This window comes from Microtus oregoni, unplaced genomic scaffold (genome assembly GCF_018167655.1).
Source record: "Microtus oregoni isolate MIOR12 unplaced genomic scaffold, Mior012 000012F_ref0000307, whole genome shotgun sequence".
NCBI classification, from domain to species: Eukaryota; Metazoa; Chordata; class Mammalia; order Rodentia; family Cricetidae; genus Microtus; species Microtus oregoni.
Window position 1 is genome coordinate 25,993,929 of NW_024543071.1, and position 118,335 is coordinate 26,112,263.

A 118,335-nucleotide genomic window follows, 5' to 3' on the forward strand; every position below is an offset into this window, starting at 1 on the left:
GAAAGAAATTAAAGTCTTCCTTGAATTCAATGAAAATAAAGAAACAACATACTCGAACTTATGGGACACTATGAAAGCAGGCCTGAGAGGAAAGTTCATAAAGAAAACAGAGAAAGCACATATTGGAGACTTAACAGCCCACTTGAAAGCTCTAGAAAAAAAAGAAGCAGACTCACCTAGGAGGAGTAGAAGACTGAAAATAATCAAACTGAGGGCTGAAATCAACAAAATAGAAACACAGAAAACAATCCAAAGAATCAATGAAACAAAAAGCTGGTTCCTGGAGAAAATCAACAAGATTGATAAACCCCTATCCAAACTAATCAAACGACAGAGAGAGAACAGGCAAATTAATAAGATCAGAAATGAAAAGGGGGACATAACCACAGACACAGAGGAAATTCAGAGAGTCATTAGATCTTACTACAAAAGCCTGTATGCCACAAAACTGGAAAATGTAAAAGAAATGGACATTTTTTTAGATAAATACCATTTACCAAAACTAAACCAGGACCAGGTGAACAATCTAAACAGACCTGTCAGTCGCGAAGAATTAGAAGCTGTTATCAAAAACCTCCCTACCAAGAAAAGCCCAGGACCAGATGGTTTCAATGCAGAATTCTACCAGAAGTTCCAAGAAGACCTAATACCTATACTCCTTAATGTATTCCACAATATAGAAACAGAAGGGTCATTACCAAATTCCTTTTATGAAGCCACAATTACTCTGATACCAAAACCACTCAATGACTCAACCAGGAAAGAGAACTACAGGCCAATCTCACTCATGAATATCGACACAAAAATCCTCAACAAAATACTGGCAAACGGAATCCAAGAACACATCCGAAAAATTATCCATTATGATCAAGTAGGCTTCATTCCTGAGATGCAGGGCTGGTTGAACATACGAAAATCTATCAATGTAATCCAGCATATAAATAAACTGAAAGAAAAAAACCATATGATCATTTCATTAGATGCTGAAAAGCATTTGACAAAATTCAACATCCATTTATGTTAAAAGTCTTGGAGAGATTAGGGATACAAGGGTCATACCTAAATATAATAAAAGCTATATACAGCAAGCCGACAGCTAACATCAAATTAAACGGAGAGAAACTCAAAGCCATCCCACTTAACTCAGGAACACGACAAGGCTGTCCACTCTCGCCATACCTGATGGAGGAAGGTCATTGGCCAATAAAGAAACTGCTTGGCCCTGTGGGTGGAGTAAACAGAACAAAATGCTGGGAGGAAGAGGAAGTGAGGTCAGAGTCTCGACAGCTCTGCTCTCTGGAGCAGATGCCTCAGCAGAGACGCCATGCCCTGCTCCCTGGCAGACACACGTGATGAAGCTCGGACCCAGGATGGACTAGGCTAGAATCTCCCCGGTAAGCGCACCTTGGGGTGCTACACACAGATGATTAGGAATGGGCTAAATTAATATGTGAGAATTAGCCTAGAAGAGAATGGGCCAAGCAGTGATTAAAAGAATACAGTTTGTGTGTTGTTATTTCGGAGCATAAGCTAGCCATGTGGGCGGCCAGGTGTGGGGGATGCAGCCCTGCCGCCCCATATTACTACATTTGGCGCCCAGACGTGTGAACAACTAAACCCACTTAAAAAAACCTGAGAAGGCTTAAAAATAAGGGAAAGAGAGTTTAACACAGATTTTTGCTGTTTGTTGGTGGCGTGCTGTAGAGAGATTTCCTGATTCAGCAACAGTAGCAGAAAAAAGGCTGTGTCATTTTAAAGCGTGACTTCCTGGGGCTGTGCCGCCATTGTGATCTCTGTCTGGCTCCTGCAGGAGACAGAGCTTTTGAATAGAGCATTTGGAGTAAAGTGCTACGATTTGTTTGATGGCAACTAGACTCGCTGTGTTCTCGGGTCTGCTCTGCTTGCTAGAGGCAAGAGGGAGCCTCATCTAAGAGAGGCTTCCTGACTCAGCTTTAGCTGCAAAAGCCTGCAGCTCATTAAGAGGTCCTGCCACAAAACACTTAAACGGTTAAAGCTGAACGCATGCTTTTCGGTTTTCAGCCATAGCAGGAAAAAAGCTGCGCCGTTTAAAAATGCCAGCTTTCTGGGCTGTCCTGCCAGGGCAAACTCTGACTATTTGAGGCAGGAGGGCCGGCTACCAAGAGAGGACTTGAGTGTTGTCTGTTGTAGCTCACTTGCTGGCAGGGACCTTGAAATGCCATACAGTTGTTGCAGTAAACATGGCTACAGCCTGTATATCCGCCATGAGGCTGGAAAGCTAAGGAATGGACTGGATCTAGCTGGCAAAGCCACGCCTTTAATCCTACTGATATTGCTTGGTAAATTAAAGACTCATGTGGTCAGAAAAAGAGAGATATACAGTAAAGAGAGATTCAAAGACAAAGAAAATTTTTAAATGGTTTACAGTGTGTTAAAAATATATGCAGACTAAAAGTTGAAGTTCTTAAAGTAAAAAACAAAAAAAGGAAGAGAGTTGTTGTGTGTGGTAGCACACGCCTTTAATCCCAGTGCCTAGAAGGCAGAGACTAACAGATCTCTGTGAGTTCAAGGTGTAGTAGCTTACACCTTTAATCCCAATGCCTGGGAGGCAGAGACAGGCGGATCTCTAAGAGTTCAAAGACAGCCTGGTCTACAGAGTTACTTCAGGTCAAAGATACAGAGAACCTGTCTCAAAAAGCAAAAAGTTAAAAGTAAAAATAAACTAGAGGTTAAAACAAAGCTGCACAAAGATGGAAAATACACAGAGAATTTTGATACTGTATGTTATTATGCTCTCTTTGAATTCTTTGAATGCTGAGGAAGGAGCAACAGCTGCTAAAAGATATTTGTTTATAAATGCTGCTGAACGAATCCAACATAGATATTTTGAATATGGATCTAAGGATATGATACTTTGGAAAGGAGTTTCTTGTTTTGTTTTCACAGAGGATGAGACGCTGTTCATTTCTTCTATTCCGATTTGGTATGATGGACCACGCCCTCCTGAAGGGTTGGTGTGAACGCCTTCAGAAAATTGCTTCGCTCAACTGCCAACTGAGATAAAACTAGCACACAGGTTATACTATGAAAGACCTAATTAACGACGCCCCCATTCAGCAGGAAGCAGTTTGGAGAGAAATAACTGCGCCCATGTTCCCAAATATGGTTTATAAACGTCCTTTTACATTTAAAGGGGGATATGATATAGATATGAATAATTTGCATTAGTATAGATTTTGCTTTATTGATAGAGATTTAAGGTCAATTTTGTTATATGTATAAGTGTTTCTGATTTTGATTAAGGTATTGTGATTGTGTAGTTCATTTAAATATGTACTGTATAATTAAGAAATATAGGTTGTTAATGGATAATCATCAATAATAGTAAAGCTTGTAGTCATGTTAGTTAGATTTTCTAGATATATAGAGATATATTTTAGATAGACATTCTTCATGTCTTTCAAAGATTACAGAATAGGACATTAAATGTTTTAATAACTGAGGACTTTTCATGACAATGAGACACTCTGCTCCTGGCAGCACCAATCTACTTCAAGAGGAAGATGGGCATCGAAGAGGATCCTTATGGAGTTTGATAGCCATTTGGGCAAGAAACTGCTCTTGCCTGGACTATTGCATAAACTGGACGCAGAGAACCCACAGAGAGAGGACTACTGAACTTGCCTAAGGTGAGATGACCTTTCGGGGTTCCTGATTCATTTTGCAAGAGTCTGCGAGACATTCTGCAGGACACAACAGATAGTGACTGAACTGACTTTGAATTTTCCTGCTTTATGAAAATGTCTGCTGGATACCATGGGCCTGAAGGCTGAAGATGGATGCCCCAACGGTACAGAGGAACTTTGGGTGACTGTCCAGGCAGCGAGATGTCTCTGTCATTTCTAGAGTTTTAAAAGTTGCTTTTTTCTTGTTTGCTTAGGTAGTATTGTATCTTTCTGGAGTCTTTGATGGAGTTAAGAATAGTTAGTTATAGTTTTCCTTAGTTATGATAAAGATTATTATAACTTTTACTTGATAACTGTTTTGTTATATGTAATTTTGCTATGTTAAAGCCTTTTTTTTTTTTTTGTTTAAACCAAAAAAGGGGAAATGATGGAGGAAGGTCATTGGCCAATAAAGAAACTGCTTGGCCCTGTGGGTGGAGTAAACAGAACAAAATGCTGGGAGGAAGAGGAAGTGAGGTCAGAGTCTCGACAGCTCTGCTCTCCGGAGCAGACGCCTCAGCAGAGACGCCATGCCCTGCTCCCTGGCAGACACACGTGATGAAGTTCGGACCCAGGATGGACTAGGCTAGAATCTCCCCGGTAAACGCACCTTGGGGTGCTACACACAGATGATTAGGAATGGGCTAAATTAATATGTGAGAATTAGCCTAGAAGAGAATGGGCCAAGCAGTGATTAAAAGAATACAGTTTGTGTGTTGTTATTTCGGAGCATAAGCTAGCCATGTGGGCGGCCGGGTGTGGGGGACGCAGCCCTGCCGCCCCATATTACTACACATACCTCTTCAATATAGTGCTTGAAGTTCTAGCAATAGCAATAAGACAACATAATGGGATCAAGGGGATTCGAATTGGAAAGGAAGAAGTTAAACTTTCGTTATTTGCAGATGATATGATAGTGTATATAAGCGACCCCCAAAACTCCACCAAAGAACTTTTACAGCTGATAAACAGCTTTAGTAATGTGGCAGGATACAAGATCAACTCCAAAAAATCAGTCGCCCTCTTATACACAAAGGATATGGAAGCAGAGAGGGAAATCAGAGAAGCTTCACCATTCACGATAGCCACAAACAGCATAAAATATCTTGGGGTAAATCTAACCAAGGAAGTGAAAGATCTATTTGACAAGAACTTTAAGGCATTGAAGAAAGACATTGAAGAGGATACCAAAAAATGGATGGACCTCCCTTGCTCTTGGATTGGGAGGATCAACATAGTAAAAATGGCAATTCTACCAAAGGCAATTTATAGATTCAATGCAATCCCCATCAAGATCCCATCAAAATTCTTCACAGATCTGGAGAGGACAATAATCAACTTTATATGAAAAAACAAAAAACCCAGGATAGCCAAAATAATCCTATACAATAAAGGATCTTCTGGAGGCATTACCATCCCTGACTTCAAACTCTATTACAGAGCTACAGTAATGAAAACATTGTGGTACTGGCATAAAAACAGAGAAGTCGACCAATGGAATCGTATAGAAGACCCGGATTTTATCCCACAAACCTATGAACACCTCATTTTCGATAAAGGAGCTAAAAGTATACAATGGAAGAAAGAAAGCATCTTCAACAAATGGTGCTGGCACAACTGGATGTCAATCTGTAGAAGAATGAAAATAGACCCATATCTATCACCGTGCACAAAACTCAAGTCCAAATGGATTAAAGACCTCAATATCAGCCCAAACACACTGAACCTGATAGAAGAGAAAGTGCGAAATACCCTACAACAGATGGGCACAGGAGATCGCTTCCCATGTATAACCCCAGAAGCACAGACATTAAGGGCAACATTGAATAAATGGGACATACTTAAACTGAGAAGCTTCTGTAAAGCAAAGGACATTGTCACTAAGACACAAAGGCAACCTACTGACTGGGAGAAGATCTTCACCAACCCCGCAACAGACAAAGGTCTGATCTCCAAAATATATAGAGAACTCAAGAAACTAGACTTTAAAATGCTAATTAACCCAATTAAAAAATGGGGCACTGAACTGGACAGAGAATTCTCAACAGAAGAAGTTCAAATGGCAAATGGCCAAAAGACACTTAAGGTCGTGCTCAACTTCCTTAGCAATCAGGGAAATGCAAATCAAAACAACTTTGAAAGCCGGGCGGTGGTGGCGCACGCCTTTAATCCCAGCACTTGGGAGGCAGAGGCAGGCGGATCTCTGTGAGTTCGAGACCAGCCTGGTCTACAAGAGCTAGTTCCAGGACAGGCTCCAAAACCACAGAGAAACCCTGTCTCGAAAAACCAAAAAAAAAAAAAAAAAAAAAAAAAAAAACAACTTTGAGATATCATCTTACACCTGTCAGAATGGCTAAAGTCAAAAACACCAAGGATAACCTTTGCTGGAGAGGCTGTGGAGGAACGGGTACCCTCATCCATTGCTGGTGGGAATGCAATCTTGTGCAACCACTGTGGAAGTCGGTGTTTCGGTTTCTCAGGAAATTCGGGATCAACTTACCCCTGGACCCAGCAATACCACTCCTGGGAATATACCCAAGAGATGCTCTATCATATGACAAAAGCATTTGTTCAACTATGTTCATAGCAGTATTATTTGTAATAGCCAGAACCTGGAAACAACCTAGATGCCCTTCAATGGAAGAATGGATGAAGAAAGTATGGAATATATACACACTAGAGTACTACCCTGCGGTAAAAAACAATGACTTCTCGAATTTTGCATGCAAATGGGTGGAAATAGAAAACACTATCCTGAGTGAGGTGTCCCAGACCCAAAAAGATGAACATGGGATATACTCGCTCATAATTGGTTTCTAGCCATAAGTAAGGACCACGGAGTCTACAATAGGTGAACCTAAAGAAGCTAAGTAAGAAGGTGAACCCAAGGAAAAACATATAGTTATCCTCTTGGCTAAGGGAAGTAGACCAAATTGCCGGGGTGAAAATTGGGATCTTGGGGGTGGGGTGGGATGGGGGTAAGGGGAGATGGGGAGAGAAAAGGTAGAAGGGAAGGAGGGGGGACTTGGGGAAACAGGAGAATTAGGATAAAGGAAAGGTGGATAGGGGAGCACGGAACCACAATTCTTAGTTAAGGGAGCCACTTTAGGGTGGGCAAGAGACTTGACCCTAGAGGGGCTCCCAAGTGCCCAAGATGAGGTTCCCAGTTAGTTCCTTGGTCAGCTGAGGATTGGGAACCTGAAATGACCCTATCCTAGAGCAATACTGACGAATATCTTGCATATCATCATAGAACCTTCATCTGGTGATGGATAGAGATAGAGACAGAGACCCACACAGGAGCACTGGACTGAGCTCCCAAGGTCCCAATGAGGAGCAGAAGGAGGGAGAACATGAGCAAAGAAGTCGGGACCACGAGGCGTGCACCCACCCACTGAGACAGTGGAGCTGATCTACTGGGAGCTCACCAAGGCCAGCTGGACTGTGACCGAAAAAGCCTGGGATAAAACCGGACTCTCTGGGTATGGCGAACAATGAGGGCTGATGAGACGCCAAGGACAATGGCACGGGGTTTTGATCCTACTTAATGTGCTGGCTTTGTGGGAGCCTAGCCGGTTTGGATGTTCACCTTCCTAGATATGGACGGAGGGGGGAGGACCTAGGACTTACCACAGGGCAGGGAACCCGGACTGCTCTGTGGACTGGAGAGGGAGGGGGAGAGGAGTGGGGGGAGGGGGAGAAGGGTGGGAGGAGGGGGAGGGAAATGGGAGGCTGGGAGGAGGGGGAAACTTGTTTTTTGTTTATGTTTTTTTTTTCTTCTTTTCTCAATAAAAAAAATTTAAAATAAAAAAAAAAGACAGTTTTCTATAGCTCAGGTAGGCCACAGACTTGCTCTGCATCTGATGAAGACAGGGAACTTGTGATCCTCTTGCCTCTTCCTCCTCAAGTACAGAGATTATAGGTGCACATCACCCTGCTTGGCTCTAATCATTCACTTATTTATTTTGCATATACACAGTGTTTAGTTCTATTGTATGGCAGTTTCTGCTGATTTCATCCCATTTCTCCCCTAGAAATAGTATATAAAAGAGTGTACTCCTTAATAAGCTTACCTGGCATAAGACATTGCTGTGTAGGGCCTCCTGACCCCAAACTTCTCATCTTCTGATCCCCTGACTTTCTCTCTCATACCTGAACTGAAGAATGACCTGTTGGTCCAGTCCTATGCAGCACATAACAATAATATCTATCTCATTATTCTTCTAATTAATTTTTACTTTATACTGTATATATTAAAGTGTGTGTGTGTGTGTGTGTGTGTGTGTGTACATGCATGCTTGTGAGCGTGGATGCCCCTGGAGGCCAGAGGTGTCAGACCCACAGGATCTGGAGTTACAGGCAGTTCTGAGTGACTGACAGATGCTGGAAACCATACTCTGGTCCTTTGGAAGAGCACTACATACCCTTAACTACCAACACATCTTCTGGTCCACTAACTAATTTTTAAAAATGATCTATCATCTTGCCCTGAATATAGTTTATATTATGAAGAGTTTGTCTCATATATTCATCACGATCTTTCAACAATAAAACTATTATTTTTGTTCCTGCTCTGTGTTCTTTATCTCTAGGAATGATGTAGGCTAAAGATAGTTACTGCTAATTTTTAACATTCACACATATTTATTTGTGTGTGAGCAGACGTGTGTGCAGTGGCACCACAGCACACATACGGTACTCAGAGGACAACTCCGTATACCGTGTCCATTCAGAGAGCAACCTCTGAGTGCCAGCCTTGGCAGCAAACACCCTTATCCACCGAGCCTTCTCACCAGCCCTAATTTTCATTTTGAAATAGAATTTTGTGTTCCCAATGACTTATCCCAACACCATAGCGAGAGTGAGTACTCATTCTATGTCAAATAATTTTACCCAAGGGAATAAGGCTGATAACAGTGAGTGAAGTGTGGTTTAGACTTCCATGTCTTATATCACCTCCAAATTTGTACAAAATGACAAACTTAGTGTATCTTAAATCTCTAGGGATGGTGTACCCCAGAGAGCATTTTTAAAAACGTCCATGGATGGTCCTTAAACATTATCTTACAATTGCTCTTTTAAATTTACATTATTACACTATTAAAAAGTCATATTTGTGGTGCTAGCTATAGGAATAGAATTTAGACTCTTAGCTTGCAAGAGGCTCTGAGTTCCCCATCACTCACCCTCCAAATCTTTAACCATAGCTACAAAATCCTCCTTGTTTCTGTAGCAGCTCGTCTATATGTAGGGAAGCAGTTGCTATTGATGGCTCACTACTCACTACACCTCCTAAGCCAGCTCAAGTTTTCTGTGTTCAGATGGCTGCAGCATGTCAGTGCCCATCAATCACAGCTGCTGAATGCAGACTTGTGCCTCTTAACACAACTGAGATGATCTGCTTTCCCTAAATCTTATTAAAAGTAATTTTGTGATGTGATATGCTCTTTGGCTTCCCTGCATTTTTCTAACGTTTCCTGTGGAGCTAGGAAGGCAATGTTCTGAGTTGACTTTGCAGGGCTGAAGGTTTGCTTGGTGGGTAGTTACTTTGCTCAAGATTATCTAGAGTTCATCTCAGGTGAGCGTATTTCCTTCAAGTGCAGAAGCTGCAGAAGACAGCCTCACTAGCTCAGCCTGCCCTGTTGTAGCTGCCATCCCCAGAGATAGCAGAAATAAACGTTTTGCATTATTGAAGCGCCCTTCAGGCACACTAAAAACTTGAAGGTCAACTTGCAAAGAAATGTTAAGATCTCTTTCCTTGCAAATAGAACATTCTGCTGAACAACAGAGGTAGTGTTTCTTTACAGCTCTTTGAGGTTATAGGAAAATAGTGGGCATATCTTGAATCATGCAGTTCTTTCTCATCTGGGGGAGGTCCCTCCAATTTTTTTCAACAGTAAAAACAAAGATCTGTGACAAACCCTCAGGTTTCTAATAGTTAGAGAACATGTTTTCTAAAGATCTCACTACAGGAGCTAAGATGGATCCATTGTCTGTTCACCTCCATTTTATAAAAGGGCAGCTAAACTCAGCAAGTATTTATAATTGCCTAGTAGGAGCCAGCTCTGCGTTTAGTTCCCAAACTTGGCAACCCAGAACCCTTATGATTATTGTAATGGTCTGTCCTGTCCCTTTAAGAGACAGGCCCCACTCACTCCCTCCCCCATCCACTGAGGCAAGCAGATCTTACACTTCCAGCCTGAGCCCCTTCTTTTCCATCTGTCTCTCTGCTGAAGAGGCAGCTTCTGCCTCTCTCCCTTCTCCCCACTTCTTCCCTTCCCTCCCTCTCTCACTGTTTGTTCTTCTTTCTCTCTTTGCTCTTCTCCCTTCTCCCCTTCACCCCCTTTCCTTTTCCCTTCCATAACCCACTAAATAAATACCCACTTTCTCTGCATGGTGTGCCTAATAGGTCTCTGTCTCTCACCCACCACATGGCTCCCTGCCTGGGACCGGCTTGCCTTCATGGTCTGCTGTGGTTTCTTGTGCCTGCTTCCCACCACCACCACTTGGGGACCTGCAACATTTTACCATATCATTTATCTCAAGAGTTATCTTTATATTTTTCTCAGAATGGAATCATCAAATTAATTTTAAAAAATCATTACATATTTCAAAAACTAAGTTGTGTTCTTCATGCATAAAAGAGAGGGTCGATGTTCTTAAATCTTCAGACTCTGGGGTGTCAATGTCCCCTGATAAGATTGAGAGTCACATATTTCCTTAGATACCTAGCTGATCTTTACAAAGTTCCAATGCATAGCATGTATATCCCAAAACCATGGCACTTTGAAAAGACGGGAATCATACTAGGGTAAAACTTAAAGAAAATAAGCACATCAGGGGTTTGGAGAGATTGTTCAACAGTTAAGAGCACTGGCTTGCTCTTCCGGAGGACTCCAGTCCAAATCCTAGTACCCACGTGGCAGTTTACAACCACCTGTTACTCCTCTTTCTGTGAACTGGATGCTCTCTTCTGGTCTCAGGCACAAGGAACACAGTAGTGCACAAGTGTTCCTGCAGGCAAAATACCCAGACGCATAACAAAACAAAACAAAAAACCAACTAACCAACTAACAAATGAAAACAAAGTCAAACAAACAATTGTCCTTAGCATTTACTAGGTAATTGCTAAAAATTTCCCTTTAGGATCATTTGCTTTATGACCCTAGAATTCATTTCCAGAATAAAGGGAAGAGCATGCCCCCCCATGATGAGGTCGTAAAGATGTCTGATGTAGTGGGACAAAGAGGGACTCCAAAGGGTAACATGGCAGTGGAAAAGGAGTCTGGAAAGGGAGGAAAAGTTCCTGCAATAGCTCTGGAAAAATTAAGGAGGGGGGGGTAAAAAAAGAAGCAGCTCTTATGGAAAGGAAGATGCTTTAAAAAGTGACCTCAGGGCTGGAGAGATGCCTCAGAGATTAAGAACATTGCCTGCTCTTCCAAAGGTCCTGAGTTCAATTCCCAGCAACCTCATGGTGGCTCACAACCATCTGTAGTGAGGTCTGGTGCCCTCTTCTGGCCTTCAGGTATACACGAAGACAGAATATTGTATACAAATAATAAATAAATGTTTTTTTAAAAAGTGACCTCACAAACTTGGAAAAAAGGTGGGGAAACAGAGCTGAGCAGTGAATGATGAGTGAATATCCTTCAGTACCAAATCTCAGCCAGCAGGTTGCAAGCACAAAGGCTGTGTCAGATGAGCCGCGGTGAGATGAGCAGAGGCCTAGAGCCCCTGCAAAATCAGGCCATTACTAAATAGGGCTGTCCTAGGCCCAGCAGCCAGTTCCCAGCATGGAGCCACCGTGGCTGAGGCCTGTGCTGCTTGCTCTGTTGGGAGACAGGGAGTGTGGCAAGCAACAACACTGCCTACAAGCTACAAGCACAAAAGTCCAGCCAGGGGAAGCTCAGGGCAGCAGTCACCAAGGGCGGGAGGTGTGTGACAGCCAGGAGCTGGCCTAGAACCTGGCCCTGGATGCCATACCTGGTCGCACCATCACCCTAACTCTCGGCAACAGCAGGATATATGAGATGAATCTCAGCAGTGGTCCAGCATGTATGGTGCTTTAGAAACCAGAGGCCTTGAACCAGAACAACGACTCTTTGAAATGAATATTTACGTGTAAAGATGTTTGGGCAAAAAAATATACTATGTCACGTATTGCCTGTCACTATGATGGACTAACAAGTATTCAATGGAGAGAAAACACATTTTTAACGGTGGGAAAATAGATGAACAGAGTGGTACATGCATGATGGAGATGGGCAGAACTAGAGACTAGAAAGTGCCAACAGGCAGGAGCTAAGGCTACAGGGGACAGTGGAACATGTTCTTGCTGAGTAGGGCCCTGCAGGGTAGTGTGCAGTAGCCTGGACCTTACGCAGACTCAGCCCCGCCCCCCTTCCGCCACATACATTGCCCAGCCTCACAACACCCCTGGTTCTGAACAACAACAGGATGTTCCAGATGAAGAACAGTTCATTTTTTGGAATGGACCTACTAGAAAGACTCCAATGATTTGTGCTGCCCCTGCAGGTCACTTTGGTATTTGTGATCTTCTTCCTCAGGCCATGGTGAAGCCCGAGGTTCATGTGGATGTCCCTGGTGTTATAGCACTCTGTGACCAGAAGGCATGCAGATGTTAGAGGTCTGTGCCTGAAGTCACGCTAATGTCCCCGGGCAGTGCAGCCACCACCAGGGGCCATACTGACGTGAGTGACCTTTGTATCCACCTGGGGCCATGTTGATGTCTGTGAGTCATGCTGCTATTGAGAACAATGCCTGGGTCTGTGTTATTACTGCAGTTGTGACTGTGTTGAAGTGCGTGAACCGTGTTACCATGGTGTTACTGCTGGAAACCAAGTTGATGTCATGGGACATGCTGTCACTGGGAGCCGTGTTGATGTGAGTAGTCTAGGCTACTACCTGAGGCCATGTTGATACCCGTGATCTGTACTGCCACCAGGCATCATGCTGAGGTCTGTGGTACATGCTGGTGCCAGAGACCATGTGGCTGTCCATGGCACATGCTGTCTCTAAAAACCATGTTGAAGTCTACGGTCTGTGCTTGCACTTTCTATAAAGGGCAAGGAAACTACTGTTGAGGTGGTGTCGATGACTGCAGACTCACAGTTGAGAAAGTGTGACATAGAAGGTGTCTGTGACAAACCCTACACCACCTCATCCCCCCCCCCCAAAGAAAAGTAATAGCCTAGATAGAAATCCTTCAAAGAGAAGTCTGAAAAATTGTGATGAGATGTTGAAGGGCAGCTCTCCGCTCGCCACAGTTGCTGGCTTCTGGCAGAGGTGTGGAGTAGTGATATTTCATTTGTATTTTAATAAATAAAGCTTACCTGAAGACCAGAATTCAAAAACAGTGAACTAGTCAGCCATATAGGCTAGGCAGTGGTGGCACACACTTTTAATCCCAACTAGTTAGCCAGAGAGGCCGGGCGGTGGTGGTGCATACCTTTAATCTCAGCACTAGACAGGAATATAAGGCAGGATGAGACAGGAACTCGCTCTTTTCAGTCTGAAGATTTCATAGAGGTAAGAGATCTAGTGGTTGGTTACTTTGCTTTTCTAATCTTCAGATTGAATCCCAAAATCTGCCTCTGCCTCTGGGTTTTAATTATTTGTGCAACAGGTGGGGAAGGACTCAATTTTTTTTAAGGACTGATCACCAGGAGTTCGACCCTGCTCCAGTAATCAACCTTCCTTCCTTCCTTCCTTCCTTCCTTCCTTTCCTTTCCTTTTTTCCTCACTTTTCAAGGGAGGAGACGTTTATTTTGATTCACGATTTAAGAGATGCAGTTCATCATGACAGGGAAGATATGTAGGTGTGGCTCTATGGTGGCGAGAGCAGGAGGTGACAGCTTGTATCTCACTAGAATCCAGTATTTCATTTCCTTTATAGGGTGAATAATTACACACTTTATCTGTTGCAGGGACGCAGCCTCTGCCCAGTTCTACCACTAGATGGCATCACTTTCCTAGGAATTTTGTTGTGTGCGCTATTTGGTGAAAATAAATGTGAAGTCTTGATTGCTTTCACAACAAAACTGACTGAGACCTAACTGATTAGTCACTTCGGGTCCATTGGCACTCTAGCACACAACACACATCCTGGATATAGTCAATCCATATGTGAGTTAATGGCAACAGTGACTTCTACAAAAGTAAATACTTTTGATGGTTAGGCTTAAAAATACTTCTCTCATTCATATTGAAAGAATCATTGTGTTATTAATCTTTTAGAAAAACTTTCAATGAATAATTCCTATCAAGACTGGAGTAAACAATGTATTGGGTATTTTGTAATGCTTCCCTTATGCCATAGTGAAATCTCTGTGAGACTTGGCCTGAAGAATCAGGCTCCGCCCATCAACTGCAGGACCATAGGCAACTTAACCCCGCTGGGCTTCCTTTCTTTTCTTCATCTTCTTTATTTTTATTCTATGTATATGGATGTTTGTCTTATATGTATGTGCACCGTGCCTGATGCCCACAGGGACCGGAAGAGGGTGTGATAACGGGGGTTGTGCTGGGAACTGAAAGCAGGTTTCGAGAAAGAACAGCAAACACTCTTTTTTTTTTTTTTTTTTTTTTTTTGATTTTCGAGGCAGGGTTTCTCCGTAGCTTTTTTTGTTTCCTGTCCTGGAACTAGCTCTTGTAGACCAGGCTGGCCTCGAACTCACAGAGATCTGCCTGCCTCTGCCTCCCAAGTGCTGGGATTAAAGACGTGGCCCCGGCTACAGAAAACGCTCTTAACCACTGAGCCATCTCATCAGCCCCTCAGTAGGCTTTCTTAATCCTCAAAAAACAGAACAAAACAAACCTCATACTCATGTTGGTATTTGCACATTAGTTTAGTGTGATCGGCCTAATTAAGTCTCATAAATTTTATCAGCCTGAAACAGAATGACATTCTCAGCATCTTCCTTGGACCATGGCTTGGAGAGGGTGGTTTGAAAAGATTCCACATGAGGTCGATGACACAGATGTGGAAAGGGAGATTGCTGAGAGTGTAAAGGCTTAAGTGTGGAGGGGTATGGGAGGGGAGGACGGAGGCAAGTGTGGGGAGGGGTAACCACACCTAAGGATGTGTGAACAGACATATGTAAATCTATTACTTTATAAGTTTATTAAAACCATAATTTAAGAATGGTCTGAATGGAGATCTGCACGGGTGAAAAACACTCCTCCAAGAAGTCATCGTTTATACATAGAAATCCCAGTGTCGGGTGTAGCGTGTGAATCAGGAAGGCTCTAGAGGCCCAAAAACAATAGAGGCTGTTGTCATTACTCTTGGCTGCCAGGTGGGAAGACCCTATCACAGAAGACACCATACACTTAAGTTACAGGACAAAGAGAAATCCAGCTGGAACTCAGGGACAAGCTTCTCGTGCTGGGTAGTTTTCATAGTGCTGGAAGGTTGTAGGTAGTTTGCTGCCTCTGCTCTGTGGTAGAAATTGAAATCAGGTATGATGGTACCACTAGCATTATTGTTTTTGCACAGAACTGCTTTAGCTATATGGAACCTTTTCTGAATCCACATAAATTTTAAGATTTTTTTCCTATATCAGTAAAGAATGACGTTACAATTTTTATGGAATTGCACTGAATCTATAGATTGCTTTTGGTAGATAATGTTAGATCAGTAATCCATTACCAAAGATATTATCCTCCTTCTAGTGTCTTCTTCAGTTTCTTTCATCAGTGTTTTTAAATTTTTATTGTAAATCTTATTCCTTGGTGAGGCTTATTCCAAGGTATTTTGTTTTTTGAGGCAATTATTAATGTAATTGCTTGGTGTACTTATTATATAAGAAAGCTACTCATTTTTTGCACTAATTTTGTATTCTGCAACTTCATTTAAAATATTTATCAGCTCCGGTACTTTCCTGTCGGTCTTGAGAGTCTCATGCGCTGAGTCTTATCATCTGCAAATAAGGATACTTTGATTTCCTCCCTGCTTTCATTTCTTTTATTCCTTCTTTTGTCTTATTTCTCTGGCTAACATTTCAAGTACACCTCATCTTGTTCTTAATTTTAGTGGGAACTATTTGAGTTCTCCTTTTATTATAATGTGGGCCACAGATATGCCACACACAACTTTGTTATGTTGATTTATGAAATCTGATGCATCTGTGTTTGGTGCACATGTTTAAAACTGTAATATCTTCTTGATGATTTTCCTCTTAATTAGTTCTGAAGTGATTTTCTTTATCTTTTCTAATTTTGGTTTAAAGTCTTTTTTGTGCACGATTAGAGCAGCGGCACCTGCTTCTTTCCTAGCTCGATTGCTTAGAGTGTCTTTCCCATCCTTTAGCCTTAACGTTTCCTCTATCTTTGGTGGTCAGGTGCACTTCTTGGAGGCAACAAATATACGGATACTTCTTATTTTAATTATAACCTGATAATCTGTTTCTTTTGATGAGGCGAATTGAAGCTATTACCGCTTATAATTATTATTGAAAGGTATATATTTATTTTCAGCGTTTTGGTTTTTTGAGACAGGGTTTCTCTCTGTAACGGCCCTAGATGTCCTGGAACTAGCTCTTGTAGACCAGGCTGGCCTCGAACTCACAGAGATCCGCCTGCCTCTGCCTCCCAAGAGCTAGGATTAAAGGTGTGCGCCACTGCCGCCTGGCCATTTTCATCATTTGGTTGTGTTTTTCTGTTCCTGGTTTGCTTAATTCATGCTCTACTGTTGTTTGCTCTTTTCTGCAGCTTCACGGATGTGTTCTTCTTGCTCTTGAGAATGAAGGATTCTTTCACGGATCTTCTGTAGAGCTGGCTTGGAGGTTGTGATTTTTTAATCCTGGAAAGCAGTTCTTCCTCCACTAACTATAACAGATAGGTGTTCTGGGGATAGCAGGTATATAGTAGTTTTTAGACTTTTATTATGAAATTCTTATCTTTCTATGCCGTTGATTCATGGATTTCTTTTTTTTCCATAGTGTTCTAGAGAGAATGAATGTTTTGGTATCTTCTTATTAATTTATCTTTATCGTTGTCTGAATGGTCCAATTCCTTTACCTCATCATTAAGCCCTGGTAGTCTGTCTTCCCCTTGATCCAGGGGAGATGAGTTGGTGGATCTTAGGAGATTGGAGGGGAAAGATTATGTGTGGGGGGTGTGACTAAGCTCAAATACTTTGTATACATGTATGAAATTCTCAAAGAATAAATAATAAAAATATTAATTTAAAAAATGCAGTCTGATAACCTAAAACAGCCCATATCTCAGAAGGCTGAGATACAGAGCCTTTGCAAACCAGGTCAGCTTGTGTTTTTCGGGAAAGCCTATCAAAAAGAAAATTAAAAAGAAAAGAATAGAGGAAAGAAAGGAAAAGAGGAGAAACAAAAATAAAAATCAAATATTGAATTTATTCATAGTACACACATTTTTGTTTTCCAAAAGAAATTTGTAGTTCTATGGACACTTTTCAAATTTAAGAAAAATTAGCAGAGTTATCAACAGGTGAGGTTATTTTTTAATAAAAAATGTTTTTTAGACAAGGTTCTACTGTGTAGCGCTAGCTGGCTGACCTCTAGAACTCACAGAGATCTGCCTCTGCCTCCTGGATGCTGGGATTAAAAACATGTACCACTGTGCTAGGCAAAAATGTTTGTATGTGTGTTGTGGGGGGCGGGTTGGTTAGGGTTTTTCGGCAAAAATATTTTTAAGACAAGATCTCTTATGTCTGGAGCTCGCAGTGTGCCGCAATCTAACCTTGGACTAATCCTGCCTCAGTCCTCTGGGTTGCAGGCATGTTTAACCTAACTCTCGCTGGGTGAGACTTTTTTTTTTAATGCTTTGAGGTTCAGTTCCAACTCAGATTTGGACCTGAGGCACTCACATTTGTCCTGGACTCTAGAGTTTAACCTGGATCCAAGTTCAATCTTTTGACTTTACAGATGAGGTACCAGACTGAGGGAAGTTAATGACTTTGCTCTGCATTATCATAAAAATCTATGTTCTTCTTCTTTTTTCTTCAGTTAGTCAGATGCTACAAAAGGCAGGACTATGTCTGACCAACATGGAGACAACTACTATTGGCTGGAACCAGCAGAGGATGGAAAAGATTGACATGCAACTTGGCCATCATTTTGAAAGCATGAGATTTACACAAACAATGAGTGTACCATGGTACCTAATGTGGAAAAGGATGATTATCACAGAGAGGCTAATGGGAAAACAGAAGATAGGCTACAGTGGCTGGGTCTTAAGCAGGCACTGAGATGGCTCTGTCAAGCATGCATAACTATTAACCCGATGGTCAACTGGAAAGCAGCGTTACAAGACGTCCTGGGCAAGCCAGAAATTCTATTAGTTCATAAATCTAATAAAAGAAGTGCATATGAATTCTACTATTAAATTAAGAAAAACAGTGCAATATCACATAGGAAATTGGATAAATATGTAGATATGAATGAGCAGATGAAGGAACATTTAAATCCATTCCATGGGTGGTGCAAGTTTGAGAGCTGTTCAAATGTATCTGACAGTTAGTTTGTGGAGCTAGGGACTAAAAGTAGCTTGGTAACAGTTAAGAAAGTGAAATTTCTTAGAATCTTCTTTATTAATGTTCATTACATGGTGAATTCTTGGGTCAAGCCATATGCAGACTTCACCATCTAATCCAGCTAAGCCCTGGTTCCTCTTCATTTTTACTGGCTTTTGATTTTATTAGAGCGGAGTTAATGACCAGCCTGTTACTTCCTGGCTCTCAGAAAGCTCTCAATAACTGTGTAGTTGGGTTGGTTTGACCAGCTGGAATTGAAGAATATGAAACAATGGAAAGAGATGGGAAAGTTAATTTTCGTCATCTACCCACTGCCGTCCTTCCTGGTCTGATAGCCCTCCCTTCTCTACTTCAATATGCCCCACGCCACTGTTGGTGAGCAGCAGGGTCTAACTCAGCCCCCCCACCCCCCGCTTGAAACCTTTTACAGGTCATGCTGAAGAGGTGGGTGTCATTTCCTTTAACATTCATGAATTTGTAACTGACACTGATTTCTGTACTGAAGGCTAGGTTTGTAAGCAAGCAAGCAAGCAAACAAGCCATTTGTAGTGGAGCGGTACATCCTTGTAATCAGGAGTTCCAAATTATCCTGGACTATGAGGAGTGAGGGGGTCAGATTTATAAAGATGTACAGTGAACGTAAGATAGGAGTAAAGCAACTTAAGGCAGTGGTGCAGTTAGGGTCCTGGATTAAGGTGCAGTTTAATAGAGCACAGTGTATTTTAAAGAAGCAATAGGAAAAATTAGAAAGTGTCATAGGCTCTAGAGGTAAGACTGTTGCCAGGAAGCCATTTGTTCCTGAGCGCAACTGGCATTGCTGTCTCTTAGCGGATGAGTGAGCCCTGGGAAGCACTTTCACACAACACACAAGTGTGCACAGCTCTCTATCTAGTGTTAGGGGATGGGTGAGCCCTGGGAAACACTTTCACTTACACGTGAGTGTGCATAGTGCTCTCTATTTAGCCTCTGTGATCCTGTCTTGCTTTTTGATGAGCAGGAAGTTTCTATGGTCTTTGATTGTCCTCATCTTCCTCTTTATACTTTGGGGAGAATATTTTGGTTTCTTTTTTTAACTCCAAAATAGATTATCAGAATATTGAAGGTCTAAACTTTATATTTAAAAATGAGGTTACATGGATTCACATTGAACAATGTTTTCATAAAACCACAATAATTTATAGCATTTGCTTTGTAGTCAGTTGGCTTTATTCAACAGAATTAAAATCCTTTTTTCTTGGTATAATATTATCCCTCTTAGAGAAGAACATTAGTAAATCCTTCCCCAAAGACGCAAAGCCAACTCTTGTCACCACGGAAACTGCCCGATAGCATTGTGATCCATCTCTACTGGATTAGAGGAGCAATGGACTCAGACAATTAAGTTCCTAGTCACTAAGTGTAACCCTGGAATATGGTTTAATTTTAGAATGTGTAAACTTACTGAGTTGGAAAGGAAGCTTCTAACTTGTCTATTTCAGGGACCTCAACACTGAGAACTTTGGATCCCTTTTATCCATCTAATCGTTGAGTTCATAATTATTTTGCCAAGTATCATCCTAGGTTTGGGGAGCACAGTGGTGACCACGATGGGCACTCTTCCTGTTTGCCTTGAGGTTTTAGTTGCTGGTGTGTCTGACCTGCGGCCTGCAGCTCATATGAACATCCGGGTAGGTGTGAACGTTCACGTGAGCATCCGGGTAGGTGCGAACGCTCACGGGAACATCAAAATAGATGTGAATGTTCGTACAAGCATCAGGGTAAGTGTGAATGCTGTCAAGCACAAAGTCATAAACTTACTTAAAATGCCATGTTTTTTTTTTTGAGATTTTAAACATTTTCAAATTTTGTATTATTTTACTTATGTTTGTGCATGTATTTGTGTGAGTAAGGGCTATGTGTGTGAAGCCCCCAGAGTCAGAAGAGAGCAACGGATATCCTGGAGCTGGAGTTACAGGTGGTTGAGCTGTGCTATTTTGGTGCCAGGAACATAAGTCTGGTCCCTAATCACTGATCCATCTCTCCAACCAGGTGATGTTTTCGATAACTCCACAATGTGGTTCTTGTGTGTGAGTTTTGTAGACGGTAACTTCCTCTCACAATGTCAAAAGGCTAGACATGTTTGGAGGTCAACAACAGGAAAAAAAATTCTAGGATAAGCCAAGCCTGGCAAGATTGATCTCAGGAACCCACATAATGGAAGATGAGAACCAACTCTCAAATGTTGTCCTCTGACACAGGACATGGCACACATAAATAGCGCTCACCCAAATAAGTAAATGTTTTCCTTTTAGTTCCATTGCGATAGACATTATGAAAAATAAAAAGGGCTTAGATGGAGAGGAATGGAGCGAAGAAGACTGAACATAAATGAATTGTCCTCTCTGGGAAGGGTACAATTGTAATAAGCTTTATAATGGGCAAAAGACCTTCTTAGGCAAGTGGAGAGGCCCTTCCTGTCCACCACACCCCTGACCTGGTGCTGAGTGAAAGGTTATATAACAAGACAAGAATCCTGGCATCTGGGGAGTGTGGAATAGATGATGTGGACAGCCAACCCAGGCATGACACAGCAGCACAGGAGAGAGCAGGCTGTCGCAGTGCACTGGGAACCAGAGGTGTGTTCAACTGTGCCACCCTGGGTGGGAAATGTCATCCACGTTGAGTTTTTTTTTTTATTTTATTTATTTTTATTTTTTTTAAAATATTTATCTATTTATTATGTATGCAGTATTTTATCTGCATGTATGCCCGTAGGCCAGAAGAGGGCACCAGACCCCATTACAGATGGTTACGAGCCACCATGTGATTGCTGCGAATTGAACTCAGGACCTTTGGAAGAGCAGGCAATGCTCTTAACCTCTGAGCCATCTCTCCAGTCCCCCAAAATTGAGTTTTGAAAAGATGCTGCAGAGACTGGACAACAGAAACTAAGTAGAGAAGCATGCAGATCCTGTAGGAGGTGACTGTGGTGCTGTGGAAGAGAGAACACGGCAAGTGGATTGGGGGCGGGGCAGCCCAGCTAATTGAAAAGAAGGCTGATTTTGAGGTTGACTTTGGTGAGAAAATTTGCCTGACTGGCCTGTGGGTTGATGTGGGAAGTCAGTGATGACTTTTAAAGAGAAAGGTTGGAAAGGGGAGAAAGTTGGATCCTATGTACTAGGTCCCTCTCTTCCTTTCCAAAAGCCTACAGCTTCAAATTGTGTTGTGTTGAGTGAGTCACTGGGAAAGGCTGTCCTGATGTAACAATCTGGAGTGGAGTGGAGTAATGGGTTAGACTGGCCAACATAACTGTGTTTGATGTGAGAAGGAACTGAAAACATATTTTCATGGTGTTCTTCATTAGCTGTGTACAAATGAAACCAAAATATGAACAATAGCTATTATTTAATTGGTAGAAATTTTCTGAGTGGTTATTCCATTTATTTACTTAATATTATCTAAAACTGTAAGAATTAATTAATGTACATAAATCTATATGTCTGTGGAAGAAAGCTAGCACAATAAGATGCAGTAATTTGCTGATTTAAAAAATGGAAATTCATAATAATAACAATAATAATATCAACACCAACCTGATTGTGTTATTCGGATAACACTTAAGATATGTACTTATAGGGGCTTGGAGAAATGGCTCAGTGGATTGGAGCATTCATTGCTCTTCTAGAGTTTGGTCTCCAGCATCCATACCTGACTGCAGTTCACACTGCCTGCTAACTCTAGTTCCAGTGGATCCAACACCTCCTGGTCTCTGTGGACACCCACAAATACTCACAAAGCCAAGCACTCATGCATGCAAACAAAACTAAAAATAAATAAATCTTTATTAAGAAGATGTACTGATAGTACAGAAGCTAACAGGAGATCTGACTATTGTTCGTTTAACCGGATACTTTTGTGGTGCTGGGCATTGGTCCTAGCGGTTTGTGCTTAACACCACCAAGCGATCACCTCAGCATCGGCAGCCTTTGTTTTCTTCAATTTGTGCTTTCTAAATTTATCAAAGGAAGAAAGGGTAATTAATTCATTAAGTTCACCACAAAGAGTCCGGAAACGTTAATTAGTCTTAGACGAAGAGGCCCGTGTCCATTTTCCAAAGAGGTCCAATCAGTCTCCACTGAGTAGTCCCATGGGAACCATCCCAAGACTTAGGAAAGGCATCTGGCATCGTGGTCAGCAGGTCTTGCTCATTATCATTTTGTCTTCTCCCGAAAGAGCATGTTTCCTGTCTGCTGGTGCACGACTCTCCCTTCTCTACGTGGTCACCACACTGTGGAGATTACATGGCTCTGGCTCTGTCTACTTAGCTGTCAGCTCTACACTTTCTTTATCTTCCCCACTAGACATGGTTGGCATTCCCCATGGGCCAGCCTCTCTCTCCCTGTTGCTTTGGCTTTATCTCACCTCTCAGACACTAGAGATTTTCCAACCATACCGGAAACCTGGACTTTCTCCCCTGGTCCCTGATCTGACTTTTCAATTGCTAACTGGATGTTTTACTCCCCCACTCCAAGCTCCACATGTCCAATATTAAACAGTTTCCAGGTTGTTAATAATCAACATGCTCCCGGCTGGCTTCATGGGCCTCTTCCACTCTGCATCTGGTCTGTCATTTGGTTCTATCGATTTTTTCTGTTCCCATCAAATGACTTATTTGTTCACTCCCAAATATGCAGTGCACTTCCCCCTGCAAGTATCATCACCCTTACTTCCACCGATGAATACGGTTTTCTTGACTATTGAAATATTCTAACAAGCCAGCCTCCCTCTTGCTAGCTTCATTCCCATTCTTGTTACTTCTCAGAATTCTCCTATCAAGAGTTGAATTATTTTACCAAAATATTCAAATATCTTCTTTTTTGAAACAAAATGACCACATTCACCTTTTTATTTGAAGTTTCTTTTTTTTTAATATTTCATCATTTAGTTTCTCTTGCTTCCATGGCTGTATTACATATCTAACTAGACGATAAATTCCTTTAAGATGGGAGCCATGCCTTAAAACACCATTGTACTGTATAAAAGTACTGACCCGACTAGGTGCTCCAGAATTCTGGCTGTTTGTTTGCTCTGTGTTCACCTCATGGTAGAAATGGAGCATCATTTGTTGTAGTTCAGTTTGTGAGTCAGCACATAATAAATTGGCTCGCTAAGGACAAATCGTTTCTCTTTTCTTTGAATGTATCATAAGATATTTTATTTTCCTCTAGAGTAATTGAGAGACTATAAGAGCATGAGAGAAACAGGGAAGAGGATTGGCCAGATGGCTCAATGAGCAATGCGCTTGTTCCAACCTTGACAACCTGAGTTCAGTCCTAGTACTTACTTAGTGAAAGGAGAGACTGACTTATATACAGGATGTCTTCTGACCTCTATATCTGTGCCCTGACATGCCTTCAAATAAGTAAGTACAACAAGAAATTGAAAAAGAAACATAAGTGAACACTCTCTGATAGGTGTGTTTACAAAGTTTTCTCTCTTAGCACGACTGTAAAGTGTATTTAATAGCTGGAGCTTGGGTGACTACGTTTTCCATTTCTTGATTAACTATTGTTGAACAACAAATAGCTGTGTCTCCGTGGTTACTTATTTTCAACACGAGTAGGTCTTTGGCTGAGCAATTCTGTTAATTTGATCTGGTCTTGGTGGGCTCACTCATACACCTGCTGCCTGCTACAGAACAGCTATGCTCTTCTTGGCTCGACTCACTCAGTGTCTGGGCCTTGGAATGAACAACTGGACTGACTCAAGCTGGCCCATGTAAACCCTAATAGCCCAATAGGCCAACTCTACTGTCATTTCTCTTCCCTATTTGCTGAAACAATCACAAGGTTGGTATTCAAGAGTGTGGAAATAGGTACCATCTCTTGTTGGGAGGAGCTACAAAGTCACACTGCAAAGGATGTGGAAGCAGAGATGGTGGAAAGAATCCAGCTGTCTTTGCAACTGATTACCCCAGAGCTAGACCTATTTCACAGACCAACACTGTTTACTGCCGCACAATGTGGTATCATTTCTTTAACCACTTGGAGTTACTTTTCTTCAGTTGGCAAACAGTCATGGTGGAAACTGAAAAAAATTAACATATACACAAAGCATGGGACCTCACAGGCACTCAATATTAATGTTTATTAACATTAATAATTAATAAATAGTCCACAACTTCCCATTTAAAGGGGTGCTCTTAACACTAAGGACATTAAATAACTTTATTTAAATAAAATGTGAGAAACAAAATGCTAGAACAAAACACATACTTGGAGAAAAGAATAAGTGACATATTGAATGATATAGCAATGGGAAAGCTAAGTCTAAAGTCATTGACACTAACACTGATACAAAGCCTGTGTGTGGATCTAGTGAGATCAAGAAAAATAAGTATGGAAGTTCATGGATCATGCCTTGGGGAATTGGCCTCATTATTTCTGTGTTTGATTTGGGGACAATGATACAGAAAAACAAATACTTCCATTCCCCATACAAACATATATTTATCAGTCAAAAATTATCATTTAAAAGATTTTATCTCCAAGCTTGGAAATTTCTCATTTCACTAATAAAGAATTAGGCTAGGAGTGGGCCTGTCAGGGCCCTCTCTGTGCGGGGTGGTTGATGTTAATAGTAATTGCTTTGTAAACACTAGTTGAGTGGATCTACCAGAGCAGCCGCAGACGTCATCAGTAGAAACCGTACATAACTAGCATTCACTTGTTACATACCTCATTCTGTAGAGATTAATTAATACTCGCAGCCCACAACCAAACAGAGAGAGAGAGAGCCCAAATGCAGGTCTCTATCAGGTCTCTTCTCTCTGAGCTCCGGGAAACCCACAGAAAGGTGTGTGTGTGTGTGTGTGTGTGTGTGTGTGTGTGTGTGTGTGTGTAAAGAGTAGGAGCCAGAGGTGGTCTAGGCCACCAGGAGAACACCAAGCCCACCGAATCACCTAAACAGGGCTCATAGGGGTTCACAGAGATTGAAGTGGCACTCATGGAGCCTGCATGACTTTGTGCTAGGTTCTCTGCAAAAACTCCATGGTTGTTAGTTCGGTGTTCTTTTGGGACTCCTAATATTGGGAGAAGGGGGTGTCTCTGACTCCTTTGCCTGCCCCTGGGCTCCTTTCCTCCTGCTGGGCTGCCTGACACAGCCTTGATATGAGGGTTTATGCCTAGTCTTATTGTAATTTATGCCATGTTCAGTTGCTATTCCTGGGAGGCCTGCTCTTTTGTCAACTGAAAAGGAGGAGGAGGAGTGGATCTGGGAGGAAGGGGAGGTGATGGTAGGGAGCTGGAAGGAGTGGAGGGAGGGAAAACTGTGGTTAGGATGGATTGTATGAGAAAAGGACAAAAAACTCCTACTCTATAGGCACCTGAGGAATGGTCAGTAGGACAGAAAAACTGTTTCCAATCAAGAATCACAAGCTGGGGCTGGAGAGATGGCTCAGAGGTTAAGCGCATTGCCTGCTCTTCCAAAGGTCCTGAGTTCAATACCCAGCAACCACATGGTGGCTCACAACTATCTGTAATGAGGTCTGGTGCCCTCTTCTGGCCTGCCGGCATACACACAGATAGAACATTGTATACATAATAAATAAATAAATATTAAAAAAAAAAAAGAATCACAAGCTGAAGTGTTTAAAGCAGAAATGTTGGTGTTTATTTCCAGCTAAAATGTTTTTAATACTAGCTTCAGCTAATCTGACAAGTATCCCACTGTTCTGTTTGTCATTTAACCTTCACAGCAGTCGTAGGGAGAAGACAAATTAATGAAGAAACTAAAGTTCCTAGTTGTCATGTGCATGCCCAAGGTCACCCAGCAGACAAACAGTGAGTGGGTCTGGGCCTTGACCTCCAATCTGTCTGATATCTGTGCTTTGCTTCTTAATGACGTTGCCTAGAACTGACATGGTGAAGGCTTTGTGGAAAAATTGGGATGCTTATTTTAAATTTCAACTTATTGTTATTATTTATTATTTTACTATTTATTTTGACAACTTGAAACAAACCAAATCGAAAGTGTTGCATTGTGAATATCTATAGGTTGGTATATAGATTCTAAATTGCTATGTTGCTGAATGTGATTTACTTTATAACTACCTGTCCACTCCTCACTCTAGCCATTAATTATTATTATTTTTCCTTCTGATGGCTGATGGAGGAAGGTCATTGGCTAATAAAGGAACTGCCTTGGCCCATTTTATTGGTTAGAGGATAGGTGGGAGGAGAAAACAGAACAGAACGCTGGGAGGAAGAGGAAGTGAGCAGAGTCTCAACAGCTTTCCTCTCTGAAGCAGACGCCTGAGAGAGACGCCATGCCCCGCTCCCGGGATGAAGCTCCAACCCAGGATGGACTAGGCTAGAATCTCCCCAGTAAGCGCACCTTGGGGTGCTACACACAGATGATTAGAAATGGGCTAAATTAATATGTGAGAATTAGCCTAGAAGAGAATGGGCCAAGCAGTGTTTAAACGAATACAGTTTGTGTGTTGTTATTTCGGGGCATAAGCTAGCCGAGCAGGCAGCCGGGGTGCTGGGGATGCAGCACCGCCGGCACCCTTATTACTACAGATGGCTTTCAAGAGAAGCCACAAACATCAACAGAAGTTGAGATGTGAAGTACCGTGAAGAACGCCATCAGATCTCTACAGGCCAAAGTCAGGGGGCAATCCCTAGACATGTGCAAGAATGTGGGAGAGAGACAGTGCGTGATGACCTCATAGAACAAGAAGGTGAAGATACGACTGAGGATGAGGCTCAGTGGCTGAGCATGGAAGGTGTCCTGGGTTCAGGGGAGAGAGAGAGAGAATGAATGAACAAGCTTTGACAAAGGGTGACATTTCAGGAGCATGATCTTGAAGACTGAGTGGAACATACTTTACTAATTGGCAACTGAGTGCCATCTAGATACAGAAAATAGGGAATCAGTGAGATGGCACATGCCTGTAATCCTAGCCCTCGGGAAGCTATGGCTAGAGGATTAGGATTAGCCTAGCGGATTAGGAATTCAAGGCTAGCTCTTTTGTGAGATCCTGCCTTAAGAGGCAAAAATGAAAGAGAAAGATAAAGAGATAAACAGAGGGGGGCATACATGGAGAGACAGAGAGAGGGAAGGGAAGGAATAGAGGGGCACAGGGAAAAGCAGTTTTTGGTGGAAAGGATGCTGGCTACCACTGTGTTGAGAAGGTCGGTTGTACAAGCTGGGCAGTGGGAGAAGAAAAGGAGGAAAGCAGTTCTAAGGACTTCTGCATGAAGGGGAATGAGACAGAGGAGAGCGACCATAGACAGGGAAGGAAGCCTGCTGAGAGAGGGCCTCCTTTCCTTTCCCGTTACAGTGACAAACTGCTCTAAGGAAAGTGACTTAAAGAAAACAGGGCTTACTTTAGCTCATAGTTCCTGGGAGGCATGACATAGTCCATCATGACTGGGAAGGCGTGACATAGTCCATCATAAATGGAAAGGCATAATGCAGTCCGCCATGACTGGGAAGGCCTGGGGGGAGACATGACACAGTCTGTCAGAATGGGAAGGCGTGGGGGACATGACATAGACTGTCATGACTGGAAAGGCATGGGGGCCATGACATAGACTGTCATGACTGGAAAGGCATGGCAGTAGGCAGGCAAGGAATGAAGGCACAAGCAGGAAGCTAGTGTTGGCACTGGGGATAAACAAGAAATGGGACTGGCCTATAAAACCTTAAGGCCCATCCCTCACTGGTTCATCTCTTCCAGTAAAGACCCACTTCCTAACTGCTCCAGAATCTTCTTAAATAGCATCACTGGCCGGGACCAAGTGTTCCAGTGAGCCTTACTGAGGAACATTTCTCATTCAAATCACAAGAGAATATAAGAAATTTCTTTTCGTGTTGTTTGAATTTCAACAAAATATTTACTATTGTGTAATTCCGAACAACACAATTTAATTCCCTCCCCCCTCCCCCGCCTTAAAGGTGTTCATGAGATACTCAGCTATAATTTTTAGAGAAGACTTTACCTTGAACTTCATAGATGAGTAGACATCCATGTTCTGTAAATAATAACCCTGGTCAAAAACCTCACCAGCCATTTCCTATTCGTCACCTCAAGTAATATGTAAGCCACTGTGGCTCCTCCCAGCCTTCCTCTGGCTTCATGGGGATATTTGGAAGTATTGAAGACAGTCACTATGAATAGGAGGATGTGTGTTGACCTCTACTGGTCCAAGACCAGGGATACTGCTGAATATTCTACAATGCACTGGTTCAACTTGAGAGCTTTGTGGAAGCTAAGAAAAAAAAAATCACAGGGATAAGTAATTTTAAAACTTGAAGTGATGGAGAGGGAGACTGGAAGTGAAAATAACTATTGGGTGTCAGGTGACAAGAACTGGAGTTCAGAGGGAGGTCAGGACTGGAAACGCCAAGCTGCTGACAGCAAATGTTAGCCACAGCAACGAGAAGGGGCCTGGGATGTGCTCAGAAAGGCGCTCAGGAAGTAGGAACTGAATTCTAGGAAAATGCTCACAAGAATAGAAGTGATGTGAAGAGTAAAAAAGGAATTAATGACTACAATAAAGGGACTGGGATCTGGGAAAGGTTCAAGGATCATGATATTTTATTTTTTTAAACCAGTTTTTTTTAATAATTTTTTTTTAAAAAAATGGTTTATTTGTTTTTATTTTGTATCCATTAGTGTTTTGCCTGCATGTATGTCTGTGTGATGTAGTCAGAGTTTGCTTGCTTGGTTCCTGGTTGCCCAGACCCGAAAAACCACACAGACACTGTATTAATTGCAGTACTGTTCAGCCAATGACTCAGGCATATTTCTAGCTAGCTCTTACATCTTAGATTAACCCATTTCTATTAATCTGTGTATCGCCATGAGGCTGTGGCTTATGGGCAAGGTTCTGGCGTCTTTCTCCTTCAGCAGCTACATGGCGTCCCCTTGACTCTGCCTACTCTCTTTTGATATTGCTGTTCAGATTTCCCGCCTGGCCTTGCTTTACTAAGCCATTGGTCTAAACACCTTTATTCATTAACCAAAGGCAATAAAACATATTCACAGCGTACAGAGGGGAATCCCACATCAGTGTGAGACTGTCAGATCCCCTGGAACTGGAGTTACAGACAGTTATGAGCTGCCATGTGGGTGCTGGAAATCGAATCCATGTCCTCTAGAAGAATAGTTAGTGCTCGTAATCACTGGGTCATCTCTCCAACCCGTCATGATATTAGAGTTTGAGAAGATAATATTAAAAAATATGTTACTTAGAGTCCAGAGAAGATTTTCACTATACTCTCCTACCAAGTACAATTCCATGTAATTGACGACATATATCCTTTCATTGTCTGTATGCTGTTTATAGCTATCCTTAACATCTTTATTAGCCTTGAAAATGACATCTCAGTTCTATTTAGACAAAAGCTTCAAGGTCATATGCCCACATCCAACCATCTGGTAGCTTTCATTTTGATGTGGACACTGTACATCCTCCTTGTCTGAGGCCTGTGTTCTCATTGGCGCTGCTGAGTCCACACATCTTGTTTGACCAGGCAACAGGAACAAATACTCCTTCAATATTGGCTGTCCTGAAGGTGTCATGATTCTCAGATATTAATTAGACTCTCTCTGGATATTAATTAGACTAAACCAGCAGTGCTCAACCTCACGAATGTTGCAACCCTTTAGTACAGTTCCTCATGCTGTGGTGATCCCCAAGCCATAACATTATTTTATTGCTACTTCATAACTGTAATTTTGTTGCTATCATGAGTCATAATGTAAACATCTGTGTTTTCCAATGGTCTTAAGCAATCCCAGAGGGATCGTGACCGATAGGCTGAGAAACTCTGCACTAAGCTATGTTAGTTAAAAAAAAAAAACATACTTGTTAATTATTGGCTATAAATGGTAGGGCTTTTACCAAATAAACTGTGCCTCCAGGCTGGACTAGCATAGGTAGTGCTCAGTTCTGGAGGGGAGAGGAAGGGCAGCTGAGTGTTCAGGTCAGCTGATCATATCAGCAGAGATTACTTCATTAGTACTGATATGACTATAATACCATGCCTCCTGTTAACAAAAAATTTCTCAGTGACACTTGGTAGACCATTGTAAGGAAGAATTTTTTTCTGGAACACATTTTTTAAGGAACCACTATAACAAGGTATAACAAGGTATTATAAGGGGAAAAAGAGATACAGTACATAGCTCTGTACATTATGGGCAAGTAGGATTTTATAATCAAGTGTATAGGGTCTCTACCTGTACCAAGGGCATAGGGTATAGGGTTAGATAATTGAAAACTACCAAGAGGAAACATCAGGGATAAAGGAGATTATAGCTAAAGCAACCTATTTGATCCCTGCTGAAGAGACGCCAGAGTAGTCAGACGTTCTGTGGTGAGGAGGATGAAGAACTGGCCAGGTCTGGAGGGTGATCAGATGTGAGGGAAGAAAGATTCTTGCCATACTAATGTGGAGGTCCAGAACTGGCTCAGGAAAGAATCTCTGTCAATCACAAATACAATATGGGTGAATTTTTGCATGCTTACAACATTCAAAACACTGAATTAAATGCATTCATTTAATGCAATGTTACCACCTCATTTAATGTTATCATCTCAGTTAAAATCATCTCATTTAAGGACTGTTATCATTCTGCACTGCCTTTGAACAGAGGAGAGCTTTCAGAAGAGCAGCGTATCTGGTCTAAAACTCCTCACCCCAAGCTGTAAGCATCACTGATCGAAAGGCCTGCTGTGATGAGGGGTGGGTTTTGTTGCTGCCCGTCTTGAGAAACACTAGTCGCATGTTGGTAAGGAGCCCTCGAAACATGGCTCACAAAACAGATGAGCACAAAAACAAATGGCACACACAAAACTCAAATTTAATTAGTTACGTGGTTAAAGCGTATGTGTGAACAGCCACATGGTGGGGTGCTGTTGAACCGTGCAAATGTAGAACATTGCAACCACTGCTGAAAGCTCGACCCACACCTCTGCTTGGAAGAGAGTCAGTGCCTTGTCTTCCTTCCGTTTGGAGTCTAGGGTCCCACCTTTTCTTCCAAGGATCATGAACAGATGGGCTTTCCTCTCTAATTCCAGCAACTCCAACTCTTAAGTGTAAGAAAAAAGAGACTTTTCTTCCTCTGTCCACCTCCCCTTCCGTGTGGCCCACACCTGTATCAGCAGCAGCTTCAATAGCCTGAAAGGGGGACCCATAGGAAGTGGTTTTCCCGATGAGGCTCTGACTATTCAGGTTACACGTATCAGCAACCCACAATTACTGAACACCTTTTACTTTATTTTATTGTCAAGGAACATTGAGACAACACTAGACAGCCCCGTGATAGTACAGGACAGCAGCGTGCTAGCAATAGAGCATCATGATGCCTTCAGTAAGCATTGTGATGTTACAATGGAACAGTCTAATGCCATAGTTGAGCCGTGACGCTACAAGATAGTGTTGTGTTAGCGCCATGGAGAATTGTCATGTGACAGTGGAACCTTGTGATTACATAGTGGAGAACTATGATGTCACAATGGAGCAATAGACACAATAGTCACAGTGGACACTATCACGCATTACAGTGTAACATGAGAATCACTGTGATCTCTTAAGAGAGTTGTGATATTGTAAAAGAGTGCTGTGATGTCATGATGTAACTTTGTTTTGCTACGGTGGAACATTGTGATCTCATAGTGGAGTACTATGATGTCAGAACGGAGCATTGCGATGTCATAACGGAGCATGGTTGTGTCACACAGAGCATTGTGATCTCACAATGGAGTACTGTGAAGTCACAGTGGAGTACTGTGATGACACAAAGGAACACTGTGACAGCAAAACACCGCATAGTGATGTCACAATACAGCATTGTTCTATAAAAACGCAACATTTTGATGGTGCAGTAGAGCACTGTGATGTCGCAGGCACCATTATGATGATTGCATTAGTATGACCCATTGCTGTCAGCATTTTTGCTCTAGATATCTTTGCACTACACATTGCTGTCAGCATTTTCCCTCTAGATATCTGTGATTCACTGGCTATATTACTCAAATTTAGGGTTAAATGTCACCTCTTATGGGAGTCCTCCCTTGTGCTCATTGTCTAAGCAATCACCCGGTCAGTCATCCATCCTGACATCCGGCTCTATTTACTCCAGAGGACTTGTCACTCTCTCTATGACATTAGATATTTCTTCAGCATTCCTTGCCCTTTAGACTAGAGAGAGCTTAAGGGGAGCAAGGGGGAAATTCTTTGGTCCATGTTTTCTTCTCTGCTCACAAGGCTTGGTGAGCCCAAGACTTCATGTCTGCCAGGCAGCACTCAATCAAGTGAGTCACCACAGCCTTGCTTTCAGAACATCACAATTTTCATGTGTTTATTTATTTTGTGGAGGTCAGAGAACAACTTGGGACAGTCAATGATTCTCTCCTTTAATCACATGTGTCCCAGGAATTAACTCAGCTTTACCTGCTGTCTCAATGGCTCTTGTCTGTCTCTTCAAGGACAGAGGTCTTGTTATGTAGCCCAGGCTGGACTCAAATTCACCATCCACAACATGCCTTAGACTCCAGAGTGCTGGAATTGATGGTATGTACCATCACACCACCAATTACTAAACTCTCAAAGGTTAAAACTCCCTCTGCCAGAGAGCAGTCAGGCAAACAAATTCTCAACACCATCAAGGATAAAACAACAGAGACATAGCTCTTAAACCAATAAATAAAATAGTTCCGTGCTTTGTTAGAGGCCCCGTGAGCGGTGACTTAGAAAGAAGTCTGAAGATTTGTTCTATTCTCCAGAGGTTTTCAAAAGAACCAGTTGTCCTGTATTATGTAGATGGAAGATAAGACTGATTTGCCACTGAAAACAGTGTAACTGGAACAAATCTTTTTCTCAAAGCAAGGTTTTCAAGCCTTTGACCTAAGGACCTTCATAGCTGAGGGGTCAGGCTCATGGCTGCCCCTGCATTTATAAGCTCATTTTCAATGCTAACGAATTCTGCTTTCTGTGTATGTTTTAAACATACATTTACTAATCCCTTAGATCTAAACTAGAGTTTCACACAAGTAAAAAGAGTCCTTAAATTCCGATTTCTAGTTAAAGTGTAGGAAGGTCAGCAGAAAGGGAGACAAACATACAAGGCAAGGGGCAAGAGGCACAGGGTGTTTAATCTGCTGGTTTTTGTGCAACGTTAGGGGTGGAACTCAGAGCTTAGAAATAACAGTCAAACACTCTAGGATGGCGCCACACCCTCACCCTCCTGGCTTGTTTTTAAAATGCCACAGCACCTCTGAAATTCCAGCACAGGGACCCTGAAGGTGAGAGCACTGAGCTTTCTAGGCCAGCCTGGAAAAAACAAAACAAAACAAAACAAAACAAAAACAACAACAACAACAACAAAAAACACACCAGAACCTTCATTCCCAAACAGCAACAAACCCGACGTAGAATGTTGCCTATTCTTGACCATTGACTTCTTGTTATTTTCAATTCTGAAAGCTTAATTTATTTTCAAACTGTGACATCCATCAGAGCCACCAGGGACTTTTGTTGAAAAGAAGACAGGTTTAGGGGTTTGCACCTCTAACCAGTTCCTAGCTTGTGTCAATCCAAGGACCACTCTGAGTAGCAGAAGTGTCTAACTTGTCAGTTCAGAGACCCTTCTTCGGCAGAGGAGAATGCCTAATGGGATGACTAGCCAGGAAGCTGTTCCACACACTTGCCTTCTGGAGGGCTGGGGCGGTTCCTCTTCAGGCGTTACCCCCGACTGTTATTGCACCTGGCACCTGCACCTCAATCTTCCTCTCAGCAAAAGAGCGAAGCAAAGGTTGCTTTTATTTCATAGATGAAGCTGCGACTCAGAGTTAAGTTGATCTAAAGTTGTGGGCTTTGCGGGCGGGCGAGTTGAACTCAGGTTCTGAGGATGCTAGTAACTGACTGATCAGTGAAACGGTCTGACCTGCTAGGTGGCAGGATCCCCTTCCCTGCCAGATGCAGATGCAGGAGACTTTGTGTACCTTCTGCTCTTTGATCCTTCAGGTAAACGTTCTTTTTGAGAACACCCAGCCTCCTCCTTTAGTGTGGGTCCGAGGCATCCCAGTCTGTTCGGGAGAGAGCCCTACAAGAGGAAAGCCGGCTCGCTACTGGGCCGGAGCATTGCAAAACCTGGAGGTGCCCCTCCTCCCCGCGCCCCTCACTCGTGGCCGAGTCCCCAGCGCCGAGCGAATCCCGGAACAATGCTTCTTCCCCGACTGGGCAGAGTCACCCTGGGGCTGGCGTGGCTGAGAGCCTGGTTTCTCGGGGGCGGGGCAGTGGGATCACTCTAGCGACAGTGTCCGGCAGGCGCTGCCCGCCGCCCCGGCCCCTGCGGCGCCTCCGCCCAATGCGCTCCCCGCCCCTCGGCCGCCACCAGACGCCTGGGGCCGGGGAAGGGGCCGCCGCGCAGGGGGCATGTGGGCTTGCCGCCGCCAGCGCTGCAGTTGTCCCCGGGAGGTGAGGACCCGCGGGCCCCGGGATGCGGGCGGGCGGGCGGGCACCCGGTAGAGAGCTGCGGAGCGCGCGCCTAGTCCCGACGCTGTCCTGGTGTGGAGGCTCTGCTCTGGCTCTTCCCGCTTTCCGATTCGGTAGTGCAGGTGGCACGGCATTCGGGTAGGGTGGCAGGGTTGGACCTTAGACCTCGGGAAGGACCCCGGCGCTCCGTTCTAACGTCTGTCCCAACGCGCAGCTGTGTCTAGATCCTAAATCTGGCCACCTGTTGGGTTTAGAAAGGAAACACGTGCCCACTCGTCCTGTGTCCTGAGGTGTCCCGCTGAGTTTCTGGGCAGGTGGCTGGTGAGAGTGGCTTTGATCTGTGTTCTGCGGTTTCCAGGTGCACATTTCCCAGGCAAGACAGACCGCCTTTTCCCCTTGATTGTCGGGTGTTCTTGCCTTTTAACCCTACTCCACTCCCCTAATGTTTATTACCGGTAATTGGTCTATTCAAAACACCAGCTTTTCACGTTTGAAATGAATGCAACTCAATTTCTCCAGTCGCGCCTTAGCCCAAAGCAGCAAGCAGTTCTCAATCTGTGGGTCACGACCCCTTTGGCAAGCCGCTGTCTCCGAAATTACAGTTATGAAGTAACGACAAAAAATAATTTTATGGTTGGGCGTCACCACAATATGAGGAATTGTATGGAAGGGTGGCAGCATTAGGAAGATCGAGAATCACTGGTCTAGTGCAAATTGGCGATTCAGCATTCCGAACCACTCGGCTTGCATTTTTGTCTGGCCTTTGGTTAGCTCGTCCCAGCTTTGCTGAGAGCTTTGTGGGCATTCCGGCCGCCCTGCTGAGCTAGCCCAGAGGGAAGAATCTTCAGGCTTGCCAAGTTCAGGAAGACCCTGTGGCTACAGGTATCTGAGCTCACTCGCTTTTGAAATCTGCAGCTGCTCGCTGTGCAATTTGTCTTCCCTCCAAAGGTACACTAATTTAGGGCTTACGGTGTCCTAGGCACTCATGATGCCCAGCTAGGGCTGGAAAGTATGGATCAGTTACTGAGTGGCTGGACTCAATCACTTAATACTTACACGATCTTAGAATTGAAAGGAGTTTTAGAGAATCTACTAGATTCAAATCGTTAACTTAAACATCTTGGGAAGCTCAGATCCATGTCTGCAAGGGTTGGCAAAACTCATAGCATAGCTGTGTAGATGAGACCAACGTTGAAATTTAGATGTTCTCATTCTCAGATCAGGTTTCAAAGCTCTTTGCCTCTAGGTCTTTAACAGCAGGCTCCCTGTCCCTGCCCCATGACTAGAATGGCCCAAGCATATTATTTTCCTGTTCTTGCTTTTTACTCATCTCTTTTTAAACTGGAAGGGTTCTGAAATATATGAGAGTTTGATTTAGCCAAACTGCTTTGTTGTGTAAGTGTTAACAGTAGGATTCCTCAAGTCTGGTATGATGGTACACTCAGTAATTCCAGCACACCAGGGATGGAGGCAGAAGATCGTTGGGAGTTCAAAGTCAGCCTGAGCTGCATAGTGACTATCAGGCTAGTGAAGGCTACACGGGAAGAGCCTGTCTCAAAGAGCAAAGAAAGGAAAGATGGTAGGAAGGGAGGAAAAAAAAGATGGAAAGCCGAAAACAAGGAAGGATCCCTAATTATAAGCAATGTTTAAATCCTTCGCTTATCAAGATAAGTATGCTGATATTGCTCAGATTCATTCCCAGAAGAAGGAAAATAATCAAGGTGGGTAGGAGGAAGCTTGAACACTGCTTCTTGGAGTCCTGATTCTGTGCCCCTCTGGCCAGTGATGAGGATATGATGGGAGTGACTTGCAATGCTGAGCTGTTGCAAGAGATGTGGCTCGGAGGTTTGTCCTGAGAAACACAATGATCTGGGACAGAAGTCATGGCTAAAATTTTAAAGTTGTGGACTGACTTAGCTGATACCATTGCAGCATACTGCATATTTTTCAATGTAACAGGAGTTGATTGAGTGCCAACTGTATACTTAGTGCTCTTCTGAGTGTTTGGTGGGTGCCAGTGACCAAAACAAAGGACTTTGGCTCTGAAGAGCTCAACTTGGAATTCATTTATCAAAATTGTTCCTGGAGTTTTAGTTTGCCAGGTAGTAGAGAATTTCAGTTTTATGTTCAGAAGAGAAACAAATACGAAAATTCTGTCCGTCTTCTTAGCCAATCATCTTGTTGATCTTGCAGTCACGTGAACAGCTCTCCAAGTGACTTTGATGTTTATGAACTGACTTTGGCTACACAGTCACATGACTTTTTGGTAAACCTGTCACCATGGTTAGTATTTCTCTTTGAATTACACACATTCCTGCTTAAGATATTCCCTAATTCTCTCAGTTGCATTTTCTGCAAACAGCATAGTTTGCAAGCTCAGGCATGTTTGCTATTTTTAATAATGACTTCCCTAAACGAACTTGGCAGGTTTTTGGTCATTTACCGCCCCCCCAAAGTGTTCATTGCAGTTTTTGGGTTGTTTTTGTATTCTTGATTTAATCTTTTGATTTTCTTTTAAAAGTTGCAAAACTGAAAACTATTTTCTTGAGAGTGTGTATCAAGCAGGTGGGCTTGCCTATGCAGCTGTGAGTGGACGCCAGAGATTGATATCAGAATGTTTCCCCCACTCTGTTCTTTACCTTATTGATTGATTGATTGACTGATTCATTTACTTGAGTCAGGGTTACTCACACGACTTGGAGCTTGCCCTCTTGGCTAGTCTAGCAGGCCAGCAAGCCCCAGTCATCTGCTTGTCTCTACTCCCCATCATTGTGGTTATAGACAGGGGTTGCCCACATACCTGGGGCTGGCGATTCCAGATCTTGAGTCTCATGTTTGAGTGGTAAGGGCTTTACCCACTGAGTCCTTTCCCCTGCCCCCTTTGTTTCTGTTTTTAAGTTGATCTCTATCCAAGGCTATCAGGAAGTCTCATTATCTAATAGTACACTATTTAAAAGTGGTTTTTATGAAATAGGTAAGTTCTCAATTTCTTCCGTTTGCTAGATCAATTCTCTCTCTCTCCCTCTCTCTCTCCCTCTTTCTCTTCTCACTATGTAGCCCTGGCTAGCCTAGAGCTTACTATGTAGACCAGGCTGGCCTCAAGCTCATACAGATCTGCTTTTTCTGATTCTCAAGTGCAAGGATTATAAAAGGTTTATACCACCATGCCTGGCTGTTTTCTTTATTTACTTACATTTTTCTCCATCATAGATGGTCCAGGGGAGGGAATTGTTGTAGTGCTATAGAATGCTGCCTGCCACTAATTATTCTATAGACATATTAATCTGTTGATTTAACATATATTTATTGGACTATTTGGTAATCGTTTGTGTAAAGGTTGTATTGTTCTGGTGACAGGATGGGCCGTAAAGACAGAGTACACAGCTGAAGGTTGACGTGGCTTCAGCCTGGCCTGGAAAAGACTGAAGGAATATTAGTGATACAATAAGAGGCAGCTTGAGACGGTGGAGGGAGGAGAGAGTGTGTGGGCTTTGAGGAGTTAAAGGTTGGAGAGACTTTATAGTGGATATATCTGGGCTGCTCCTTGAAAGATGACTGGCATGGCAAAGGTCCGTGTTGTTTGTTTTGTAGTACCCTGGGGAGATTGAACCCCAAGTCCTTTAGCTGTTCAAGCACTCTATGACTGAACCGCCCTTAGTCCTCCTTGTTTCTTCTGCTTTAAAAAAAATTCTTTTGAGAATCTCATGCAATATATTTTGATTATAGTCATCTCTCTCCTCACTTCTCCCAGATCCATTCCCTATTCCATAATCTCCCAACTTTATGTTCTCTCTCTCTCCCCCCCCCTACATATTAATCTATGGAGTCCAATTTGTATTGTCATCCATATAGTCTTGAGTATGCAACCATCCACTGGCAAGGTAGGTAGTCAACCTACCTGGGGTTATACTATTAAGGAAAACCAACACTCTTTCTCCTGACAGCTACCAATTACTAATAGGTTTTCAACTAGGAGTGGGTGCTTCATGTCAGCATCTCCCCTTCCTGTTGGAATTTCATCAGCTTGAGCTCGTACAGTACTCAGCCCCAAATGGGGTATCTATACTATACCTTTTCTCCAAAGGCTCAGAGAACCTCTCAGAAGAGAGAGCAGAAATAATAGAGGAGCCAGAGGTGGTGGATGGCTACAATGAATCCCTGTTTTCCAGACATAGCAGGGAGTTGCATAGAAGGACCGATGGTGTTATAGCGACATGTATAAGATCACTTACTGTTTTCATTTTTGCTTTTTTGAGGCAAGGCTTCACGATGTTGCCTGGGCTGGCCTAGAATATTATATATAGACAAGACTGACTTCACAGGAATTCACCTGAAATGCTAGAATTAAGGGTGTTTGTCACCGCAAACACATCACTACTGTACTCTGCTGTGTACTTCTCTGCCCTGGGCAATGGAGTTGACTAACACTAAATCAACTCGTTGGGCTAGCATTGTTCTCCTTTTCATTGGAAATATAAATTGATTGTTACTCGAGGTACTGGGATTACTTCAGAATATCATTGTCGTAAGCTGGTATGTTACGCTCTTTATAGTTTATATACATGCTAACAGTGTTCTTTACTCTTAGCCCTGCGTATGCCAGCTGCATTTGATACTATAAATTTGCAATTAAATCAAATATTTCCTAGAGTAATTTAATGTCAGTGTTAGAAGACAAGCATTGTTGCCATGAAATAAGCTGGTTGCTCTATGGGCCTATGGTTACCCACCTTCACTGTGTTATAATGCACTACCTCAGATAATTTACTCAGAAAGAGAAAGGTTTAGTTTGGATTATATGTTTTGGAGATTATAGTCCAAGATGGAGTAGTCCCATTGATGTGTGTCTTAGTGTGTATGCGTTTGCATGGTCGTTGGCTGAAAATACATGGCAAAGAAAACTGTTCACTTAATAGAAGTCAAAATAAAGGATGGGAAGAATATACCATAGTACTCCTCAGCGCCCATCTCCAGCCAGCAACCTAAAGATATTTTCTAAGACCCCCACTTCTTAAGGCCTGTACCGCCTTCCCTTATTTTAGAGATTAAACTTTTAACTCCTAGACCTCTGTGGGGATGCTCAACAACCAAGTTATGATAGCCCAAGAAAGTTAGGCACACTGAAAAGACATCAGTGCATGGTTCGTGAAAACACTAGGTGAAAGAAGTAAAATACAAAAAACTACACAGTGCATGACTTCAGAAGTTCAGAGAAGCAAATACATGAAGGAAAAAATGGATTCGTGTTAGCCAGGAGATGGAGGTGGGAGAACAGGGAGCGACCAGTAATGGTGCAGATTTCTTGAGATGATGCCTTGGGTCTCAATTCAGATAATGAAGCGGCTTGCAGAGATTATGATTATACTAAAGCCAAAACTTAAAAATGACTAAGTTGGAACCAGGCATGCAGCTTAATGGAGTATTTGCTTAGCATGCCTAAGGCTCAATCCTTGGTGACATAAGAAAAGACAATCTAAGATGATCAAGTTGGTAAACTGTCTGCTATGTTGATTCTATCTCAATTTAAAAAGAAAGAGACCGAAGGAGAAAAATTTGCCTGGTAAAACACTTGGTTTGTAAACATGTATTGTAATAAAAATCTCCATGACCGATATAAAATATTCTGGGTGTGGTAGTGTGCACCTATAATCCAAGTGCGGGGGAGAAAAAGACAAGTGGGCGGGCCACTGGGGCTCACTGAGCAGCCTGCCTCTACACTTGGTGCTTTCTAGATGAATGAGAGAACGAGACTAAAAGTATGTCCAGTGGTACTTGAGGAATGGCACCGTAAGTTGTACTCGGCCCTATACCCACACCCACACATGTGTACCTGCACATACATGAACACACATGTACAACAAAAGCTCCTAAAGCTTTAAAAAAGCAACATGAAAAATTACAACTTAGGCATAGAGTGGTCAGCTATAAAATATTAAGGAAGTACAGTACAAAATACCTAAAATGTGCACTCAGCTATTTTTTTTAAAGTTTCTGTAAGGTCTTATTCCATTTTTAAAAGCAATAGAACCGTAACATGTGAGTGTGGTTTAACCAGAAAACAGCACATACCAGCAATCATGACTCCATACCCAAAGGCTGGGGAAGTAATTTATATTTACTCATATAAAAGTTGATTAAGCCGGGCGGTGGTGGCGCACGCCTTTAATCCCAGCACTCGGGAGGCAGAGACAGGCGGATCTCTGTGAGTTCTAGGCCAGCCTGGTCTACAAGAGCTAGTTCCAGGACAGGCTCCAAAGCCACAGAGAAACCCTGTCTTGAAAAACCAAAAAAAAAAAAAAAAAAAAAAAAAAAAGTTGATTAAGATGCTGAAAATATATGGCACCCGCTTTTCTACTCTCTTCTGGTGGCTTCTGGTTGCTTCAGTCAAGAGCATCTGAAGTTTGTGATTCTGAGTTTTCTCAGTATATTCTAAAAAGAGCTCATATTTTGGCATCAGCATGAGGTTTTCTTGTTTATTGGCCTCTTATGGATACAGAATTGTACACTTGAGATTTTTATGGGAAACCGGACACAATCTTCAGACTTCTATACCACCATAAAAGTCAGCAGTGTGTTTCTCTTCAAACCCTGGGTGCTTACTCCCTAATTCGAGTGTACACAGAATGGCAACACACTATGTTAACTACACCAACCCCTAGAACTTACCACCCCAGACCTTCCTATGCCGGAATTCTTCGATATATTCTTGAGAACCGTTCAGCATTTCCTGGGTGATTTGACATATCACAAGCTAAGAGTGCAGCTACTTATTTCGGGAACAACTAGTATTGCTTTAGCAACTCTGCTTCACTTGGTGAAATATTTCCATGGAAATGAGATCATATTTATCTATTGAAACCAGCTGTATTTCTTGAAATGGCGATTCCAGCTCTCTAAATCTGGAACTTCGAAAGAGTCGCCTTGTGGCACATGGAGGAACCCACCAAGACGCACAAACTTGCTCTCTCAACAATCCCAGAAAGAGAGCTTCAGGTAGACGGCTATCAAGCCTGGTCTTAACTGTCATTATTCAGTTTTTACCAATGGGAAAAGCCGCTCTCAGAGTGGCTTGTTCTGGTGGACTCTCAACAGCTTTGTATCATGTGTGTTGACTCAAGTCTCCACACTAAACTTACCCAGAAGGGACAAAAATATGAATGTCCCGGCCCTAAAACTCTTCCCATTAAGTAGGTCTGGGGTAAGGTAAGGATATCAGGAGTTTATGGAATTCCTACATAAGGATTGTGTGTAGCCAGGATTGAGGATCAATGATCTATTTAATAATCTTACACTACTTCAGAAAAAAAATATTAAGGCAAATAATTGCTATGGTATTTTCTAAGTATGTCTTTTCTGGGGGTATCTTTTAAACATGTCTGATAAAAATTAAACATTTATTTTCATTATTCCGTGCCTTTTCAGTATGTGGGAAGCCTTGCTCAGTGGTGAAAGGCTTTTCCTCTGCTGTGAAATTCATTAAGCTTATTTTTACAGAAGGTCAGAACAACAGATTCATTATCCCAGTCTACTTTTCTCCTGCTCTAAAATGACTGAAGCTGGATACTTTGTAAGGAAAAAAGGGTTTACTCAGTTGACAGTTGATCAGGAGACATTATCCATTTGGCCTCTGGTAGGGTCTGCCTGACTGCATAGCATCTTTGTGGATGGTTGCATGGTTGGACTGCATGCAGGAGGGAGAGGTAACATAGGGATACAGGAAGGAAGCTGGAGAAGGGGGCAGGCTAGACCACTATTCAGGAGCTAACTCACTTCACAAAGACCAGCACCAGTCCTGTCCAAGGGCTCCCGGTGACCTATGTACCTTCCATTAGGTCCACCTACTCTGCGGTTCTGCCTCCTCTTAATATTGTCACATTGAGCCCCACGAACTTTGCGAGGTGGGGTGGGGCAATTGGCATTCAAGCACAGCATCCACCAAACTATATAGCCATGATTTGCCAACCAGTTAATTGGTCAGCCTTCTTTTGTGTGGCTTTGGTAATTGTTTTTTCACATGGGTATCATTTTGAGACTAATAATTTGACCTTCGTAACAGTTGTTTCTTCTAAACTACCTGTCAGATATTTCTTCCTCTCCCCTTCTTTTCCTCCCCCCGCCTTTGTCTATGGAGTTTTCTATCAAACTAAGACTGGCTGAGCTTAGACTGCCTGCACAGTCACTGTGTAGCTCAGGCTAGCCTTGAACTTGTGTCTTCTTACCTCCATTCCCTTAGTGTTAGGAGAACAGATGTGTACCACCCTGCCTGGCTTTTGCTGTATGTTTCTTTAAATTGATGGCCCTGTAAAGCATATTGGTCAAGGTTGCCCTCTGCACACCTCCTCTTTTATTTGGCTGTGTCATAATAAGTTTTCAAATATAGGACTTTTATATAAGAAAGATATAATGGGCTCTTATAAGAGAAAGACAAAAGTTTAAATATTGTCCTTTGTGACTAACAAAGTTTGATTAATTTTATGTTGTTCTTGTCCTTAGAACTTACTGTTTTTGAGAAAATGTGGTGAGGTTACTAACACGAAATCCAGAAAACAAACAAAAACTTGCTAATCAAACAACTTAGAACTAATCTTGCGGCTGGGGATGTGTATCAGTGGCAGAGTGCTTACCAGCATGTGGGGCCCAGGGTTTGATTGACGATACCATCAAACAAAACAAATGAATACAACAACCAAGAAGAGCTGTTATTGTTATTTTTTTTAATTGAATGGGAACACACATCTTGCGGTTTGTGAGATGACTCAGCAGATAAAGGCCCTTGCTGCCAGGCCTGGTGATCTGAGTTTGGTCCTTGGAACCACATGGTGGAAGCAAGAATTGACTCCTGAAGGTTGTCCCCTGACCTCCAGATGTGCCCCCACGGTACACATAGGCCCCACGCATACACAGTGAGTAAATAAAATATAAAAAAGGAATATCTTCATAGATTTCAACTGGTGGTTTTTGAACAGTCTTTTGTAGATTTCTGTGAATTAACAGGATCCCTGGGACCTGGGTAGGTAGCAGATAGAGTCTGGCTTCACGTATTAGGCTGCTTTTGAGGACCCCTTTACAGCCTGGGAAGGGTGCTATTCCCATTTTCGCACACCGAGCTTCCAAACAAGATGTTTTTTTAAACAAGAGCTCTCTCAGCTAAAACAAGTTTTCAGCAACTGGGCCACATTTGTGCATTTCTGCTTTTTTTGTGTGTATGTGTCCAGTTTGGTTTGGGTTCCAACAGGCTCTGCTTCTAGGAGCTATTGTGTATCTGTGTTGAAAAGTGTTGGGGGAGACTTTAGCATTAGTGACTGTAAATTGGGGTCTGATGGAAGAGCTATCCAGTGGTCAGTTGGATATTCAGGACAATAAGTATATATTTGAAATAATTAAATATAGAGGTTTTGTGCAAGATAAATCTCTTATGGGAGAGTGTTTATAGAGAAAAAATGAAATGTTTCAAATATAAAATTCTGGATAATAGCTAGGCTAAACTGGGTGTCTTTCTCTGTCCTCATGTTAGCTTAATGCAAAAGTTTGGTCAATAAAGCTCACTTTTAATTTTAAGTTTTGAGACAAGGTCTTGCTCTGTAGTCGAGGATACCCTAGAACTCCCTGTGTAGCCCTGGTCAGCTTTAAACTGTGGCAATTCTCATATTTCAATGTCTTCAGTGCAAGGATTGCAAACCCAAGTCACCACATTCGATTCACCTTTTACTATTTTATTTTCTCACATATATGTGTATGTAGCTGTAAAAAAAGAGTTTGATAATGTACATTAATGTGTGTATAGATGGACAATGTTAAGTCTTAAACCCTGACAAATGGCTGAGGTGCCTACTTAACAAATCAAGGCGTACCTGGCTACCAGGTTTTCCCTGCATCCCTTGGTTCCTACATGTTGTAGAGCTGTCCTGCCTGGCATACCCCACCCCTAAATTCTCCAGCCTACAGGCTGGGCTGCCCTTCCCCCAGCTGTCCTTCCCTATATAATCCAGTCATTTTGCTTACCTTGGCTTTTGTCTACTTCCTTTTGGGTCTCCTGGCTGCTGCGCCTGGTGCCCCTCTCACCCCTCTCCTTTCCCCTTCCTTCTCTCACGTGGCTCAGGACCATATCTACCCTGGACTTTCCCAGATGTCCCTGCCTCTGCCTATGCTCTCCCTTTTACTCCTTCTCCATACCTAAGAGCAGTCTTTTCCTTTTTGATTTCTTTTCTTTTCTCCCCACCCCCAACTCAGACGGTAGCATGATGGTGGCAAAGGCAAGAGGGCAAGGAAATTTCTCTGAAAAACCCTATACTCTGCAAAAATCTCTAGGACCCCTTCTTAATGTTTATGGAGGTGTGGGATTATAGATTCAGCCATGGGCATGGACACTGTGGTGTTACAGCTTTCTCATAAAATGATGTTAAATAGTAGTATGGTTCATCATTGCCCCCCTGTTTTTTAATTCTACCTTATAGAATGATGTCTGCTGGGTTTTGGGCATAGTCCCACGCGGCCCTGGGATAAATCCCCACTCTCTGTGTGTCTGGGAATTGTTGTGTTTCGTTGACCCAAACATATCTGTGCTGGCCATCTGTTTGAAAGGATCATCAAGCACCACTGCATAAATTTAAAAACTTAAGAACAATGACTTGGGCATGGTGGCATGTCCTTTTAACTTTAGCACTCAGGAAGCAGAGACAGGCAGATCTCCATGAGTTTGGGGGCTATCCTGGTCTTTGTGGTAAGTTCCAGGTCAGCTAGGGCACCATAGTGAGACTCTGTCTCAAAACAGAAATAAGAGAAAAATTTATGCTTATTTTAGAAAAAAGCCAAATTCCCAAGGTAAAGAATAAATGCCATCAATAAGACACTGGCCCAAAGCAGCTTACCCAGGAGTTCAGTGTCCCAGTGATGATGGACTGACCACTGTGCCAAAATTAAGTCCTGCACATTTCTTTCTTCTTTCGTTTCTTTTCATTGGCATCTCTGTCTTCTGCGTCCAGGGAGATAAGATTCAGACACCTTTACATTTTAATTTTATTAGAGATGAAGTTCCCACTAAAATTTCAGGTGAAAACTCAACTTTCTGATAAAGCATTATGATCCAGCTGTTCAAATAGCTTAATGAGCTTGCCGCCTCACTAGGCAGAAGCTCACTGCCTACCCAGCGAGCTCTAGGCTCTGTGCTCGGGTCGATGGCCCTAAGGCAGTTCTACCTTAGGACACTTTCAGCTTATGCAACCTGCATGACTCGGGAGCCTAAAGTTTCCTTGTGTGGGTGTTCAGGGCCCAAGGCATTTCAGATAGCCTTTGTGGGTCAAACTCCTAAGGACATGTAGCTTTCAGAGGGAAATATTCTAGACATGAGGGGTATCATGTACACAGGTTCTAGGGTGGAAAAGCACACGCCCAGTGAAAGTGCATCCTTCTTCATAGTGATGTTGTAAGGCTCACGTATGGGGCATCTAGCGAAGGTCCCAGGAAGCCAAAGAACAGACTGGAGTCTGCTTAGGGTATTGGATAATCAAACCATCTTTCAATTTTGCTTTGGTAGTTTCTTTTCTTTTTTCTTTTTTCCCCTTCCTTCCTTCCTTCCTTCCTTCCTCCTCTTTTTCATCCTCCTCCTTTTTTGTGTGTGATAGGATCTCTGTACTGTCTTGAAACTCACAATGTATAACCCACAGAGGTCCACTTGCCTTTGCTTCCTGAGTTCTGGGATTAAAGGTATGTGCCACCATGCCCAACTCCTTTGGTAGTTTCTTAGCCAATGTAGGGATGATAAAATTAACCTATGCTTCAGACAGATAACTCTGAGTGAGGGTTTTTAGAGAAGCCCAACAGAGAGATGGACTAGGAGTCTGTTGAACTTGGGCAGAGGGGAAATAAGGTTAATGATTCACAGTAACACTTATCTTCATATTGATATTCTTGGGGCTCAGTGGTCTGCAGGGCATGTAGTAGAGATGTCTGGTAGGCATTTGCCAAGGAAGTCAAATGTACTAATGCTATCAGGTGAAATCACTTGCCTGGTTTTGATTACCTGGGAAAAACACAAGAGAGAATGGAAAAGGTTCACAAGGCTGTGTCCCTACTGCACCATGTCTTGGCCATTACACTTTTGTTTGTTTTCTTTCTTTTCAGTTTTTTGTGGGTTTTTTTTTTTTTTTTGGTTTTTTGAGGCAGGGTTTCTCTGTTTAACAGCTTTGTCTGTCCTGGAACTCACTCTGCAGACCAGACTTCCCTTAAACTCACAGAGATTCACCTGCCTCACCTCTGTCTCCTGAGTGCTGGGATTAGAGGTGTGTGCCACCACTGCCCAGCACACTTCTTCTTCTTCTTTTTTAAAATACCGTCTATCCATATGTTTCCTCTTTCCTCTGAGGCAAGTATGAGGGCAGGGACAACATCTTATTTATAGTGTCACTGGAGCAGAACTTTGAAGGGCATTCTTTGTAGATGTGTGCCATGTCTGTGTAAGGAATACATAGATATGGATATTCCTCTTGAGGAGAATTTCAGTGGTTCCTGCTTAACTAGCTTTGTTGTCATGGTACCTGCTCTGGCTTGAATATAGCTTGTCCCCCAAACTGATGCTGGAATCACTCCTGCTATGAGATATGGAGGGGTGATTCACATGGAATCTCCAAGAGGCGATTAGAGTTCTACCTTCATGAAGTGATTAATCTATCATATAATTAATAGATTAATGGATGGGTGGGTTGTTTCTAGAGTAGGTCTGCTATAAATCTAGTTTGGCTAGGTTGCTTACGATATTCCATTTTTACCATATGATGCCCTAAACTGCCTTAGGACTCTGTTATCAAGGAAGCCATCACCAAATGCATCTCCTTGAACTTGGACCAGAACTGTGAGGGAAACAGGACTTCCTTTCTTTATAACTCTCTTAGTTTATGGTAGTGTGGTATAGCAACAGAAAACAGACTTAGTTCCTTGACTTGTGGCTAGGTGTTGAATTTGTCTATGTTATAAGTTATATAACATATTATGAGTGGCCAGAAGAAGAGAATGTAGCATAAGAAAGGAAGAGGCCGGGCTCTGTAGAGAGGAAGGATAAATAGGAGAGACTCCTGTCATGGAATTCAGGAGAGCAGTTTCAATAAGGAGAGAGAGGGTGCAGCACTATAAAGATGCCAACTAGTGAAGAATGACTCGTTTGCCGGTGGCCATGGGGGGTCATTGGTGGTGAAGCCAGAAACAGCCTGGGTGTCACTTAGAGGAGTCAGGAAGCCAAGACTATGTTCCGCATAGGTGGGAGGGAGAAAGGGCAGGAAGAGATAGTGCACAGCTACAAAAGAGGCCAGAAGGGAAGAGGATAACCGATGGTAGCTAAAGACGTGGATGAGGTAGAGGGGAGCCTTCCTCAGCTCTCCGTCCTCATTGCCTTGCTTCTGCCTGTAAGAAGACAGACTCCTGAGTGAACTTGCAGCCTAATGAATTCCAGGAAAATGTCGAAGCTCAGAGCACAGAGAAAAGAGATAAAATATCAAAAGTCAAATCTGGCTTTGTAACATCAAGAGAAGATAGTGCCCATGGGTCTGAATAAGCCAAGAAAAGGAACTGGAGGAAGATCCCACAGGCCTCAATTCTTTATACTGAATAGGAACTGACATGCTCTGGACACTTTTTGCCTCCAAGCATTGTTAAAAATCATTTTATAGCTGAGTGGTAGTGCATGCCTTTAATCCCAGCACTTAGGAGGCAGAGGCAGGCAGATCTCTGTGAGTTCAAGGCCAGCCTGGTCTATAGAGTGCTAATATAGTCAAGGCTTCATACACAGAGAAATCCTGTCTCAAACAAAAAAGAAAAAAGAAAAAGAATATGTTCTAAAAAGTCATTTTGCATATGTAACTTGTTAAACTCTCACAGAATCTTTGTGAAGAAAGAATCATTTTCTTAACTTTGAGTTAAAGCCAGTGACACACAGAGAGGCTAAGCTACCTGTCTGAGAGCGTATAGCTACTAAGTGGCAGGATCAGAACGCAGAACTCCTGACACATTGCTGTCTACACTGACGAAATTATGAATTACAATTAGGATATGAAAGAGCAACAACATGTAAGAAACTGGTGTAGTACGGCTCCTGAGTCAGAACACCCAGTGATTGGTTCGTGTTGCAATTCAGAATCTGAAAGTCTGGGAGATTTCTGGTAGCCACACTTGCCTTACCAATTACAGGGGAAGAAAGGTTGGGAATCTTTTAATTGATGGCAAATGAGGGGTTGGCAATTTGTGTGTGCATGTGCATGTGTGTGTGTGAGTATGTGAGGATTAGTCTTGATTGTCGGCTTACAGGAATTCAGAATCACCATGGAAACAAATTTCTGTGTGTGTTTGTGAGAAATCATCGAGATTGGGATAATTCAGGTTGGAAGACACACAGTCCGTGGAGTCCTGAGCTGAATTCAAGGACAAAGAGAGGTGAGCACAACAGTCATGGATCCCTGCTTCCTGACTGAGGATGCAGTGTGACGAGCTGCCTCTCGCCCCTGCTGCTGTTCTTTCCCACCACAGTGGACTGTATGCTGTGATGCTGAAAGCCAAAATGAATCTGTCCTACGTTAAGTTGTTGGGTTAGGTATTTTGTCACAGCACTGGGACAAGCAGCATGTGACAGCAAGAGCGATGGGAGGGGTTCACCCTGAAGTTTAGCCTCTAAGGAGAAGAAAGAGAGAACAGGACCAGCTAATAGGATGGGAGGGGCCAGAGCAGTAGGAAAGGGGCTTATGAACTTAAGGGATTTGAAGCTCAAGTACGAGGGGAATTGCACAGTCTGAGAACTGTGAAGAATAGGCTATTCTCATGTGCACAACAGTCCTAGGTTTCAGAAGGATTTCTGTCTCTGACAATTCCTTGACAGTATGGCTTACCAATGCATGACTGAGAAGGGCTGCAGGGAAATCTTATGGGACACAGTTAAGCTGTGACCTCAGACATATAGTATGGGAGATAAGTAGTCTCTAGGCGTCATTGGTAGATGATTCTTGGTAGCCCTCAGGGCTGGTCTGTACTGAAGAATACTGCAATTCAGTTTTGCAATGGTTCTCAGGAAAGATGTGCAGATTAGCTAGCCTCTTGTTGAAGAATAGTTCAGTAGCTTGCACCTTGGACTCTAGTCTTTGGAGAAGACCTGGACTGGCCACACAACACATTTCCCAGGTAACGTGGGGTGCTTTAGTCAAACATCACTGCTCTAAGAGGAGACCGTGCCCCCTCCTTCCCTACTTTTTTCTCCTGAAGATGTGTATCAGGACACTCCCTGGGTAGTGAGGCAGCTGAAGACCGTCCAGCTTCCAGCTGTGCAGCTGTTATGACATGCGGGAGGCAGGGGTCATGGGAGAAGGGCCAGAAGCTTCAGTGTCCCACAGTGTGCTGTCCTCAGCTTCTATAGTTAGCCACGTGGTGGGAAATCAGCAGTCTGTGTTCCAGCTGCACAGCTGGACGTACCACGGTGTCCCTTTCTGCCCAAGTGGGATTCCGAGAATTGGGTCTGAGCGAAGTATGCACAGCCCTACGTGGGAGGGAGTGGAGCTGACATGGGGGTACAGACGGTGACACCCGAGTGACATGAACAGAAAGTTTGTCAGGTGGGATGTTTGGGGATACAAGCAACAGGAATCTGGGCTTGGCCTGGCTTCCATTCCCTCACGTGTTGGGAAACCCAGGAGAAGTCTGGGCCAGTCATCCGCAGGCTCTTCTCCAAAGCATACTGATTTTATTCTTTCACGTACCGGAGCTGCCTGCGACAGTGTGAAGGCTATTTCTAGTGCATGCAGAGAGACCATGTCTTCATGTCTCCTCAGCCGAGATGAAACTTTCCATGGAAGCTTCAGGCAATATTTTACTCAAGTCCTTGGTATGAATTGGGTCACTATTCCTTAAGAGAGCCCATACCTGTACAACACACAAGAGTCCATAATTTTCTTCCCTTTCTGATACAGGGTCATGGTAAGTAGCCCAGGCTGTCTGTGAGCTTATGGTCATCCTTCCTTGATCTCTCATGTGCTGTGACTAAAGTTATATGTTATTCCTGGCTACCATAATTCTTGAATAGCCATTTTGAGTGGTTTTAGTCCCTCAAAGCCCATGATAGAGATAAGTTCAGAGACACGAGCACGTGGTTCAGTCAGCCTTGTTTATGTGTATATGTCATTGAGTGTATGTATGTATGTATGAGTATATATGAGCTTTTGTTTGCATGTGTTTGTATTATATGAGTGTTTGTATATGTGTTTTGTGTATGTATGTGTATATATGTATGAGTGTGTGTATTTATGTGTGTGTATTGTATATAAGTGATGTATGTATGTATATAGTAGATGTGTATGAGTATATATGTATGTATATCTGTATATATATGCATGTGTATCTGTGTGTATGTCAGTGTAAATGCTTTTAAAACACTTGACACTTTTCTTTGCATTGTTACTTTAATTTCCTCAAATATGAACTTTTTCCATTCTTTCTGTTTTTGGAATAGAAGAGAAATTTACAAACAATTAAATATTTGCCTGTTTCTTTTTATTAATTTTTATTTTTTTTGAGATGATAGTTTATCATTTGCCATTTCCCCTCCCTTTCCTCTCTTTCTGTATATACCTAAATATATAAATACAACCTCTTCAGACCATATAATGTTACTTGTGTGTGTATGTGTCATTGGGTATTGGATACCCAGTTGGTGTGCTCTTCTTCAGAGAAGACTGTTTCTGCCATTCGCAGAACTTCTTAGATGCCTGTATTTCTCTGTCTTGGGTTGAGGGCTCGTGGTTTACCCTCCCTGCTGTGTGTTTCTCCTCTCTTTGAATTTACAAAGAAGAGTCTCCTGAGTTAGACTTAGTGGTAGAGGAGCCATCAGGGAGGTATGAAGTTCGGTAATAAAGAACGGAGTTGTTTTGTTGTTGCATATTGCCTTGCTTTAAGTGCCATAATGATGAAAAATCCATTCCAGGTTTAGTTTATATTCTCATGATAGTCTTATAAGAACAGCTAGGTCAAAGGGCTTACCTTTTTTTTTTCTTCTGTCTCGATGACTAATTGGTCCATGAGTGACTTTAAATGATGAACACCTTGCATTTATATTATCATTGTTGGACTACGCATTTTCTCTTTCTATAGTGTTTTATATTCCTGGGCTAAAAAATATTTCCAGAAAACTTGAGTTTTTCTGATACCATCTAACCTACCCCCATCTCCCTTGTGTTTATAATAAAAATGTTTTGTGTGGTTTTTTTTTTAATGGCTCAGCTATTTTAGACTTTAAAGGAACAGTCCATATCAACTCCTTCCCATTAATCTTTCAAGTTCTTGGGAGAAGCTAAAATTGAGCATCTTGACTCACCCTTCCCTTACTGTGAGTTCCTTCTGGGGCTCTGGCCTCTGCTCACAGACCCCCTGGAGGTTGCCTCACAGACACATCTGCTTTCCATTCATTGCTCTGGCTCTCACGCCGGGGACCCTTGCTATATTCTGAAACAATTCATGAGTAATTTGATGGGAAACATGGAGTGGGAGAGTCCAAGTTTTGGCTGACACTGTACGTGTACGGGATGTTCGTTTTGGAGCTGTGGTGGAGGGGGAAAGACTTTTGTTTGCTTGCCTTGATGACTTATAGAACCTTTAAGCAACTCACGGTGTGTCTCACTAATTCTTCCTACATGCCCACACCAAGAAATGGTGACGTCAAAGCTTTGTAGCAATGGAAAAATCAGAGACAGGACCTGTCACTATTCCTATGTAATTCTGTGTGGGTGTGCGTGTGTGCATGTGCATTGTGTGTATGTCTGTGTGTTTATGTGAGCACATTTGTGTATGTGCAGGTGCATGTGTGTGCACACACATGTGAGGTCAGAGGGAAGCCTCTTCTGCTCAGTGCCTCCTGCTTAGGGCTCCTTTCTTGTCAATGAGTTCTGTTAAGAAAGAAAGATGTCTCCTGTCTCGAAAAACCAAAAAAGAAAGAAAGAAAGAAAGATGTCGAGTACTAGTTTTATGTCTTTCCTCAATGCTCTCCACCTTTTTTTTTTTTTGAGGCAGGGCCTCTCATGGCGTGGGAATTGTTGGCGTGGCCTAGGTTGGCTGGCCTTTAAGCCCCAGGAGTCCAACTGTCTCCACCTCCCCACTGAGAGCTTTTTGTTGTTGTTTGAAAGCGGGTTCTACCTAGACAACAATGAGGCCCCTAAGAGAGACATACATAGATCTAATCTACATTGGAAGTAGAAAAAGACAAGATCTCCTGAGTAAATTGGGAGCATGGGGACCATGGGAGAGAGTTGAAGGGGAGCAGAGAGGAAGGGAGGGGAGCAGAGAAAAATGTTGATCTCAATAAAAAAAAAAAAAAATTAAAATGAAAGAAAGTGGGTTCTAGGGACCAAATTATTCTCTCCTGCTCATAAGGCCAACATTTTACTTACTGAGCTATCATCGCAGCTCCCTAAATAGATTTTTTTTAAAAAAAAATCCTAGTTGGGACCACACTGCATATAATGTGACCCCTGCTTTAAATACCCAATGTGTTAGGTCTGTCAATAGAAAGAGAAAAGAATAGGGCCACGCCTGCCAGGAAGGAGCGCAGTGACATGGACCACAAAGCATGACCAGGACATGGGGCAGCTGGAAAGAGAGTACTGTATGCTGTGACACTGTGGTGTGTAAGCAGAGAATGGAAACTAAGGAGGCCTAAAGTTTCAAGTGTCCAAGGAGGGTTTTCTACAGCAGGGCACTGATGGCGTCATTATAATTACAAGGCTGGGAGTGTGGACCTAGAAGCCGTATACTTCCTTGAGATCCTTTAAAAAAAATGGGGGACACAGAACATGGGTGTCCTTATTTATCTTCATCAATGACAGGGGCTTCTGCTGAGTTACAAAGGGAGGCCATATTGATCAGTGTTGAGAGAGGTGGCTGGTATAGACTTGCTATCTCTGGTACTCCTGCTTTAGTCTTCCATGCCCTGCAAGGTTTTCAGGTTTCTAACATAACTGTGAGTGTTAAGGGCATGGATATTTGTCATGTGGGCTCCCGTGTCAAGAGCTTCATCAGATGTGTACCTGGAGATCATGAATTCTGCCAGACCAAGGACTCACTCCTTAATGTGGGGGAATTTCTCACTGGAGAGAGGGAGAGGCCTAGAAATGGTATATACTACAGAAATGCCCTTGGGATCCCCATGTGCCCATCCCTACAAAAATGCCCTTGGGTTCTCCAAGTGCCCCCATCCCTTGAAACTGCTGCCAAGCTTCTACTGGGCCAAACACCCAGTCCAGGTCTTTACATCTCTACGAAGCTCAGTGGACACTGCTGTGAGCTGTCTCTAGAAACTTCTGTTTAAGTCTTACTCACTGTCAAAAGTCAAAAGGACAACACATTTAAGTGACTTAATTGGCTTTAGATTTAAATGATCTTAATTGGATTCATTTGTGACTGTAGAATCAGACAGCATCTCATTCTATAAAATAAAATGTCTGATCAGAAAGGGGCTTAAGAAAGTAGAATCAGAGCAAAGAGTAAATTGCTTGTTTCAAAGTTACCTATTTGTATGTTTGTTTATTTGAATGCAGGATTAAACCCAGGGTCTCTCACAGACTATTCACGTGCTGTACCACTGAGGTCTGGACCAGTCCCTGACTTTTTCTAGGCAATATCTGCATTGTAGTCCAGACTGAGTCCAAGCTCAAGATCTTCCTGCTTTAGTGTCCAAATGTTGGGACTACAAGTATGCATGCCTGACTCAGAATTATTTAGTTTGTACTTATCAAAGCTGAAAAAATTTCCTTCAGTGATAGAAAGAAAGAAAAAAGAAAAGGAAAGGAAAGAAAAAAAAAGCCACACAAACAACTTAGTTTTGCTTACTGATGTGGAATGTAAGGACCAGTGATTCTGCTTTTTTTTTTGCTTTGACTGGCTGAGACTAGGGCTGAGTTAGTTGATCCAGGCCAATGTCTTTCTGCAATTTTATTTACTGCTTCATAGTGTGATGATATTTGGAGGGGGACTTTGGGAAGTGATTCTGTTTAGACAAGGTCATGGAGTGTGAGTGGAGACATGAAGTAAGATTAATGGTCTTTTTTCTTTCGTTCTTTTCTCTACTTTCTTTTCTTTTTTTTGGGCGGGGGGGTGAGACTTTTCGAGACAGGGTTTCTCTGTAGCTTTGGAGCCTGTCCTGGAACTCAGTCTGTAGAGCAGGCTGGCTTCGAATTCACAGATATCCGCCTGTCTCTGCCTCCCAAGTGCTGGGATTAAAGGTGTGCTGTTCTTATGAGAGGATGAAGAGAAATATCTCTTTTCTCTGAACAAGTGCATGGGCTGAGGAGACATGAGCATGTGGAGACGGCCACCTGGGATGGGAGCCCTCAACAGAGTCTCTGAGCTGGTACCCCCAGTTCAGGCTTCCAGCCCCCAGAGAGGTGGATAGGAAGGTCTGCTGTTGAGCACTTCCAGACAGCCTGAGCACTTCCGGACAGGCTGAGCAGAGACAGTGAGAGCTGCCCTCCTTCTCCGGGGTCCCGCCTGTCTTCTTTGACTTTAGTGATGCCTGCTCTGTGTGTTTTAGCTTCTGGCTAGATTTTCCTCGATTTCTCTACAGCTTTCCCCAAGCCCCCCTTAGAAACAAGGTCTGCTGACATCCGAGTCTTCCTATTCCATGAACCCTGAGGGCACCTTGCTTCTGAAAGTGTGCAGAGCCTGGACCAACAGATGCCTCTCTTGGCACTTGTCAGAAGGGTAGATTTCAGACTCTAAGGTGCCTTTAATGGAAGACTGACAAATCCTGTTCTTAAGGATTTCAGTGGCCAGTTATGCTCCACACTCCAGGTGTATATACCATGTCTCATTGAAACAAAATCCCCAGGACTGGGAGATTTCTAGAGGAAATGGGATGACGTTAGGGTCTGATAGTGTACCTCAGACTGTACTACAATAGAGCAGAAGGGCAAGGGAAGAAGAAACATTCAAGAGGCCAAGTGTGTGTGGAGGCCTCATTTTGGAGCAACCTCTCCTGTGATAACTAATGTGGTCTGATAGGCTACAACTCCCATGATATGAAAATTAACCCCTTATGAAGGCAGTGAGTGCTTCATAACCTAATTATCTTCTACCAGACCCCACATCATGATGGCCGTAACTACCAACACTGTAGCACTGGGTTCCAAGTCCTTAGCACATGAGCCTCGTAGAGGCAAACAACAGCCTCTGAATCCCAGCTCTCTTGGGATCTAGTCCAGTTCTACTACCAGAGTTTCCCGATTATCTCTGTGTAAAGACAGATTTGTTCTAATTTACATCTAAGATCTGTTTGTGTTCCTGTATCCTCTGTTGCTTATTACACAGACCGAGCACAGACCGAGTAACCCTCAAGGAAAAGAGGGTGATGTGGGCTCATGTTTCTGATCCAGGGTCAGGGGGCTGCTTTTGGTTGAAGGCCTTGTTGGCAGATTTCTGAGGCAGTGCAATTATCATATGGAGAGAGAGACGGCATGACAGGTGCACCCTGCTCATCCCCGTGGAAAGCCACCGGCATTCACAAGCCTTCATCAGTGTTCACAGGCACCCTGTCCTAACGGCTTTACTGAATCCTAATACCTGCTCCAAGGCTTTACCTGTGAACACTATAGTCAAAGTAGGTTTCTGCCCGCTTAAGACCTCAAAGAAAGGACTAAGTGTTAATGAGTTTTGGAGGGTGCATGTCTTATTCAAATTAGCTTGACTCTGATATTTTTGTTATTGTTTTTGAAACCATAAAAAGAGGAGGTTACTCAAAAGACTGATTTTAGAACTCCCATTTTGCTCCTGCACCAAGTGCTTTCTTTGGAGTTACTCAGGCTTGTAGCTCGTATGCCTTGATCTGACGGGCCTGCTGACCAGCAAGCCTGTTCCCCTAGTGCTCAGTGTCTCTCTCAGCTTCATGTTAGGTATTTTGAATATTACAGGCCTTGTCACATTCACTTAGAAATACTTAAAACTTTTCCTCTTCCACAGTCAGTTTCCACCATCATTTTATAAATATTTGCTGTTTGGCATTAATCATTATATTTGTTATTAGTTATTAAGATTCATACATTATATTCACACATTATAGTCACATGTTAATATTCTTTAACAGTGAGGAAAAACGGTTTTCTTTTTTCAGTGTCAGAGTTTGAGATCCTCTGTGAATGACCATAGTGAGTCCAAAGGAAGGCTATTAAAGGTGTAGGGTGGCGTGACCTATCCTGTGTCCTCACTTGTCATGTGAATGACTCATGCAGTATCTTTCTCAGAGAGATGCATAGGCATAGGGTGTTCTGCAATAAGGAAGTTAAATGGTTTGCAACCGTGAAGATGACCAGAGAGAATGCATTATCAACATGGAAATATATCCACAATATTATATTAAATAAAAATTAAGCTTGGAAGAATTGTACGGTTTGTTTTTTAAAAATCAGTGTAAAATATGCACGACAAAATTTCTATTAAACCACTTTAAGCGGAAAGTTCTGTGGTATAGAATACTAAATAGGAAAAGCAAAAACCATTTTCCTCTGTGTTCTACTCTCAGACTTCAACTATAATACCAGATTTCTGGAATTTTCCACTTTAAGGAGTCCTCCAATTCCCTGTATCTGCCTACTGGGTATCTATCTATCCTACAGTTAAACTCAGTTCTGATTTTATCTACCTAGACATAGTAAGGCACCCATAGAACAAGTACGCAGCCCTACAGATCTCCACTTGTCCAATGCTGCAGTATGGCATGATTCCTAGGGAGATGTGAACAAAAGTGTACTCACCCCAGAGAGGGAACCCAGAACAGATACCAACAGAGTGGTAACCAGTGAGGTTTTTGGAGGTGGTTAACAGAAATGACTAGACTGTTGCATTACCAATAGCCCACACCAGTGTGAGTTAACAGTTTGTAAAAGCTGGAAACCTGGGCCAGGTTGAAGTGTCCTTTCTAGATGGTCAGTTGGTCTGAGCCTCTTCCAGGCAGCTCTGTTGATCTCTGTTTTATTTTCCTAGGCGGCTTGACTGATCTTCTGTTTCTTTCAGATGGCTCCACTGGTCTGAGCCTTTTCTAGGCAGCTCAGATTATCTGAGAGTCTGTCAGCAGTCTTTCCAGTGTATGTATGGGAAGAAGGAGCCTAGTGAATTTGGTCAGTTTTAGGGACTTCCTGAAGACTTTGAGCTATTTGTTTCCTGGGCTTAATAAAGTTACCTACAGGATGGACTATTTCTCCTCCTCTTAGAATATCCTGTTGTTTCTCTTCCTTTGCAACATCTGGTATCTTCAGTTTCCCTCCAAGATGGAAGTTTTGATCTCAGAGGAAACTTCTGCGCAAGGAATACTGATGGCAAGTTCAGCTTTTCATCTACACTCTGAGCCTCTGGGTGCAAGGCCAGGGGTCCAAAGGTTCTCTCACTTTTGCTCAGAACAGCTCATAGAATTTAAGAATATAATTTATTTGACTATATAAAGTTTTTAGCCCAAAGGATTGAATTTTTATACATTCAAGTATAAAAATTAACAGCCAGTTGAAAAGCCAGGGCAGGGTGAGGTCAGATCAGGAGCTTCCCCAGGGAGCTTGGGGTTTCGCCACTTCACGGGCATGTGGTTGCATTTTTGTGTTTCTTCCCCAGACGCTGTCTCAAGCCTGTCTTTCTAAGATTTTATGGAGGCGTGACTTCTTAGACAAGATAGATTAAATCATTTGTCTCTGACCATTATGTCACTGTCCAGACATAGTTTCTTTCCAAGGTTAGGGGTGGGGTATCAGCACACATTCCAACCTTCCAATTATGTGGCTAATTCATCTGTCAGTCAGTTCCATTTGGAGGCCTCTCCAGGAGTCCCCAACCATCCGTCACCTCATTAGCCTGCAAGAAGACACTTAAGGGTTCCAAGATCTTTTTATGTTTTCTGAAAATTTCAAGTGTTTTAGGAGCGATGTGCCAGGGAACTGGGGCAGTGACCAAGTATAGTTTTCTTATTATGTCAGGAACAGATCTGCACTGTTGCCTATCCTTGTCAACATCCATCTCTAGACCCGTTTTATCTTTTCAAATGGAAACTCCACATATTAGCCCCATTCTCCTTTCTCTATAGTTGCCGGCAACCTCCACTTTACTTCCTGTGTGTATGACCACGACGGTTCCTGACACACCACGTCACTGGACTCCTAGAGCCCTTCCCACTGAGCATTCTGCTCCACACTTCTGTTTAGTAGGGTCTGTCCGAATCCCTCCTAAAGCTGGGCCCCCTCACATGATGAGTACAGACGACATGCTCTGTATCCTCTCTCCTGTCAATAGACATTTGGGTTGGGTTGCTTCCACTTTTGGGGGACTATACATAGAGTGGTGGTGCACATGGCTGGGCACATAATGACTTGAGTGCCCGCTTCTAATTATTGGAGGAAAATTGCTGGATTCTCTGGTAACATCTTGAGGAGGTAACACGGTGTGTTCCATGGGGATCACATCATTTTACAATATTACCAGAAAGACACCAGATTCCAGTTCCTCTACATCCTTGCCAACACATTATTTTCTTTTGCTTTTACAATAACCATTGTAGTGTATTCAAAGTTACAATTTTATCCTTAGGAATTATATTTAAACATACATACTTGCATAGAAAATAAATAAGTATGTAGGCAAATAAATAAATTCTCTGAAGTATTTCCTACACATAGTGACAGTTTACTCTTTTATGTGTGTGTGTGTGTGTGTGTGTGTGTGTGTGAGGGGGTGAGACACAGTTTATTGTTATTGTCTTTTTACCATACTTTCTCCTTCATTTGCCTTAGACATATATAATATATATATATATATAGTGGCAATGGCAAGTGTTCTGAATTGGGAGTCAAGCTGCTGCCCTTCCCAAGTTGACGGTCATTCCCCTTTGCTTTGATTGGGCCCCTTTCAGACATCGCAACCTGCATCTGACCTACGCTAGACATTGTGCATGTCAAGGCTAGCCTCAGATGCTCCCGTGCTTGGGGATCCGCTGCCATGTGTTCCTCTGAGCAGCGAAGCAGAACCAGGGCTTCCTGGCAGGAGATCTGTCCTAATCAGGTCCCCACACTTGCCTCTCTGCTCCCTTGCACACCTCCACCCCTTCTCTGTCTCTCACACAAAGCCATCCCCTTTCCCGTTTGTTCACTTAGCGAGTTTTGTCGGGTCACCTTGGTTGACTGCAAGGGGAAGGGAAGTGTGCTTCCTGTTCTGTGAAACTGCGTGTTCTGTAATTTTCCGGTAAGCTTTAAAGCCCAAAGCAAGTGCTTATCTCAGCTTAAAAAGCAGCCAAGATATAGCAACTTGAGGGGAAAAAAAAAGGTGCAGGAAATATTTTGACTGCCCTAAAAAAGTCAAGGCTATCATTCAGAATATTATTCGGGTTTTCTTGTAGTCGTTGGGCTCATGTGCAGGCCGAGCAGGTGGATTAGAAAGTTTATATTATTTTTCCTCGTTAGGGAGTTGGATGTACCAGGCATTAAGTCCAAGCAGTCAAGGGCTAATTTATTACCAGTTAAGAGACTAGATGAGATTTACCATTTCAGTCAGCCTTCAATGGCATTTTCTGGAGTGTGCGTTTGTTTTTGTCCTGTTGTCGATTTATAATTCTGTCTGGCTTCATCTGAGGACTAAGCATATGAAGCAGAAGAAAAGAGACCATTGAAGCTCCCTGAGCTTGGGCTCTTAAGACTCATGTGACACTCGATGCCTCTGTTCAGATAAGGGAAGAACTGAGAGCTGGCAACTGATTGCAGGGAGGGAGTTGAAATGGAAGATCATATTGCTGTGGGGAGTTCCAAGTTTATCTTCACCTTTTCATCATTTTATACCTGAGAAACAGTGCTACTGCTTTTTCCTCCTCAGCATTTCTTCTCTGGGTCCAGAATTCTCAGGCTTTCCATATGGAAAGCAGCTGAAGCCTGCAGGGTTTGGCTTTCTGTACCCTTCCCTCCTTGTGTCTAGCTTTCTGACACAGTGGCTCGTCTAGATCTATGATGGTGATGGTGGGAATACTGCAAATTCCATTCTTGCCCATCTAACTGTGGATTTTTGCTCACCAATTACAGAGGGTCCTCCATGTATGAAGATGTCTGACTTCTGTGATGGTTAGTGTTAAATGTCAACTTGACAAAATCTAAAGTCACCTGGGAGATGGGTTCCTCAACTTGTCTACAGGAGATTGTCTTGTGTTAGTTTAAGATGGGAAGATTCATCTATTGTAGGTGGCACCATCGTCTAAGCTGGGGATTCTAGACTATATAAGACCAGAGTAAGCAAGCACAGTACCACCCTGCTTTCATTGCCTTCTGCAGACACAAGGTGATGAGTCCCTTTGAGCTCCTGGTGCTTTGACTTCTCCACTGTGATGGACTATAACTCAGAACTGGGAGCTGAATTAGGTCCTTTCTTCCTTAAGTTGTTTTCATCAGAGTATTTTATCAGAGCAACAGAAAACGAACTAAGACAACTTATGATTATTTTTAAACCTGGGAAATAGTGTTAAAGTGATATATATTTGGTAGAAACTGTAGTTCAAATTTTGAATTTTAATTCTTTTTATAGGCTGGCAATATTCAGTAAGACACTCTTATGCTGGACAGTGAGTGACAGGGAGACAGAACCACAACTCCCAGTCAGTCACATGATCATGAGGGAGAGTAATCCATGCTCCACAATGTGCTGGGTTACCGTATTACCGACACACACAGTGCCCATGTATGTTCATATGAGACATTGAACTCTTGATTATGAAGTAGGCTGTGTTGCTAGAATATTTTTACCAGCTGTAGACTAAACAACCTGAGGAGGGCTAAAACCTCTGAGTATGAGGTAGTATGGGCTAAACTGTGATATTTCATAGGTTACGTATATCAGAGGTATTATTGGCTTGCGGTATTCTTTACTCTCCCTTCATCCTCCTCTCCTACCTCCCTTTTCTATATCTTCCTTCTGGTCCTCTTTATCTCTTTTTGAATGCTAGGAAAGAGAACTGCCCCTCCAGCCCCTTGACTTAATGATAATTTCAAAATCTGTGGGTTTATTAGGATGTGTGTAGTCTCATCATATGTTAAGGAAGACACTTCTGTCTCTTGACCTACCTGGCGCCAAGGTTGTCTTCAGGTCACTACCTGGGACCAGTGGTCTGTGCCTTTTAGTTATGTAAACTTAGGAAGGCACACAGTCATGACCTTACTAGATTTTGCCTTTTCTCTGCACATCGAAATGTACAATCATCTCATGCTTTATTTCCTTTGAGCTGAGTCCACACAGGAGGCAAAAAGTCTTGAAGAGAGTAGTTTTTTTGCAGACCCATGGGGGCAGGGATAGACATTGCAGAGACCTTGTCTAGTTTGGAGTGGGATTGGAGTAGCCACTGTGGATTAGTGGCACAGACTTATATGAGTTTTCTCTTTTGTCAGGAAGAGTCACTTCTGCTTTTTGCTTTTATTTTTAACTTTTCCAAAGTCAGACAAGCCTGTATTTACATAATGATGCAGATAAAGTCATTAGTTTAACAGGACATTTTAAAATAAATGAAAATAATGCAAAACTATAGATGCCAGTTACATAAGAAATCTTTGGATATGTTCTATAATTCGGTAGGATTTGTCATATGTGAAGGAAGTGTTCTTTATTTCCTTTAATGCTCGTGGAGTACGTTTCTTCCTTCTGGAGTTTACCATCTGCAGTCTGAAGAGTAACAGTAAATAAATTCATGAATGAGACAAACCACAACAAGTGTGTTGACGTGAGTGAAAGCTTTATTTAATCCAGGGGCACTAAGGACTGGGGACAGAGGGGCCATAGAATTGTGAGAAGTTTCAGAAAGACACTTAAATTGTTTGTTTTTTAATTTATTAGCACTATTACTGTTCTCGTTGCGTGTGTATGTGAGCGTGACGTGTGTGTGTGTGTGTGTGTGTGTGTGTGTGTACCACACCTCAAATGTGGAAGTCAGAGGACAGTGTTAAGTTGGGAGCTTAGGCTCCAGTCCCTTGCATCTATCTTAGCCCCCTGACCCTGAGAGTTAGCACTCTGGACTCCAAATCCCAGCAGGCCAGGTCCTGACCTCTCCATGTGGGAAGTGGGGGTGGGGAGTCAGGACCACTCCCACAGACTATTCAAGTGAACTTCCAAAAGAGGAACACGTGGTCTCTTTTCTTTCCTCCCAGTGGTCACCAGAGAGTGCAAAACTCCCATTAAACCTGGATATCTCTTAATTTGGCTTGTTTTGATTTGGCTTGATTGGGATTTTGCATGGGCGGGGAGCTTGCGTTAGGAGCATATCTGTTTCGCCTTCTGTGCAATGGCCCTTGTTTGAGTGTCTGATGTTGTAATGTGCTGGAAGTTTCACAGACTTTGTCACACACTTCTCACACATGTGCCCTGGTGGCATTTGTGTGCTCGTTTTGCTTGGCACGGTGGAGATCATGTAGAATGCCAGTCTTTGACTTTTCCACATACTGGCAGTTTTCAAAGTTAATTGTATGAAGTTTCACCTCTACCAATGAAAGTCCCTCTTGCCTTCACATCGTTCCTAATGTTTGCTGTTGCCACTCTTCAAGATAACTGTTTATCAGTCTGGTGTGTCTGTTGGCAGGGCTATTCCATTGTGAGCATGTGCATTTAATTAATAGGCTATCTTTTAAGGACATTTTTAAAATTTATATTTAAAATCTTTATTCTTTGAGACTTTGATACACATGTACAATGAAATATCACCATAACCACCCCCTCAACTCCCTCTGGATCCTTCCCAGCACATCTGCCTCCCAACTTCATGCTCCCTCCCACCACAGCCACCTCTTCCTCCTCCTCCTCCTCCTCCTCCTCCTCCTTCTTCTTTTTAACAACCCATCGAGTCCAATTACTGTTGCCCTTGTGCGTGGGTGTGGAGCATCCACTGGAGCACGGGGCAGTTTACTGGTAACTACAGCCCCAAAGAAGAAAGAAGCTCCCTTCCCCTAGCAGCGTTCAATGAGAATTGCACCTCGGCAAGGGTGGGGCCTCATGAGCTGCTCCTCCATCTGTGCTGGGAGTTAATTGGTTTTATATTTGTTCAGGTAAGAGCAATTTCACGGACATGTCAGGAAGACGGCATTCCAAAGCCCTTCTTCACAACCTCGACCTCAAGCTTCTTCTCTTCTCTGAGAGTGCTCTCTGAGTGTTGGGGTGGGGGTGTTGATGAAGATGTCCTAGAGGGTTGAGTACTCAACAGTCACTTATCCTCAGCATGTGGACCAGCTAGTAGATGCAGGGTTCCCATAAACTCCCTCTGGTCACCTGCACTTGAGTAACACTATACATTAGTATGGTGAGTTGGTTATGATTTGATGAACCAATAATGACTGACTATTAACTACAGCGGGTAGTCTAAACACAGTTTGTTTACATTAGAGTATAAGTTTCTCTGTATTGTATTGTACTATGCTGTACTGTACTGTACTGTATTGTATTGTGTTCCTTTATTTCAGAGGCAGGGCCTGTCTAAAGCACCCAGGCTGAACTGAACTTGCTAACCATCCTTCTTTTGCCTCCTCATGCTGCGATTACTCTCACACCACAGTGCATATATGTTCTTGTGTTTGCAACTTGTATTTCTGTGATTACAAATGAGGTCCTCTCATGAAGCCTTTCCTGTGATTCCTTGGTTTCCTTTGGTGTGGCTGTCTGCATGAGACCTCTGATGCTTATTGGGTATTTCTCCTATGTTCTTGGTGGAAACCCTTTGCTGGTTTCATACAATTGGAGATAAATCCTCTCACTCTGTCTTCCCTTTGTTAAGTTCCTGACATCCTTCAAGACCTGGGAGTGTTAAACTCAAGTGTTCAGACTCATGGGGCATGTGATCCTCACTGCTAAGCCATCTGGCTAGTCTAATGTCTCTTTCTTTGTAGGTTTCTATTCTAGTCCCATTTATGTACCATCCATTTGTCTCGTTGGATTTATTTTTAATTTCTATTTAAACTTATTTATTTTGCACGTGTATCCACATAGGCATGTGCCTAGTGCCCATGGAAGTCAGAAGAGCATATTGGATTCCTAGGACCTGGAGTTAGGGATGGTTGAGACCATAGTGTAAGTGCTAGGAACTGAACCCAGATCCCCTGCAAGAGCAACAAATGCCCTTAGCCACCAAGCCATCATTCCACCACATCCTTGGTTTTATTAGTGCAGGATGTTTTAAAAGTTTTCTTTCGTGTGTTTGCTTACCTTTCATGTTAGTTTCTCTGAGTTCTCTTCTGTCCTTTCATGATTCATCTCTCTAATTGTACATTAATGATTAATGCAATTCTTAATAATGTGAGTACTTAAACGCTTAAGTATTTGATGATCTTTGGCTGTCTGTTCATCTCAGAGTGATGCACTGACAAGCTCGTTAGAAGGCAAGGGGATTGGCAGATTCTGTCGAGTAAGCAGGCTTCCACACAGTGACTGCTCACAGCTCCTGGAGGATGCCCCCAAATGGCAGGATCTTATCTCTCAGCTTGGCCAGAGTCACCACATGTATTTGAGTCTTTGATTTGTATCTGGACCCCTGGCTGGAGTCACACGTGGCCAGGTTTAGGGACGGGGGACCTCACAATTCAGCATGATAGCCCATTTGCTTTCATCTGTCTAGTGTTACTTTCCCCAACTCCCCCAGCTGTCTGCTCCTTCCAAAGATAAACACACTCAGCATCAGTCTTCTTTCAGAAGGGAAAGTTAATTATCAAGGGAAAAGGACTGGGACTTTTAGGACTTCCCACTCTTTTTATTTTTAGCCCATTCCACACTCAGTATACTATAGAAAGTCTCTGTTCTTCCATATTGACTTCTTTGCGGAATCTGAAAATTGAGTCACTTTTACCACTTCTCATTGTCTCCTGTCTGCTGCTCTTTGAGTGTTTGTTCTAGAAGAGATAGAAATGGGTCTAGGCGTGATAGCTGATACCAGAAAATCCCAACACCCAGGCTTACAGGCAGGAGAATCTGGAGTTCAAAGTGAGCCTCAGCTAATAGAAAACTCAAAGCTTAAAGTGTTTGGGGTGGGGGTGTGTTAAAGTGTATTTGTTTAGATTCCTGACACAGAAGAGCAACTCTGTAGGATGGCTGTCAGGAGCTGGCAGTGAGGTAGCTCAGTTTGCTTTCTCGATCTTCGTGGTCCCTGTTTTGTTAAGTCAGATACCAACTGTTCACTCGCTTCGCAGCTTCCAAAGTCTGTTTGACAGCTCTTATTTGCCAACACCTTCCCTCCTGCTCTCTTTCTCCTGTGGCTTAGGCCCTTTTCAGGGTTTTATCATCAGGTGCATTAGGAGGAAGCAGTCTTGGGCGTGTTCACTCTGTTGGACCCATCACAGCTCACGCACTAATTCCTTGTTAATGGCAATTTAGTCAGGTCGCGCTGATGGACTTCTGCACTAGCTTCAGAGTGTTTGTGGGGAGGGTCACTCTATGGCACATTCCTAAAAGTGGAAGCACTGGGTTAGAAGTTCATTGCATCTGATAAACAGTACCAAATAACCTTAGAAACAAAACAATTAATACTTGTATCAAGAGTATGTGTGAGATAAGGCGTCTCTTTATTAATAACTGGCTTCATGTCCTTTGGGTTGCTGGAGCTCTGGATCGAGTTGTTTAACTTAACACACTTCTTCGATTTTCACGTTGGAAACCCCAAAACTCAATACTAAACGTTACTATTTTTGTAATTCTTTAAGAAAAGTGTGTGATAATGCACTTAATTTACTTGTCCAACCAAAATGGAGCTGGGACAGTGGTTCGAGTCTGCTTTACTTTGCTGTGCAGTTTGACGGGTTAATCTCAGGCTGTACCGGAAGCTTTGGTATTGCAGAGACTAGTGGTATTGTTACTGTTATCGCTGCTTTGACAACATCACTTCATGTGTCTGCTGTGTGTTCATCTTCACCCCGTTTCTGACGTGACTGCTGACTCATCTGGTTATTTGAATGTTTGAGCAAAAAGGGGATCAAATGCATTTATTTAGGCCTAGGAAGCACTGGAAAGATAATGTCTTAGCTTTCTCATTGCTGTGATAAACACACTATCACCAAAAGAAACTTAGGGAGGAAAGTTGTTGCCTTTTTTTTTTTTTTTTCCATTTTACAGCTTATAGTCCATCATGATGGGAATTTAGGGTGGGAACCTGAAAGCAGGAACCAAAGAAGCAAAGCCTATCCAAGAATGTTGCTCACTACCTGACTTTATATGGCTTGCCTCGTCAGCTTTTTTATACAACCCAGGACCACCTGCCCAAGGGTGACACCACCCACAGTGATCTGGGCCCTTCCATGGCGGTCACTAATCAAGGAAATGTCCCTGCTTCCCGAGAGCTGAGACTAAAGGGAAGTTCCACCGTGCCCAGTTAGAAGCAGCAATTAATTCTTAAAGGTTCCTTTTTCCATCAGATTGTCTGGTAGGCAAGTCTGTGGTACATTTTCTTGATTTTCCTTTTACTATTTAGAGGATGAACTACTGTTAGGATTCTCACATTCTTGTAGCTCTGTTTTCCAGCTATGCATCTTGTTGCATCTTTTGAGACCTTCTTGGTGTTTACCTGTGTGGATCTGTTTAGGCTCCTCCTTTTCCTGCTTGCTGATATCCTGTGCTTGTTGGGGCCTCCTCACCCCAATTTGTTTCCTTCAGCTTATTGTTCTCCATCTTTCTCTCTGCACCTCCCCGTCTACCTTCCCAGCCATGTGTATTTACAGGTGACGTGACTTCTGACGGAATTGTTCTTCTTGCCTTCTGAGGTCACCTCCCCTAAGGCTGTCTCAGGCAACTTTGGGTGGAGATAACATCAACTCATTACCAGTGTTAGGCAGAAGGGAAGTTCTCTGGGATGGTTCACATACGCTAAGAACAAGGGGCTTAAAGTATTTCAGGGAACCTGAGGCAGGAGGATCCGGTAGACTTGAGCAGATGAAATCGGGGTCCAGGGAGGCGCTGATACCAACATGAGGGGTTTCCCCATCTCTTCCTCTGTTTGATGTTGTATGATTTTATGTTCTGGGTCTAGTTCAGTTTCATAATCATGTCACTATTGACATTTGGGGCCATATAGTTCTTTTTACTTATTTTTCAAGGAGTGTTGTGCGTGTCCTGTGCATTGTAGGAGGCCTCCAGCATTTTTGGCTTCTGTCTACTAGATACCAAGATATCTCCTAACTGGTATTTGAAATGCGAAAGTCGTTTCCATTTAAATGAATTTTTGTCTTCTCCAGTGTGCTCCTGCTGAGTAGTTAGGCTTCTGTTTTCCTCTCTATAAACATATTGTGCTTGTCGGGGCTTCTTTTCTCTGAGTCGTGGTTTATTCTGACTCATACCCCAATTATCACAACCAAATTTATCTCTATATTTTGCCAAATATTCTCTGAGACTCAAATTACCCTTGCTTGGGAACTATTGCTGTTTATCGTTTCATTAGTTTCTTGTTCCAGCAGGACGTGGCTCTCCAGCATCTCTGAGCGCTAGCCTGAATCAGTCCTTCGGAATGAGTTGTGCTCTCTTGGGCTGATGAAGAAGGCTATGGAGGTGCCGATCATGAAGCAAATCACACTGGCAGGTCTTCTTTCCGGGGCAGGGATCATTTTAAATTTCCCTTGAAGTTCAGCTTGTTTTCTGTTCAGGTGTATAATATTTCTAACTGATGTGGAAAAAAAAATTCTAAAAATATTTTACTATGTTTTTGCTTTTGTTTCCTTAAAACAGGCTCTCGCTGTATCCCTGGCTAGCCTAGGAATTGCTATGTAGATCAGGTTTTCCTCAAGTTCACAGAGTTCTCTGCCTCCTGGGTGCTGGAATTAAAGTGTGCACCACCATGCCAGGTCCCAAATCTTTTGTGAAAAGCTTTCTAAAACAGCTTGCTTTATTTACACGGAGCCTTCTTTACTCGTGAAGACGGCAAAGCAGGGGCTGAGGGCGAAGGATTTGTAGTTCAGGGTGACTGTGCCAGTTGCCAGCCGGTGGCTTAGACTGTTTGGAGTCTGTCCCAGTTTTTACATCTTCAAAATGACGGTAGTGATAAAAACAGTCTAGGGTTGAGACGTGTGTCTCCCTTATTGGCTGTTCCAGGGTGTGACTTTACATACACTAGCTAACTTACTCAGTTCTCACATTTGTGAATTTAAATGTCTGGGAACCCCCAGGGCTAGGTATTTAGTTATCGCTTGAGGAGCAGAATTTTTATGTGTAGCAGTTCCCTGTAGTGAGGTAACAAACCTCTCCACAGTAAAACACAAAAATGCTCTACCAGGAAGTAGATAAGATTTCTAAATACTTTAGGTCTTACACACTGCCAGATGTGAAAAAAAAATTGCTTACAAAAGTTTTTGGAGTTTTACAGTTGCCTGTGTATCTTCGTTTAGTAGGTGAGAAAAATAGGTTCCAAGAGGATTAGACACTTAATCAAGAGTGCGCTATTAAAAATTCACAAGTTGAGGTTTAAAGGCAGGGATTTGGGTGTCCCAGAATTTTGTTCTTACCTACAGTGTCACAGAGTGGTTCTTGTGAGGTCTGAATGAGCCAACTTGTATAAAAACACACACGTATAAAGACAGGACTGGGCAGGTGGTGAGTTGGTTTAAGCACTGATGCCTAGCGCATTTTCTGCTTTTGAGATGCCTGTGATTTATTGTGTCCCTGTTAGCAGTGCAGTGATTTACTGACTTAATTAAGCCTGAGCTTCCTGTCCTCTTTAGGGCAGGCTGACCTCAAAACTCATCATTACCCTAAGCCACACTGCAGTCAGCATGTGGCCATGAATGCCCTACGACTTTAGGTTACAGTCAGCAGGGACCGAACAAACTTCTCTCTCCATGAGCTGAAAGCATTTATCACCGGCTGCACGCTTGTGTCTCCTGAAAGCCATATGCTAAGGCCATAAGCCTCAATATGATTTTATTTGTTGATGGTGCCTGCAAGGAAGTCATTATGGTTAAATGAGGTCTTAAGGGTGGCTCCTGGTATAATGGAATTAGTTTCCTTATGTCTCAGTTTGTTTTTTATTGCCGAAAACACAATGTCTAAGACACAGCAAATGCCCATACATTTGTATCTATGTGACAAATGCTCTGACTAAAGCCAAAGTCGGAGTTCAAAGGGCTTATTTGGTTTACAATTCCAAGTTCATCACTTTGTCAAAGTCAAGGCAGACCCTCTAGCAGCTAGAAAGATTACATTCACAGTTGAGAGCAAAGAGAGAATAAACACACTATTGCTAATGCTTGCTAGCTTTCTCTTCTTTTAAACCATCAGGATCCCCTGCCTAGGGAGTGGTGCTGCCCACTATGAGCTGGGTCTTCCTACATCAATAAACACTCAAGACAACCCTCCACGGATAAGCACACAGGCCAAATTCATCTAGATAATTCCTAAGCAAGACTGTCTTCCCAGGTGATTCTTGGTTGTGTCAAGTTGACAATTAAAACTACCAGCACAGGAAGTTATAAAGAAATGAGGTTTATTTTGGTTTATGGTTCTGGTCCGAGATGGAGGAGCTGCATTTTATACGATGGCCTTCTTGTTTGTTGAGTCCCGAGGCAGCACAAGACAGCACATAGTGAGAAACCGAAAGCAGAAGAAAGACCTAACTAAATTGGCTTTATAGAAAACACATTCCAGGGGGCTGGAGAGATGGCTCAGCGGTTAAGAGCATTGCCTGCTCTTCCAAAGGTCCTGAGTTCAATTCCCAGCAACCACATTGTGGCTCACAACCATCTGTAATGAGGTCTGGTGCCCTCTTCTGGCCTGCAGGCATACACACAGACAGAATATTGTATACATAATAAATAAATAAATATTTAAAAAAAACACATTCCAGAAGTAACCCATGTCGATATCAAGCCATTAATGATGGCATTACTGGGTGGATCCATTCCTATAGACAAAGCCCTAATTGCTTCTCAAACTGGCCCCATTTTTTAATAGCTCATAATGGGGATTGAATTTCAGCATGAGTTGCCGAAGAAAAAAAACTATGTTCAAACCATAGCACTCTGGAAGAAGAGATACTGAGGAACTCAAGTCTCTCCTCTTTCCCGTGCATATACTCCAAGGGATTCCAGGTGAAGAAGGTACAGTCTCTAATCCAGAAAGAGAACTCTTACCAGGAGCTGGATTTTCTGGACCTTTAGTCATGGACATCTGCACTTCGGAATTGTAAGAAAATAAGTTTCGGTTGCTTCCGGCCTCCAGTATGTGGTATTTTGTTAAGGAGCATGGGCAGACTAATGTCACACCTGTAGCTCAGCTTGTCAGTCAACTTGATATGCCCAGAGGTGTTTCCTTCTAGAAAGAATGGGTTCAAGCTGTGAAAATTTCTGGGTCTTTTTTCCTCCTTTCTTTTTGACTTGGTCTTCTTTACTATTAGATTCTTAACTAGGGCTTCTCATTCTTGGTTATAGATTGGACCGTAATGTTTCACATTGTGACAAGTTGATCATCCATCTCTAAGTGGAGGCTGGAACCCATAAAACCACGTGTGTTAGCATGGAATCTAGCGAAAAAGTCCGTGGACACTAGTCACAGAAGTGTACCTGAGAAGAAAGAGTATTCAATTGGCAGCGTAAACCATAGCCGTTTGCCAGCCTTTGTTGAGCTATTTTAATTGGTATCAGTTTTGAGGAATGATAAACCAAATAAATAAACTAAATCTGCCTAGTTTGATGACCTTTTCTGGATGCAGAGTTAAGGGCTAAAGTCATGAGAGATTAGAGCCTGAACTATTCTCTTCAGCATTGCAGAAGGTTATTTGCCATAAATCATGACTCTCCTCAGATTATCTTATTTAAAGGCTCGAGGCCTCCTGTAACACTGGAAAGAGGCAGAAGGCCAAAAACAAACGGGAGATGTAATCTGAGCCTTTACCTCTTTACATCTCGCAAACATTAACTTGTTCTTATCTCCTAACCCCCCGTGAGACTATTTTTCCATTGTGGGCATTTTCTGAAGAAGTTCATCAGAGGAACCAAAGGGATTTCTCTATGGGAGCCTAGACTGCTAAGGGAACAGAGCATTCTCATTCTGTGATGGCAGCTGCTCTCCAGTGGACTTGCCCTCTGTGGTATTTACTCTTCAAATATTGCATCATTTTCTAAGAGGAAAGCAGTTTGGAAGATTCTAGTCATAGACCAGACTGGGATAAACCTTTTATTTATTCATAGAAGCACACACACGTGACTATCTATGCATATCCCTTGCCAATTAGGTCATAGCAAATCACAAGCCAATTTTTAGAAATTTGAATTTGCATTTATGACTGTGTGTGCGAAGAAGGAGGGAGGCTCATGTGTGCCATGGCATGCATGTGGAAGCAGAAGACGCCTCGTGGGACTTGGTCCTTTGTGTTCTCAGGGATTAAACACAAGGAGTCAGATCTGTGTGACAAGCACCTTTACTTACTGAGTCATCTGCTGCTGGGCCGCTTGTTCTCATGACTGTTGTTTTAGAAAGAGTCTTACTTTCAAGGGTGGGCCAATTTGGAGATCATTCTGTGACCGATGCTTGCCTTGAACTCATAGCAATCCTCCTGCCTCAGCTCTTGAGTGCTAAGATTCCATCTGTGAGCCACAATACAGGCTTACTTTACTATTTTAATTTTTGTAAGGTATGCACTTTTTATTTAAACTTTTTATTCATTTTACATACCAACCGCTGTTTCCCCTCCTTCTCCTCCTCCCTCTCTCCCCACTCCTCCCCCAAGCCCAGTCCCCATCCACTCCTCAGAGAGGGTAAGAACTCCCATAGGGAGTCAGTAAAGCATGGCACATTAAGCTTGGGCAGGACCAAGCCCCTCTCCCCTGCATCAAGTTTGAGCAAGGCATCCTACCATAGGGAATGGATTCCAAAAAGCCAGCTCATGCATCAGGGATAGAGCCTATTCCCACTTCCTGGAACCCTTCAAACAGACAAAGCTACACAACTGTTGTCCACATGCAGAGGGCCTTGGTAGGTCCCAGGCAGGCTTCCCAGTTGTTGGTCTAGATTCCATGAGCTCCCATGACTTCAGGTCAGCTGTCTTCTGAGGGTTTCCCAGACATGATCTTGACCCCACTTGCTCATATAATCCCTCCTCCCTCTCTTTAACTGGACTTCCAGAGCTCGGCATGTGCTTGACTGTGGATCTCTGCATCTGCTTCCATCAGTTTCTAGATGAAGGTTCTATGATGACAGGGTAGTTACCAATCTGAACACAAGGAAAGGCCAGTTCAGGCACCCTCTCCACTATTGCTAAGGGTCTTAGCTGGAACTATCCTTGTGGATTCCTGGGAATTTCTCTAACACCACGCTTCTTAACACCACAATGGCTCCCCCTACCAAGATGTCTCCTTCATTGTTCTCCCTGTCTGTCCCTCCCCCAACTTGATCATCCCATTCCCTTGTGTTTCTATTCCCCCTCCCCTCCTTTCTCCCACATCCACAGTTTACCCAGGAGATCTCATCTATTTCACCTTCCCAGGGCAATCCATGCATCCCTCTTAGGGTCCTCCTTGTTACCTAGCTTCTCTGGAACTGTGGTTTGTAGTCTATTTATCCTTTGATTTATATCTAGTATCCACTTATGAGTGAGTACATACCGTGTCTGTCTTTCTGAGTCTATGTTACCTCACTCAGGATGATGTTTTTTCTAGTTCCATAAAGCTTCTGTAAGGCAAAGGACAAAATGAGGTAAGGTAATTGACACAAAAAGGAAACCTACAGAATGAGAAAAAAAAATCTTCACCAACCCCATATCTGACAGAGGACTGATCTCCAAAATATATTTAAAAACTCAAGAAACTAGACGTCAAAATAGGAAATAATCCAATTAAAAATGGGGTACAAATCTAAACAGAAAATTCCCAACAGAAGAATCTCAAATGCCCAAAAGATATTTAAGGAATTGCTTAACATCCTTAGTCATCAGGGAAATGCAAATCAAAATGACTCTGAGATACCATTTTATACCTGTCAGAATGGCTAAAGATCAAAAACACGGATGACAGCTTATGTTGGAGAGGCTGTGGAGTAAGGGGAACACTTTTCCATTGCTGGTGGGAGTGCAAACTTGTACAACTGCTTTGGAAATCAGTATGGATATTTCTCAGAAAACTGGGACTCACTCTACCTCAAGACCCAACAACATCACTTTTGGATATATACCCAACAGATGCTCAGTCATACCACAAGGATACTTGCTCTACTATGCACATAGCAGCATTATCCTTAATAGCCAGAACCTGGAAACAGGCTAGATAACCCTCAACTGAAGAATGAATAAAGAAAATGAGGCACATTTACACAATGGGGCACTACTCCGTGGTAAAAAAACAGTGACATCTTAGAATTTGCAGACAAATATAAGGAACACACTTTTATCGAACCTCTCTCAAGTCAATGCACAGACAAGCCCTGGCTGCCTTTACACCTCAGCCCATTTCTCAGGAAGACCAGAAAGCCTTCAGCCGTCTCAAACTGGGGTGGACACACACACACACACACACACACACGCACGTACCATTAAGGAAAAGACTTAAAACTTTGGGTATATAATTGACACAAAAACTGTGCGGACTCAGAGTGTAGACTAGGTGGCCATCCAGGAGGCAGCTTTTGGGAGAGCCAGGGACTTTTTGTAGCCATGTATCTATCTCATGAATTCTTGGAATGACTGTTTTTAAAACAGCATGATACAAGCCCTCTGTAAGCAATCATTTTTTTTCCCACCCCCCCCAGTTCCCAAATAATTGACTCAGAGGCTTGAATATGAATTATAAATGCTTGGCCGATAGCTCAGGCTTGTTGCTAGCTAACTCTTTCAGCTTAATTAACCCATATTTCTTATCTCTGCTTTGCTGCATGGCTTGGTACCTTTTCTCATTACACATGCCCACCTTGCTTCTCTGCAGGGGACTCTCTGACTCCTCCCTTCCTCATCCCTGAATTCCCCTAGTCTGGCTCTTCCACCTAATTTTTTCCTGCCTGGCTATAGGTCAGTAAGCCTCTTTATTAGACCAATCACAGTGACATAGATTCACACAGTAAAGAAATATTCCACAGCACCCTCAGACGCATTGCACAACTTTGAGGATGCTTGCTCCAACAAAATGTTGTCTTTCACTGTTACAGTTTTTCAATCTTGAGTCAAAGGCACCAAAAACAAACCTACAAAATTAAAAGGTAATCAGTATAGTAAAGACCATGGCAACATCTAGTTTTTGGTCAAGCTAGGGGTTAAAGATATTTGTGAAGCAGCTCCCTCACAGTCCAGCTAGAAGCATGCGCAGTCTATGACAAAGGGGGTGGGACTTGTGGTTCTTTCTGAGTGCTGAACCACAGTTGCTGTAAGATGGACGAACAGGTTCGGGTTGGAGTCGCTATCTTATGACCCGGCGCGCTCAGGCAGAGCCGTGGTCTTCATTTTCATCGTGCTGGGAGCCATGGCAGGGGGCTCCTTTGCACCCTGACGGAAATGCCTGGGTGTTTTCCAACAACACTGTATTGGCATCAAAACACTTGGGTATGTGACGTCACATTCACAATGGAGCGGAAGGTAGTTTGTGAAGGATGCAGGACTCCATGCCTGGAAAGGAAGATTGAAAGAAAGCTCGCAACTGCAAATTGTTCGTTGCCATGGTGATGACCTGGTAGTCAGAAACTTGTTGCTCTTCTCTGGGGGAGAGGTTTCAGTGCCAGGTTCGAAGTCGAGGGTGATGTAGCATAGCGTCTTCAGGTCTTGTGTAATTTTCTGCTTAGCTATGGCGTTGAGGTGTAACCGCGCCCGGTCAGATCTTTATGACGTAGGCTGTCTATCAGGTCCCAGCCAACCTGGTCCAGATGCAGGATAAAGTAGGGCTAAGGGAGTCCTTTCTAGATGGGCCGTGGGCATGAACTGTTGCTGGAATCCATCGCGACACCAGTGGTACAAATGGAGGCGACAGGAAGAGCGCAGCCTGGATGGTTTATGTACATGGCTGGGGTGCTGAAGGTCTGGAGAGTGAACTGGGCCATCTTTTCAACCTTGGCTTTTGGGTTGGGGAGGTCTTGCTCCTCATAGCCATTGTAGCTGTGGCGCCAGATCTTTTCCATCTCCTTCTAGTTGGTGACATCGGGTATTTCAGGATCAGGGCCCCACTCTTGCTCTGGGTCTTGTCGCCCACGTAGGAGTCATTCTGGCCTATGCCCACCATCATGCCCTGGTGACACAAGTGACTCACCAGAGAGAAAGCTGGCTTAGGGAGCATTATCCCAGAGAAGCCGGCTTTGCACGTGTCGGAGTTGACAAGTTGCCCAACATCCAGGGTGACAGGTGTGGACTGGAGGTCAAAGAGCTTTGAGGGTTTCTTGCTCCGGCGGTGGTTGGGAATGAATCAGTCTCACAAAAAAACCTAAACCTGGACTTGAACTCAGTCCCTCAGCCTCTGAGTGATGGGAGTTTAGGTGAGTGCTACTGTATCTGGCTCTACAAAGAGATCCTTGTTCTCAGCTCGTTGGGAATATGAAAAGTACAGGGGATGCCTTAAATGCACACATGAAAGCCTGGTGCCAGAGCACTGGGAGCCCTTCTAGTGTTCTAGTCTTCGTCTGTTTCACCAAGGGAGGCTGACATGAATGTGGTAAACACATAGGTGGCAGCATCAACTCTGGCAAACATAGAGAAGCATGTGGGAATGTCAAAGAGATAGTGGCGTGTTCCAAGAGTCAGAAAATGTAGGAATAGTCTATTGATAATCTCAAGTTTCTCACTCAGGTGCCTGGCTATCTTCCCTCCCGTCCTTTTTCTTCCTTGTGCCCATGAATTTATACATGTGCATTCATAATACATACATTGTGTGTTCTCTTTTTGAGTTGAGCCCAGTATGTTATCTTTTGGTGTGGTCTTATAAGTCTCAGAACTGCATTTTGTAAGACTTTATTCTGATTGACGGTTGGATATATCATCCATAAACACTTGGGAAAAAATCATCAAAAGGGAAGAAATAGAAACCTATGTATTTGGCAGAAGTTTCCTGTAAAGACTTTCCATATGCAGTTCAAATGGGAGAAACTGCTATATGTGGCAATGAAGTAAAAATTGTTTAAAAATATTGAAGAACACACCACTGCTGGGTTTATAGTCCTTTTGCCTCTCCACTCAGCGTTTGACTCCTTTGTATTATCTGAATAAGGGGAAATCGAGAGTGGATGAAGATGCTGGGTCTTTTAGTTTTCCCTTTGGATACTCTGAGCAAAGTATCTGTTTTCAGTTCTTTTCTAATAAATATTTTAAAACATCCAAGATACTTATCTGTTAGTAGCATTTGAAGATGCTCCTTTTAGCTGTAGTAACTTATTTAACGTGTGTGTGGGAGGCTGTGGCTGGGTATCCAACTCAGAGTCTTACGCATGCTGGTCAGGTGTTCTGTAATTGAGCTGCAGCTACAGCCTCTAGGTGAGCAGTTCTTTTTGAGCACCTATGTAAAGACTGCATGCCAGCGTCTCTCGCTTTCAAATCGGAAAATGACTGTGGAACAAATAAGTAAAGCTGAAGAATGCGCCTGCTGATACCGCAGGGGCAGAAGTTAGTAGCTGTTAATAGGTGAATTTTTTTGTCCCGTGCTTTCCCGTGTATTTTGACTTAGAAGTGGGGTTCAAGTCTACTGAAGAGGAGCTAGTGCTCTTAAGGGATGTGCAGGAGAGTTTTGGAAAGCCAGGTGACTTTATGACTCGTCCCCGAGTTGTGTTGCAGAGACACACATGATCAACCTCATGCCAGGGCAATGCCCCGTGTGCTGAAAAATGACCTGGTGAGCCGGGCGGTGGTGGCGCACGCCTTTAATCCCAGCACTTGGGAGGCAGAGGCAGGCGGATCTCTGTGAGTTCGAGACCAGCCTGGTCTACAAGAGCTAGTTCCAGGACAGGCTCCAAAACCACATAGAAACCCTGCCTCAAAAAACCAAAAAAAAAAAAAAAAATGTCCTGGTGAACAGCTCGGGGGGCAAAGGCACTTGAAGACTTGCATTCAGTGCCTGGGCCCAAGGTAGCGAGGAGCGAACTGCCTCCTTCAAAGTTTTCTCTGACCTCCACGCTGGCGCTGAGGAGCATGCACACACAAAGAGCTTCACAGAAAAGAAATAAGTGTGACATCGTGTATATATTTGTAACATGGCTTTAAAGGCCTTGCTGAATGGTGTTATTACTGAGGTGAGGGACTCATAGAATTCTTCAGCAAAGAGAATGTTGTTTAGAGGAGTGTGGGGCTCTTTTTTTGTTTTAGAAATCGTATGTCTGGGAAAGGGACTGGCAAAGAGGAGAAGAGGACAGTGGGGGGCTGGAAGAGAAGGGAGAGGCAGAGGGAAAGAACAATCGGAGGGCCTGTGGAATCTGATGGCCTGTGTAACCTGGGGCAGACAGCGGGCAACATGGCAGGCTTTGCAGGTGAACCCTCCTACACTCCTTTTTAGCCACTCTGCGAAAGGAATAAGCTTTGAAGCCTGGCAGTGGAATTCTACTTCCAGGCTTGCTTTTCCCACTCTGTACACTTTATACACATGTATGAAGCTGTAGAAGAACGAAACTGATTTTTATTTTTTATTTTTTTGGTTTTTCGAGACAGGGTTTCTCTGTGGTTTTGGAAAAAGAAAGTTTTTCAGTAATGTCAGGAGCGAGCGCTCCTCTGGACTTGTGCGTTCAAGGCACCTTATGGGCTGATCAGAAACCTGCAACTTGGCAGAAGATGAAAGGCAGAGATTGAGGCTTTTGCATCATGTTTTTGAAGGCAACAGCTACCTGAAGCCCAGGGAGTGCCTGTGTGTCACAGAGAATGGGGGGGAGGGCAGTCTCACAAGTGGGCTTTGTACTCAGAACACAGAGATATGACTTGGGAACTGCAGAAGCTTGTAGCTTAAGTGTGAGGCTGAGCACCACCAGCTCCAGACTTGACCACAGCCCTAGAGGATGCAAGGCAAGCCAGCCCTGGGGTGATGCCACTGTGTAGCCATTCCCATTGGCTTCTTCACCATCTGATTTCCACCCTGTTCTCTGCTCTGGATGCTGATGGCATGGACAGCTAGGTTCTCACTTGGTTCAGAAATCCTACTCTGGCATTCTGAAGGCAGGAGGAGCCTGAGGATGGCACACATATATTTCCTCCACTGTTTCAATGCCACATCTTGTACAGTGCTGCTTCCCTTTCCAGACCTTCTACAGCAACACACCATGGGCCCAGTAGCCACTTTCTGCCGGTGCCTTCTCAGGTATCATGTGACAATAGCTGGTGGTTGTAACTATGACCTTTATTAAATTTTCAACTGTCCATACCTTTGTGAATTGTGCCATTGTTGAATTTCATCCCACTTCCTAGTTCCTGTTGGACCTTACACGTTGCTAACCAGTAGGAAACTATGCTCTCCAAGACTGTTCTATAAACAGAGGGGCTTCTGCTCTCAGAACCTCAGGCCTGGGAGACAAATAAACAAGTCCAGGGACTGTAAATCCACACATATGTGCAGTGTTGTCAGTCGGTGGCATGTAATACACACCATGATTTCCAAGTGTACAGAAAAGCCTTAATGTACCCCATGAAACACACGTGGTTTGAAATTATGAAGTTCATCTTACATGATGTCTTTATATATTCCACCAGATAATTTATGTTAATAATAATAATGATGACTACTTCAACTTTGGCTAAGGGCATCCAGAAAAGCTGGGACCTAGTTCTGAGATGTTTGTTGTCACAAGACTTTTTTTTGGGTCCTAAACCAGAATGTGGAATCAAATGAATCGTTTCTCAATGATTTTATGAGAACAGGAACAAAGATGACTGAGCCAAATCTGAAAAAAGTTTTGTGAGTTTTTTTTCTAGCTTTTTTGTTTCAAGAAAGAAGTGTTGGTCTGAGTCTTAGGGCGCAGGAAAAAGGAAAGGAATAAAAACGGCTGTACTCCGTTCTCAGTTTCGGCAGCTCCTTGTCCTTCGTGTGACCCACTGTGGCTCAAGCAGTGAACAGAGTCTACAGAACACAAAAATAAACAACGCTGAGAGCCTGTGGAATGTGATGGCCTGTGTAATGTGGGGCAGACAGCGGGTAGTGTGCCAAGCTCTGCAGGTGAGCCCTCCCAAGGCCCACACGCCATTTTCGCCACTCTGCTAAAGGAACAAGATATGATGCCTGGTAGTGAAGTTTTGTTCCCCTCAGTTGTCGGAGCCTAGGCTTGCCCTGTGTTCCCAGCGAGATGTAGTCACGTAGGGCTTCGTGGCTTAGGTTCTGGCTACAGTGGCTACGAAGAACAGAGAAAAGGGTGAATTCTTAACACATTTCTCAAGCTCTTTGTACCACCTGCCTATGTGATTTGAGAAAATGTTCAAACGAGAACTGGGGACGTTCAAACGAGAACTGGGGACGTTCAACACTTACTGACTCTATTTGCTTCCAGCTATCAGCTTAGGCTCACTTCCAAAGAGTTCTCACAATAGTTAGCAATGCAAAGGGTTAACTTCCAGCAAACCGAAATATTTGACTCCCGGTCCCTCCTGTCTCAACATGACAGTGCACAGCAATTACAGAGTGAGGCGATGTGGAATAGACAGGCTGGACTCTTGTTCTTCAATAACAGGCTTCCTAGTGACCAAAAAAAAAAAAAAAAAAAAAAAAAAGACCTGTGCATTATCTCAAACCCCAGGTTCTCTGAAGTCCCGGTGCTTTAGGTTAATGTGATTTGACTTAATAATGGCATATTCTGTAGCTGTGTAAACTGGAGTTAGAAGGTGTGCAAGAAGGCATTGAGCTAAATGAAAAATTATTACGCCGGATTGCGTAAATACCAAGCACCAGCTACAAGCCAGGCATTTTGCCTAGACTCCGTTGTATGGAATGTTTGTCTCCATCTCAGCCATCTTGATCTTAATATCTAGTCTTTACTATCAATGTCCCAAAGAATCTTCCTACTTCAGTGCCTCCAAATAAGAGGGAAAAGAACTCAGTTACCTATTGAAAATAGAAATCTGGGACAAGTTCTTGCTATTGAACCACATTGGAATCAACTGTCTGCCATTGCCTGGAGTCACTGACTGTGTGCGTCAGAGATGAAGGGGTGGTGTGGAATATTTTGCTTTCTGTATTGGTGTGAAACACTAGTTGTGCCCGCTCCTTCCTTCCTGTGGGCCAAATACCATGTGGATCACACGGGTGTTTGTTTTGGGTTTTGTATAAAGTGTTTCTAGCTTCAGAATACCACACACAATGTAGAAACTGCAGCAGCTTCTTCTGCAAAGGTCAGTGTTGCAGTTTAGCACCCAAAGCCTTCTGTGGCAGCCAGTGGTTAATTGCTCGTTACCAAGATCTGTGTGAGAACTAACAAGAGAGGAACAGGAAGGAAGAAAGGAAGAGCGAAGCACTAGTCTTTCTTTACCCAAGGATAACAGTTGTTTTTTTTTCCCCGTGACACTTGAGGAAGGTCATTAAACAACAAAAGGAAATAACTCCATGTTTAGCTGAAGGCGTACTTAACACCAAGGACTCTAAATGTATAATAGCAGCTTGGATGCAGCTGGAACCTATTCATATTGAACAGAAAATTTTGTTTTTATATAACTTTTCCCCATCCCAGTCTTTGGATTTGAGTTGGTCTCTGGATGAGATACTGTAAAGCCACCAGCTGGAACACGGCTGCACGGATGTAAAGGCTCTGAGAAAGGCTCTGAGGCTTTTTTGAAATTCTCTCCTAACAGGCTTGGAAATTTGCCCCTTAATTGTCTCTAATGTACACGGTTGTCCTTCGGGGTTTTCCTAACCAAAGGCCAGAGTGCTGAATGAGCTTTGGGTCTTTGTTGGGGTAGAACCAAGAGTTTCCTTGTTGTTTAAAACAAGTGCAAAATGTGACTGACGGGCAAGGTGTTACTCAGTGAGTATCCACAAGAGATGTACAATCGGCGGGGCTTAGCGTGTGTAGCCAGGCACTGTTCCAGGTGCCAGGAAACAAAGCCAAAAGGATACAGACAAGATTAAGAAGTATAGATACTTACTTCTTCCTGCTTCTCCAGAAACAGGCCTATCTAGAAAGACCAGCTTCATTCAAATGGGACACTCTGAGCACTAGAAATGTTATATCCCCAGAGAATGCCTTCGGAGTGCATAACCAGCAGCAATAGAATCTACTCTGAAACTTTTCAATTTCTTTGTTCCTATCATAAATCTAAATTCTTTACATGTCTGAGTTTTAAGTGAAGATAAGAATGGGAAATTCATTGCTTGTATCCTTCTTTTTTTTAAAAAAAATTCTAGCCCCGATTTTAAAGATCTTTACCCCATTTACTTTTAGCAGTCTTATAATTTTTATTTTATGTTCATATCTGCTATCTGTTCAGAGTTAGTTTCTGTAAATGGCATGATTAAGACCCTAGATTTATGTCCCCCCCTCCCATTGAATTAGTCTATTCTGCTCTGATAATCTAATTGGTATTCCCATGGTATTGTTTACTTTGGTTTAGAATAGGTTTTAAAATCAGTTGGTATGATGTCAACCTGTGGTCACTCTTTTAAAAGTATTTATTTTTATTTTACGTGTATTAGTGCTTTGTCTGCATGCATGTCTGGGTACCATGTGTGTGCCTTATGCCAGTAGAGGCTAGAAGAGGATGCCAGATCCCTTGGTACTGTGGTTACCAACCATTTTGAGTTAGGACTCTATGTGGGAGCCAGCACTTCTCATGTGGGTGTTAGGACCTGAACCCAGGTCCTCTGCAATAGCAGCAATCACTGTTAACCACAAAGTCAATCCTTCAGTTTCTGTTCTTTCTCTTAAAAATTCTTTGGACTTTTATATATCTTTTGTATTTTTTTTCACATTTTAGAATCTGCTTGTCATTCCCTATTAAAAAGAGACTATTGGCATTTTGGTTGTGATTTCATTGGAATTATTGGTCAATTTGGGAAGTGATGCTACTCTCCAAGTCTGTAAGCAATAACCATGACTTTTCTATTCCTCTGTCTCTCAGGTGTCCTTAAATGTCTCTGAGTGCTGTTTGTAGTTTTTAGTCTTTAAATAAGATGTATATACATATTACAGTAAATTAATTCATACGCATTTCTAATTCTCCATCCCTATAAAGTAATATTTAACCCCAACTTTTAGATAATTACTGTTATTGTTATTATATGTGTGTGAGCATTTTGTCTTCATGTATTTCTCTATTCCGTGTGTGTCCCTGGGGCTTCCATGTCCAGATTAGGCTAGATTCCCTAGAACTGGTGTTACAGATGGTTACGAGTCATCATGTGAGTTATAGAGATAAAACCCAGGTCCTCTGGAAGAGCAGCTGGTATTCTTAATCCCTGAGCCCTCTCTACATTCCCTATTCTCCAACTTTTAATTGTTTGTCATTGACATAAAAGAGGATTAAGTATAAAAGTTATAATAATAAATTACAATTAATTGAAAATAATAAGCTTTGCTTTTCAAAATGTAGTTTTAAGAGATGAAAAAGTCATAAAGTACGGGGAAATATTTGCAATACATGAATTTATATCTATAATAAATAATTGTTATATATCAGCAAAATGAGATCTTAGTGTTTTAATAAGTGCTTCATACAGTGAGATTTATGAAGAGTTAATTATAATGTGAAAAGTGAAAAGTAGTTAATAGCCTTAGTCATGAGGGAAGTACAAATCAGAACTAAAATGAGATTAGCTGCACACTAGAATAGCTGAAATAATCATATCTCAGTAGTTAAAACTGAGAGGTAGTTGGAAGGCAGTATGCTGTTGACAGTATCACAAATCATCTCTAATAGTTTGGCAGTTTCTTCTTAAGTTTAGGTATATACTGATGTAAGACTCAACAATTTCATTCCTAGAAATTTACTACAGAAAATAATACACATGCTCACAAAACACTTGTACACATTTATAATGATCTAAAACTGCAGCCAACATTAATGCCCATCATAGGTGAATGAGTAAACAGACCGTAAGGGGTCCATAGTACTGACATTAAGAAACAACAAAATAGAACCAACTATGGACAACACAGACAGAACGAAGCTCAAAACGAAGCTGAAAGCATTGTCAGAAGGTTCTAGAGGTGTAGCTAGAATACTACGTGGATACTGTTCAAGTTTGAGCCCTTGAACTAAAGAAACCCCATATGTATGAAATTCTTTTTTTTTATTAATTTTTTTATTTAGGAGTTACTTTTTCATTTTACATAGCAACCACAGTTCTCCCTCGCTCTCCTCCTCCTGCCTTCCACACCTCCTCCCCATTCAACTAGCCATTCACTCCTCAATAAATGCATATCAAGTTGAGGCAGGACCAAACCCCTACCCCTTGTATTGAGGCTGAGCAAGGCATCCCTCCATAGGGAATGGGCTCCAAAAACCAGTTCATGCACTAGGTCGCACTGCCAGTGGCCCCACAGACTGCCCAAGCTACACAACTGTCACCCACATTTAGAGGGCCTAGTTAGGTCCTATACAGGTTCCCCAGCTATCAGTCCAGAGTCAGTGAGCTCCCAACTAGCTTGGGTCAGCTGTCTCTCTGTTTCCTGTCATGATCTTGATTCCCAATTGCTCAGATAATCCCTCCTCATCTCTTCGATTGGACTCTGGCAGTTCAGCCCAGTGCTTAGCTGTGGATCTCAGTATGGCTAAGATCAAAAGCACTGATGACAGCTGATGCTGGAGAGGATGTGGTGTCTGTTCCCAGCACCCACGTGGTAGCTCACATCTGCCTGTAACTCCACTTCTGAGGGATCTGATGTCCTCTTCTGGCCTTCATAAACACTGTACTCATATACACAACACACACATGTACACATTTATCAATAAGAAATCTTTAGGAAGTGTGTTTCAGTATATGCAAATAATCTCTTAGTTTTAAAAGTTTTTAATCATCTTTAAGGGTTTGATCTATTTGCACACACATGGCCTTTGGTGTATTATTCATCCCTGTCTAAGGCGTGGCTCCTTGTAAGGGTTGTTTCCTCTCTTGAGTGTCTGGTTTAGGAGACAGCACGCGTACAGTCATAATAATGGCGGAGGTGGCATTTGTCAGGTGCCCGGTTGTTTCTCACAAGCTTGGGCAGAGATGTTTTATCATTGGTCACCTAGCAACCTTTGGGTCTCCCACACCTCATTATAAAATGATTCATCTTGCTGGTGGCTAGGTGTCGGCATCTGTTGCTGGGGGAATCTTGTTTGTACCCAGCCAGAACATAGATACACATTCCCTGTCTTCCTTATGGGAGTCATTCAGGATCAAACATGGCCCCCATTTGACTCAGTGTGTTTAACACAGAGTCACTTTGCCATGGCCTTGACGTGTGTCACCTGTTTACTGTCTGTGTCACCATTGAGAATACAGGTGAAGATCCAGGGACAGCGCAGAGATGCTGGCTTCGTTTCTTTCTGGGTAAACCCATCACAGGTGGTAAACACATGACCTCCTCACTACAGCCTCCCCGCCAAGTTCATGTGTAATTCTCCCTCCACCTCATCACATCCCTGTGGCACTCACAGAAATATGGGCAATTTGCCAGTCCTCACTTTAGAAATCTCACCCCTTGAACTCTGTGGCTACTTTGCCTTTCTCCATGGTGGCAGTTGTCCCCAAACATGGTCCATGTTTCTTTGCCTGGAGCTATAATTATTCTAGACAGGGCTTATCTTCTCATTCCTTATATCTATATGTCGATATGCTTCTGGCTTATTCCCAATGATAGAAAAGGACCATTGAAAAAAGGGCAGTTAATCATGAGTTATTTCCAAAATATTTCCTGTGTAACCGGAATACTTCATAAATGCTCAAAAAAAGAGTCAGGCTGACAAACTTTATATTTCGTAAATACTAAGAGAGACTAAAGCCAATTAGAGTTTACGGTCAGTGCTCACTCTACAGGAGACTTACATAATAAGGATGTACTTAGTTCAGGGTTCAGATCAGCTATGAAGTATCCTTCAGAGAGGCTTATATGTTTAGGGCTTGGTCCCCAGTCAATAGTGTTTTTGATCTCTCTCTGCATCTCTGTCTCTTTCTCTTTTCTCCCACCCTTCTTCCCCGGGCAACATGAGATGAGTCATTTTATTCTGCTACCCCCTTCCTGCCATACTGTTCTGCCTCACAGGAGACTCTGACTTTTAAGCAATGAAACTAGCCGACCTTGACCTAAAACCATGTTCCGTCATCAACTTTTCTTCATTAAACTTGTTTTTCTCATTTGCCACAGAGACAAAAAGCTGACTGACCACACCTGGCCACCTGAATTAGAGAGACTAGGTTTCAGTAGTTCAGTGTCCTGTTTTTCTAAGTCAGGAAATGGTGGCAGAGAGGAAGGATTCAGACAGGGTCATGCCACTGAAGAGGGCCACTTGGACACAGTCATTGCGATCTCTCTTGGCAGCTTTCCACCACAGCCTTTCCTTTGTTATGGCTGCACACCAGCTTACAGAGGAAGCATACTGCTCATGGGGAAGACACTGGGGATAGGAGACACGGGGAAGGGACACAATGGAAAGTGACTATTCAGAGCTTTCCAAACAGAGATTCCAGTTTCCTTTAGCCGGCTGCTGTTTGTGCATTTTCTACAGATACAAGAGGTCACTTTAGAAAACTCCACCCAGGGTAACAGGAAAGAGATGCACCTTCCCAGAGTGTAGAGCTTTATAGCAAAGTTGCAAAGTGTTAGCAACTCTTTGCAAATGATTAAATTCGTTCAAGCACCACTAGGATAATGTGAATTGGGAATGAATTCCAATTTGTACTCAAAAGGATAGTTTTAGAAGGACATTCTAATACAGAGTTTTTGATCAAGGAAGTCTTTCTGAAGCCAGAATAAGATACAACTCACGATTATGTTTTAGTGATTGATGTAAAAACACAATAAATTATGGAATTGTTAGTAAAATGAAGAGTTGCATGATGGGAGTGCTTTCTTAGCTTACAGTTTTAGACATACTGGTGAGTCAGTAAAAGTTTTCCCTGCTGTTTTTGGCAAATATCAGATGGGTTAATCATTTACAAGGATGCTCAAGTTAATATGATGGAAACTGTTGGCTACTTCAAAGTCTCCAGGCAGCAGAGTTCACTTTGCTGTGTGAAACCTGTGTGTTTCTTTGGGAAGACACATCTATTGATTGACCTGTTTTGAGAGAAACTTGAATGTTGTTTCGTGTCCAAGAGTAACCATAATTCTAACATTGCAGGGTCTCCTTCTCATTTCCTTTGTCATGTTTTAGCATTGTGTGGACATCTTCTTGACCGAAATGCTGGTAGTAAATTTGAAATCTCCAGGGCTGGTATCTAGCTGCATCATCCGAAGTCTGCCAGAGATACCCGCTGCCATATGCATTCAGCTACTGCAGCATCTGGGAGTCTCCTCTGAGGAGAAGCTTCACCATTGTGAAAGGGGGAGAGTAGCATTCTTTCTGAGAATTGTACCTTTGGGGAGAACTGGGTTGGGGCTGAATGCTCTCAGAAAGTGTTGCGCTGCCACCTTTGTCCTGATGAGAATAGTTCTCGTACTGTGGTCATCCTCGCACTGAGGTCATCTTCGTGCCATGGTCATCCTTGCCCTGTGGTCATCCAGGTTAGCTTTGACTCACAGGAGACCTCAGTTTAGCATGTTTTCTCTGTGACACAATATGGATTCTTGCTCCAATTTGTTCAGATTTATACAATTGTGTTTGTTTTTTAGAAGATGTCTTTTCCAAGATCTCCTGAGTAAACTGGGAGCTTGGGGGCCACAAGAAAGGGCAGGAGGGGAGAGGGGAGGAAGGGAGGGGAGCGGAGAAAAATGTATAGCCCAATACAATAAAAAGATGATTGTGACATGCAAATTTTCTTTGCCCCGTGTCTGCATCCATAGAAAAGGCCCGGGCTGTGGAATGCTTCCTAGCCTCCTTCCTTGGTTCAGCTGAGGACCGAGTATTGCTGTAGCAAGCACACTCTAGTCATTTTCCCTTGCTCCTTTCCCTTCTTTTTAGCAGCGATGGTGCATGTTCTCAACAGTACAGGAGTGTCTTGATAGAGTAAACTTCTTGTTGTACACGAAAAAATTATGTGGCTCTTTCAATATTTAAACTGCTATACACCTGTAATTTTGTTGTTTTTTATCTCAGAAATAAATATAATACTTTGATATGTAAGTATATATTACGTTATGCTAGTATTTATATCTATCTTAGAATTTAAATTGTAGGTGTGCCATAGTATTTTTAAGGTATAATTTTAAGGTACTCTATATTCATATTACTTGTGTTAATGCTTTTTATTTATTTATTTATTTATTTATTTATTTATTTATTTATTTTGGTTTTTCGAGACAGGGTTTCTCTGTGGCTTTGGAGCCTGTCCTGGAACTAGCTCTTGTAGACCAGGCTGGTCTCAAACTCACAGAGATCCGCCTGCCTCTGCCTCCCAAGTGCTGGGATTAAAGGCGTGCACCACCACCGCCCAGCTGTTAATGCTTTTTAATATATATGTTTAGCATAAGCTACTGTCAGTTTTCCTGGGATTTTTTTGTACTATTTCTGAAAGGATGGCAACTTTTCAAGGATTATAAATAAACATTTTTACACTTAAAGAATTTTTTTAAAGGACAGATAATGGTCTTTACCATGTCTCAGTATTCATAGTTGTAAGTAATCATATTAATAGGAGATTAATAAGTACTTATCAAATGAAAAAATGCACCTTTGGGCATGGTACTAGAATAAAAGCATGTCCTTGTTTCCGCTTTAGATGGCCAGTAACCCCTGTGCCAGGCAGCATCCTGTACCAACTTGGAATAGCTACTAGAAGTTACTGGGTAGCAAACTTTCAAGATCAGAACTTACTGCTGAAGTAACTTGGAAAGAGAAGAAAACCAGAGTTGAAATCATGGCAAAGATAACTAGAGTTGGCTCGGCATCCCCTCCAGATGGAGGCTGGGGCTGGATGATTGTGGCTGGCTGTTTTCTCGTGACCATCTGCACCAGGGCAGTCACCAGGTAAGTGGATCTTTCTTCTTGATTTGTTAAGGATGATCTCATTTCATCCACATGTGTGTTTGACTGCTCATGTGTTTTTTTCTTTGCAAGTTATGATACTACAGTGCTACAGAGTCCTGGAAATTGGTCTCTTCTCTAATATTTAATATATGTTAGGAGACTTAGGAGTCTTTGAATGTGTTGGGCAAAATCGAATCCAGACATTTGTTTTCATGAGTATCTCTACAAAATGTAGAAGTGTGTGAAACATATTTTCCACCTTCCATAGTGCACTTATTTTTAGCATGAAACACACAAACCCCTCCTATATAGAATAATATGAGGATTGTCCTGATTTTTTCATTAGAAGAGGATTTTTTTTCTGTGATAGTTTCATAAAGAAATCAGTTTTCTAGGGATTTTAAAGAATTGCTAAATGCATACCCAAGAAGATTAAGTCAGCATAAGCTGAGTTGGCTTTAGGAAAATATAAGATGATCTTTATAAGTTTATTTTTTAGATATAATATATTAATGGAAAATCTTAATTAGGATAAGTATTAATCATTGAGATTTTAGAATAGGATTAGTTACATTTATAATTCATAATCCATAAATGAGAAACACTATGGCAAGAGACTGTAGTGTACAGTATATCTTCAAGTCTGCAGCATAGGAATAAGGAAAGCCATGCCTATGATTGAAGTAGAGTTATTCGGTCTATAATGGAGCTTGTGGACACACCATTATTGAAGTCAAGCTTGCATAGGGTTAAAATAAATCCCTTCTGTTTGTTAGGTATTGAGTGAGACTGGGGAGTGTCAAACCTAGAATTCAAACCTTGGGGCTTCACGTTGTGTTTTGGCTGTGGCGCTGGGGGCCGGATTGCGGTTTAAGAAAAGCAGCTGTATGAAGAAGGGACCCTTTCATTCTCACTTGCTCGTCTGTCTTTCCTCAAGAGGCATGGTGCTCACCACACTTCATATCCTACTAGCTCACTTCATGTGTTTATGAACTAGCACTTGTGCTATGCATGCTATTGCTTCTTCCTGACTTTTGTTCAAATGGAACTGCGGTTTTCTTCTCTGACATACCTTCTGGTCAGTACAAGAAAGTGTTTGTACTAATAACTTTATTTAATATCATAAATGAAGATATTGATATCTTTCTGCCAACAGATACGATGTGGGGTATTTATATTTGCCACCATTAGGGTTTGTTGGTTATGTCTCCTAATTATGGACTTTTTTCAAAATAATTTTATATTGAGTTTGATTTTCTTCCTTTAATATTCTGAGTGTGAGAAGGCTGTAAAACTAAAAAGGAATTCTGATGGAGGAAGGTCATTGGCTAATAAAGGAACTGCCCTGGCCCATTTTATTGGTTAGAGGATAGGTAGGTAGAGTAAACAGAACAGAACGCTGGGAGGAAGAGGAAGTGAGCTCAGAGACTCGACAGCTCTCTCGGGAGCAGACGCCTCAGAGAGAGATGCCATGCCCCGCTCCCGGGATGAAGCTCCAACCCAGGATGGACTAGGCTAGAATCTCCCCGGTAAGCGCACCTTGGGGTGCTACACACAGATGATTAGAGATGGGCTAAATTAATATGTGAGAATTAGCCTGGAAGAGAATGGGCCAAGCAGTGTTTAAAAGAATACAGTGTCTGTGTAATTATTTTGGGGCATAAGCTAGCCGAGCAGGCGGCCGGGGTGCTGGGAACGCAGCCCCACTGCCCCCATTACTACAGTTGGCGCCCAGACGTGTGGACAACTAAACCCATTTAAAAAACCTGAGAAGGCTTAAAAATAAGGGAGAGAGAGTTTAACACAGATTTTTGCTGTTTGTTGGTGGCGTTCTGTAGAGAGATTTCCTGATTCGGCAACAGTAGCAGAAAAAATGCTGTGTCATTTTAAAACGCGACTTCCTGGGGCTGTGCCACCATTGCGATCTCTGTCTGGCTCCTGCAGGAGACAGAGCTTTTGAATAGAGCATTTGGAATAAAGTGCTACCATTTGTTTGATGGCAACTAGACTCGCTGTGTTCTCGGGTCTGCTCTGCTTGTTAGAGGCAAGCAAGCGCTTCATCTAAGAGAGGCTTCCTGACTCAGCTTTAGCTGCAAAGCCTGCAGCTCATTAAGAGGTACTGCCACGAAACACTTAAACGGTGTTGATGAAAAGCTGAACACATGCTTTTCGGTTTTCAGCCGTAGCAGGAAAAAAGCTGCGCCATTTAAAAATGCCGGCTTTCTGGGCTGTCCTGCCAGGACAAACTCTGACTCTTACGCAGGCGGTTTGTGCGGTTTGCAAGCACAGGCTGCTGAAGCTCGCTTGCTGGCTACAGCCAGTACCTCAGCCATGAGGCTGGAAAGCTAAGGAATGGACTGGATCCAGCCGGCAAAGCCACGCCTTTAATCCTACTGATATTGCTTGGTAAATTAAAGACTCATGTGGTCAGAAAAAGAGAGATATACAGTAAAGAGAGATTCAAAGACAAAGAAAATTTTTAAATGGTTTACAGTGTGTTAAAAATATATGCAGACTAAAAGTTGAAGTTCTTAAAGTAAAAAACAAAAAAAGAGAGAGAGTTGTTGTGTGTGGTAGCACACGCCTTTAATCCCAGTGCCTAGAAGGCAGAGACAAACAGATCTCTTCAAGGTGTAGTAGCAAACGCCTTTAATCCTGAATGCCTGGGAGGCAGAGACAGGTGGATCTCTGAGAGTTCAAAGACAGCCTGGTCTACAGAGTTACTTCAGGTCAAAGATACAGAGAACCTGTCTCAAAAAGCAAAGAGTTAAAAGTAAAAATAAACAAAATAGAGGTTAAAACAAAGCTGCACAAAGATGGAAAATACACAGAGAATCTTGATACTGTATGCTATTATGCTCTCTTTAAATTATTTAAACGTTGAGGAAGGAGCAACAGATGCTAAAAGATATTTATTTATAAATGCTGCTGAACTAATCCAACACAGATATTTTGAAAATGCCTTGAATTTGAAATTTGGATCTAAGGACATGATACTTTGGAAAGGAGTTTCTTATTTTGTTTTCACAGAGGATGAGACGCTGTTCATTTCTTCTATTCCGATTTGGTATGATGGACCACGCCCTCCTGAAGGGTTGGTGTGAACGCCTTCAAAAAATTGCTTCGCTCAACTGCCAACTGAGATGAAACTAGCACACAGGTTATACCATGAAAGACCTAATTAACGACGCCCCCATTCAGCAGGAAGCAGTTTGGAGAGAAATAACTGCGCCCATATTCCCAAAAAATGTTTATAAATGTTCTTTTACATTTAAAGGGGGATATGATATAGGTATGAATAATTTGCATTAGTATAGATTTTGCTTTATTGATAGAGATTTAAGGTCAATTTTGTTATATGTATAAGTGTTTCTGATTTTGATTAAGGTATTGTGATTGTGTAGTTCATTTAAATATGTACTGTATAATTAAGAAATATAGGTTGTTAATGGATAATCATCGATAATAGTAAAGCTTGTAGTCATGTTAGTTAATATTTTCTAGATGTGCGTAGATATGTTTTAGATAGACATTCTTCATGTCTTTCAAAGATTACAGAATAGGACATTTAATGTTTTAATAACTGAGGACTTTTCATGACAATGAGACACTCTGCTCCTGGCAGCACCAATCTACTTCAAGAGGAAGATGGGCATTGAAGAGGCACCTTATGGAGTTTGATAGCCATTTGGGCAAGAAACTGCTCTTGCCTGGACTATTGCATAAACTGGATACAGAGAACCCGCAGAGAGGGGACTACTGAACTTGCCTAAGGTGAGATGATCTTTCGGGGTTCCTGATTCATGAAAGAGTCTGCAAGACATTCTGCAGGACACAACAGATAGTGACTGAACTGACTTTGAATTTTCCTGCTTCATGGAAATGTCTGCTGGATACCATGGGCCTGAAGGCTGAAGATGGATGCCCCAACGGTACAAAAGAACTTTGGGTGACTGTCCAGGCAGCGAGATGTCTTTGTCATTTCTAGAGTTTGAAGTTTCTTAGTTCTTGTTTACTTAGGTAATATATCTTTCTGGAGTCTTTGATGGAGTTAAGAATAGTTAGTTATAGTTTTCCTTAGTTATGATAAAGATTATTGTAACTTTTACTTGATAACTGTTTTGTTATATGTAATTTTGCTATGTTAAAGCCTTTTTTTTGTTTAAACCGAAAAAAGGAGAAATGATGGAGGAAGGTCATTGGCTAATAAAGGAACTGCCCTGGCCCATTTTATTGGTTAGAGGATAGGTAGGTGGAGTAAACAGAACAGAACGCTGGGAGGAAGAGGAAGTGAGCTCAGAGACTTGACAGCTCTCTCGGGAGCAGACGCCTCAGAGAGAGATGCCATGCCCTGCTCCCGGGATGAAGTTCCAACCCAGGATGGACTAGGCTAGAATCTCCCCGGTAAGCGCACCTTGGGGTGCTACACACAGATGATTAGAGATGGGCTAAATTAATATGTGAGAATTAGCCTAGAAGAGAATGGGCCAAGCAGTGTTTAAAAGAATACAGTGTCTGTGTAATTATTTTGGGGCATAAGCTAGCCGAGCAGGCGGCCGGGGTGCTGGGAACGCAGCCCCGCTGCCCCCATTACTACAGTTGGCGCCCAGACGTGTGGACAACTAAACCCATTTAAAAAACCTGAGAAGGCTTAAAAATAAGGGAGAGAGAGTTTAACACAGATTTTTGCTGTTTGTTGGTGGCGTTCTGTAGAGAGATTTCCTGATTCGGCAACAGTAGCAGAAAAAATGCTGTGTCATTTTAAAACGCGACTTCCTGGGGCTGTGCCACCATTGCGATCTCTGTCTGGCTCCTGCAGGAGACAGAGCTTTTGAATAGAGCATTTGGAATAAAGTGCTACCATTTGTTTGATGGCAACTAGACTCGCTGTGTTCTCGGGTCTGCTCTGCTTGTTAGAGGCAAGCAAGCGCTTCATCTAAGAGAGGCTTCCTGACTCAGCTTTAGCTGCAAAGCCTGCAGCTCATTAAGAGGTACTGCCACGAAACACTTAAACGGTGTTGATGAAAAGCTGAACACATGCTTTTCGGTTTTCAGCCGTAGCAGGAAAAAAGCTGCGCCATTTAAAAATGCCGGCTTTCTGGGCTGTCCTGCCAGGACAAACTCTGACTCTTACGCAGGCGGTTTGTGCGGTTTGCAAGCACAGGCTGCTGAAGCTCGCTTGCTGGCTACAGCCAGTACCTCAGCCATGAGGCTGGAAAGCTAAGGAATGGACTGGATCCAGCCGGCAAAGCCACGCCTTTAATCCTACTGATATTGCTTGGTAAATTAAAGACTCATGTGGTCAGAAAAAGAGAGATATACAGTAAAGAGAGATTCAAAGACAAAGAAAATTTTTAAATGGTTTACAGTGTGTTAAAAATATATGCAGACTAAAAGTTGAAGTTCTTAAAGTAAAAAACAAAAAAAGAGAGAGAGTTGTTGTGTGTGGTAGCACACGCCTTTAATCCCAGTGCCTAGAAGGCAGAGACAAACAGATCTCTTCAAGGTGTAGTAGCAAACGCCTTTAATCCTGAATGCCTGGGAGGCAGAGACAGGTGGATCTCTGAGAGTTCAAAGACAGCCTGGTCTACAGAGTTACTTCAGGTCAAAGATACAGAGAACCTGTCTCAAAAAGCAAAGAGTTAAAAGTAAAAATAAACAAAATAGAGGTTAAAACAAAGCTGCACAAAGATGGAAAATACACAGAGAATCTTGATACTGTATGCTATTATGCTCTCTTTAAATTATTTAAACGTTGAGGAAGGAGCAACAGATGCTAAAAGATATTTATTTATAAATGCTGCTGAACTAATCCAACACAGATATTTTGAAAATGCCTTGAATTTGAAATTTGGATCTAAGGACATGATACTTTGGAAAGGAGTTTCTTATTTTGTTTTCACAGAGGATGAGACGCTGTTCATTTCTTCTATTCCGATTTGGTATGATGGACCACGCCCTCCTGAAGGGTTGGTGTGAACGCCTTCAAAAAATTGCTTCGCTCAACTGCCAACTGAGATGAAACTAGCACACAGGTTATACCATGAAAGACCTAATTAACGACGCCCCCATTCAGCAGGAAGCAGTTTGGAGAGAAATAACTGCGCCCATATTCCCAAAAAATGTTTATAAATGTTCTTTTACATTTAAAGGGGGATATGATATAGGTATGAATAATTTGCATTAGTATAGATTTTGCTTTATTGATAGAGATTTAAGGTCAATTTTGTTATATGTATAAGTGTTTCTGATTTTGATTAAGGTATTGTGATTGTGTAGTTCATTTAAATATGTACTGTATAATTAAGAAATATAGGTTGTTAATGGATAATCATCGATAATAGTAAAGCTTGTAGTCATGTTAGTTAATATTTTCTAGATGTGCGTAGATATGTTTTAGATAGACATTCTTCATGTCTTTCAAAGATTACAGAATAGGACATTTAATGTTTTAATAACTGAGGACTTTTCATGACAATGAGACACTCTGCTCCTGGCAGCACCAATCTACTTCAAGAGGAAGATGGGCATTGAAGAGGCACCTTATGGAGTTTGATAGCCATTTGGGCAAGAAACTGCTCTTGCCTGGACTATTGCATAAACTGGATACAGAGAACCCGCAGAGAGGGGACTACTGAACTTGCCTAAGGTGAGATGATCTTTCGGGGTTCCTGATTCATGAAAGAGTCTGCAAGACATTCTGCAGGACACAACAGATAGTGACTGAACTGACTTTGAATTTTCCTGCTTCATGGAAATGTCTGCTGGATACCATGGGCCTGAAGGCTGAAGATGGATGCCCCAACGGTACAAAAGAACTTTGGGTGACTGTCCAGGCAGCGAGATGTCTTTGTCATTTCTAGAGTTTGAAGTTTCTTAGTTCTTGTTTACTTAGGTAATATATCTTTCTGGAGTCTTTGATGGAGTTAAGAATAGTTAGTTATAGTTTTCCTTAGTTATGATAAAGATTATTGTAACTTTTACTTGATAACTGTTTTGTTATATGTAATTTTGCTATGTTAAAGCCTTTTTTTTGTTTAAACCGAAAAAAGGAGAAATGATGGAGGAAGGTCATTGGCTAATAAAGGAACTGCCCTGGCCCATTTTATTGGTTAGAGGATAGGTAGGTGGAGTAAACAGAACAGAACGCTGGGAGGAAGAGGAAGTGAGCTCAGAGACTTGACAGCTCTCTCGGGAGCAGACGCCTCAGAGAGAGATGCCATGCCCTGCTCCCGGGATGAAGTTCCAACCCAGGATGGACTAGGCTAGAATCTCCCCGGTAAGCGCACCTTGGGGTGCTACACACAGATGATTAGAGATGGGCTAAATTAATATGTGAGAATTAGCCTAGAAGAGAATGGGCCAAGCAGTGTTTAAAAGAATACAGTGTCTGTGTAATTATTTTGGGGCATAAGCTAGCCGAGCAGGCGGCCGGGGTGCTGGGAACGCAGCCCCGCTGCCCCCATTACTACAGAATTCTTTTGTGTACCTTCTTATAAACGGAAACTTCTATTAGTTCCATAAGAGGAAAGTTCTGGAAGTGGGCTCATTTCTTTATAAGGAGGACTTATGCTGTAGCATTCTGGGTAGTTGAATCTTCATGATGAACCTATGTTCTCACAAGGCTGTCCATAGTGCTTTTGGTGGCAATCCTAAGATTCTTCTGTCAATCACATTGTCTCATGTGAGTCTTGTGATTCAGACAAAATGGGCTACGAAAGAACTTGAGTCAGAGTTCCTATATATTTATTTGATCGCCTACTTCAGAAGTTTGGAAGACCATCAGTAAATGGGTGTTTGTCTTATTTGGCATGGTGTCAAATCCCTGACTACCACCAAAGGCTGAAAGCCTTGTATTTTTTTTTTTTAGGTTATACTTTTTAGGTTATAATTAATTTAAAACCAATTCCATTGATGATTATTTTATATTCATTGAAGACATGACTCTGTACTAGAAGCTTCTAAAATCATAGATATGTTGGCTATTTCATGGTAGACTCATGCACAGTTAACTGAACTACAAATAAAAATATCCATATTGACCAAAGTTATATGACGTTTGATGATCCTTGGTGGTAGTCAAGGGACTTAACACCCTACCAGAAAAGACAAGCCACCCATTTATAGACAGGCTCCCCATCTTCTGATGTAGGCCATGAAAAAAGTTATATTAACTTTGGTCAATAGAGACTTAAATAAAGATTTTTATAGAGACAAATTCAGGCCTAGAAGTTCAGGACAGGCTTTCTAAAGAAGTTGTCCTGGAGTGAAACCTTAAAGGGTGGAAAGAACTTGGCAGAAATAGAGGAGAAAGATGTCTCAACCTGCATCAGTGCCTGCTCTTCTTCAACCCACCCCCACCTGCCAAGAATTTAGTCAGAAGTCAGAAAGGCAGACTGTGGAGTACCAGGGGTCAACAGCAGAGGCCAAGAGAAGACCACTTGAACAGAATAAAGACAGAGGAGAAAGTGTGCTGATGTAGCCAGCCTGGCATTCTAAATGTCACAAACCAAGAAGCTGCCACGAGAACTGAGTTGTGAATAAGAGAGCAAGCCAGGGCAATCTGCCTAATCGAAAATCAGCGTCTATGGGACAATCGCTCTTTGATTTTCTATTTAAAAAATACATCTCAAAACAAAATATCTTGCATTCAGATTGTAGCACTCAAACACATTGGAAATATATAAAATATTTTTTCTTCCTTACTTCTTTTGTTCAGCCTCAAAATTAAAACAAAAAGCTCCCTCAATCTTTAACGAACACAAATGCACATTCATGTTATTTACGTAAACAGGGTCATTTGGATACAAGGTTATAAGGAGGGGGTTCGGATGCCCCCTTAATAATTATTCTTGAGATTGTTCCATGTTGACAAACATGGTTATGACTCTCTGTAAAACAGTCGCTTAAAATTCTGTCATATGCCTGTGTCCATAATTATTCAATACATTTTACTTAATAGGATTTTATATTTTTTTCTGGGTTCTGCTGTTACAAATAATGTTATAATTTGATTCAAGTCATTTAAAAATCTTATTTCAATTCTGGACTTGTACTTTGCAGATTTCAGATTTTGAAATTCTACAGTCCATGGAAGCAGCCATTATTATTTATTGATGTCATCTATTTACTAATATGAATTATTTTTTATTTAAATACATTATCCATGTAAGAATCACATTTAAAGTGCAATTACATGAATTATCTGCATACATTGACAACTTGAGTGAATACTGGAGCGGCAAAAATTTGGTTATATTTCCAAACAAAACAGCATCATAGGTCTGAGACTTGTTTTTGCCTAGATTTTTCCGGGTTCATATCAAGTTGGGCTTTTCTTAAATGTGCTTCCCTTATGTGTGGCTTGTTGTCTAGCTTTCAGATAGTTTTTATAAAGTCATTTCCTCCACATTAAAAGATTAATGATGGCACATGACAGTGATTTTGACTAGTAGGCTCTTATGCCCCAGCGTGACAGTTCCTGAGCTGACTCAGCAGATAGCTTCATCAACCTAGATATCCCTTTATCAAGCCAAGCATGAGCATTGGTTGTGTAGTAGCTAGGGCAGTGTTATAGCAATGATGAGATTGAGAGAGACAGTGTGTTGACCTGTTGAGTCAAATTATCCTTAAAAAAGCAGTTTTGGTTATCAGTGATGATGCTCGCTATGTTTTGTTTCTTCATTTTTATGAACAAACCATATCAAACAATTTTGAACTGTTGCGACAAGTTAATTCAGTTCAGTAAATCAACAAGTGGAAAACAAGGTAAAATTTTCCAAAAAGAAAAATCACCACAGACATCACCCTGATACTAAGATCCCCCTAATGATTTAGTGACGAGAAGGGACTGTGGTTTCTAATTCTTAGTTTACCATCTCCACTCTGTTCTCCCACATTGCCCCTCCCCTCCGGCACCTGGTCCTGCTAATTCCTTTTCTCCCTTTAGAGCATGTTTGGATGCTTTATATGCCTGCTTTAGCTCACCCCACTTGTGCCCCCAGTTGGAGCTAAGCTATCAGTCATTCTTCCTCTTTTTCTCTGGGACCATTTCACTTCCATACATTCCAGTCATCCTTTCTATCATCAAGTGACTCTCTCTTCCCCCTCCATCCCTTCCTCTCCTCCTCCCCCTCTCCTACCCCCCTCTTCTCCTTTATCCTTCCTTCTTTTCATCATCTCCTGTCCTCCAAAGCACCCGATTTGTGACATATATTAGATATTTCAGATTTAGTGTGCGTTAAACGACAGCTATGTCTTCTGCTGTCACAAAGCAATGTCTAGTAGACAATACAAACAAATGTAAACGGAGTTGTCATATCTCATAATATGCATGCAGAGGACACATAAGAGAAGCATCAATTCCTGTCTTAAGTAGTCAGGGAGTAGTCGAGGAAGACTTCCTGGGGGTGTAACTGGCTGATGGCCTGAGACTAAGAGAGGGGGCTTAGAGGAGAATAACAGAAAAAATGATGAAAGTGCATAAAACACAGGGAGTGTGTTGAAAGAGGCAGAAAGAAGCTCAGTGTGGCTGACGTGAAGTATCTGAGAGTGGACAGAAAGGAACACGAACGAAAAGGGCCAACTCTCAAGATAGCATGAGTCAAGCTGAAGCATTTGAAATGGCAGGATCGGGTTTGTGTTCCAGGAAGGTAACTCTGGCACTGTTTGCAGAATGTACAAGAGGCAGCCACGTGTGAATTCAAAAGCGGCAGTTAGGAGCTTTGAGCTACAGTGCAGGGGAAAGCTGTTGGCATCAAGTATGAACGGTAGGGGGACTGAGACCCAAGGAGGGATTTGAATGCTCTGCAGAGGGGTTGGAAAACATGATGATTAGATCATGTGTCAGTGAGGCTCATTTTGCTTTCAAGGCTTAATAGCAATGTCTGGAGACATTTGGAGCAGAAATTGGAGATGCTGTTAAGCATCCTACCACACTGGACAAATCCCTTAAGGACTTATCCAGCTCCAAAGTCAACAGTGTTCTATTCAGAATCCCGAATGATGGATATCTTAACTATTTTGATAATGAGGCTGTATCTGTTAAACCATTCTTCACTTAGATTGAATGCTGAGTAATTAGGGGAAAATAATAGTAGACATTTCAGTACCAGACCAGAAGTCTTTTGGATGGTAAAAAGAATCACAACATTTTTGTTACTGCTTTATTTTATAGAAATTTGTTTTTGATTAAAACATTTAAATTAGCATACAAGATATTGATACCATTATTGCATCTTTGAATGACGTGTTTCTGTGATTGTTAGCCCCACTCATCTCCCCAGCTCTCTGCTATTCCTATTTTCCCTGTTTGATGTCCTTAACCTCTTCCTACCTACTACCGGTCTGTCTGTCTGTCTGTCTGTCTGTCTATCTATCTAATCGTTATGTGTGTATATGTGTATTTATGCAGATGTTCACATATGTGTGTACACAAACGTGTACTCATACATAAAGAGCCTTGGGATATGCCTGGCTCCATATCCCTAGAGCTGACATTATAGGCAGATTATGCCACACCTAGTTTATCTATGGGTTCTGGGGATCTAAACTTGGGTCTTTATGCCTTAAAAATAAGTTCTTGCACCATGAACTGTTCTGTAACTTTTAGATTCTTTTACATTTGAAAATATTATGCTTATATATTTGACATGTTCTTAACATGTTTTCTTTTTTTCCATAATACCTTGTTAGAGCAGTGAGTGATCTTCCTATCTCCATGGTTTCAGCAGTCTCCCTGGTGATGGAACACTTGTTTTCTGCTTCCTCAGAATGGCCCCAATGGTCAACTCCTGGTTTTCTACTGATCATAGCTGTGCAGCTAAAATCCTTCGAAACTGCAGCAGCTAATTGAGAAACAATTTTAGGTTCTGATTCAATTCCATCTTCATTTTTCTTTGGTATAAAATGCCTGCATTCTTTTTCAGATGTATCTCCATTTTCTTTGTGGAGTTTCAGACGTACTTTGCTCAGGATTATTCTCAAACAGCGTGGATCCATTCCATTGTGGACTGTGTGACAATGCTCTGTGGTGAGTATTGTTTACCAGGGCTGACAACTCCTGGGTACTGTGGAACTGAACATGACAATGGCTTCTGACAGAGTCAAGTGACACTGTTTTCACTTTTAGTTTCCTAAATGGAAGGACTTACTAGTTAAGACTGAAAAACAAGAGGATCGATCTCATCTTTAGCTAAACCTAACAAGATTTGCTTTGGGAATTGATGGTCTTACCTAATGCCAGATGGAGGAGTTTATCAATACATTGAGAAAGACGCAAATCATTTGGTTAACCTGGATCTGAGTGTCATAGAGCTTGTGTTCATCTGGATTACATACATGGGCAGAATGTACACGGCTTATGTCTTCCAAATTTGATGGCCTTCTCATTCTCTAGTCATGCACGCATACATTAGACAGGACAGTAAGCCGTTTCTCCCATCCAGATAATAACAGGGACCAACCTTGCTTAGCTTCTAAGATTCAATGGGATCAGGTGCTTTCAAGGTGGTTCAGCCTTAGATGGTCCATGGACCATTCTATATGGTCTCCTTAAATGAGTGTCAACAGTTTTGGATCCTCTCTCAAGTCTTGACTTTCTTTCTGATTCTTTCTCAGAGGGTTTCAAATTTAAATCACAGATTTCTTCTTTTCATGAATAAGAGAAATATTGCAGAAGAGTAGGAGTGTGTGATCAAGAGCTAAGCATACTCCCTGTGGTCATAACTTCATCTATAAAGCCTTAAATGTGTTCTCTATGACATGGATGGTGTTCCAGAAACTCATGGGAACTAACATTGCATCTGTAGTAGAGGATGCTAAACTTCTATTTTTATAAATTTTGAGCCAAAGTTCCTAGCCTTGTTTGCTAATGAATTTCTAAGGTTACATTAAATTGGAACAACCCATTTCTAGCTGGGACCCGCCCTATCCTTTCATTATGATAAATCCTAAGATGCATTAGAAATTGTTGTTTCTTAAAAAACTTTTATCTGGGGTTGGAAAGATTGCTCAGTGGTTAGAGCACTTGCTGCTCTTGCCGAAGACCCAAGTTCAATTCCTAGGACCCACATGGCAGCCAACAACCATTTGTTCCTCCAGTTCCGGGGCATCTGATACCTTCTTCTGATCTTTGTGGAAACTAGGCACAGATGTGGTGTACATATAAACATACAGGCAAAACAGCCATACACAAAATATAAAATAAATAAATCTAAAATTTTAGTTTCATTGGCAAAAGGGAAGTACTATACTGATCAATAAGTCATGATGAATTCATCTGACTCCATTCTAAGTACCAAGTCATACGTACTTATTTCTGATAAATTTTGCTATATTTTTCTTCATTTTTAATAATTTTAATTAAGCAAAATAGCACACTTATTTTTAACAGTCTAGGTTTAAGAATCAGTGGAATTGTGTTGAAGTGTATTTCTGGTTATAGGGTAGACTGAAAATTTTTTGAAAAGACTTAAATTTACTTTTTCAGCTTAAAAGTGTTGAGAAGATCATATATTTGGGTTCTGTGTGTAGTGCCCCTCCTTGAGCTAGCACTGGATTTTCAGGGCCATCTTGTTAGCCACAACGTTCATATCAGCAGGCTTCAGAGGATAGGAATGACTCATTTCCCTCCCTGTTATCTTTTGGAGAATATTTGTGATTCTCCACAGAGCAAAAACAGTGTGGTCACTATGACAGCGTAGGCTCTGGACAGGGTAAAAGAGTGCATTTATGTTCTGTGAAAGATAGTGAGTCTTGCTGTGCTTGTTTAAACGTGTCTACCTGCTCACCACTTGTATACTATGAGAATTCAGAGCATGAACAAGAGACTACACAGTTGCCCTGAGACAGACCCTGAATAAATGTGATGAACCTTCCTTGTTGAAGCTGGTATAATGTCCTCATCAAGTCTGGTTTAGATTATGACAAAAATATGTGTTTTCACTGTCTGGTAACCACAGTAGCAGCAGCACCCTTGAGATTCAACATAGTCCCCAGAGATTTGTTCATTCCCATTCTCCCAGGGTTAAATAACCAAACAGCCACAGCTTTAACTTGTAGGAGATGCTGGCTGGTAACAGAGTGTGTCATGAGTGGGTCTCTAGTTCTAACTTGATTGGTCCAAAACTGTGCATATGAAACAGATATTTAGGGACTCAGCTCTTCTGGAAGTTTTCCTAGGGATACTGGTAAGACCATGATTTTTTTTTTTTCTCCTTCAAAATAAAATCCACTCATTGTAGTAGTACTTTCTTGTCAGGACTACCAGCTCCCCAGTAATGACACAGATTTATTATTAATTATGAAAGCTTGGCCTTATCTTGGGCTTTTCCTCCACTAGCTGCTATAACTTAAATAGCCTGTTTTATTAATCTACATTCTTAATTCTCCTCTGTGCCATATGTCCAACTTCAGTGTCTTGCTGGCATCTCCTACTGCTCTAGATTCTACCCCTGAATTTCTCTCTGCTCAGAGGTCCTGCCCAATCTCTCCTGCCTAACTCTTGGCCATTCAGCTTTTTATTAAACCAGTCACAGAGACACATCTTCACACAGGGTAAACAAATATTCCACAACAAAGCATCAAGTAGCTGTCATCATTTCTGTTACATTGTAAAAGCAATACGGCGTATAAAATCCTTGAGCAAGTGGCATGCAATTTAAATAAAGAATTGATTCTTTTGTTAAAAAAATAAAACAAGCAAAACAAAAACCCCATTTTCTGTCTGAAGAGATATCTCAGCAGTTAAGAGCACTTGATATTCTTATAGAGGACATGGGTTTCATTTCTAGTAACCCATGTCAGCTTGCAACCCTCTGTAAATCCAGTGCTAGGGGATCTGACAACCTATTTTGACCCCAACTGGCACCAGAATGTTGTATAGGCATACATGCAGGCAAACATTCATGCCTATAAAAGTAAATAAATACAAATAAATAAAAACATAATAAATGAAAATGTAATAAATGTAAATAAATACAAACAAAACGCCACCCTCTACTTTGGGAGTATGACTGCAGAGAATGATGCTAAGGCTAAATAGTGAATCTAAGTCAGGGCATCTCATCTCCGTCCTTGCCCTGCTCCTGGTTGTGTAGCCTCCAATGGGTTGCTTCTCCATGGGTATCCGTTTCCAAAGCTGCAAAACCCATAGCACTTTCAAGGTCCCCCAAAGTGTTTCTACTGACCTGTTTGTTGTTTTCAAAGCTCCACTGGGAAGTGTTGTCAGTAACCACTTATCCTGCCAAGTGGGAATCATGCTGGGGGGCCTGCTGGCATCTACTGGTTTCATCCTGGGCTCATTTGCCACCAACCTGAAGCATCTCTACCTCACCCTGGGAGTTCTTACAGGTGAGTACACTTTCTTCCTCATACCTGGACACACCTTGTCCAGGTGTTGTCAAGCACATAAACAAAGCAGACATACAGAATATTCACTTTGTTAGACACATAGTGCAGTTGACTTAGCTAATGGCTCCTGATGCAGCAGTTACACAGAGTCGGAACTGTGGTTCCACTGCGCTAGTGAGCATGCCTCGCCATGTTAATTTAGTCACGTGGTGAAAAATAGTGTTTCCTTCTGGTATTATATATGCCTGACATTCTGTACTCAGAAGAAATGATTAATGACTCAGCACAGTATAGATTGTCCACAATAGTCATTCTCCAACTGCCTTTGCTAAGACTCTAAACACTGTGTTCAGCCTGAGTGGTCCTGGCTTTATTATGAGTATTATTATCCAATAAGTGGGAATTTCAATTTAGAAACGATAGCACGTTGCCACAGATATCCTCCTATTTCACATTCTCTCAGTGATATAGAAACATCACTTTAGAAAATCATAATGGATTTTATGAAATGAGAAGAACATGTACATCCCACAAGCTGTACTTTAAGGGGACTACATAGGATCTTAATGAAGTTGACTGGAAGGACAAAGGTGGGATTCTGTTCATCACTGATACAGGCATGGAAAGTGGTACCCACTCTTGTCTGGGTACTACGCTATGAGGGTAGCATGAATTAGGTCGGTAGTGGATGTAAGCTCATAGGGAGGCTGTACATATGGATCTGTCGCTAAGGAAGGTACATGTACTGAGTAACTCAAAGGGCCTGACTGCTAATTTTGCTAGGAATTGGTCTGGTTTTAGTGCTACAAGTCCCACTGGAAACCCACCCATCTGCTAACCATGAGAATGGGAGCTGGGAGCGGTTCTCGTTCTCTTCCCTGGCACCAACAGCCTTCGGATGTGCTCTATTACCTCACAGCTATCTGTAGATGTGTGGAGGCAAATTACCTACATGTTCCAAAACCTGGGCTTGAAGCCCTGTAGATTGTCTAAGTTAGACTAAAGTAATAGAAGCCAGACAGCTTTTAAAAGCCTTTGGGACTATTGGCATTTTTCTGAAGACCATGAGGTTTATTTCCCAGCTCCATATTCCTGTGTAATGTTTCCTATTCTATGATGTATCCCACCTAAGTGAAATTATTATGCGACTTCCATGTACTCATGTGCCCTGTTTCTGTACAAATCGGGTGACATCTGTGTCCTGTTTCTGTACAAATCCAGGGTGACACAGATGTCAAAGCTGTGTTTACTCAGGAGGCGAAGAGTTGAGGCAATCATTCAGCTAATATAGCCTACAAAAACAGGCAAGAAGGGGAGAGAGGATACAGGAAAGGGAAGGAGGGAGGAATCAGTTTCTTGGTTTAGCATTTTCTAGATTTGCTAGTTAAATTCCTGTTTACCTTGAATAGTGACTTTTTTTCAAGTTCTGTATGTTCTTTACTTTGAGAAATCATTTCTTTTAGCGTATTCTTCCTAAGAAGAATGCCACGTTAGGTCGTGTATTTTGCTAGTTATGGATGGCTGACAGGAAGACTAATTTCTCAGCTGGGTATACAAACAGCTTTAAAGGGATGTCCTGGAAGAGCAGATTCTCTTCGATCCCAGCCGTCCTGTTCCAAGACCGTGTCCGCGCCCCCCCCCCCCCCCCCCTCATGGCGAACCAGCGCTCACGGCCTTCTCTGTCTCCCAGGTCTCGGCTTTGCACTGTGTTACTCTCCGGCTATTGCCATGGTTGGCAGGTATTTCAGCAGGCGGAAAGCCCTGGCTTACGGGATTGCTATGTCAGGCAGTGGCATTGGCACCTTCATCCTGGCTCCTGTCGTTCAACTCCTCATCGAACAGTTTTCCTGGCGAGGAGCCCTGCTCATTCTTGGAGGGTTCGTTTTGAATCTCTGTGTCTGCGGCGCTTTGATGCGTCCCATTACTCTTAAAGAGGACCATTCGAATCCAGAGAAGAATCATGACCACGGAACGCAGAGCGAAAACTGTAAACAGGCGTCTCCCTATTCACCTTTGACCAAAGAATGGGCACGGACCTGCCTCTGCTGCTCTTTGCAGCAGGAATACGGTTTTTTACTGATGTCGGACTTCGTCCTGCTAGCCGTCTCAGTTCTGTTCATGGCTTACGGCTGCAGCCCTCTCTTTGTGTACTTGGTGCCTTACGCTTTGAGCGTCGGAGTGAGCCACCAGCAAGCGGCCTTCCTCATGTCCATACTCGGGGTGATAGATATTGTTGGCAACATCACATTTGGATGGCTTACTGACAGAAGGTAAAATTTAAAAAAAAAAATCTATGAAAACACAACTGGTTTCTACTAGGGGACTTTTAAGGCCCAAGTTTCCCATGACCTTCACACCTACCTTTGAGGGGTGATTTTGATATTTGAAGATGGCTTTCTTGCTGATTCCTATAGATTAGATTTTGGCAAATTTTTTGTAAAAGGACATAGAGTAAACATTGTTTGGCTTTGTAGATCACATCATCTTTGTCATGACTCCGCAGGAATGCTATCAAAGCCCCAAAACAGTTGTGTGTCCATGAACGTCAATGCAGATTTAAACGTCAGTATCTTGAAATTTTTATATTTCACTAAATATCGTTTGTTTGTTTTTCTCTTTCCAACCATTTAAAATGGGGGAGTGTAAGTTACATAAACGGCAAACTAGATGTGACCCTAATTTATCCACCCTTGTTCAAGACTGTCTAGGTTGATGAGTCTGTCTGAACCACACAGGGTGAGGACAACCGAAAGTTCCGATGCCGGTTTTAATTCCAGCCGAGGCAAATTAGTCCTCCACAGAGACGACTGCTGGTTGGCTGCCGTGGTTTTAACTTGCTTTGAATCATCTCAGAGATTATCTAGTAGCAGAAAGGGGAGCTGAATCTAGTCCAAGTAGGAGGCTCAGGTACAATACTACACATAGATAATTGTCTTTAGCCACACACATAGATCTGAACGTGGGAAAAGAATACTTTCATGATGTTGTAAACTTAGAGACTGAATTTATAGGAAATCTACAGCCAGTTTGGATTGAAGACTGCAAACTTCTAATGGTGCCCTGGATGAGGAATTTTACATTTGAGTTATGACTGAAGGGAAAATCATGACTTTGCACAAATGATGCTTTGGTTAATCAGGATATGACTGTCACTCTCTAGCGTTATAAATACGATATTTAGGATGGATTCTACTTGTTTTGTTTTGTGCTTTGCTGGTGATAAAACTAGCACCTCCTGTGCTGGACAAACTCACCGAGCCACTCCCCAGTACTTCCACAGTTTAAATGAAGGACAAAGGAAGGAAGGAGGGCGATGTCCCAGGCACAGTGATGATTCAGACAGAAGCGACATGTTAACTGAAGGAGGCACAGCCAGGCACAAGACCCAAATTCTCATGCCAGCTCTGTCTCTTGCTAACCCCATGACCCAGGGAAAAAATCACCTAGTGCTCAGACTCTCGAGCGTCTCCTTCTGTCCAACAAGTCCGTGTACTATTTGCAGGATACTGAGAGAGAGCATTTGCAAATGGCCAGAACTGACATTTGTACAGTTTTTCAAATAACTGGAATCATGGAGGGGATGGGGTCGCAGAGAGGAATGTGTGGAAGTACCTCTGGGGAGTCTGCAGATGGGACTTAGTCTTCAGTCAGGCCTCCACCATGTTCCAGTCTCGGCCGTGTGTGACACCAATTGAGTTATTGGGCATTTGCCTTGTGTTCCATACCGATGGCTCCCACATCTCAAAGCACTCAGTATGGTAGCTGCCTAGAAAACTGTCGCCTGTCGACATGCTGTGTGTTATTTCACAACCATCTTTATAGATATCGAAGCAGATAGCCTCAGTTTATGGCGAAAGAATTTTAGATTAGAGTTACACAGTGAAACGACAATCTCATACCCATCTAGTTTCAGAGAATCACCACACTATGCTTCCTCCAGACATCAACTTATTTGCATTTGCCAGTAGAACAATTAGGGAATAGCAGGGGCTGGGGAGATGGCCTAGCCATAAAGAACACTTGGTACTTTTTTGGAACACTGGAGGACAGTTCCTAATACCCACACTGAGCCGTTCCCAGCCACCTGTAACTCCAGCTCCAGGGAATACGACACCCTCTTCTGGTCTCCATGGGAACCGATGCTCATGCTCCATATGTACCTCCCCTACACACACACTTAAAAATTTGATCATTTAAAAGAGAAGCTGGAAGATAACACAAATCGGAAGGGACCTGTGTAAGCAGCTGCCGTGCTTACAGCTTCATGGCTTGCTTCAAAATCTCTTTTACGGAACCCGTGAGTCCCATTCTCATCATTGTTCTTCCCGTCCGTAGGTGTCTGAAGAATTACCGGTATGTTTGCTACCTCTTTGCCGTGGCACTAGATGGGCTGTGCTATCTGTGTCTCCCATTGCTTCAAAGTTTCCCCTTTCTCGTGCCTTTCTCTTGTACTTTTGGCTACTTTGATGGAGCCTACGTTACCTTGATCCCAGTAGTGACTGCAGAGATAGTGGGGACCACCTCTTTGTCATCAGCGCTTGGCGTGGTCTACTTCCTTCATGCGGTGCCGTACTTGGTGAGCCCACCCATCGCAGGTAAGCATTAAAGACATGCTAGGCACTGTCATCATAGCGACGTGGAAGAAGTGAACACACTCTCATGAACACCACTCCTCCTCCACAGGCTTGGAAAAGCTCGCGTGAGTTAGAGACGAGTGAGAGACAAAGATACTGGGAATGCAGGAGCCACCAAAGAGGCGCAGCCCTGCCTACATTATTTGTTTATAATCTTGTCCCAACCAAGTAACGATGGTGGCTTGCCTGGAAAGAGAAAGTCCTCACATCAGGGTCTTAGTCCAATAATAGTAGAAGTAAAAGAACTTGTTTCAGTTTGTTCCAATTCTAAGTAATCCAGGCACATCTAGAAGGAACTTTTGCTTCCCAAGTGGAGCAGTCGGTGGTGAGGCCAAAAGGATAGGCAGTAGCATGATGGTGTGGTTCTGAGAGCGGAGGACAGGGCTCTGCATTCTTTATCATTTGTATGTACTAAGTGTTGGTGACGTGGAAGTTTTTGTGCAAACCGATGAAAGTATATTTTAGAAATTGTGAGCTAGAGATTCATGACAGAAAATTAAGATCCCGTTTTAATGCAACGGGAGGAAGCTGATGAATGTCTATTGACTTTCAAAATGACTACTTTGCTTTTATGGAAATCCACACGTGAATCAGACCATAGCAGAAATGTATGCAGGGGAACTTTGTAGACTGTGAATTAATCTTTACACACCCTTTGGACCGCTGGGTTTGAAGTAGGCAAAAAGAGACGCTGTGGTCTTTTCTGGTAGATTGCTGGCACGCGAATGATGTTTTGAGGAAAAATTTAAAGATGCCCCTTGTCAATTACAAAGTAGCTGCCTGCCAAAGTACAGCTTCACCCCTCTGATTCTCTGATGTTTGTGACTCATATTTTTCTCATCATATGCCACGGCTGTCCTCAAATTTTATGGCTGGCATAGATATTGGGATTGATAAGCTACATCAGCAACACAATTAAAAACCAATCTGTGGTTGTGGATGTGTGGCCTCAGGTGTGTGCATTTAAAGCAATACACACCGCCACATTCAACTTTAGCCAAAAGGCCAAGAAGCAATGGCCCGAAGTCCTTATATTTGAATGGGTTATGAGTGAAGGTAGACTTCCATTGACAACTGGGTACTGAGTTGAAGCCTGTTAGGTTACTTAAAGTAGTGTGTGGGGTCTGGGAATTCTACTAGCATTTTGCATGTCCGCTCAACCCCTTATGTAAATGATCCAACTTTAATAATTTAAATGATGTTTAAAGTTACAAGTGATAAGCTTTAAATCTGAATCTTTTCTACCAGATTTCATGAGTTTAATAATCACTAATATTTATTGCGTAATGACTGAGTATAGAGAGCTATTCTTTTTTCTGTAAATATAGAAGTATTCTTTTTAATTGATTTTACTGAGCTCCACATTTTTCTCTGCTCCTCTCCCTGTCTCTCCCCTCCTCTTCAACCCTTTCCCATGGTCCCCATGCTCCCAGTTTGCTCAGGAGATCTTATCTTTTTCTACTTCCCATGTAGATTAGGTCCATGTATGCCAGAGGGCTGTTCTAAGTCCTTCACTTAATAGCAACTATTAAATTATTTTATGAGTCACCCTAATGAATCTGAATATATTTCCCAGTTGCTGCATGGTAATTTCAGGCCATCTGCTTTTCCTTCAGTCATGATGGTGTGCTGTGGTCTATGTGGTCATCCTGCAAACTGATTCAATTTGAGTGTGGGTAAATCCGGTAATTGAATTTTTAGTTCAGCAATGCGGTTTTGCCTTTGCCGCAGGATGGCTGGTGGACACGACAGGCAGCTATACCGCAGCATTCCTGCTCTGTGGATTTGCCATGATGTTTAGCTCCTTACTGCTTGGCTTTGCGAGGATTGTAAAGAGGATGAAGAGAACACAGCTGCGGTTCCTGGCCAAAGAATCAAATCCCAAGCTGCCGCTATGGACCAATGGCTCAGTGGCCTACTCGGTAGCAAGGGAGCTGGATAAGAAAAACGAGGAATCCACTGCTACAGCTGTGCCAGGATGCAACCTCACGTGACCAGTGTGGCCTTATCCCTGGGAATCTTCAAGGATAATGGACCTGGGGCCGCCGGATTGTTCACATTTTGGAAGTGTTTTATTTTGACAGAGTATCACCTCCCAAGAAAATTATGAATACTGTTTTGCTAACATATTTATAAGGGGAAATAACCAACAACCAAGAATTCTGTAGTAGCCTAGAGTTTTCTCATTCAGGATCTGTTCTCATTGTAAAACTTAGCTCCATGGAGGAGGTCAGGGCATAGTTGATGGAATTCACTGTATTTAAGGGTGACTCCAAAGCACAAGCAAAGCAGAGGCCACTGGGCTCTGTTTTGTCATCAGAAAGACCCTGTCTCTCTCTTTCTTCTCGTTAAGGACACACTGGGTGTGCTGGCAGAGAGTGAAGATGCAGAGCTGGCTTTGGGTGGAGTGCCTTAATTTTTATAGAGTAGCAAGGGGTATTTGAGACTCTTTGAAAGGCAATTGTTAATATACATCAGATTGTCTTTTATTAGGTTCCCAATCAACCCTTCCCTCTTCCAATGGGTAGACATCCCTTTGAGCGTCCACATAATCATGAAACACCATGGTTGGAATGGGCTTTAAAGGGTGGCAGGCAGTGTTTCTAACCAAAACAGGAAACTCGACGCTCAGACTGTCCCTGTCACTCACCTGTCACTGCCACATAATACTCTAAATTTAACACAACTCGTTGAGTGAGTGATGGAGCAACTTCTCCACCCTTTCTGAAATGTGAGTAACACCCCAGGAGTTCCCACCTTGCATTTGAACGGCAGACACATTCCTATTAGGGATAGAAGAATGTTGGCGCTACTCCAATTGAGCAGTAGTTGGATTCTTAGGTCAGCAGGGTGCCTGGTGGGAGTTTTCTTTGCAAACCAGTCATTAGATTCTTCATTGTCCAAAAGAAGACTTGGGGTTTTTCTTATCATAGTGAGGTTTAAAAACTGGGATTCCGTGCTCACCCCGCTCATTTTCGGATGATAATTATAAACCTGACTCATCGGTTTAGAACTGTCTGTTCATTCTCAAAAACCCAAGCTTTCTGTGACTTGCAATCGCTTCTGAATTTTCAGATTGGAGAAGAGGACATGGAGAAAAAAGGGGGGGGGGCCCAGTTTATCTCCAGCTGTTTCAAATCCATAGAATTAAGAGTCCCGAATCCCCAATCATGCAAAGAAGTCAAGTAATGCAATTAAAAGGGGCGACTTAACTAGTTAAGAATTTAAATCCAAGTCACGAGGAAACATTTTGATCTCAAAGGCTATTTAACCTACTGTCCCCAAGAGGCCTCAGAGTGGCTTTTTTTTTTTTTTTTTTTTTTTTTTGCCAGACATGGTGCTGGGAGAAATAACAAAGCATTGAGGAAAATCTGAGCATGGCCTGAGACCTTGTTTGAATTGGAGTGTTTGTGTTGCTACATTGCTTTCATGTTGGGATACCAGCTTGATTTGATGGGGAAAATGATATTCTTCCATTGTAGCTTTTCACTGGGAGTGTGGATGTTCTGTTTTTACTCATCCTGTGTCTTTAGTTTTGAATCTATCCACTGTGTCATGTGCAATTCTAAGAATATTTTTGGTATATCTGCAAAAATTGAAAGTTAAAATGAAGTACTTGTTTTGAAATAGCGCTTTACCTTAAATGACATCTTTTTTTGTCACCTTAAAAGTGATTTCTCTAAAAAACATAAGTGCTCTTATTTGTGTGTCTTCAAAGCATTGATTATAGTAAATTTTGTTTATGTGATTCTATAATAAAATTTCTCTATTATGTTTATGAAAGATTAAGATAACAATCAAAGTTTTTAACATTTTATATTAAAACATTTCAGATCTTTTCACATTATACATGCAATAAATTTGCATTCTAACTTTCTGGGGGGCAACATATTTTGAAGAACCAGTAAGAAGAAATGTAGATCTTAGAGTTTACCGTTGGGACCCATAAAAATTTCTACTGGTTTTTTTTTTTCTTCATGGAAAAATTTGGAACAGTTCCAAATTGTAAGGAATTCATGGGAATGGGACATTTTATGGAAATCAAGAATAAAACTGTAGAGGAATGATTCTATGCCTTAAATACAGTTGTTTCTCCAACTGTAAGTTCTACTTAGGAGCTGACTAAGTAGAAAAACAGAAGAAATGATCTACCTTTTCAATGTGCCATTTCTTCCTCTGTTTAAATTAATATTTTACACATGGATCTATATAGGCTAATGTTTTCGTAGTTCAAAGGCAAAATAAAGCGGATTTATAGACACATGTTTGGAACAATTTCTTTTCCTTAGACAAGGGATTTGGACAGATTGGGGAGCAGGCCTATCCAGATCATATTAAGACATTGCTTATGTGATTCATAAAACCCCAAATCCTTCATTAAGTCTTTCTAGAACACTATATATAATGATAAACACTTCCTATATGCCCTCCAACTTAAACCCTATGTTAACGTAAGCTCCCATCATCTTCTAGATGTGGAAACTAAGGTACCAGGTCTCACAGATCAGCAGCTTCTACACTTTGAATAGGGATGCTACCTGATACCGTCTGATGCTGGAGCCTGCTTCTTCTCATTGTGACCGTTTATGTCATTTTACATGGATTCAAAAGGCAGTGCCAAACCAGATCCTATACTGGATTCTGCGTGAGTAGCAATGTCTAAGAGTTCCCCAAGAGGGATTTTGCTTTGTTTTGTTTTTTAAACACACACACATAAGCACACACACACATAAGCACACACACACATAAGCATACACACACATAAGCACACACACACATAAGCGCGCACACACACACACACACACACACACACACACCTACTACTACCTCCAGCAAAGTGGCTTAGTTTACTGTTGATTAATGCAGGCTTCTCTTTGGAGGAATTTTGGGGTGGGTGGGCAGTGATGGGGGAGGAAGCAAATTATACCCCCCAGGTCCCCTTCCTATGTAGCCTGCTCTATTGCCAGTCTACTTGGCATTCTCTTTCTGGTCCTGAGGAGCACAGTTTGGAGATTGTTTATGGAAGGGAAATAGTGTGGATTCAGAGTAGGTAAACTGAGTCCCCACACTTGAGAGTTCTTAAGTCTTGTTAAACTCCACCAAACGTTTGCTAATTGAGCAGTTATCAGTGACAGGTGGCTGGGAAATTCCCTGTTTCTCATTAGAACAGGAAAGTCATTTGATGGAAGGAGTGGGGAAATGTTAAATCACAGCAGAAAGACTATTTGTAAGGGAAAACATTTTACGACTGAACTTTCCAGACATATCCAAAGGTTAAAAAGAATAATAAAATGGACTTGGCCTGTGTAGTAATAAGGGTGGCGGGGCTGCGTCCCCAGCACCCCGGCTGCCTGGCTAGATTATGCCCAAAATAACAACACACAAACTGTATTCATTTAATCACTGCTTGGCCCATTTCTATCTAGCCTCTTCTAGGCTAATTCTCACATATTAATTTAGCCCATTTCTAATCATCTGTGTAGCGCCCCTAGGTGCGCTTACCGGGAAGATTCTAGCCTATGTCCATCCTGGGTCAGAGCTTCATCGCGTGCGTCTGTCTGGGAGCTGGGAGCATGGCGTCTCCCTGAGGCGTCTGCTCCTGAGAGGAGAGCCGTGGAGTCTGAGCTCACTTCCTCTTCCTCCCAGTGCTCTGTTCTGTTTACTCCTCCCACCTATCTTCTAACCAATGAGGGCCAAGCAGTTTCTTTTTATTTAACCAATGACCTTCCTCCATCAGGCCTGCACATCTGCTAGTGTCTCTAATGGCCTGGCTACTAGTCTCCCCTCTGATGACATCAGTTGAACATGTTAACATGCTACCATCACATGTGAACTTGGCACGACAGCTTGCTCGGTGCTAGAAAGAAGACCCAGGCATGAAGTACTGGGCCACTTACCAGCCACATTGTTTACAAAGCAAGCCCAGCCCTGTTCTTCCTGTGGCTTGGAGCCTGAATTACAGGGGAAGTTTTCCTTCACCTCTCTTTCTTGCAGAAGAGGCTGGATGTGGGGAAAACCACGTGGGACAACCACTTTGTGTCACAACTTAAGTTTACAGAGGAACCAGAGCCACACGACAAATATTCTACCAAAAGATCCACAAAGGTGTCTGGGAAAGTGTTTTTAGGGGATGCATTTGAATTCTCTACGTTGTACGGAGGAATCTTTAAGGCATAAATAAGGCTTGCTTCAACATTCACCTCTCATCTGTAAAAAGGAACAAAACAATTTCCTCTTTAAGGAGCTTCGAGACCATAGGAAACATTTTAACATTGAGCTGTTATACTGCACTGCCACCTGTTGGATGTCTTGAGACATTGCAACGCCCTAACTGTTCATTGTTGCTCTTTCCTTTCCCAGCTATCTGTCCAGCGTTTATCCTCTTCCTCTTACAGTGTAACTGTGAGATGTAGCTGGGTGGTGGTGGTGCACGCCTTTAACCCCAGCACTTGGGAGGCAGAGGCAGGCGGGTCTCTGTGAGTTCAAGGCCAGCCTAGTCTACGGAGTGGCTTCCAGGATAACTGGATCTACACAGGGAAACCTTGTCTCGAAAAAAAAGGGAGATACATAATCTCCAACAGCTGTCAGCAGTCAGATTTTGTAAGTTATTGAAACTAAATGACCCGAGAGAGTAGGTTTTGTGACAATTAGGAAATATCAAACATCGTGCTTATTATAATATCAGGCTTACAACAAATGTAGTGGTTAGATATCCTTCAGAAAGTGTGATTCTTCTGAGATTGCGGGAAGATGCTATTAGAATTAGCATTACTGAGCAGACTTCACCCCCTCCCCCGGGCTCTGCATTCCAGCCTACAACTTTGGACGAAGACTTTGGCTTTACCAGAGGCCAGACCAAATCTGGGGACCCCAGCCATGGCAGAAAACTTCTGCTGCACTGGAGACCAGGATGTACTAGGAATCCCAGAGGCCAGAGAGACCCCCCAAATCCCAGAAGAAACACCCTATCTGAAGACTAGTCAGTCACCAGAAACCTTGGCCACTTAGAGCAGAAGACCATAGAGGAAAGAGAAACCAAGGAACAAAACACCCACCCTACAAAGACAAACGGAGGAATCAATGCCTAGACCTAGAGTTATCCCAAACCCAGATGCCTAAATGCTGGTGTAAGAAAACAATCAATAACAGACAGGGCACCACCAGAACCAGCTGTCCTACAAGACCCCAGTAATCCAATGCAGCAGAAACACAAGAAAACAACCTTAAAAATAACTATATGGAGATGATAGAGGTTCTTAAAGAGAAAATTAAAAGATTCATTAAAGAAATTGAGAAAAAGACAAACAAAAATTTAGAGAAAATAAATTCCTCATAGAATGCAAAGAAAACACAAACAGGTGAAGGAAACAGTTGAAGATTTGAAAATGGAAACAGAAGCAATAAAGAAAACACAAATGGAGGGAGTCTTGGAAATGAAAAATTTGGGTAAGCAAACAGGAACTATAGATGCAAGCATCACCAACAGAATATAAGAGATGGAAGAGAGAATCTCAGGCATTGAAGACATTACAGGATATAGATTATAATTATAATTAAAATTAATGATTATAGCCGGGTGGTGGTGGTGCACGCCTTTAATCCCAGCACTCGGGAGGCAGAGGCAGGAGGATCTCTGTGAGTTCGAGGCCAGCCTGGTCTACAAGAGCTAGTTCCAGGACAGGAACCAAAAAGCTACGGAGAAACCCTGTCTTGAAAATCCCCCCCCCAAAAAATAAAATTAATGATTATAATTAGTCAAAGAAAATGTTAAATCTAAAAAATTCCTAACCCAAACTTCCTGGAAATCTGTGACACTGTGCAAAGACTAAACTTAAGAATAATAGGAATAGAAGAAGGAGAAGAATCCCAGCTCAAAAACCCAGAGAATATATTTACCAAATCATAGAAGAAAATTTAACCAACCTAAAGGAAGACATGTCTACAAAGGTACAAGAAGCTTACAGAACACCAAATAGATCAGAAAAGAAAATCCCCACACCACATAATAATCAAGCACACTAAACATAGAGAACAAAGAAAGAATATTAAAAGTGGCAAGGGGAAGATGCCAAATATCATATAAAGGCAAATCTACTAGAATCACACCCAACTTTACAATGGAGACCCTAAAATCCAGATGGGTCTGGACTGATGTCTTGCAGACTCAAAGTGACCACGGATGCCAGCCCAGACAACTATAACCAGCAAAACTTTCAATCACCATAGTTAGAGAAAACAAGATATTTTATGACAAAGTCAAATGTAAACAATATCTATTCACAAATCCAGCCCTACAGAAGGTACTAGAAGAAAAACTCCAACCCCAGTAAGTTAAGTACACCCATAAAAACACAGGCAATAGATAATGTCACAGCAGTAGAATTCAAAGGGAAACACACACACACACACACACACACACACACACACACTACCACCATCACCACCAACAACAAAAACAAAATAACAGGAATTAGCAGTCAATGGTCATTAATATCTCTCAATATCAATGGCTACAATTCGCCAATAAAAAAGACACAGACTAACAGAATGAATATGAAGCCGGATCCGTCCTTCTGCTACATATATATATATATATATATATATATATATATATATATAAAAGCCCACATCTCAGCATCAAAGACAGATGCTATTCAGAGTAAAGGGTTGAAAAAAGTTTCCAATTAAACGGACCTATAAAGCAAGCTAGTATAGCTAGCTATCCTTATATCTAACAAAATAGACCTCAAACCAAAATTCATCAAAAGAGATGGAGAAAGACACTCCATATTCATTGAAGGAAAAATTGATCAAGATGATGTCTCAATTCTGGACATTTATGACCCAAATGCAAGGGAACCCACATTTGTAAAGGAAACATTGCTAGAGCTTAAATCACACCTTGAACCCCACATATTAACAGTGGAAGACTTCGACACACGAACTTCACCAATGGTCAGGTCATTTAGACAGAAGTTAAACAGAGAAATAATGGAACTAGCAGACATTATAACTCAAATGGACCTAACAGATATATACGGAACATTTCACCAAACACAAAAGAATATGCCTTCTTCTCAGCACCTCATGGAACTTTCTCTAAAACTGATCATATACTCAACCACAAAGAAAGTCTCAACAGATACAAACAAATTGAAATAATCCCATCATAACTTATCTGACATTTGGTGTGGAGGTCGTTAGCAGAGACAATATTCCTGTTACATAGAGGCATTTTTAAACACTCATACTTAAATAACAATAAAGCATACTTAATTCATTTTCTTTTCAGTATGGAGGCTTTGATCTCTGACTTACTGAAGAAATCCAGAATTCTTCTCTAAACAAGATTTCCTAATAACCAGCGGTGGTAGAAATACGGAAAACCAAAGGAGTTGCTGTTCCCAGCCCCATCCATGGGAATTGTCTGATACATGGCCCAGTAACGAATCATTGCAGTGGGTTCCTCACATGAAAGGCTAGGGCCTACTTTTAGACCTTTAGTTTTCTTAGCCACACTCTGCCTCGTGTAGACGATAAGGATGCTGTTACAGCTACAGAGATGCTTGTAGGTCAGATTACAGAATGGTGACGCCTTTGTCCTCAAATCAAACACAAATCCACCTCATAAAGAAAAGGGTAAATGGGCCGTGGAGTTAGGAGTTTGTGTAATTTTGTCCTTTTGCCAATAAGAAG

At 42.3% G+C, this 118,335-nt stretch overlaps 1 protein-coding gene across 2 annotated transcripts; it reads left to right on the plus strand.

Annotated features, from left to right (window-relative positions):
• Window positions 1-34,535: 34,535 nt before the first annotated feature.
• On the plus strand, window positions 34,536-111,960 carry Slc16a12 (solute carrier family 16 member 12). 2 transcript variants are annotated; one of them, XM_041662024.1, is made up of 7 exons: window positions 34,536-34,707; window positions 88,407-88,654; window positions 100,582-100,685; window positions 103,862-104,005; window positions 105,696-106,275; window positions 108,341-108,600; window positions 110,371-111,960. In XM_041662024.1, the coding sequence occupies exons 2-7, from the start codon at window positions 88,545-88,547 to the stop codon at window positions 110,631-110,633; spliced, it is 1,461 nt and encodes a 486-aa protein (XP_041517958.1). In that variant the 5' UTR covers window positions 34,536-34,707; window positions 88,407-88,544; the 3' UTR covers window positions 110,634-111,960. The 2 variants fall into 2 exon arrangements, with proteins under 2 accessions (XP_041517958.1, XP_041517959.1); XM_041662025.1 differs by lacking the exon at window positions 34,536-34,707 and adding an exon at window positions 35,489-35,607.
• Window positions 111,961-118,335: the final 6,375 nt, after the last annotated feature.

Coding starts and splice junctions, on each gene's coding strand:
- Slc16a12 (XM_041662024.1), top strand. CDS start 88,545: ATGGCAAAGATAACTAGAGTTGGCTCGGCATCCCCTCCAGATGGAGGC. Junction 100,686..103,861: donor CTGTGTGACAATGCTCTGTG/GTGAGTATTGTT, acceptor TTGTTTTCAAAG/CTCCACTGGGAAGTGTTGTC. Junction 106,276..108,340: donor GGATGGCTTACTGACAGAAG/GTAAAATTTAAA, acceptor TCCCGTCCGTAG/GTGTCTGAAGAATTACCGGT.